The sequence below is a fragment of the Uranotaenia lowii genome, chromosome 2 (assembly GCF_029784155.1).
Source record: "Uranotaenia lowii strain MFRU-FL chromosome 2, ASM2978415v1, whole genome shotgun sequence".
Classification (NCBI taxonomy): Eukaryota; Metazoa; Arthropoda; class Insecta; order Diptera; family Culicidae; genus Uranotaenia; species Uranotaenia lowii.
The window spans coordinates 356832626-356967047 of NC_073692.1; the positions used below are offsets into that span (position 1 = coordinate 356832626).

The 134422-nt window shown below is 33.1% G+C and overlaps 2 protein-coding genes and 2 long non-coding RNA genes across 6 annotated transcripts; 2 read left to right on the forward strand and 2 right to left on the reverse strand.

Moving 5' to 3' along the window:
* The first annotated feature begins 24814 nt into the window (after nucleotides 1–24814).
* Nucleotides 24815–103309, forward strand: LOC129740912 (ADP-ribosylation factor-like protein 5B). 2 transcript variants are annotated; one of them, XM_055732559.1, is made up of 7 exons: nucleotides 24815–25165; nucleotides 25231–25576; nucleotides 66081–66196; nucleotides 78704–78796; nucleotides 85516–85641; nucleotides 102096–102205; nucleotides 102283–103309. In XM_055732559.1, the coding sequence occupies exons 2-7, from the start codon at nucleotides 25531–25533 to the stop codon at nucleotides 102329–102331; spliced, it is 540 nt and encodes a 179-aa protein (XP_055588534.1). In that variant the 5' UTR covers nucleotides 24815–25165; nucleotides 25231–25530; the 3' UTR covers nucleotides 102332–103309. The 2 variants fall into 2 exon arrangements, with proteins under 2 accessions (XP_055588534.1, XP_055588535.1); XM_055732560.1 differs by having other exon boundaries at nucleotides 24825–24930.
* Nucleotides 49696–51170, reverse strand: LOC129740915 (uncharacterized). Its single transcript, XR_008736386.1, has 4 exons — nucleotides 50545–51170; nucleotides 50341–50479; nucleotides 50215–50284; nucleotides 49696–50143 (listed from the first exon to the last, which is right to left on the reverse strand). It is a non-coding gene; the product is annotated as an uncharacterized LOC129740915 (long non-coding RNA).
* Nucleotides 51614–52861, forward strand: LOC129740914 (uncharacterized). 2 transcript variants are annotated; one of them, XR_008736385.1, is made up of 3 exons: nucleotides 51614–52192; nucleotides 52262–52466; nucleotides 52524–52861. XR_008736385.1 is itself a non-coding variant. In XM_055732561.1 (2 exons), the coding sequence occupies exons 1-2, from the start codon at nucleotides 51925–51927 to the stop codon at nucleotides 52336–52338; spliced, it is 345 nt and encodes a 114-aa protein (XP_055588536.1). In that variant the 5' UTR covers nucleotides 51614–51924; the 3' UTR covers nucleotides 52339–52861. The 2 variants fall into 2 exon arrangements, 1 of the variants encoding a protein (XP_055588536.1); XM_055732561.1 differs by having other exon boundaries at nucleotides 52262–52861.
* Nucleotides 103310–122994: 19685 nt separating the features above from the next.
* Nucleotides 122995–123590, reverse strand: LOC129744224 (uncharacterized). The gene is made up of 3 exons (XR_008736857.1): nucleotides 123496–123590; nucleotides 123343–123414; nucleotides 122995–123282 (listed from the first exon to the last, which is right to left on the reverse strand). It is a non-coding gene; the product is annotated as an uncharacterized LOC129744224 (long non-coding RNA).
* Nucleotides 123591–134422: the final 10832 nt, after the last annotated feature.

The window sequence follows — 134422 nt, forward strand, 5'->3', positions numbered from 1 at the left end:
GATTTTAAGTTTTTTTCACGCAATTTTTTCGCAAAAGGAAAGAGTCCGGAGTAGGCGGCGACCGTGATTGACGGGTGTGGTTATTTTTGCTGCTCATTTTTACTCCTGAAAAATGATTTAATTTTTTACTTGTGAATTGTTATTTGAGACAAAAATTCGTACAGGATGATTTGAGATTGCGTCGCGTTTGTTCTAACTGTTTTAGTGAGACCTCAATCTAACAACCCAGTTCATAATAGAAATTCTAGTGGACGATGATGTGCATTGTCTGTTGAAATAGCTGGGACTGGTGCCGTAAATGGATTAAAATTTACAGCTTTACTTGATACTTTCTTCGAGTCATTCTACAAATCGAGCTAAGTATACCTTTATTGTATCCGAATTGAAATTTCTTGTTTAATAGGTAGTTTATAGGATAAAATGTGGTTTTTGTGTTTTGCGATCTGCCGATCTAAGTATGGGAGAGTGGGGAATCATGGGCCACTTTTTTTTCGTTGTTCCATAACTTCTTTACTATAAAAGATAAAATGAAAATAAAAAATGGATGGCTTTCTACATTTTCAAGGTATCATAAGGTTTTTTTTTTTAATTTTTAATAAGTTATTTTCTCCAAGTTCTGCCTGTTTGAAAAAAAGCAATATTTTTTGGATTTTGAAAAATCGTGGGCCACCAAATCCAAATTGATTAAATAACATGCAAAGTTTATGAGTTGACCCAAAACTGTGATTTCCTAATTCATTTCGTTTTTTTAAAGCAATTTCAGATGATGAAATAATTCCAGATTCCAAAACCTGTCTCGCGAACGTTTTGGCAAAATTTCTTATATAGGATAGACAAACTATTTTTCAAAACTGTTCATTTGGCATAAGAAAACTTTACAGATAGGAAAAACGTATTTTAAGTTCTGAATCTGTATAAAAACATAAAAATATAGGTGGTTCAAGATGTGTGGCCCACGATTCCCCACAAGCTATGATTTGCAAATTGGTTGCGTTTGTGTGACTTTTGGTGTTTCATCAAAAATTCCTTTTCCACGTGAAAGATCATGACAAAACTAAGATCATAAGCGTATGAGCATATTTTTGTTATGCACTTTAGGTTCCCCATCGATGAAATTAGCAGGTGTTTTTTTAATCATGTAAGTAAATATTTCTAACTTTTTTTAGCTTAATAAATAAAAGAAGCATATGATGTGTATTTCAGTCAACAACATATAGAAATATATGCTAACGGAAAGCGACGGCGATGACAGTTGGTTTGAGATTTTTATCTCAACACACATCTGAGATATTAAAAGTGGCCCACGTTTCCCCATGGCCCACGATAACCCACTCTCCCCTACAATTTAGCTAACCAAAAGTATGGTCAAGTTTCAAAGCTGTTCTTAATGAAGATGTTTTGGGCAGATTTTTCAAAAATCTTCATAGTTTTTGCGCTGAATATATATTTTTTTAAATATTTTGTTCGAGAAAAACAGATTTTTTACGGGAATCATAAATAAACTCATAGTGTCAAGATTTTCGAATTAATTCCAATTGTCAATGGCAATGGTATCTATGGTATTAAGCTATATTATTAAATAAAAAAAACAATCAAAAATGTATAATTGAACGATCATTAAAGCAATTTTAACATCAGAACTTTCAAGACAATGTTGAAATATCCACACACTTTTTGTTTACTATTTTTTAACAGCTGCAAAAGCTCAACAGCTTGTAATAAGTATTTTAAGCACAAATTAGAAACATAATAAATAATTTAAAGAACGACTTTAGCTATAACGGATGATGGAATTTTCGAATAATTTTATTTTTAGTTCGAAAGTTATATCAAAGTTTTTATAATTGTTTATCATATAAAGAATTTTATGGACTGTAAAAGTGTTGCTCATTGTTGAATTGTGAATTCTAACGATAATGATTATGCGTTGAAATCACTATACGGAAATATGGCTGCTTTCTTTGATTTTATTTGTTTTTAGATTTAAAACTTTGTATTTTAGAGTTGCCTACTATCGGTTTGAATGGCAGCATTGGCAAAAAAAAACTCTATTTGACTTGTGGAATACTTAGGGACTAAAATGACTTCGTTAGGGAACTTTAGTGACGAATATCAAAGGACCTTATTGTAACAGCTTAGCTACAACTTTTTTGTGATTTAAGTCTTCCTTGATTTTTTAAATTTGTCATTCCTTCTAAATCTACTTAAAAAAAAATTTATTTTTTTTCCATTTCTTAAATTTTTGCACTGTTGATCGAAAACTACAAAAGTTTTCGACATATCATTTTTTTGATATTTTGATCAAATTTGTGGTTTTGTTTCTACCATTTTTTGTGCTTTTTTTACATTCTTGTCTCTTTTTGTGATTTTTGGATTTTTTTTTTACTTTGTTTTACTATGATTAGCTAACTTTTTTGGTAGATTTTTTTGGCTCTTGTACAAAGCTGATGGCCTCGATCAATCACGGAGTAGCAACCATTGGCGAGGTAGAACTTGTCCTGCTTAGCCACGCCAGCGATCATGGAGTTTGAAGTGCGTAACTTTAACAAAGTCTAATCAAATATGTAATCTGAATTTTAAAATGAATGATCATATCTAAGCACTTCAAGTTCAATGGTTTAAGGTGGATATGAGTAGTCAACTAAGCTAAGCTAAGCTAAGCAATATTTTCGCAAAAGGAAATTAAATACCTATTTTAGTAGTGTAATCACGTTAGCGCTGGAATACTTTACACAGACATATGGTAATGATCTTAAAAAAAAAATTCCAAAAAAAGTATATCTTACTTGAAACGTATAGCTTCTAACTTCAGCTTTGTTGGAAACTAAGTTTTTTTTGTTTGCATTCCGTAGCCGATCTACAGTCTTTATTCCAAATCGTTGAAAAAAAAAGAAATAGTGGTAGTGGAAATAGTCGATAACATAAAAGATTATTAGGTAACACATTAAGGACCGCAAAGAAATCTACGCCGAGAAACACCAAAATTCGACACGCTTTATTTCTTTCAGAAACCACACAACCAAATTGTACAAAATGGTTATGATTGAGTGAGCAAAGTGAGTATTGTGTTTAGTTTTGTCTCATTTATTAAATGAGAAATCTCTTATTTGGTCGTTCAAAAAACCGATAAAAACCTCAATTGTTTACTAACTAACGAAAATAGGCATTTATGAAGTAAACATATATCGAGTCTGTTAAAAACTACTCTTACATTTGGAAATTAATTTTTAAAAAATCGTGAAAAATTTTCAAACTTGACTATTTTCCCGGTGAGGTGCCAACATTTCCGGTTTCTCGACGACGCGATGAAATTCCAAAGTTTTTCTCGGTTCGCTAGCATCCCTGGATGAAGTCAAACCGAGAAGCTTTATCTATTTTGGAGACTATCAATGCGTGTTGATGAGGTGTGAGTCAAAACTACTCCTCAAATCTACTCCTCAAATCTATCGGGCCCGATGATGAACCCAGAAAAAGGACACCCTTCGACGGAATCAGACAATCAAGTACGATCTGTGCCGAATTTCTTTAAATCAGTGGTTTTCAAATTTGTTGTGGCTCACCGTCCCTTTTTACTAAATTTTCGAGCTGCCGCCCCCTAGGCGAATTTTTGAAAAAATATAAAACACATGCATCTATTATGAGCTCGGCTGTTTTGAGGTATATAATTGAGCGATTTTTTTAGACTTATTCTTGGTTGAATACCAAGTTGAGATTGTTTCATAACACTTGAACTTTTACAGAAGTATCAAGTATCAGAATCAGTATTATCAAAAAAATCCCTTTTCTCTATTAATGATTTCATTTAATTTCATATTGAATTCTTTCAATATCCAAATAAAGTATCGAACTTATAAGTTCGAATATTATCCAAAATATTCAATTTTCTAGGAAAATCCTTATCAAATATTTGAATTGTACAATTTTTACTTAAATGGTCATAGTCCTGATATTTATATTGGCTACAATTGGCTCATGATTTTTTCTTTTTAAAATTCGTTTATTATAATAAATTTTATTTTGAATCTTTAGTTTACTAATTTTTGACGATTCCACCAAAGTGCTGTATGATTTAAATTTCGATAGGTTAAATTCTTGTCAGTTTTGAAATAAACAAAGTTCAATATTTAAGGTTCTTCCAAGGCAATATTTAAGAAAGATAACGATTATTATTACACTTTCGTTAAAATGCAGGTTGGCTAGCGATTTTCTGTTTTAAAATTCCAAAGTTTTTTTCGGTTCTCCACGGATTTTTCCCGGTTATAAATGATGATTTTCCGATATTTATTATACTCGTGTTTCATTATAAAATCATGACGAATAAAAAGTTCTATGCAAAGGCCTCAAATTTCTAACCATTGTATCTCAAAACTTGTTAACCGGTAAGATATCATTAACGAGCCTATAGTATGTAGTCTCTTTAGATATCGTGATAAATACTTCGACGTCTTTCAACACGTAGTCTTTTCGTTTCAAATTAATAGGTCTTCATATTTTTTTAAACGAATCTAAGGAAATTGCCATTTACTCATTGTTTTGCTCCACAATTCAACAATTTTGCAAAAACCAAGTCCGGTTAACTTGATCTTGGAAAAAAATCTATAGTGGGGATTCGTCTAACAAAACTTAAAGTCATCAGATTGCAGGATAATGTTTAGTTATTTTCTGAATGCAGTTTTTTTATAAACCCAAACACACGTTTTACAATTTTTTTTAACTTCAAAACAATGAATAACTTTTTTAATAATTCGATTTCATTGCAAGATTGTGTTGCCATCTATGACTTAAAACTAGAGAAATAGTGTTTGACAATTTAAAAACATTTGTTTTAAAACAGTAGTTTTAATCTCAATTTTAATTTAAGTCAAATCTAAGTTTTATCATTTTGCTTCATACAAATGAATGTTAATGAAGAAAGTAAGTAGTTTGATAAAGAATAACAGCTCAAATATCAAATTCCTTAGTTCTAGAAGAGCATCTATTAAACCTCTCTCTAAAACCTTTGGTATTCTAGAAAACTTCTTAAAATGCAGTTACCTATTCAAATAATTCGTAGAAGCATTATTATTCATTTTTACACAGTACACCCATAGAAGAGGTTGCAAAAATCCAATGCCTATTTAGCAAATCTCTGTGCCGATAATGCGCTGAAATGTGCACTGTGCCGAAGATGATATGTTTGAAAAACCGTAACTGGCATAAGGACTCGGCTCCCAACTAAAATGATGCATGACCACTACATTGAAGCGAAGCAAGAAAAACATTTTATGGGATTTACTTCCTATTGGATAATTCATCCCAGAAACAAGAAAATAAAAATATAAACTTACAACGCACGTAGGGAGAGTCGAACTCAAATCACCATCTATATCGTCTTGCCAGTCCGACATCCTAACCAGTGTGCTATTTGAGCTTCATGAAGGACGAGGGATATTTGTCATAGGATTTCTGCCACCGAACAATCACAAAAAATCGCACAACGGTGGTCAACTTTCAGAAGTCGCCATCCAAAAAAAGATAACCCTATGCTGGATTCCTGGACACTCTAAAATTCCTGGCAATGAGCAAGCTGATCACCTGGCCTCGGCTGGCAGTCAACTCGCTCCTCCAATCCAACAAATACCCGCTCCTGACGCCGTTCAATGGGTAAAAAGACATATCAACATATCATGGACGCAGGTGTGGAGCAACTCTCAAAATAAACTTAGGGAGATAAAAAACACCACAGAAAGTTGGACCGGTCGTCCATCGTTCCGAGAAAGACGAACATTAACACGACTTCGCATTGGCAGGGTGGCCACTCAAAATCAATTTTTGATTTCCCGCATTTTTCCCGTTTTTTTCCCGCATGGTCTCCTAAATTCCCGGTTTTCTACAACAGAAAACCAAACAAAATACCGTATATTCATTTTTGAAACCATACAAACGAAAATCAATTATGCTTTCTTTTAGTGGTAAATGATCTTTAAATGGTTTTTGTTTTAGTAATGTTTACCAATTAACCTAAAAATCATTCGATTGATAAGCAGGTTTTTTTTAAACTATGTCACTCGATTTGAAAAAGAGTTTATTAATTAAAATATGTTTGATTATCTTTTTTCAATTTTTTTTTGTTTCTCATATATTTTTAAGTGTTTTAAATTTTCGTCAATTAAGCTTGCATCTCTATGAGCGGAAAGCACCTTTAATTTTTTTGCTTCCGGTTCCTTAGCCTCCTTTTCCGCCTCTCGCTTCCGTTTCGCTATTGTTTTCTCAGATTTTCCTCATTTTTTTTTTTTTTACTTTTAAGGACTCGACATATCTCCAGTGAGAATTGCGGGCATACTGGATTAACGATTTTGTTATCGTTATAGCTGTAACTCCCTCTGACATGTTGATTCCGTCGTGTACGATAAGTTGGGCTGTCAGACTTTCGGTTCGGTGTTCAACTGGGCATTTCGCGTTAACGGAAAAGCCTCTTTCCACCGTTGCGTTGCCTTGAGACAAAATTAGAATTTTCTTCAATAAGGTCGTCAAACTGAAGGACTCCTTTTTCGGTTCGCCAAAAAGTTCCAGCCAAAAAATGTCTAATGGTTGTGTTTTTCTTCGATATCCCGACATGATGTTTTTATTGAAGGTATTGCACATAATTGTCCGAATTCGCCCTTAATTTTATCAGCACAAGGTCTACTTAAGTGTTGGTTGTTGTTGCAAGTTTCAAGTTGTACTTTTAGACACAGATCTAAACGTTTTTTTTGGCAATATCTGGATAGTGTGCAATCACATTGGGATTAGCGCACGATAAATACCGAGTGATGGGATAAGACAAGGGAGATGGTATAGCCATTTGATTCAAAAATCCACAGTGAAACGAACGACAGCTATTTCTGAATACAAGAATATCCTTGTCGGAAACATGACCAGACTCTTTTGCTTCCTTAATTGTCGATTTAGTTGAGAATCGCCTCCAGGAGGTAGAAGATTTATTTCTGAGAGTTCAATTCCAATAAGTGTTTTTGATTTTAAGTTTAGTCGTTCAGGCTTTACAACTTTCTCCATCAATCTCTTACAAGCCCGGTTAAATCATCGAAGAGAAACGGAACCATTCTGTCTGCTACTCGCGTAAAAAGGACTCAACCGTCAAAGCGGCCGTAGCAAAAAAAAAACTCATTTTTGATCCCAGCAAATTATCATGTACAGCTTTAGCAACAATGCAATGTCGAATACCTTCGACCGGGAAATCGATAGAAAAGTCCGCTTAAAATTTGAATGGTTTTCCTTAATCTTTTTCTTCTCTTGTTTTTGTTTACCTCGTCGACAAACCGTTTGAGGTACGGTAGCATTGTGGCAGCTTGTTCTGCAACGCGTTCATTGTTGCTTCTGCACAATCTTATTAAACGTTTCGTCAAATCCTAATACGAACTCGCTGCAATTCTGTAGTAAATTGAAAACTTCATTAAAAAAATGTAGAGCAATATCGTGTGGAATCAAATAGCTTATTTTTGTTCTTCCCATTTCTACTCGATTAGCAATCTGGAGTAATCATATACACATCCAACCACAAAAATGTGTACATATCATTCAAAACTACTGCCACGGAGGAGAAGTGGATGAATAACGCGAAAGTGTTCAAATCCCAGAAAAACAAAGAAAAAAAAAAAGCACAACGGTGGCTTCCCGGCGTTTGGCAGCCTTTCAAAGTAGTCCTTTGTCTTGCGATGATAACGGGAAAGGGAACGGGAGTGAAGGCAAAGGGAAACCCATTGAATGAGAATTGTGCTTTGCTTACTGCCTGCTATTACATACACACGCTACATATACACAGCTGCTAAAGCCGGGCAGCTTGGCCGCCTTGGCCGATGGTTGTTTGCCGGTGAATTGAAGCAATGTTTTTGTTGTTGCTTTTGCTACATACACACGCACAGCTTAGCCGTGGTTGTTTGCCCATGGATTGAATTGAAGCAATGTTTTTTTCGTTGCTTTTACTGCATACACACGCACAGCTTGGCCGTGGTTGTTTGCCGGTGGATTGAAGGGATTGATTTAGAAGGATGTTTTTGTTGTTGCTTTTGTTACATTCACACGCACAGTGCTCGGTTCGCTGGCTGCCTGGTGTTGGCCGGTATTTATTTCCATCCTTCTTCGTCTTGTGATGCGATAGGGAGGGAAGTGAGAACGTTTTTATTTTGTTTCTTTCAGACATACGCAATTCGGTTAACTTGGGAGATTAATGCCGGTGGGAGCAAATCGAATCAGCACCTGTCGCGTTATCTTCTTGTACCAATGATGCTATGTAATTGACTACACGCCATTGGCACAGAGGCTGAATTTTGGGTGTAAATTTATAAGAAATAATCTTGTTTTTGTTAAAAAACACAAGTGGTACTATTCTTATTTCGCACCCGTTTTTTTCCATGTTTTTGGTCGGTCCTCAACGCCAATTGCTACTTCAAAAAAAGTAAACTTATGCTTGATTTATCCGTTTCACAATTCAAAACAAACTTTAAAAGAAAAAAAGGTTTTCAAATCGGTAAAGGAAAGGAACTAGAAATCAGCAAGGAACAGTGGTGTCTTTGTTTGAAAATTTCTTTAAAAAAAATTATGCCGTTTTGAATTTGAAGTATTCGTTAGATTCTGTCTAAAACCTTTAGCTCTGATGATATTGCGTTTTAAAATTTAAAAATTATTAAGTTTCGAGTCAAATCTGATAACAAATAAACCGACAACCCTCTTGAAGAACAAAAACTGATTTCAAATCTGTTTATTATCCTCCATTTGATCGAGAATTAAGATATAAACTAACTATTCTAGTTTCAGAAAAACAAATGATAAATTAAAGTTGATCATTGGTTCAAAACTTTCGATTTCTTACTTCTTTCGAGTATGTTAGAAATTTTCTAAATTTTTTAATAATAGATATTAAAAAGATTTTTACCTTTTTTTTTAAAGTTGGTCCTTGATTCTCAAAAATTGGAGCTGCTTGAAAAAAAAAACAAATAGCGTTTTTGGACTTAACGCTCTCAAATAAGCTAAAATTAGCTCTTTAACCTTTGGCCCCACGGAAAAATGTGAATTTACTTGCCTTGTATTATCGAGCAAAAAAAAAAGAAAAACAATCCATTCTAACGCAATAATTTTATTATTTAATTTAACCTCTCTTTAAAATTCAAATACAATGATATTTTTCTTTTTGGATAGTACTTCACTCAAAATACAAATATTTTTTGAGGAAGGTACCATGTAATGTTGAATAATTATAACATATTTCAAGTATTTTAAGCACTGTGTTTTAAAACATTTTCATCAAAAAGTTCTAATAAATTCAGTTTACGGTGTTACCTAAAAATTCCTATTTCAAGGCCACTTCAAGCAAATATTTACTGAATTTTTTTGAAATTTTCTTTATATTTTTTGTCACGAATCAGGTGAAAAATTAGTTCAACTGAAATTTTTGTAAATTTTTATAGAATTCGTAACATATTCAATCTATAAAAAGTGTGATTTGAAGTTTTCTGGATAAATTATGACCACTAATTTGTATCGCGAAAATTAAATTTAAAAAATCAACCTTATAAAAATGTTCACGGATTAATTTTTTCTTAAACATGACGTTTGATAGGAGATCGTTCCCTCAAATTTTAAGAGATGTCGAATTTGTTGTTAATATGCTGCAAAAAATACACCGTGCCATGGGTAAAGAAAATCTGTAGATTTATTTTTAATTTCTGTCATGTTTTTAACTCTTGTTTAATTCACTGGATAAGTTATAATAAAAATACAGTTTCCAACTCTGGGTTCCGGTGAAAATTGAGTTTTAAATACAAAGTTGTTTGACGAGAGATCCGAGCAGTTTTTAAATTTCACAACTTACGATTTTTTCACCACACATTTTTTGAACTGTTGTATTCTGGCATAGAAATTTAAATAATGATTCTGAATTTTGAGTTTTGGGTTGAATCCTTGATCGTTGAACCAAAACAAAATTTTGTATTCCTTTTCCTTTGTAGTTTTCCCGGTTTTGGGTCTGAATTCCCGGTTTTTATCCCGGTTCGATTTTCAATTCCCGGGTTCTGTGGCCACACTGAGTTTAATAGAGTAACAGTCCCATTTCTTATTAAACAAAATAAGGTCTCAAATTTATTAATTCTTGTACCAAAAATAAAAATTCTAAGCAAAAAAAACAACCTTAAACATCAATATTTATTTTGTTTAATTATTTTATCAAAAGATTTGATTTTTTTATACTTTTAAAGTTAAAATTCATTTGATTCGAATTTAAAGATAAAATAAATTTAAAATTGTAGATAAAATAAATTTAAAATAGTATTTTGATTTAACAATAAAAAAAATCTTAATAAAAAAAAACAACAAAAAATATGTAATAGAAACACTAAAAAATATGTAATAAAAACACGAACGAGAGATTTTTTTATGAATAAACTCAATGATTGAAAGAAAAACCATATCCAAAATCAATACCAAAAAAAAACTCCAGAAATAAAATATTTTAAAAAAAATTACCTTAGCTTTTTTCAAATTAAGTCTAGGTATGTTTTTTTTTTAAATTTGGAAAAAGCTAAGTTGAATTCTTAAAAAAAATAAAAGCCTTAAGAAATTCAAATAAATCGTCGTGGACCAAAAATTAAACAAAAATTAAAAAAAAAAAATAATTTAAAAACCACACTAATAAAATTTCTGAAAATTTAAAAAAATATTATGAAAAAAAATATGAAGAATGTTTTTTTTCGAAAATGGTAAAATTCAAACTATCAGAAATCAATCAACACCATTATAAAAAATCTAGAAAAAAATCAAATTAATAATTAAAAAATCCATATTTACTAAATTGAAAATATTATGGATTTTTTTTTATAATTCAATGATAAGATGACGAGATTAAAAACTATTGAAATACCTTTTTAAAACTTACCTCAAAAACTTCAGCAAATCTTTCCGGTTGATTCTTCTTCACCTTTTTGTTGTTATCACTACAACTTTTTAAAGAACTTTTTGAGGTAAATGATCACTTAAATTTAGTTGATAAAAACGTCTAATTTCACCGTTTAACACAAATTAGGAGACTTTTCAATATCGATATCCCACGATTCAAAATTACAGGAAAAATATTTACATTTTTACGAAATTTCCTTTCCAAGGAAAATGCTCTCAAATCACTTCACCAAAAAATCCCATAAATCACGGCTTGCACAAACTTCCACCAGAAAGCGTCCTCGAACGCTTTTACCGATAAATTACTCGAAATTTCCTTCCACGAAAAGGAAAACCGCGAACGATTTCCGCGAAAATTACACTTCAGAAACTGCTCGCGAGACTTTTCCAGCATCAGCAGGATTCGACCGGAGAAATTTTCCGCACCAACTTTCTTTCGCAACAAAAAAAACATGCCCCAACAAACAAGAACCAAAAAAATTCGCAACTGCTGTTCTCCCGGCCCGGCGCGGTCCATTGTCTGATGGTGCCATCTCGCTCTGGTCAATGTGGTTAAAAGGGAAATTTGTGTACACAAACCGAGAACAGTAGAGGCCTCCGACTGTTGCCATTTCGTTTACTCTTTCGGGAGAAGCACGGCCCCGTGGAAATGTGCGGGTGAAGGATCCAAACTTGATTCGACTTGCATGCACACGCTCTTTTTTTTTAACTCAAAATTAAGTATGACCGAGGTTCAAAACATAGTTCGATTCTATGAACTTAAAGTTAAGTACCATTTTTCTTCCTTGCGATGGATCAAAAAGGAGTTCGAACTGCGAACTCAAAATAGATCCCTTTTTTTCCTTCGGCGAGGGATCAAAGCTGAGTTCGACCTTATGAACTAAAAATTGAACTCTCTTTGTTGGACTGAAAACACTTAGCGAGTTCAGTTCGAACCGGAACAGCAACCAACGAACACGTCGCAAAATTTTGTCGTTCCGGAACAATTACCGGAAGACTATGAAGGAACTTCATAATGAAATGCATGTTCACCGTGTCAGCGTAAAATTCTGTCCGTCATTGTCATCATATGGTGAGCGGTTTGGAATGTCCGGAAACTTCCGGATGATGTTTACTTCCCGTGGGAAGTAACATCCGGAAGTTTTCGTTGACCGGGAGTGTCAAAACCTTCCACCGCTCTGTAATTGCAATGCAATGTACCGGAACAGCAACATCCGGGTACAAAAAATTTTAATCATCCTTTAATTCCCTGAAAATAAGCTACCCTCGAAAAAAAAAGGATAAATTCGAGTTCGGCTGCCGAACTTAGTATTGAGTATGCCTATTAGAACTTAGTTTTGCTATTGCCCAGTCAAACTCAAAGTTGAGGGATGCCACCGAAGTGCTGTTTTGAACCAAAACTACTTATGCATGCCGCAACAATCCAACCGTGCGGAGAGTTTCCATCGAAAGAGGAGAGAGAGCAGGGTAGATGAGAATCAAAACAGAGAGTGCTTTGGCGAGGGATAGGAAAGTAGGGAAGTTTATACACTGAAAGAATATTGAAGATGAAAATAATTTGTTAAATTCAGTTCAAATCTTGTAAAAACAAGTTTCGAAATTCAGTTTTCTTTTGTTTTGTCAACGATTTTTAACCCTTTCCTTCCCACAAGGTTTTTTACGTTTTAAAAATAGAAATATTGATTTACAGCTGAAGTTCTTGAACAAAAGATGCATAATTTAAGCCTACTTTAATGATCCATTTGATAAATTTGGATTTTGAAGTGGATCATATGTGCTCCATTGGGAAGATAACAACACATAGGGTGCGAATGAAAAACAGGAAATAATTGCAAAAAAACATGCAACTTCATCACTACCTTGATCACCAACTAAAACGATCCTATTTGATAAAAAACTTCTTCTTTGGTATACGCATCCCTCGAAAGTCTATTTATTGAAATATTTGAACTTTTCATTTTTGCCTTGAACAATTGGCCGCCATGACACTTTGCGCAAGGAAAACAAAACATGCCGTTTTTCGAGAAAATCACGAACTTTTACAAATATTTCGAGACATGTGGTCATTTAAGCAGATGAAATAGCTATCCTGAAGCGATTTTGTTTGTTGACGAAATGATTTTCTTGAGTATTGATAAGAAGCTTCACAAGAAGAAATGTACGTTTTGTTCCCAGTGTATCACCAGTGATCCACTTTACTTTCTAAAAAATTTATATGTTTTAGTTGGAATCTAAGTAAACCATCATTTGATTCTGCTTGCATAAGCAACCTTCTGCACGTCAGTAATTTTATTTGAAGGAAATCATAAAAACTTGTCAAGTTATTGAACAACAAATGAAGATTTGATTTAAATTCGAAAAAAATCCGACTTTTTTGCAGCTTTTGATCTGCCAAGCAAAACCTAGCGAACCGATTTTCTTCAAATTTCGAGCGATGTTTCTTCACTCATATATACACATTCGGTGAAAAAATGGTGTTGATCCAAAGCACCCAGTTCAAATGCGAGCTGTGCAAAGTTGTGGATCACCTGTGCTACCATGGGAAGGAAAGGGTTAATTTTAGCTAAAAAACACAAGATCTACAAATCAATTTGTTAGGTTCAATGTATAAAATATATTAAAGAAATCGTAATAAAACAACAAAGGATGAAAACTCAAAACAAGAAATTTATTCACTATTGGATGAATAATAATAATTGTAATAAAGTTCTGAATGAATTTCAAAGTTTAGAAATTCAATTAATTAACCATAAAAGACAAAAAATTGTTCGCAAAGATTGATTAAGAATGAGTAAATTTTATCAACGGAAGCCAATGCAAAATTTAAAAAAAGATTCTTGTTCAATTATGTGAATTTCAAATACAATACTTAACAAATTTGACTCTGAAATAAAAATTTTATTTTCACCAATAAAAGATCTTTTTCAAATAAAGCAGCTAGGGGGCATCACAGCAAATGAGCATTCAGAAGAAAAATAAATAATTAAAAAAGCAGCATAAAATTTCCTTTGTGAAGTTACTATTTTTGGAATTTTTAAGTCCTAATTTTCAGTTCCAACTTAAAAAAAAAAAGATTCTTTTTAATGTCAAAATTGTATTAAAAGAACCACAATTTAACATCGATCAAGATTAAACCTTCGAAATTCAAAATTAAAATAGAAAAAAATTGTTATTTTTAATCTTGAATTTTGAATCTAAAATTTGTAATTTTGAATTTTGAATTCTGTTCTTTTAATTATGAATTTTGAATTATGAATTATGAATTTTGAATTTTGAATTTTGAATTGAGAATTTAGAATTTAGAATTTCGAATTTAGAATTTAGAATTTTGAATTTAAGATTTAGAATTAAGAATTTAGAATTAAGAATTGAGAATTTAGAATTGAAAATTTAGAATTTAGAATTAAGAATTTAGAATTTAGAATTTAGAATTTAGAATTTAGAATTTAGAATTTAGAATTTAGAATTTAGAATTTAGAATTTAGAATTTAGAATTTAGAATTTTGAATTTTGAATTTTGAATTTTGAATTTTGAATTTTGAATTTTGAATTTTGAATTTTGAATTTTGAATTTTGAATTTTGAATTTTGAATTTTGAATTTTGAATTTTGAATTTTGAATTTTGAATTTTGAATTTTGAATTTTGAATTTTGAATTTTGATTTTAGAATTTTGAATTAAGAATTTAGAATTTAGAATTTAGAATTAAGAATTTAGAATTGAGAATTTAGAATTTAGAATTTAGAATTTAGAATTTAGAATTTAGAATTTTGAATTTTGAATTTTAAATTTAGAATTTAGAATTTAGAATTTAGAATTTAGAATTTAGAATTTTGAACTTTGAATTTTGAATTTTGAATTTTGAATTTTGAATTTTGAATTAAGAATTTAGAATTTAGAATTGAGAATTCAGAATTTGAATTTGAATTTTGAATTTTGAATTTTGAATTTTGAATTTTGAATTTTGAATTTTGAATTTTGAATTTTGAATTTTGAATTTTGAATTTTGAATTTTGAATTTTGAATTTTGAATTTTGAATTTTGAATTTTGAATTTTGAATTTTGAATTTTGAATTTTGAATTTTGAATTTTGAATTTTGAATTTTGAATTTTGAATTTTGAATTTTGAATTTTGAATTTTGAATTTTGAATTTTGAATTTTGAATTTTGAATTTTGAATTTTGAATTTTGAATTTTGAATTTTGAATTTTGAATTTTGAATTTTGAATTTTGAATTTTGAATTGAGAATTTTGAATTTTGAATTAAGAATTTTGGATTTTGAATTTTGAATTTTGAATTTTGAATTTTGAATTTTGAATTTTGAATTTTGAATTTTGAATTTTGAATTTTGAATTTTGAATTTTGAATTTTGAATTTTGAATTTTTGAATTTTGAGTTTTGAATTTTGAATTTTGAATTTTGAATTTAAAATTTTGAATTTTGAATTTTGAATTTTGAATTTTGAATTTTGAATTTTGAATTTTGAATTTTGAATTTTGAATTTTGAATTTTGAATTTTGAATTTTGAATTTTGAATTTTGAATTTTGAATTTTGAATTTTGAATTTTGAATTTTGAATTTTGAATTTTGAATTTTGAATTTTGAATTTTGAATTTTGAATTTTGAATTTTGAATTTGGAATTTTGAATTCTGAATTTTGAATTCTGATTTTGGAATTTTGAATTTATTTTGAATTTTTTTATTTTGAATTGTTAATTTTGAATTTAAATTTTGAATTTAAATTTTGAATTTTGAGTTTTGAATTTTGAATTTTGAATTTTTGAATTTTGAATTTCGAATTTTGAATTTTGAATTTTGAATTTTGAATTTTGAATTTTGAATTTTGAATTTTGAATTTTGAATTTTGAATTTTGAATTTTGAATTTTGAATTTTGAATTTTGAATTTTGAATTTTGAATTTTGAATTTTGAATTTTGAATTTTGAATTTTGAATTTTGAATTTTGAATTTTGAATTTTGAATTTTGAATTTTGAATTTTGAATTTTGAATTTTGAATTTTGAATTTTGAATTTTGAATTTTGAATTTTGAATTTTGAATTTTGAATTTTGAATTTTGAATTTTGAATTTTGAATTTTGAATTTTGAATTTTGAATTTTGAATTTTGAATTTTGAATTTTGAATTTTGAATTTTGAATTTTGAATTTTGAATTTTGAATTTTGAATTTTGAATTTTGAATTTTGAATTTTGAATTTTGAATTTTGAATTTTGAATTTTGAATTTTGAATTTTGAATTTTGAATTTTGAATTTTGAATTTTGAATTTTGAATTTTGAATTTTGAATTTTGAATTTTGAATTTTGAATTTTGAATTTTGAATTTTGAATTTTGAATTTTGAATTTTGAATTTTGAATTTTGAATTTTGAATTTTGAATTTTGAATTTTGAATTTTGAATTTTGAATTTTGAATTTTGAATTTTGAATTTTGAATTTTGAATTTTGAATTTTGAATTTTGAATTTTGAATAATTTGAATTTTGAATACTTTGAATTTTGAATTTTGAATTTTGAATTTTGAATAATTTGAATAATTTGAATTTTGAATTTTGAATTTTGAATTTTGAATAATTTGAATATTTGAATTTTGAATTTTGAATTTTGAATTTTGAATTTTGAATTTTGAATTTTGAATTTTGAATTTTGAATTTTGAATTTTGAATTTTGAATTTTGAATTTTGAATTTTGAATTTTGAATTTTGAATTTTGAATTTTGAATTTTGAATTTTGAATTTTGAATTTTGAATTTTGAATTTTGAATTTTGAATTTTGAATTTTGAATTTTGAATTTTGAATTTTGAATTTTGAATTTTGAATTTTGAATTTTGAATTTTGAATTTTGAATTTTGAATTTTGAATTTTGAATTTTGAATTTTGAATTTTGAATTTTGAATTTTGAATTTTGAATTTTGAATTTTGAATTTTGAATTTTGAATTTTGAATTTTGAATTTTGAATTTTGAATTTTGAATTTTGAATTTTGAATTTTGAATTTTGAATTTTGAATTTTGAATTTTGAATTTTGAATTTTGAATTTTGAATTTTGAATTTTGAATTTTGAATTTTGAATTTTGAATTTTGAATTTTGAATTTTGAATTTTGAATTTTGAATTTTGAATTTTGAATTTTGAATTTTGAATTTTGAATTTTGAATTTTGAATTTTGAATTTTGAATTTTGAATTTTGAATTTTGAATTTTGAATTTTGAATTTTGAATTTTGAATTTTGAATTTTGAATTTTGAATTTTGAATTTTGAATTTTGAATTTTGAATTTTGAATTTTGAATTTTGAATTTTGAATTTTGAATTTTGAATTTTGAATTTTGAATTTTGAATTTTGAATTTTGAATTTTGAATTTTGAATTTTGAATTTTGAATTTTGAATTTTGAATTTTGAATTTTGAATTTTGAATTTTGAATTTTGAATTTTGAATTTTGAATTTTGAATTTTGAATTTTGAATTTTGAATTTTGAATTTTGAATTTTGAATTTTGAATTTTGAATTTTGAATTTTGAATTTTGAATTTTGAATTTTGAATTTTGAATTTTGAATTTTGAATTTTGAATTTTGAATTTTGAATTTTGAATTTTGAATTTTGAATTTTGAATTTTGAATTTTGAATTTTGAATTTTGAATTTTGAATTTTGAATTTTGAATTTTGAATTTTGAATTTTGAATTTTGAATTTTGAATTTTGAATTTTGAATTTTGAATTTTGAATTTTGAATTTTGAATTTTGAATTTTGAATTTTGAATTTTGAATTTTGAATTTTGAATTTTGAATTTTGAATTTTGAATTTTGAATTTTGAATTTTGAATTTTGAATTTTGAATTTTGAATTTTGAATTTTGAATTTTGAATTTTGAATTTTGAATTTTGAATTTTGAATTTTGAATTTTGAATTTTGAATTTTGAATTTTGAATTTTGAATTTTGAATTTTGAATTTTGAATTTTGAATTTTGAATTTTGAATTTTGAATTTTGAATTTTGAATTTTGAATTTTGAATTTTGAATTTTGAATTTTGAATTTTGAATTTTGAATTTTGAATTTTGAATTTTGAATTTTGAATTTTGAATTTTGAATTTTGAATTTTGAATTTTGAATTTTGAATTTTGAATTTTGAATTTTGAATTTTGAATTTTGAATTTTGAATTTTGAATTTTGAATTTTGAATTTTGAATTTTGAATTTTGAATTTTGAATTTTGAATTTTGAATTTTGAATTTTGAATTTTGAATTTTGAATTTTGAATTTTGAATTTTGAATTTTGAATTTTGAATTTTGAATTTTGAATTTTGAATTTTGAATTTTGAATTTTGAATTTTGAATTTTGAATTTTGAATTTTGAATTTTGAATTTTGAATTTTGAATTTTGAATTTTGAATTTTGAATTTTGAATTTTGAATTTTGAATTTTGAATTTTGAATTTTTGAATTTTGAATTTTGAATTTTGAATTTTGAATTTTGAATTTTGAATTTTGAATTTTGAATTTTGAATTTTGAATTTTGAATTTTGAATTTTGAATTTTGAATTTTGAATTTTGAATTTTGAATTTTGAATTTTGAATTTTGAATTTTGAATTTTGAATTTTGAATTTTGAATTGTGAATTTTGAATTTTGAATTTTGAATTTTGAATTTTGAATTTTGAATTTTGAATTTCGAATTTTGAATTTTGAATTTTGAATAATTTGTATTTTCACATTTGAATTTTCAGATTCGAATTACTTTGATTTTAAAATTTTACTTTTATTGTTAAATTTTGAGTTATAAATTTGAAACTGAAAATTTTTTGATTTGAATTAAAAGTTTTAAATTTAAAATTTTGAATATTGTACTTTATAACTTGGAATTTGTAATTTTGAATTTTGAATTTTGAATTTCGGATTTTGAATTTTGAATTTTATTATGAATTTTGAACTTGGAATTTAGAGTTTTGAATTTTGAATTTTGAATTTTGAATTTTGTATTTTGAATTTTGAATTTTGAATTTTGAATTTTGAATTTTGAATTTTGAATTTTGAATTTTGAATTTTGAATTTTGAATTTTGAATTTTGAATTTTGAATTTTGAATTTTGAATTTTGAATTTTGAATTTTGAATTTTGAATTTTGAATTTTGAATTTTGAATTTTGAATTTTGAATTTTGAATTTTGAATTTTGAATTTTGAATTTTGAATTTTGAATTTTGAATTTTGAATTTTGAATTTTGAATTTTGAATTTTGAATTTTGAATTTTGAATTTTGAATTTTGAATTTTGAATTTTGAATTTTGAATTTTGAATTTTGAATTTTGAATTTTGAATTTTGAATTTTGAATTTTGAATTTTGAATTTTGAATTTTGAATTTTGAATTTTGAATTTTGAATTTTGAATTTTGAATTGTGAAATTTGAATTTTGAATTTTTAATTTTGAATTTTGAATTTTGAATTTTGAATTTTGAATTTTGAATTTTGAATTTTGAATTTTGAATTTTGAATTTTGAATTTTGAATTTTGAATTTTGAATTTTGAATTTTGAATTTTGAATTTTGAATTTTGAATTTTGAATTTTGAATTTTGAATTTTGAATTTTGAATTTTGAATTTTGAATTTTGAATTTTGAATTTTGAATTTTGAATTTTGAATTTTGAATTTTGAATTTTGAATTTTGAATTTTGAATTTTGAATTTTGAATTTTGAATTTGTAATTTTGAACTTTGAGTTTTGAATTTAGAATTTAGAATTAAGAATTTAGAATTTAGAATTTAGAATTTAGAATTTAGAATTTAGATTTTAGAATTTAGAATTTAGAATTTAGAATTCAGAATTTAGAATTTAGAATTTAGAATTAAGAATTGAGTATTTAATATTTAGTATTTAGAATTTAGAATTTAGAATTTAGAATTTAGAATTTAGAATTTAGAATTTAGAATTAAGAATTTAGAATTTAGAATTAGAATTTAGAATTTAGAATTTAGAATTTAGAATTTAGAATTTAGAATTTAGAATTTTGAATTTAGAATTTAGAATTTAGAATTTAGAATTTAGAATTTAGAATTTAGAATTTAGAATTTAGAATTTAGAATTTAGAATTTAGAATTTAGAATTTAGAATTTAGAATTTAGAATTTAGAATTTAGAATTTAGAATTGAGAATTTAGAATTTAGAATTTAGAATTTAGAATTTAGAATTTAGAATTTTGAATTGAGAATTGAGAATTAAGAATTAAGAATTAAGAATTTAGAATTTAGAAATTAGAATTTAGAATCAATAATTTAGAATTAAAAATTTAGAATTAAGAATTTAGAGTTGAGAATTTAGAATTTAGAATTTAAAATTTAGAAACTTGAATTTTTAATGTTGAATAATTTGAATTTTCATATTTGAATTTTGATTTTGAATGATTTGAATTTTCAAACTTGAATTTGGAAATGTGAATGACATTGAATTTTAAATTTTTATTTTTAATGTTAAATTTTGAATTTTGATTTTGAAATTTGAATTTGAAAATTTTTAATTTGACAAATCAAAATTTTAAATTTCAAATATTGAACTTTGAGCATTTTAACTTTGAATTTGAAATTTTGAATTTTGAATTTTGAATCTTGAATTTTTAATTTTGAATTTTGAATAATTTGTATTTTCACATTTGAATTTGGAAATTCGAATTACTTTGATTTTAAATTTTTACTTTTATTGTTAAATTTTGAGTTTTAAATTTGAAACTGAAATTTTTTTGATTTGAATTAAAAGTTTTAAATTTAAAATTTTGAATATTGTACTTTTTAACTTGGAATTTGCAAATTTTGAATTTTGAATTTTGAATTTCGGATTTTGAATTTTGAATTTTATTATGAATTTTGAACTTGGAATTTAGAGTTTTGAATTTTGAATTTTGTATTTTGAATTTTGAATTTTGAATTTTGAATTTTGAATTTTGAATTTTGAATTTTGAATTTTGAATTTTGAATTTTGAATTTTGAATTTTGAATTTTGAATTTTGAATTTTGAATTTTGAATTTTGAATTTTGAATTTTGAATTTTGAATTTTGAATTTTGAATTTTGAATTTTGAATTTTGAATTTTGAATTTTGAATTTTGAATTTTGAATTTTGAATTTTGAATTTTGAATTTTGAATTTTGAATTTTGAATTTTGAATTTTGAATTTTGAATTTTGAATTTTGAATTTTGAATTTTGAATTTTGAATTTTGAATTTTGAATTTTGAATTTTGAATTTTGAATTTGGAATTTTGAATTTTGAATTTTGAATTTTGAATTTTGAATTTTGAATTTTGAATTTTGAATTTTGAATTTTGAATTTTGAATTTTGAATTGTGAAATTTGAATTTTGAATTTCTAATTTTGAATTTTGAATTTTGAATTTTGAATTTTGAATTTTGAATTTTGAATTTTGAATTTTGAATTTTGAATTTTGAATTTTGAATTTTGAATTTTGAATTTAGAATTTAGAATTTTGAATTTTGAATTTTGAATTTGTAATTTTGAACTTTGAGTTTTGAATTTAGAATTTAGAATTAAGAATTTAGAATTTAGATTTTAGAATTTAGAATTTAGAATTTTGAATTCAGAATTTAGAATTTAGAATTTAGAATTAAGAATTTAGTATTTAATATTTAGTATTTAGAATTTAGAATTTAGATTTAAGAATTTAGAATTTAGAATTTAGAATTTAGAATTTAGAATTTAGAATTTATAATTTAGAATTTAGAATTTAGAATTTAGAATTTAGAATTGAGAATTTAGAATTTAAAATTTAGAATTAAGAATTTAGAATTTAGAATTTAGAATTTAGAATTTAGAATTTAGAATTTAGAATTTAGAATTTAGAATTTAGAATTGAGAATTAAGAATTAAGAATTAAGAATTAAGAATTTAGAATTTAGAAATTAGAATTTAGAATCAATAATTTAGAATTAAAAATTTAGAATTAAGAATTTAGAGTTGAGAATTTAGAATTTAGAATTTAAAATTTAGAAACTTGAATTTTTAATGTTGAATAATTTGAATTTTCATATTTGAATTTTGATTTTGAATGATTTGAATTTTCAAACTTGAATTTGGAAATGTGAATGACATTGAATTTTAAATTTTTATTTTTAATGTTAAATTTTGAATTTTGATTTTGAAATTTGAATTTGAAAATTTTTAATTTGACAAATCAAAATTTTAAATTTCAAATATTGAACTTTGAGCATTTTAACTTTGAATTTGAAATTTTGAATTTTGAATTTTGAATCTTGAATTTTTAATTTTGAATTTTGAATAATTTGTATTTTCACATTTGAATTTTCAAATTCGAATTACTTTGATTTTAAAATTTTACTTTTATTGTTAAATTTTGAGTTATAAATTTGAAACTGAAAATTTTTTGATTTGAATTAAAAGTTTTAAATTTAAAATTTTGAATATTGTACTTTTTAACTTGGAATTTGCAAATTTTGAATTTTGAATTTTGAATTTCGGATTTTGAATTTTGAATTTTATTATGAATTTTGAACTTGGAATTTAGAGTTTTGACTTTTGAATTTTGTATTTTGAATTTTGAATTTTGAATTTTGAATTTTGAATTTTGAATTTTGAATTTTGAATTTTGAATTTTGAATTTTGAATTTTGAATTTTGAATTTTGAATTTTGAATTTTGAATTTTGAATTTTGAATTTTGAATTTTGAATTTTGAATTTTGAATTTTGAATTTTGAATTTTGAATTTTGAATTTTGAATTTTGAATTTTGAATTTTGAATTTTGAATTTTGAATTTTGAATTTTGAATTTTGAATTTTGAATTTTGAATTTGGAATTTTGAATTTTGAATTTTGAATTTTGAATTTTGAATTTTGAATTTTGAATTTTGAATTTTGAATTTTGAATTTTGAATTTTGAATTTTGAATTTTGAATTTTGAATTTTGAATTTTGAATTTTGAATTTTGAATTTTGAATTTTGAATTTTGAATTTTGAATTTTGAATTTTGAATTGTGAAATTTGAATTTTGAATTTCTAATTTTGAATTTTGAATTTTGAATTTTGAATTTTGAATTTTGAATTTTGAATTTTGAATTTTGAATTTTGAATTTTGAATTTTGAATTTTGAATTTAGAATTTTGAATTTTGAATTTGTAATTTTGAACTTTGAGTTTTGAATTTAGAATTTAGAATTAAGAATTTAGAATTTAGATTTTAGAATTTAGAATTTAGAATTTTGAATTCAGAATTTAGAATTTAGAATTTAGAATTAAGAATTTAGTATTTAATATTTAGTATTTAGAATTTAGAATTTAGAATTAAGAATTTAGAATTTAGAATTTAGAATTTAGAATTTAGAATTTAGAATTTAGAATTTAGAATTTAGAATTTAGAATTTAGAATTGAGAATTTAGAATTTAAAATTTAGAATTAAGAATTTAGAATTTAGAATTTAGAATTTAGAATTTAGAATTTAGAATTTAGAATTTAGAATTGAGAATTAAGAATTAAGAATTAAGAATTTAGAATTTAGAAATTAGAATTTAGAATCAATAATTTAGAATTAAAAATTTAGAATTAAGAATTTAGAGTTGAGAATTTAGAATTTAGAATTTAAAATTTAGAAACTTGAATTTTTAATGTTGAATAATTTGAATTTTCATATTTGAATTTTGATTTTGAATGATTTGAATTTTCAAACTTGAATTTGGAAATGTGAATGACATTGAATTTTAAATTTTTATTTTTAATGTTAAATTTTGAATTTTGATTTTGAAATTTGAATTTGAAAATTTTTAATTTGACAAATCAAAATTTTAAATTTCAAATATTGAACTTTGAGCATTTTAACTTTGAATTTGAAATTTTGAATTTTGAATTTTGAATCTTGAATTTTTAATTTTGAATTTTGAATAATTTGTATTTTCACATTTGAATTTGGAAATTCGAATTATTTTGATTTTAAATTTTTACTATTATTGTTAAATTTTGAGTTTTAAATTTGAAACTGAAATTTTTTTGATTTGAATTAAAAGTTTATATTTTAAATTTTGAATATATTCTTTCAAACTTTGAATTTGTAATTTTGAATTTTGAATTTTGAATTTTGATTTTCGGATTTTGAATTTTTAATTTTATTTTGAATTTTGAATTTTGAACTTGGAATTTAGAATTTTGAGTTTTGAATTTAGAATTTCGAATTTATAATTTGGAATGTTGAATTTTGAATTTAGAATTTGGAATTTAGAATTCTGAATTCTGGATTTTGAATTTTGAGTTTTTAATTCTGAATTTGGAATTTTGAATTTATTTTGAACTTTTTTATTTTGAATTTTTAATTTTGAATTCTGAAATTAATTTTAAATTTTGAATTTTGAATTTTGAATTTTGAATTTTGAATTTAAATTTAGAATTTTGAGTTTTGATTTTCAAATTTCCAATTTTGAATTTAAAATTTTGAATTTTGAGTTTGGAATTTAGAGTTGAGAATTCAGAATTCAGAATTCAGATATTAAGAATTTAGAATTTAGAATTTAGAATTAAGAATTTAGAATTTAGAATTTAGAATTTAGAATTTAAAATTTAGAACTTAAAATTTCACATTTTGATGTTTTGAGTTTTGATTTTTGAATTTTTAATTTAGAATTGTTAATTTTGAATGTCAAGTTTTGAATTTTAAATTTCAAATACAGAATTTTTCCAACTTAATTTGGAATTTTGAATTTGGAAATTTTAATTTATTTTCTCGAACTAAATTAAACTTTGACAGTCCTATCCCCGGAAATCGATTCCGAAAAGAGAAATCAAAACAAACTGTCAAAAATCGATCTCGCTCTCACAAGATTTTTGCTCTCGCGAGAGAGAAAACTGCCATCAAAACACGAAAATCGAAAGAGAAACGTCAAAAACCTGCTGCGATTCCATCAGCCATCGTCGTCGTTGTCGAATTTGTCAAATTGCAGGACAAATTTCGTCTTGATGTGGACTTATTCTGGTATTTTGCAATTGTCGCGACGTTGAAGTGAGTGAAATTGGAAATGTTTAGTGATTGAAGAAGTGCGTGGTTCTAGGGGAATATGAAATTGGCTGTTTTGATTGGAATATGATTGGGGAATTGTGCTGATAAGAGATTTGAAAAAAGACATCTCACGAAGAAAAAAAATAGAGCTGCCATTGATTGGAATTGGGCTGTGCTGTGAGCAGAAATTGGTGCAATTTACAACTGGCTTAGGTCAGGTAGCATTCTTCATTAAAAGGTGGGAAAAAGAAAGAAATTTGCTACCTGAGCTATTTTGAGAAAAGCCCACAAATTCCAATCCAGATTATGGAGTGGCACTTGGAAGGGGAGAAAAATTTGCAAGCTTCCAAAGTAAACAAGGCTGCTGAAAATTAAAATTGGAAAGTCGAGACTGTTTCACAGTGAATGAATAGTGCAATCAATATCCTGCTGCGAATGTTCGTGCCAGATCAGATGACAACAATCGACTCAAATCACGGAAATGGATGGCGTTTTTCGCTGATTGAATGATCCAAAATCTTTGTACTTGAGATTACCCTAAATTGGAGACCTTTTTAAGCATTTTTCTCGATAAGATTTGACCCCCGAAAAAAAACAGTCAATATGGGACTGTTATTTGCAAAAATCTGGAGCCTTTTTGGCAATGAAGGTAAGTTTTGAAAGAATAATCGAAATTCTCAAAATTTCAGTCACGAAACAAGAGCACGAATCGAATCGCCAATCGTCAATCTTTTGTCCTTGACAACATTTCAAGCTCTCAGCAGCAGTATGTTACAAATCAGACAAACAAGTCCAGTTTCGCTTTCGTTCAATTCCGAGACTGGCCTTCTCGAGCAGCTGACCAAAAAAAAGTTGAGCCAAAGAGCGTCGAATGGATAAAGTTGAGTAACCTTTTGACGGAGCTCTAAGCCAAGTCGAGTCGCGTCGCCTCGCCGCGAGCTCGAGTTAAATCCGAGAGATTGATGATGCGTTTTACAAGCTGGCTACCAACTTCATTCCAAAACAAAATTCCCACATGAAAGCGAAACTCGAGCTAGTCTACTGCTGCTGTTAGGAAGTTTCAATAAGTATCAGCTCTTTTTTCGCTTTCCCACATTCCCGCTTGCTTCCAATTCCTAATGGTGGTAGCAACTTGCTGCTGCTGCTGGTAATTAACAGCCCTTTGTTGGGTTGTCTTTTGGTTTCTTTTTTCTTTGAGTGCGATTTAAGACTGCATTTGGATGCTCGTTTGTTTGTAAATTTTGCCATTTGTTTACATTAGAAGTTGTTTATTAGCAGTTAACAACAATAAAGACCAATCTTTCTTTATTTTTTATACTGGGATTCGAACTGCTTTTTTAACACTATGAATAATATTTAATTTTTTTTAAGTCGATGGTGACAAAGAAATTTTCCATTAACACAACCGGAATGGCTTACAGTATTCGCCTGCATGAGCGCAACGTCTGAAGATAATGATTTTGTTGCTTTAGTTTACAGTGTAGAAGATTACCGGTCACACTAATATCCCTCGAAATTTTATATTCCCAAAATGTGTGTGGTTGAACCCATAGCCATCGGCTTGAAAGTCCAGAGTTCAGAATTCTACAACCAGAGTTCTGAGTCCAGAGTCCAGAAACCAGAGTTCAGAGTTCAGAGTCTAGAGTCCAGAGCCTTGAGTCCAGAGTTCAGATTCCAGAATTCTGCATTCAGGGACCAGATTCCAGAGTCTAGAATTCAGAGTTCTGAGTCAAGAGTTTAGAGTTCCGCTACTATAATATAGAACCCATAGCCATCGCGATGCATCGGCTTGAATGTCCAGAGTTCAGAATTCTGCAAACAGAGTTCTGAGTCCAGAGTCTAGAGTCCTGAATCCTGAATCCAGAGTTCTGAGTCCAGAGATCAGATTACAGAGTCCAGTAGCCAAAGTCCAGAGTCTAGAGTGCAGAGTACAGAGTCCAGAATTCAGAATCCAGAGTCAAGAACCCAGAGTCCAGAATTCGGAGCCAAGGATCCAAGATCCAGAATCTAGCATCCAAAGTCCAGAGTCCAGAACTCTGCTACCAGAGTCCAAATTTCAGAATTCTGAATAAAGAGTTCAGATTTCTAAGTCTATAGTCAAGATTCAATAGCTTTGAGTCTGGAATCCACAGAACAAACTTTAGACTAAAAAGTACAGAGTTCAGACTTCTGTTTCCAGAGTTCTGAGTTCAGAGTTCTGAAGCCATAGTCCATAATCCAAGGTCCATAGTCCAGAGTTCTGCTTCCAGAGTCCAGATTCCAAATTCATTCATTGCCCAGAAATACCGTATGGCGCGTTATCAAACGGTATGACGAAACATTAACGACGATTCGGAAACCTCATGCCAATCGTCGGAGTGGAACTGTCGACCGGAACCTGCGTGGTAAGATTCTGAAGAAGATCAAGAGGAATTCCAATCTGTCGGACCGTAATTTGGCCAGAAAATTCGGTGCTGCTCGCAGTACCGTGAAGAGAATTCGACTCCGGGAAGGAATCAAGTCGTATCAAGCTAGCAAACAGCCAAATCGGACCAAAAAAACAGAATAGTGTGACCAAAATCCGTGCTCGGAAGCTATACGATCAGGTGCTGACGAAGTTCGATGGGTGTCTTCTGATGGACGATGAAACCTACGTCAAGGCTGACTTCGGGCAAATCCCAGGTCCAAAATTTTACTTGACAACGGCTGCACGAATATTTATAGTTTGGCAGGGCATTTGCTGCTGAATGAAAATGAAAAAAAGCTATATAAAATTATAGCTATGGGACAGTTATAATATGTTTCAATATTAGGAGAAAAATGTTGAAATGTGTAAACACTAAAACCGAAAAATAATCAGATCTTAGAAATCTCATGAACCACCCTAAAAATTTTCCATAGAAAATGGCGGTCTTTAGTTGTTGTTAAAGTTTGTCTAAGACATCAAATGCAAAATCATTTCTGGACCCCACTGTGCAATGTTATAAAAATAAACTAAATAATGACAAAAATGTAACAAAACTGTGGCAAATATATGAAATAAAAACTGTGAATAAAATTTGACATTCAAATGACAATTAAAATCTGAAAGAACTTTGACAAAAATATGACAAACACAAAAAGTGACAAATGACAGAACTTTGAAGAAAATTTGACAAATGGGGTAAAAAGTGCCAAAAACAAGACAATGATCACAAAATTATGAAAAAAATATTAAAAAAAATTCACACAAAATGACAAAACTATGACATATGTGATAAAAAATAAGACAAAATTTTGACATATATAACAAATTTATGATAAAAAATTTTACCACAAAACGACAGGACTTTTGACAAAATGACAAATATGACTTTTGATAAAACAATGAAAACATTATGATAAAGCTAGTAAAAATATGGATAAATTTTGACATTAACATGCCAAAAATATGACAAATGTGCTAAAATATGACAACGTTTTGACAAAACTATGACAAAAATATATTAAAACTCTGACTACATTATGTAAAAAAAAATTGACAAATGGGGATTTTTTTTTATTATCTGACGGGTTTGCGCCGGGGGTCTTCAGATTTTCCCCAAAATTGAAAATTTGGTTCATTTTTGCGACTTAAAAACACATGTATTTTTTCAGAATTCTAACATTTTTATTTTTTGAGTTAGCTTCGGTTAGATTTTTTCGTAAATAAAAAATAACCATTTTTCAAAGCTACATAACTCTGTTGTTTCTCAACGGAAATTCTAAAATAGTACATCAAAATGCATTGAAATTTTATCAGCTTTCCAAATAGAATAGTTGAAAGAAATTAAATAATGACCTTCAATATGAAAAGTTGTAAATAAACTTTAAATGGCGTCTAAAAGTACCGTCTGCACCACCGAATATTTTGCAAAAAATACCATTGTATAGCTCGATTCATGATGCAACTTTCATCTGAAGACACCAAAGTGGGCCATTAAAACCTTGAAGAGTTATGAAAGAAATAATGACAACAAATCTCTTTTTTTGCATCGGAAACAAACAATGGTCGAACAACTGCACTCACATATGGAGATAGCGCGCACTTCTAACAACAAGGAAACAAAAGAATTTATCAAAGCAGGTAAAAAACACTACTTTCTCGTCCTTTTCAGACTGCCCCTACTCGCATAACAGTCCCATATGAACATTCGTCATTTTAGGTCAACATAAGGCTTCAACATAAAAGACTAAAAAAAGAGGTTTTGTTCTAGAAATTTCGAAAAAATATCAATTCGTGGCTGTCCTATATGAAATACACCTGAATAACAGTCCCATATGTGAAATACCACGGATTTGGTTACTTTTCAATGTTTCTTTCGGCGAAATAGTCTTTGGTTTATTGCTTTGAATTATTTAAACATTTTTTTAACTCACTTGATGTCGAATGATGCACACTAGTTTTCGAAGGCAGGTCTGACTGTCTTAGGAATGACTTCCTGAGCGAAAAACTATCGGATGCAATCAAAAATCGTAAAAAAAAATTCAACTTACAATGTGGAATTCATGATATTTTTTTTGCAAAAGTATGTTTCTTTTTCTGATAATTGCATTTAGAAGTTCAAAAACGATCAAATTTGAGTCTTAGAAAGTAGCTTGGTAAGAAAAATATATTTTGTATGGGACTGTTATGCTAGTAGATTCGAAAAAGGTTTCAAATATGGTCGATTAACAGTCCCATAATGAATAAAAATGGTGCACTCGACCTTACCAATAACCCAATTTCGAAAATTTCAGGTCTAACGATTTATTATGACAACCTAGAAACGATTTTCGTTTATGCGGAAAGTGGTGGTCACAATTTAAAAATATATTCCAAAACAGAAAAAGCTGATTGTCTCGCTTGCTTATTTTTGTATATGGGACTGTTATGAAAGAAGGGGCGGTAGATTGTTGCAGCTTAACTGACTTCATGTTATGTATATCCAAAAATCTAATAACGTATTCGTTCAAACCCAGTTTTGCACCAGGTCACAACAAGTTATGCACATTTTACTGTCATTTTTAGAAGTTTATGCGCTAAGTTTTGCATCCGTAACTCCCCAGATTTGATTTAAAATGGACGGTGGAACGCTGAAGATTCGTGTGTGAGCGATCGAGGTAGCAAAACACTGAAGACGAATTATGTTCGTTCTAGTATGGTAAACCTCAAAACTGGGCGAATGTAGCAAACGAATACGGTAAAAGTATCATATTTTCATCATTTTACAGCCTGGGCTGGCCAACATTTTTGATTATTTCTACAACATTTGTGCCACTTTCTCATAGTTTTTTGATCAATGGGAAAGGATTTTGGTGTCCAGGACTTAGCTCCCGATATAAAAACTTTGTAAAGCACGTCTATATTTCATTTTTTTAATCACATTTTTGTGATCCCAAACACAGGGACGGAACCTTCTACTATTGGCATTGATTATGCTTCACAATAATCTTTGATCGAATAATTAATAAGTTATATAGTAGATGACCAGGTTGTAAAAGCAACATTCCCATTATTAGTTATATCACATAAACAATACGATACTCAGAATTTTGGTTAAAATTTAAGGGGGGGGGGGGGGGGGGGGTTAGGTCTAACGGGTATAAAAAACACCATTTTCACGGTTTTTTTCTAGAGCTATCGTTCAAACAAATGTATTCAAATTTTTTGCATTATACAAAGCATTGTTAAAAGAACATTTAGTATTTTTTTCATAATATTGAAAAATGAGCCGGTGACGGAGCACTTTCGAGGATGCCTTTTAGAAAACAGGATTTGCGGTGGACACTGTATCTTAGCACAGAATCATCTGAAGTCAAAAAATCAGAGCAAAATATTTTTAATAGATAATTTTCTGGACCCCAACGTTTTTATTTAACTTAAACAAATTTTATGAAATTTTCGTGGCTGTTTGAAGTAAAAACTACGATTTTTCACGAAAAAATCCGCCATTTTTCACCTGTAAAATCTCCCCAAAGTAAAAAAACCAAAAACGAAAAACGTTGGGGTCTGGTATTTTATATGTAGAAAATATGTTCCAAATTTGAAAAGAATCGGATAAGTAGTTTTCAAATGACGATGTCCGCAGACTTTAAAAATGTGCTTTCGAGAAAAACGCGTTTGAAGTTTCTGCTCTTGCTTTCTTGCAGTATTAGATAGGAGGAGATAAAGGCCTATAATTTCTACAGTTTTGCTTCAATTGACTTGAAAATTTGACACAACATTCTTGAAATGTTTTACAATAAGAAAATAAAAAAATCGATTTTTTGAAAGTGTTACACCCTAAACCCCCCCCCCCCCCCCCCCCCTCTTTAAGTCAGTTTTGCTGCAAACACTCTACAAAGCACGAAAAAGTATTGTTTTTTACCTGCTTTGATAAGTTCTTTTGTTTCCATGTTGTTAGAAGTGCGCGCTATCTCCATATGTGAGTGCAGTTGTTCGACCATTGTTTGTTTCCGATGCAAAAAAGAGATTTATTGTCATTATTTCTTTCATACCTCTTCAAGGTGTTAATGGCCCACTTTGGTGTCTTCAGATGAAAGTTGCATCATGAATCGAGCTATACAATGGTATTTTTTGCAAAATATTCGGTGGTGCAGACGGTACTTTTAAACGCCATTTAAAGTTTATTTACAACTTTTCATGTTGAAGGTCATTATTTATTTTTTTTCAACTATTCTTTCTGGAAAGCTGATAAAATTTCAATGCATTTTGATGTGCTATTTCATAATTTCCGTTGAGAAACAACAGAGTTATGTAGCTTTGAAAAATGGTTCTTTTTTATTTACGAAAAAATCTAACCGAAGCTAACTCAAAAAATAAAAATGTTAGAAATCTGAAAAAATACATGTGTTTTTAAGTCGCAAAAATGAACCAAATTTTCAATTTTGGGGAAAATCTGAAGACCCCCGGCGCAAATTGTCAGATAATAAAAAAAAATCCCCAAATACGACAGTGAAATGACCAAAAATGTGACACAAATCCGTAAAAACAATTAAAAATATGTTACAAAAATATGACAAATGTGATAAAAATTTGACTAAATAATGACAAAATTAAGACCAAATTATGGGCATGTGATTCAGTACCGTTCATAATTGTATAGAAATTGGAAGCACGCGCACTCTCACTTCGACTTTGAACTTCCATAACTTTTTAATCTGATGATATTTTTTGATCAAATTTTTTGCGTTAGATAGATCAACTATCACACTATTATATCACAAAATTTGAGTTTTCTGGACTTTGTGTGGCCTGAGAAACAGTAATTCTACGAAAATCGGACTTTTCGGACTTTTCTCATTCAAACTGCAATATCTCTAAAACTACGCTCAATTTTTTGTTGAAATTTGGCACAGTGATTCTTGAAACGTAAAGCTATCATGTCTGAAGTTTTCAAAAAGTTCTATCGATGAGATCAAAAGTTACGCGAGGTGCAATATTTCAGGCACGAAGCTAGAAATGCGATTTCTATAGAATTTTGGACGATTCATGAGAACAATATCGTTTCCTCCACCAATCAGACAAAAAATGTCTGGCAAAAGCCATAAAGAAAAGAAAAAATGGAATAAATGATCCATTTGTATTTTGAAATCAGAATCTCGCGATATTGTTTGATTTTTTTGGTTGAAATAGATTTACTGGTTGTTAAACAGAGAATATGATTTTCCTATGGAAACATTCGTCCAAAATTCTATAGAAATCGCATTTTTAGGTTCATGCCTAAAAAATTGTACCTCGCGTAACTTTTGATCCCATCGATAAGAACTTTTCAAAAACTTCAGACATGCTAGCTCCATATTTCAACAATCACTCTGCAAAATTTCAATAAAAAATGTAGCGTAGTTTCTGAGATATTGCAGTTTGAACAGTAAAAGTCCAAAAAGTCCAATTTTCGTAGAATTACTGTATCTCAGACCACACAAACTCCAGAAAGCTCAAATTTCGTGGTTTAATAGTGTGATTGGTGTGATAGTTGATGTACCCAACGCAGAAAATTTGATAAAAAAATATCATCAGAGTAAAAAGTTATGAAAGTTCAAAGTCGAAGTGACAGTGCGCGTGCTTTCAATTTATATACAATTATGAACGGTACTGCACATGTAGCTCAGTTGGAAAGTCAGTTGCCTCCTGAGCCGATGTCCGTGAGTGCGAATCCAAGAGTGAAACTCGAACACATTTGTACCGGATAAGTTTTTCAGTTATTTTCCGCCAACTGCATAGTTGATAGAAGTCATGAATTACATGAAGAAGCTTAAAGAACCTTGATAGAAACAAAAATAAAAGACAAAACTATGAATAAAATTAGACCAATGAAAACAAAATTTATAGAACTACGACAAAAATACGACGAACGAAAAAATGACAGAAAGCTGACAGATCAATAGCAGACTTTTGTCAATTTTTTGTCATAATTTTGTTTTTTTTGTCATAATATTGTCACATTTTTGTCATTTTTTTAAATCCTATTTTTGTCATAATTTTGTCATATTTCAGTCACTTTTGTCATATATTTATAATATTGATAATATTTTTGTCATAATATTGTCACATTTCTGTTATTTTTTTGTCAACTTTCGTCACATTTGTTTTTTTTAAGTTAATTATTATAGTTGTCATACTTGTTGTCAAACTTTTGTCAAAGTTTTTTTTTCGAGTTTTGTCATTTTTGCATTTTATTTGTCTGTTTGATTTTTTTTTATAGATTTTCATATTTTTTTATTTCATATTATTGTCAAATTTCTGCCATCTGTCATATTTTCACGAATTTTTTTTGTATTCATGGCTTTCATTTTTCATTTTATTGTCAAATTTATCATTTTATTGTCAAATTTATCTTAGTTTTATCACCTTTGTCATATTTTTCTCATTTTCTTGTCAGAGCTTCTTTTTTTTGGCATAATATTGCCATATTGCTTCATAATTTCATAATATTTTTTCAATAGTTTTGTTAGATTTTTTCATACGATTTTTAATCATTTACAATTTTTTAAAGTTTAGAGGAAGTCGCCATATTGGATTTCAAGATGACGTACTATAGCGTCAGACAGTGAAATTAGATTACTACTTATTGAGTCCTTTCACCTTATACCAATATTGTGAGTGTTTTGTGCGATTTTCAGCAATTTAAAGCATTTTGGAGCTAGACGAAGCCACTATCATAAAACACTCACAGTGTGGATTTTAGGTGAAAGGAATTAATTAGTAGATGTCGAATTTTGCAGTCTGACGCTACGAAACGCCATCTCAAAATTCAAACAGCGCACAGAGAAAAATATATAGATTTATCAGTTATATTACGCGTCTACAGGACCATAAATATGATTGTTTGATTTTGACTCGAAAATACAATCAAGCCAACAATCTGATTATACGTTGCCACAAATGGATAAATGGCTGATTTAGCGATCGCATCAACTTCGAGAATCCAACAGGAATTTAAGTCAATCATTCATTCGTATGGCTGTTTTTACCGTAAATGCTGCTCCCCATGAACGTCGGAAATTGTAGATTCATAATAATAATCAGGGTTGCTAGCGAACCGGGAAAACCGGGAATACCGGGAAAAACTTTGGAATTTCATCGCATCACCGGGGAACCGGGAAAAAACGGGAATTTCAGCATCTCACCGGAAAAATGGTCATGCTTGAAAATTTTCCACCTACCTACCTACCTAAGGGTCCAGCGCGGATTGACCGGCGCATAGGGCTGAGATAAAAGATCTCCACTGCTGGCGATCCGGAGCCAGCGTCTTCACTTGCTGCCAGCCGAGGTTCTCGTCAACTGTGCGGATTTCAGCGGCTAGACTTCGCCGCCACGAGCTTTTGGGCCTGCCACTTCTTCGATGCCCATCTGGATTCCAGTCAAGCGCCTCTCTGCAAATCTCGTTTTCATCTCTTCGCAGCGTGTGCCCAATCCATCTCCACTTACGTTCCCGAATCTCGATTTCTAGCGCCTTTTGATGACACCGGCGATGAAGTTCAACGTTTGAGATCCAGTTGCCAGGCCACCAAGCGCGGATGATGTTCCGCAGGCAGCGATTCACAAAAACTTGCAGTTTTCGCGTCGTCACCGCATATGTGCACCAAGTTTCACACCCGTACAGCAATACGGATTTGACGTTTGAGTTGAAGATTCGGATCTTAGTTCGTAGAGAGATCTGGCGTGACCGCCAGATGTTCCGGAGACTCGCAAACGCAAATCGGGCTTTTCTGATCCGGGTCTCGATGTCCTTCTTGGTCCCACCATCAGGCGTAATCTGGCTACCAAGATACTGGAAGCACTCAACTGTCTCAACCTGTTGTCCAGCTACCACGAAATTGGAACGATTTTCTGTATTGATTTCCATCGACTTGGTCTTTCCGACATTGATTTTGAGACCTGCTGCCTTGGAGCTTTCGGTGAGGTCGTCGAGTTTGCTCTGCATGTCTTGTTGTGTTTGGGCGAGCAAAACAATATCGTCTGCCAGGTCAAGGTCGTTCAGTTGCTCCATGGTTGAAGGATTCCACGGCAATCCTCGGTTTGGTCTACAGTCAATCGATCCAGTCAAGATCTCATCCATTACGATGAGAAAAAGCAGCGGTGACAAAATACATCCTTGTCTCACTCCAGCAGTTACCGGGATTGGTTCGGACAAGACACCGTCGTGCAAGACCTTGCACGAAAATGCCTCGTACTGTGCTTTGATGAGATGGACTAGTTTCTCTGGGACCCCTCGTCGTCTAAGAGCAGCCCAGATGTTTTCGTGGTTCAGTCGGTCAAATGCTTTTTCGAAATCAACGAACACCAGCAGAAGAGAGTCCTGGAATTCGTTGATTTGTTCCAGTATTATTTGTAGCGTTGTGATGTGGTCCACACATGATCGTCCGGATCGGAATCCAGCTTGTTGCCGTCGGAGTGTAGCGTCGATTTTCTCCTGGATCCTGTTCAGGATCACTTTGCAGAGTACTTTGAGGGTTGTACAGATCAAAGTTATGCCACGCCAGTTACCGCACTCTGTTAGGTCTCCTTTCTTTGGGACCTTTACGAGGATACCCTGCATCCAGTCGACCGGGAATGTTGCAGTATCCCAAATGTCAGCGAATAGACGGTGCAACATTTGTGCTGACAAGGCAGGGTCGGCTTTGAGCATTTCAGCAGGAATGCAATCGATTCTCAAGTCCGTCGAATGCTCAGTCCAACGCTTGAGCTGATCTGTTCGATCTGTCAGCAGCTGACCTGCTCGGTTTTTCAGCGGCATTCTTGCATTAGTCTTTGCACCACTAAGGCGGCGAGAAATATCATATAATAATCGGATATCTCCAATGGCGGCGGCTCTTTCTCCCTCTTCGGCTAGGGAGTTTGTCCAGGCTCTCTTGTCTCGTCTACAAGCTCGTTTAACTGCCTTTTCCAGCTCCGCATATCGTAAGCGGGCGGCTGCTTTGGCTGACCCGGTACATGCCTGCTCAATTCCGACTTTCGCCTTTCTCCGATCATCGATCATCCTCCAGGTTTCATCCGACATCCATTCACTTCGTCTTCCACAAACTTTACCGAGAGTACCATGGCTCGTCGTGATAAAGGCATTCTTGATTCCACACCACTGTTCTTCGACTGTTCCGTCTGTCGGTAGCTCCGAGGCTCGGGATTCTAGCTGTTCAACGTATGCCCTTTTCACCTCTGGATTCTCCAACCGGCGGACGTCGTATCGACACCCGACTTTCTCCTCGCGCCGTTGGACACGCGCAACTCTCAGTCGTATCTCGCCAAGGACGAGGTGATGGTCAGATGCAATGTCTGCGCTTCGTTTGTTGCGGACATCAAGAAGGCTCCTTCTCCATTTTCGGCTGATGCAGATGTGGTCAATTTGATTTTCTGTTCGGCCATCTCGGGATACCCAAGTGACCTTATGTGCTGGTCGATGGGGGAAGAGCGATCCACCGATCACCATGTTGTTGTTGCCACAAAATTCTACAAACAGCTCTCCGTTTTCGCTCATCTGTCCTAGGCCATGGCGCCCCATGATGCGCTCAAAGTCCTGATTATCGGAGCCAATCTTTGCGTTGAAGTCGCCTAAGTGGATTTGAATGTCACCCTTCGGAATTCTCTCAACCACGCTGTTCAATTGACTGTAAAACTGCTCTTTCTCCTGCAAATCGGCAACGTCAGTTGGCGCATAACACTGGACCATTGTAAGGTTTCTAACCCGTGTTCTGAATCTGGCTACGATTATTCTTTCGTTAATCGGTTCCCATCTTATGAGGGCCGCATGGGAATGCGGGCTTAACAGGAAACCAACTCCTCGTTCCCGAGTAGCATGTTCTCCTCGTATGCCAGAGTAAAGCAGTACTTGCCCGGACTGTGTCTTGTGTTCTCCAGTGTTAGGCCAACGGACTTCGCTCAGTCCCAATATCTCTAGCTTGAGGCGGCTAGCTTCTCTAGCAAGTTGAGCCAGCTTTCCTGGCTGGGCAAGGGTCAAAACATTCCAAGTTCCAATTCTAGTCCGTGTTTTCATGCTAAAAGTCGTTGCCAAAGTTCCAATTCGGTTATTTCTTCTCTCAGTTTCTGTAACAATAAAAGATTTCAGGAGCAGTAGGTTGTTAGCCTAAAGTCCCTATCCCGCGATGGGGCTGAAATCTTGGACTTAGCTGGCGGGAGCCGCATTTCATAAATTCAGCCGCTTGCTGCAAGACAGACGCTGTTTGAGCCGCTCCTGACCTGGAGAACAGACGCTCGGTTGTTGTTACACGCCGCCCCTGACCTGGGGAACAGACGCGTGCGGCCACCTTCTCAGTCTGCATGCGACCAAAGCATCCACCGGGGTTGGGTACCCGATCTCCGCTTAGGTTACTCGCACCCCAGCCGGCACCGCGGGGAGGTAGAGATAGGAGTTGTGAATAAGAGGTGACATGACCACTATGGGGTCTCGTGTTGCACATTATCCACCGTTTACCAGCCACGGAATTTCAAAATTATTTTTAAAACTATTTCTAAATTTAAGAGCAGTTTTTGACGGTCTCGATATAGATTTATCTCATAAACGCTTATTTTCGTTCATTATTAAACAAACAAAGTTTGAATCGCTTTTTTAACTAATTGCTGAGCAACTATTCAATGTGTATTTGATAGAAATCTACTTATTTATGAGAAACCAATTGATGCATCAGTTCGAAGTTTTCTCTAGAGAGTTTCAATATGGAACTGTGGATATTTGCTTTTTAATATATATCCTTTTGGTACCAAAAATTCAATACAAAACTGGTATTTTCACTAATTTCCTTGGTCCAGTCAGGAAAATGACTCTAGCTTATAGAGGTTTTACACTCTCACTTATAGAGGTTTCTCACTCAGGTTCGACTGTACCAGTTTTGTTTCAGACGTCAAATGTATCAGTGTTCGATAGAAATATTCCATTAAATTATTTTATACAAAAAGCAAATAAGATAGCAGCTTGAGATGTTTTAAGCAGAGTTACATCTCTTTTTCACCAGAAAAAGATATCGAGTGCTCAATGTTGTTGCTGTTGTTTTTGTGTATTTCGTTTGAAATGGCCTGAAGAACGAATTATTATATCGCAAGTTTTTAGTTTTTAATTCTTCCTACGTTAAGTTTTTGCTTAAAGTTTCCTACGCTGGAATATACATATGTCTTATGTAACAATTGTATCGAAAATAGCTCCTGTCGAAATCTAAGGTCTCTACCCTGATGGGAGGGATGAATGACCCCATAGATGTTAAAATACCAATGATCAAATAAATAAAAAAAAAGTCTCTACCCTGATACAAAATAATATCTTACATTCAAACGATTAAAGTTCAGCCCGCACGATTTTTATATTTTCACAAATCTTTAGTTCAAATGACAAGAGCAATACTAAAGATATTCATTATCTTATACCTATTTGAAGATTTTTTTTCTAAAACATATCTTTGGATTTGTACAAGAAAAGATAACTGCATTCAGAAAATAACTAAATAGTTTCCTGCAATCTGATGATTTTTTGTCACGTAAGTCAAATCCCCATTCAAGTTGACAAGCTGATTTGATCTTATGTTTCGATATTTTTTTAACACATTAGATTTTTTTTTCTAGAACTGTATATTGATTCTAAGAAAAATCACAGTGGCTGAAAAGTTATGGTTCAAGATCAATTTAAACGGACTTATTTCTGCAATATTGTCGAAAAGAAGAAAACAACGAATAGATGCCAATTTCATTAGGTTCTATTTTAAAAAAATAATGAAAACCTGTCAATTTGATACGAAAAGACTACGTGTTAAAAGACGCCGAAATATTTGTCATAATTTCTTACCGTAAAACAAGTTTTGGGATACAATTGTTAGAAATTTGAGGCCCTTTACATTGAATTTTTTGTTCACCGTGATTTTACATTAAAAACAAATAAAATTAATAAATAAATCATCATTGATAACCGGGAAAAAACCGGGGAAAACCGGGAAAAACTTTGGAATTTCAAAACGGAAAATCGCTAGCAACCCTGAATAATACACATTAATTTGAGCAGACAAATGCATTGTTTTTTTCCTTTTTATTTTTAATAAAACACATGTTTTTGTTTTTCAATTAAATCATCAGTAGCATATGTTTTTATTTGAACTAATGCAATGTACTCAATTGATGAGACTTGCTCGAAAAACGCCATCCTGGACCTGAAACAAAATTTAAAAAAAAAATGTTAAAATCAAATTTTCTTTTTACCAAGAGAACATTATAAATATTCAAAAAATAAAAAAAAGTATGACAAAAATATATTAAAATTATGAAAAAAAAATCACAATATTAAGACAACAAAAATTACCAAACGCTGACAAAATTTTGAGAAAAATATGACACAGGTGATAAAAATATGAGAAAAATATGCCAAAACTTTGATAAATTTTACATCAAAATGGCAAAATTGACTAAATAATCAAGGAATATTTAAATAAGGTAGTGTCGAGAGCTATATTGGATCTTTTTTGTGACGTCACAAAAACGATTGTATCGAAAATTTATGTGAGAATGGTAGGAATTTCAGAGAAAAACACGGTTTAGAACGAAATCGAATTCCCATACTGATTGTAATGATTTTAATCCAACCGGTTTACCATATAGATACAATTCTTATGTAGAACAATTAACATCAATTCATGATTGTTAACCCAGTTTTTCTGAAATGCCAATAAAAGTTTGTGGTTTTGTACAAAAAATTTGTTTTGATCACTTGACAAAATTTTGCTATAAAATAACATAAATCTGGCAATACTATAACAGAAATCTTACAAATGTGATAAAAATATTACAAAATCTATGACAAAAATATGATGAAAGTGTAACAAAACTATGATAAGAAAACAAAATTATGTCAAAAAATTGCCATTGGTTTGTTATAGTGCTGTCAGATTTTTGTCATTATATTTTAATTTTAGTCATAATTTTGTCATGTTTTCATTTGTCGTATTTTTGTCATAGATTTTATTATATTTTCCTGAGGAACATAAATTTGATATGTGATGATATGCTTCTAAATAAATTCTACCCGCTCATTTTCAACATCTTTCATTTCATCTAACCTTCTATCCACCTATATGAAAAAAAAATAATCCTAATCTTTAGATGTCCCTACTAAAAAGGACATCACTTTTCACCGCTAGGCCGATAAATTAAATCTACAAACATAAATTACGGTGATTAATCCTTCATTATATTTTGATATGTTTTTAGCTCATTCTTTTAAACTTTGTCAGATTTTTACCATTATTTTGTCAAATTTTTGTCACATTTTGTCAGAACTTTGTCATATTCTAGCCCATTTGTCTTATTTTTTCATTTGAAAGTCAATTTTTTGCCATATTTCTACCACCTTTTGTAATATTTTTTTAAATGTTTATATATGTTTGTCAGATTTTTGTGATTTTATTGTAAATTTTTTTTTATTACTTTGTCATTTTTGTTAATTTTTTTTTTTAAATTATTTGTCCTTATATTAGTTCTATCTAGTTTTTTGTAATTTTATTGTCTAATTTTGATCATAATTTTGTCATATTTTTTAACATTTGTCATAGTTTTGCCATTTTTGTGAAATTTTTCTCATATTGTATATTTTTTTAATATTTGTCATATTTTTGGCATTATTTTTTCACCACATTTGACGTGTGTTTATTAAAAGTTTTGTCATTTTTCACTTTTTTGTTTGTCATATTTTTATCATGGTTCTTTAAAATTTTTGTCATTTGTCAAATTTAAATAAAAGTTGTTTATTTTTGCCACAGTTTTGTTATATTTTTTGTCATTATTTCTTTTTTTATAACATTAGTCATATTTTTGTTTATTTCTTTCAGTGCTGTTTTGCAGATTTCTCAAAATTTTTGTTTAATTTTTGTCAGTCATTTTTCATCTACTTTTTGAGCCCTTTTTTCTCATTACCTATATGGTTCATGCGATTTTCAGCTATTACGTACGTAAGTACGTCTCGGTGGTCGAGTGGTTAGCGTGATAAAACGGTAATCGCTGGTCCACTGATGGCATGGGTTCGATTCCCATCTCGGTACTGGGTGTTAAATGTTAATCTTAAGTTGTCCACGTCATTTATTCAGTCTGTAAAGCCAAAATCGGCTAAGACGGTGTATGTCTTTTTTTTTTTATTTACTGCATTTTGAATTAAGCGGAAACCGCCATTTTTGATTTGCGAAAATCCGCGCTAAAAAATTCTTCATACACAGAAACGACGATAATAATTAAATAAATAAACTTTTGAAATAGATTTTTTGATAAATTAACATTTGCGATGAAAAATATCCGAGAGAATATTTTCAGTGTATGTTCGGATGAACTGGATGATTTCGCGCGATCGAGCCGGTTCTTCGTACGAAAATTCGCTTGCACTGTGGTCGGTCGGTGTTTTTTCAACGTGTTTCAATGAGAAGCGGTTTTTCGCGCGATTTGGAAATTCGCTTCGCACTTCGCTTCGCGCTCATTGTGAACTCGACCTAAGGGTGATTCAAAATACCGACCAAATAATAGACGAGCTTTTTGTCTCAAACCTTGTTGCATTGCAACAAATTATGATATGTATGTTTCGAAAGAAAAGGCCTTGCGATCTTCGTAGTAGGCCTTGATAAAGTAGTGAAAAATTGTATCATTTACTTTTATCAGTTTTACAGTTTAGCAGATTCAAAAAACTTTTTGGACAATTAAAACGAGAAATTTCAGTAAGTACACCATGGGTGGTATGAAAAAAACTTAGTAATTGCTTTTGCTAAACTGAATCGAGCAGTCGAGCAATTGCTTCGGTTGTTATGAATAAAGTTTTTTTGACAGCTGTTTTCTCAGTCAGGAGCTTTTAATTTTAGAACAAGCTAGTTTGGTATGAATAAAGCTCAAATCTGAAGCAATTGCTCGACAAATCTCATAGCAATTGCTTTATTTTCTAAGCATGCTCGGTAGCAGACTTTTTCAATAAAAAATTCTTTAATAACGTCATGAACTTATCAAATTACCAATATTTCACTTCAAAACAATTCAAAAAGGTATTTTCAACATGGATAAAGAAAATTCGAAGTGATAACCCAACTATTTTCATATTTCTGTCGTTGTATAAAATCATTCGTCTAAGATGACAATAAACAAATCAATTAGTAAATATTTCAAATTAAAAAAAATCCGGCTATAGTGGAAGAAGTCCCAGTTGGCTCAAAGTAAGAAATAAATTGTAATAATTTAAAACATTATACAGATCTCTCATTTTTATATAATTTTTTATAATCCTAAGATTTAAAAAAAAATCTAAATTAAAATGCGCGCCTATTGCCTATTTTTTTATACATCGGATTATCCCGATCCGAATACAGCTTATGATAAATATTAAAGTAAGGTCATTTTTTGTTTGACAATATTCGAATATGTATTCATTTTTCTTTAAACATCAACATACGAGCACGCATTAACAAAAATTCCGGTCGTTCTTACACCCACCATCCGCTTCGTCGACTTCAAGGCTACTTTAGCCGTACTTTTCAATTTTCTGATCTTTTTTTATTTTACTTTAGAAAACTTCAGATTCTGCTGGTTGGATAGCTCTATTTTTCGAAGCAAAAGCTATGTTCTAAGACTTTAGTACACATCCGCTAAGCAAACACGGAAAATAATAAAAAGGTAAAATTTACCGAGTTAGCAAAGGTGAACGCTCGTGAAAGCCAAAAAGGTAACTTCTACCTCTTCGAGGTGAAACTCACCTCACAGTGAGGTAAAATTTACCTGAATTGAGGTTGGAAAAAAGGTACAATTCACCGAAAAAAAAGGTGAATCCAAAAAAGGTAAATCTTACCTCGTAGCGAGGTAAAGTTCACCTGAATTGAGCTCGATAAAAAAGTATAATTCACCTAGAAAAAAAGGTAAATCCAAATAAGGTAAAACTTACCTCGTAGCGAGGTGTAATTGACCTGGATTGAGCTAAACAAAACGGTACAATTCTTCTAAAAAAAGTAACTATTTGCCGAACCCGTTCATTGAGGTTAAGCTGTTTTGTCATTCTAGGGACAAGTTTTGCTTTGTGCCTAATATGTGGAAATCGGAATAGAATGGTAAGTGTTCTTAAATACCATTTAGTTGTGCTAGTTCTCGTCATAATACTATTGATTTTGTTTCAGATCGGCCCATAGAGCTTTGAGGTGTACATCATCCTCCAGCCGGAAAAGCCGAACCTGACCGGATTAGTCGAACGGAGGAGGCCATGAATGTACGCAACGCAGGTGGATTCAGCAGCCATAGCGGCTCAGAAGAACGCGAAGCCGAATTACCAGTCCAGTACCAGACCAGTTATCTCCAATAAATATCATTTTTGAAAGAATTTTGTATTTTTTAAATTCTTATTGAAGAAAACAATCAAACCAACCAGCATTTACCTTTTAAGTCAGTAAATGGGAAAACGGTATTATTTACTATTTTGCTAGGTGAATGCGAAAAAGGTAAAATTTACCTTTTTGCTAGGTAAATTGAAAAAAGGTAAAATTTACCTTTTTGCTAGGTGAATGAAAAAAAGGTAAAATTTACCTCGAAAGAGGGGTGGAAAAAATTCACCTCGCAAAAAGGTAAATTTTACCTTTTTTTTTATTTTCCGCGAAATGTTTATTCATACCAAACTAAGCAAATGCTTTGGACTTTTGCTTTGATTGATTTCGAGCTAAGTAAAAGCTACCGAAGCAATTGCTAAACCTTATTCATACCACTACATATTTTGTAACACCATTTTAAACACATCCTTAATTATGTTATATCAATAGACTCCTTGAAAAAGGGATAATTAATACCGAAACGTCGGATGAAGAAATATCATTTTTTCGTGACTGAAATCGCAGAAAATCAATTTATTCATTACCCAACCAGTCGATAGATTTTTACTATTTACTTTTTTATTTCAAGAAATAGCATCGCAGTCCAAAATATACCCGTTACCCTATATAGGTTTTTTTTTATAAGAAATAACTCATTCAGAAAAGCTGAGTCAAAAAAAAATCCTAAAAAGATTCTGTTATTCGGTTATTAACAACGTCTTATCTTTGGAACTGAGCTTTAAAATGAGTAAATCACACAAGATTTCCTGTGCTTCAGACAATGCGTGCCACGCTAGTAAAATCAAAAAACGGAATCTCTCCTTCATGCAGTTTCATCTTCGTTTCGTTGCGGTCAATACCGATCGCTCATTCATCGATTAATTATCAGAATCAGGCTGATGCGGTTATTCACCAACCAGTCGAACTCAATGGAAGCGTTCCACTAGAAATGTCCATTCGATCGAATTGAAAAAAAAAATACTCAGTTTATTAGCCCGCATTGTCACAAGTGCACGCTTCCATCCCGAATAGGAAGCACCAGCCAAGTAGCAACACATAGGGTGATTTGCCAATCGTTGTCCCCTTACCCATTGTTGCACAGAGTGACTTAAATTATCAATATTTCAGCTGCTTTTCAACTTTTTCTCAAAAATAAAACTGAATCATGTTAATTGGAATGTTTACTGATGAAATCATGCTTTGGCGTTATTTTCTGCTGTAATGTATGCATCTAACGACAGTTTTGATTTTTCTTGTTTTTTTCGCGCTGTTTTTGTGCTATTTGTTAAGCAAAACCTTAAGATTCCTTCTACGGCAAATAAGGTTTTACGTTCGAACAAAACATTTTTGGTTTTCTGTACGAAACGTTTGCTGGACAATTTTAACACCATGATTTTGAAAAAAATTTACGATCCATACACAACCAGAAAATATATTAGATCGTGCAACAATTGGTCAACTCAATCTTCTCCTGCCCTATTGTTGTACATAAGTCTGCTGCAAGATTTCTATGGAAATTTCAAATTTATTAATTTGTATACCTCCAAAAACATTGCATGGTTGTTTATACTGCCAAAAATAACAATAATTTTTTTTTAGAAAATTGGGGACTCAAGCATAAGAATTGGTAAAATCAATATCTAATCAAATACAAACTTCATTTCAACTTTATTTTAATTTCCTGGAAAATTTTATAAGCAAAAATGTCTTCGTCAACACAAACTTCCATATAAAATAGAACACGTTCATTGATAACATGCAACTGAAAAAAGAACTGTCTTTTAATATGACATGATTTTTTTTGCTTAATGTTTGATATTTACGTTTAACTATAAATTTTGGCAATTTCTGTGCTCTAGTTGACTGTTTTCCACTCAGAATGTTCATATTCTATGCACTCAATGTTGATTTTTTATAATTCAACCTTTATGCAATGACACTTCATATTTCCATAAATACATTTGATCTATCTTAAAATATTAAAATTGAAGTTTTGAGATTGTTAAACTGGTTGAAAAACACATCCTTGTATTAAAAAGTCGATCAATGTCTGAAAAATGTCAAAGTCAATAAAACTGCGTTGGTTTTAAGGGATTCTTTTTTATCAGATTTATTTTGAAATCCTTTATCCCGACCATTCACTCAACATTTAATGCAAAGAAACTAGATTTTTCTTAAAAAAAAACCTGTTCCCAAATTTTGATAATAATCTTGTCAATACATTGTACAGTAGGAAAACTTCGACCCAAAATCCCAAAAAACTCGAAATCCCAGGTTGAAAAATTCGAAATATTACTAATCATGTGAAATTTAATCAGAAATTCAAATCTGCCGTCGAGCTAGACCCAAAACATTTGAGTGAAGTTTTATTTGGCTCTATTTATTCAGAAAAATAAGCAGTCATAACTTTGTCATACTTAATTTGATGAAAACAGTTTAACAGCCGGAAATTTGTTGGGAAAGTTTTCAATGTGAAATAAATGTTTCATGAAGATGTATGAAACGCTACGGAGGTAACATTCCATACAAATAATCCCACTTTCATGAAAAAAAAAACATTCAAAATAATTAACTTTTTGAAAAGATTATTCAATAAGTCAGATGTAAGGTCTGGAACTATGGGCGTGGTTGAGTCCATTTTTAAATTATAAATTGGTATGCATTAAATAAAAATCGATGGACTTCCAACTAAGTCCTGAAGCAATCATTTTATGAAATCACATTTTCTTCATAGGGGTAAGAGGGGGCAAATCAGATCGCGTCCTTTGATCCTTTCACCTGTAAATAGGTACTTTAAAAAAAAAAGACTTAAATATCTTTCAGTTCTTTCTATGAAATTTCAAAAACACAAAATTTTATGTTGGTAGACCATATAAAAAAAAAGCTCTATACTGGGCAAGTAAGGTCAAATAACACTTCACTCAGATGGCCCCAGTTTAATTTAGAGTCATATTTGAGTTTCTGAGGAAATTTCACGAGTGATAAATGCCATTCCAGATTCTCAAACCAGCGGCTTCATGTTTTTTTCGATTTTGGGTCACAATTTTCGCATTACTCTTTGGACGGTTTATATGGAAAACCCCTCCCTCCCCTTCCCCCAAAAGGGGCCGCCTCCAAATTGGATTTCATTTGAACGAGAAGTTCTCATAATAAACTTCCGTAACAAATATCAGCCTCTTTGACCACATGGTGGCTGAGCCTTAAGAAGATTTTTGAAATGTGCAACTATTGGAAAAAATCGGACAGTATTAGGTACAACATAAAATTTGCCTGTGCAACTATTGGCCCCAGACAAGCTCTTTTAAATGATTTTTCAAATTTTTACTTCACTTTTTTTGAACATTTGAACTTTTAAATGTTGTTTACCAATCCTGTATGAATGCAATCGACAAAAAAAATCGAGTGAATTTGGTTGAAATGACTAAAATACAGCACAAAAACCAAAATCATGTGCTTAGCTGTTCAACGATTGGCAAATCACCCTATTTGTTTTGATTTGTTAATGCCTTTATTTGCTGTCCTCCAGCCCCAGAAATAGCGGTTGGCGCGCGTGTATAAATGTGGATTTATTCTCCTGTTCGCTGCAAGCGTTACTGAAAGGGAATTAAAAGAGGTCCCGCTGCACTGGATGCATTTTCTGTGCTAATTGCCTACTGAGTGAGTGCAATTTGCGGCCGAGGGATTTAAACTTTTGATTGATATTGTTGAATGCAGTGATTTTCTGTCCGGTTCATTGAGGTATTCAAGCATCCTTAGTTTAAGTTCACTTGTTGTTTCAAATTTTTCAATTTTGATTGTTTTTAAGATTTACTCAGTTCTGTATCTGTTTTTTGATTTTACAAATTCGAAACACAAATGTTAAGCAATGCACTTTAACTTTATCCATTGCAAAATGAAATGTCTTCTCTGAACAATCGAATCATTACAGAAAAACGTGTCATTTTACCTATCGATGGTCGTGGCACGTTCATGTTGTTCATATTTTATACCTCACACGGTTGTAGGTAAATTGCCTCAGAAGACTTTTCTTGGACAACGAAACGCGACATCGTCATGAGACTTTTAATTCAGGTGTACCTAGCTTATGTACTTCTCCAGCCACAGATCGTTACCGTTTTCTTGGACGCATGCATGGGAAACTATGCAATTTCGTGCGGTCATGCGTTGCCAATATCAAATCGCCGGGCTCCGGCGCGCGAATCGAATTCAAAATCCATTTTATTTGCGACTGGTTGATGACTCGGTAGCAGCAGATTGCCGAGGTAGACTGGCTGTCTCTTGAGTGTCCAATTATGGGAAATGGCTAGCTAGCGCGTTTGGCATCCGATTTTATTCGGTTTGTGTCGCAATCACTTCTTTCCTATGCGTTCAGACCGGTTTTCTAATGAAAGGGTTTTCCTCTGAAAAGTATAATTGATGGTCCTGAGTTGCTACCGGTTACCGAACTAACTGACATTTGTTGATGATTGAGTGATTTGTCAATTTATTCGATAATGAGTGATTTGTCGAACTTTACAATTTTCAATTGATATTTAACATATTTCAAATAGATAACGGTCTAATGTAAAATTTTTCACTGAACATATTGGTGCCATAAAAAAGTGGCCGCATTTTCAGATGATGATCGCACTTCAAGTTTTGAAATACAAAAATATCAGGTTTGGCAACACTGTACACAAAATTTACCATGGTCATTCGATTGACAATATTAATCTTCATCATCTGTGGCTTCTATGGTTTCTGAGATATTTACAACAGAAAATTACTGTTTTTGGGGAAAAAGGCGATTTTTTTTAGAATGAGGGGGCTCCCATTCGGAGGGGATGGTCCTATTCACCCAAAACTTTAGACTTTTCTTAGTTACATTACAATATAAGTCATCCTACTGATTTAAGGCTAAATCTGAGAGGGTCGATGCATTTTCACGGTCACTTGGTATGCAATGACCCATATGATATGATGATGTGAAATCAGCTTAGGACAGGAGGATGGCAACCTGGTTCTTCTTTCGAGCCAGAGTCTTTTTCTGCTTTTTCTACATATCTATCGACAGTCCTTGACAGTCAAATGTCAGGTTTATTTAGGGCCCGAAAAAATGTTGGGCCCCAAACATTGATGGTTGTCAAATTCAATGACAAAGGATAGGGATGCCATTCGCCTGGTTTAGAGTAATTTGTAGGAAAATGGTTCAAAATAAAAGTTCTGTAATTGTAAAGTTTTTGGACCTACCTATCCTCCAATAACAATTTTCTATCGGATCATCATTACACCCGAACAAGAGTATGTAAACCTTTGACTTATACTGTGAAAGTACAATACTGTTTACAGTATTAGTAAGTGTGTGTATGGATTAAACCGACCCTTGGTAATCCGACACGAGAGTACACGCGAGGAAGTCACACTGAACCTCAAAAACACCCAAACTTGAGAACTTACCTCACCAACCCAAATAAAACTCCCGTCCTACAGATTTGACTATTGACGCCCAAAGTTAAGCTCTTGAAAGGGAACTCATTCCCCAAAATCTGATATCACGGAGAAAAAAGACGACTGTTGTTCCAATTATTTCAGCTAGTTACACCTATCATCACAATGTACACACTACCAAAAAAAAAAGTAAAATTACATCAGATGTGATGTAAATAAAAAGAAGCATCATATATGATGGAATTTTCAGTGTTGGTTGAATATAACACGACATTTAAAATAAAAAACGTGTAATTTTAAACTCGCATGGAAAATTCCGTCACTTTTAATGCTTCTCATTTTTTACATCATTTGTGATGTAATTTTACAACAATGCAGCATGTAAAATACGTTTTTCTTCCTTTTTGGTATTATTTTTCAAAAGTAAGAAAATGATGAAAGAATTTGTGATATGGCTTTTTGTATTGAAAACTACGCATAATGAAACATAGGAATATTTTGAAATTTTATTTATACCAAAAATTTCATTTATGTTACAGAATGTACTAAATAACACATCTTTAAATTCCTCATACCAGACATTAACAATCAAATTGGATGGTTGTCGAATAATAACCATAATTTGCCCCATGTATAATGATGCTTAGTTTTCCTTGTTCTGATTGCATTTAGTTCAAATTTTCACTCCACTTGAAATATCACGACAGTTGGAAAATTAAATGCTTCATAGAATCTTAGCTTACCCAACGGCTTAAGAAAGCTAGGTACACGAGGAGGAAATTGCCGGCATTATTGGCAATGAGCCGTTCCATTGGCTTTCTCTCGCTGGATGATTATTTGTTGCCCTTAAAATGTCCGTGGACGACCATCTTCCCCCTCCTTGAAAGTTAATTCCAGATGCTTCGCCCATTTTCGACGCTTGGACACCAATTTCCGACGCCACGGGGTAGAGACTGGTCTGCCTAATTCGTGTTTCACAAATTTTATGTGTGGAGGAAACCTGTAACGGATATGGAATAAAATTAAATAGATTAATTATCTTACCTTGACAATATCTTTTCTAACGCCCACCTCAAATAAGCAGCGTATATGTTTTCTGTTTTGGACCATATTGTATTACTTGGGACAGCTCTACTGAAAGCTGGAATGTGAAACTATCACTATCGAATATTATGACGATTGGCAAGAAAAACTTACCTTGATGAAAGTTGTGGTCAGAATACGCAACTCATTGCTGGGATATTATCTCCAGCACAACCACCGGCAGTGGACTGCAGTACACATTCTCCAGCTGGATCCGGAAACCAACACTCGAAACAATAATTTGCGTTCTGTTCTGCAAAAGATTGTTTTAATAACGAAAATTAAACCAAACAAAATTTATAATGCTCAAGAACTTACCTTTTCAAGTGCAAAACAGAAGAAGCAACTACAACCAAAGCTGATGGGAAGATGTTACCGGTTCAGCAAATGTATTCCGGGTCGGCGGAATTAAAACGCGACGAAACTTTGCGGTGTTGAACTTTTTCTTCTTCCAACTGTTCCGATAGCATCGTTATCGAGATCATATGCCCAGTAATATTTTATTCGTGCTCGTATTGGTTTGGTATTTGATTTTATTACATATCCAATTAGGGAACTTGGGTCACTCCCAGAATCGCACCAGTTGTCTTATAGCTTCTCGAAGTCCTCCGGAAACACGCCTCAACTGAATTTATTTGTGTTTGGTTTTGACAGTCCAAATTTTACATGGCATTATCACGTTCAGTGTCATGTAATATTTATTGAATTTTAATTCAATGTCTTTATATAGCATTCTGTGTCGTGTAATTTTAAGAAGTTTCTAATTCAGTGCTTTTAAGAATTCAATTTATTTTGAGGGTCTGGGAAAAAGTTGTGAAATTGCATCACATATGATGTAAATAAAAAGAAGCATCATAAATGACAGAATTTTACATGAGGAAATCATATTCTGTGTCATGTGAAATTAGTGTGATTCAATTTCAGTGCTGTCAATGGTTCAATTGTTTTTGATTTTGTAAATTTACATTACAAAATCGCGTTCTATGTCATGTAATATTAGAGGTTTTCATTTTCAGTGCTCTTAAGGATTCAGATTTTTTTTCTGTGTAGTTGATTTTTTCGCATTTAACTATAAATAAAATAAACACAACTACACACGGAGAAAAAAGACTACAGTTGTTCGAATTATTTCAGCTTGTTATACCAATCATCGATTTGTATTTGATTTTTTCACATTCAACTTTAAATACAATAGATTTAACTACAAACTGATGATTGACCTTACGCAGTCAACTATGATTATAATAGATTCAATTATAATTGATTCAACTGTAAATATGATAAATTTAACTACAATTGTATGATAAATATAATAGATTTAACTACAAACTGCTGATTGACCTTACGCAATTAACTATAATAATATAATTGGCACCACTGCTATTTTTCATCGACATATCCACAATTTTTTTTGCCTCCATTTTCGGGAAAGTTTTTCATTACTCGCGCTGCCGTCGTTGCGTGCCATCTCGTCGTCGCGGCTTTTTCGCATTATTTTTTTCGTCCGTCATCGTTTTTCTTGAAGAAGAGTCCGTGGAAGCCGTGGCCACCTGCTAGCAATAAGCCTTGTCCTCCCAATAAACGCTCGTGCTCATCGAATGTCCGTGAATTTCAATCGGAGCTGCTGGTCGTTGTTCCCCATTAGCCAAAAGAAATAAACAATTTGCCACCATTCTTCCGGCGAGACACAATCCGGTCATGAGGAGACGAACCAGAAATAGAACCGAGAGAACGGAACGACCAGATCGGAAGCAGACCGAGATACGGAAGGAACCGAAAAAAAGGATTAAGTGCCAGTCAGTTCTCCCACCAAAACTCCCGGCCGGTAAAACCATCAAGGTGGGAGATGGAAGTATGGTCATTGGTGGAAGGTTGGCAAAGTCCTCTGCTCGGGAAGGATACTATCAATCGGCGAAACCAGGTGTGCTGGTGAACAGGACAAGGGAACAAAAACTGTGGAACCAAAGTAGGTAAAAATTACAATTACTTTATTTATCAAATATTTTCAACTCGTTTTTATTCAATTGAATTTCAGATAAACAAACCACGATGTACAATGATGAGTCTCCGGCAATCAGCAGCAAGGAACACGGCCTTCTAGAAATTAAGTAACGTTTAATTTTGCCGCTGGGATCGGTCGACTTCGGAAGGGAAGAGAGCGGAGGAAATGCCCACGTTGCAGGAGCAGAAAATGTCGTCTACCATCTACGGCAAATAGAGAGCCCTAATCGGCACGACTGGTAAGATTGTAGAATTTTTTTGCTTCAATATTTGTCTTCATTTTGTTTCCCTTGTAGGTTTAATTCCACCTGATGCGGGGCAACAGCAATGAACGTCCAGGGCTGAGACAACACCGGACACTCTCTATGGGCATCTGCTCTATCTACATCTTCGGACAATTTGTGCAGCTGAAGCCGGGTGTGACAGAAGAGAATTTCATTTGTCAGGATACTTCAAAATTTACGGAGCCGGGAACCCAGCCCAAGTGTCCGCAGCCAAGAAGTATCAACTCGCGAGGATCTACCCGAAGACAGCGATGGCAGGTTGCTGGCGAAAGTTCAGAATAGGAACGCGCCGATCTTTGTTTATTGTAGGTGGCATTTATGATCATAAATAAATAAATACATAATTTGAAATTGATGGAATAATTTTAGCAAGTGCTTTAATTTGATTGACAATAAATATGATGACTATCAAAATAGACATAATTTGATTCTACAATATCTATAGTTAAACGATAAAAATCAATCATAGAAATATAATTGAATCTATTATATTTACAATTAAATCAATTGTACCAGTATAATTGAATTTATTATATTTATAGTTGAATGCACAACCTCAATCATACGATTATAGTTGAATCTAATGTATTTATAGTTGAATGCATAAAATCAATCATACAACTATAATTGACTCTATTATAAGTAATATGGAACGCAAAATATCAATCAGATAATCAATTATATATATAGTTTAAATCTTCAGATTTATAGTTAGCCGAGAAATAATCAGAAATACAGTTGAATATAGGCGGAATATTGTTGGCAAAACTATACTTTTTTCTCCGTGATCGCATTAAAATGGAAATCAAAATAAAAAAAATCACTGCAGGTACGGGAATCAAACCCAAAACAGTTCTCCGCTTGTGAGTTAGAAGTTCTCAAGTTCGGGTATTTTCAAGATTCAGTGCAGTCAGTTAGTGAGTGCGAGCGGCGAGTCAAGTGTTACGGCATAAAGTTGCTCCGGCTTGATACAGCACCGCTGCGATAGACCGGAACAGTCTGCACGTTTGGCTACCGTGGCAGGTGTTTGGTAATCGATTTGTGGTTTGTTACCAAATTTGAAAAAAAAATCTAACCGATAAATACAACAATCGTCAAAGTTATACACGCTCAGAAAATTTCACCAATAGTTGGAAAAATGTTAAGGAGTTTTGAAATGATTAAAATGTGATAAAAAGCATAAGTGAATTATGATTTATTTCAAATGTGGTTAGCTAAATTTATTAAAATAGAATCAACAAAGAGAGTTAGGAAGACTGCTTGGTACGAGAAAAATATTCAAGCGAGTTGTGAGGAGAGAATGAAAAAAAAAACACGTCGATGAGCGAGTTGAAAGGACAGCTTGGTGATCAAGGGGGTTGAGAGAACAGCTTGATAGAAATGAAAAAAAAAAAATAACGAATAAGCGAGTTGAGAGGACAGCTTGATATAAATTTAAAAAAAATCACCCATAAGCGAGTTGAGAGGACAGCTTGGTGTTCAAGCGATTTGGGAGGACAGCTTGATTTAAATTTTTAAAATATCACTGATAAGCGAGTTGAGATGACACTTTGATGATCAAGCGAGTTAAAAGAAAAGCTTGGTGATCAAACGGGGTGAGGGGACAGCTTGAAAGAAATGGAAAACACCAGAAAACAAGTTGAGAGGACAGCTTGGTGATTAAGCGGGTTGAAAGAACAGCTTGAAACAAACGTAAAAAAAACACCCTAAAGGGAGTTAGTAGGATATCTTGATGAGAAAGGAAACTCATGAGATTTTGAAGAATAGCTTAAAAAAAAAAAAATAAATTCAAGCAAGTTGAAAATTAAAACTCATGCGTGTTGAGAATACCGATTGGTGAGAAAGAGAACACAAACGAGGGCAGCTTGACATGCATTACTAATAAAAGAATAACTTTGAAGCGAGTTAAGATGGCTAATGGGTGAATATGAAAACTCAAGCGGATTGTGAGGACAGTATGAAAGAATAATTTTAAAAAGTCATCTTAGAACTATTTTCAGGAAAATGCAAATTGAAAAATACCGTGGAGGAAGTAAGGAAGACACCTTGGAGTGAATGGAACCTCAAGGAAGTTGAAAAGACATTATGAAAAAAGGTTAAAAAGAAAAAAAGAAAAGAGTTGAGATGACAGTTTGGAATTTCAACTAGATTGGATTGAGAGGACAACTAGAAAACTCATAGGCGAGTAAGAAGATAGCCTAAGCGTAAGGGTATTGATAAAAATATCCAGCGAGTTGAAAATTCGTATGTGACTCGAGACGGTAGCCTGAACGTCCTGTAATGACAGGAGATAAGAAAAAATATGAAGCATAATGGAATCGAAAGATGAATTGAGAGAATAGCTTGAAGTTGAATAGTGATTTTTTCGAGAAATGACCTTAAACATTTTTAAATTTAAGTAAAAGTGAAGTTGTTATCCTGCTCTCAGATATTAGTTCATTTTTATCTCACGTTGATTGAATGCAAATTCTTTAAATGTTTAAAGAGTTTATCGAAACAAATTGCGGGAATATTGCGGTAAGATGTCTTATACCTAAACTTCATGACGTGTTCAATGAAGTTTAATATTCGAATGTTAAAAAAAATGTTGTTGTTAAAAATAATGGATTTTTCATTTCATATTTTTTCGCTGCGTTTCGGAAATCCTGATCTAATAAATAATGAAATAACTGTTCGAGAAAATGAAACTTTATTATTTTTAAAGTTCAGTCCTATTGATTTTGAATTCAATCTATCGGTAATTTTACCCGGTTATTTATTTTAATATGCGGCTTATTAAAAAAAACGCAAGCGTTAAAATTGAAGCAACAAAATCAACAAAATAACTTGAAGGTAAATAAAGATTGAAATAAGTTAGAATTTTATCATAATATTAGAAAAATACAGAACAAGTTCATTTGATTGATTATCGAAAAAAGTAATTTACATCGTTTTCCATTATTATTAGGCACCATATTCAAAAGAAACTGAGATTGAGTAAAACGTTTAGCGTCTATAATTGCTTTTTTTTAAATTATTCAGCCACCGTCACGAAATAGAATGATGAGTGCCTAGAAGACTCGCTTGGGAAAACCAATTTGTATTTGGCATAAGTGAGCTTTTTCATAAAAATGTTATCTTGTGTGTTTAATGTTGCATGTACGTTTCCATATAAATTTCGTGCTTTTCAGTTTAACATCGCAAGCCGCTGATATGTATCCAAAGTATAAAAAAACCAATTGCGCGAAATTTAATTTAACCCGCATCCGCTCCAGAGTGTCAATATGACACTATCGGAAGTTTGGTGGCTTGTTACTTCATTCAGGCGCATCTTATGAATTCATGAAATCTTTAATTTCGCATCATTACTTCTTTATGGACGCTCCCCGAAAGCTCAGTAAAAAAAAAAACTTTCTTTTGGGATCTTCAGAGTTAAATTGATGCTCCTTGCCTTAAATCGCTCTATTTCTCTTGTTTCTCAACAGGTTTGTGTAAAATTTATAATTTTAGAAACCTCATAGTGTAACTCAAATATGATTATCGAATAATATTCAGCTGCAACAATTCAAATTTACGTAATACAAAGTATAAAAAAAATGTAAGAAGAAACCTGCTTGGGAAGAACGAAAAGTTTCGGAAAAAATCACTTTGTGCCCAAAAAAGATGAAGTTAGAAGGGTAATTTTCATTTTTTTTCAATTTTTAATTAAACCACAAAAAAAGTAAAAAATGGTGTGAAATCGTACCTTTCAACCAATGAATTGTTTCAGTCACGGTAGAATTTTTTTTGAATAGTTTACTGCAAATTTCACGTAATTTGTCAAATATGGGTATCTTTAAATTCTCAAAATACCAAACACAAAATTATTGACGAATTTGCAAATATATCTATCAATACATTTTTTAAGTGATATAAAAAATGATTTTTCTTTTTTAAGGAGGGCATTTGTGTACTATAAATTATCTTAACATGCAAATTTATACATTTTCACAAAACTCGATGAGAACCAATTGTCGATTGATTAATCGTGTTTTCCGATTATTTTGTATAGGAGCCCTTCCTCTTTTAAATGGGAAGGACTCGAAACTTCCCAGAAACAACTAAAAAAAAAAAGGTCCAGTAGTCTGAGTTCTTGAAGAACACGGATACTAATTCTCTCTATTTTTCTAGAGATTTTGACGATTCTGAATAAATTTCAAACAACGATTATACGCATGAAACAAAAAACAGACCTCCAGTTTTTTTTGATATTGTCAAAACTGTAACATGAACTTTCAAATGCAATCAACGATAAAATTTTCGAGTTATCGTATTAACACGGTATTTGAGAGAAAATATTCCTTTTCGATGAAAAACACTCAGATTTGTTTTTTTCAATGCTGAAATAATATTAGCTCTAAAGCTTGGAATCTTGGACTTTAGATGAGGCATGAGGCATGAGACATGAGACATGAGACCTTAGACTTGAGAATTGAGACCTGAGAAATGATACATGAGACCTGAAAAATGGGACATGAGACATAAAACGTGAGAATTGAAAATTGAGAAGTGAGGAGTGAGAACTAAGTATTGAGAAGGGAGGAGTAAGAGATGAGCAATTATAAGTGAGAAGCAGTGATGCCAACTGTTTTTCAGAAATGTCTGGAAGATTTTGAAAAATGTCTGGAAAAGTCTGGATGGCGAACTTTATAGATGACGACCATTTTTTTGGTCGCCAGGTCGCAATATTGCAATCTAAGGAATAACACTCATTACTTAATAATATTCATACATTCTAAACACTATGAATGTGGTGGTGTCAGCGGTACTATGTTTCATGCTTAATTTCCTGTTTGATTACCAGCTTCGTGGCATTTCACACTCTTCTATTACTAATTCGAATCATTTCCTGCCATTTTGCAACGATAATTTTGAATTTTTACTGATTTGTCAAAAAAGTCTGGAAATGTCTGGAAGAAATGGCAAAAGTCATGCTCGAAGATATTTTCCAACCCGTCAGGAGTACCTCAAGGTAGTCACCTGTGACAGTTACTGTTCATCATTTTCGTGAACGACTTGTGTGCTATGCTGCAATCTGATACGCTCATGTACGCCGACGATCTGATGCTTTTCAGAAAGGTCGTCAGTGAAATTGATTGCCTTGCTTTATAGGCTGATATCCCAAGACTTATTTCAGTTTAAAGGGCAAAAGTCCAAGTACTCCGATTTTCAGAGAATCACTGTATAAAAGGCCATCCAAACTTTAAAAAAGCTCAAATTTTGTTAAATAATAGTGAAATATTTAATCTACCTTATGCAGAAAATTTGATCAAAGTATATCATCAGAGTAAAAAGTTATGGATGATCAGAGTCTAAGTGACAGTGCGCGTGCTTTCCATTTTTATACAAATATGAGCGGTACTGTGCATTAGACAAGTTAACTTTTAGCTTTTTTTGCCGATCAAATTCGGACTTACAACGAATTATTTTCAAGTAATTTAGTTTCATTTAGATCATTTGAACGAGTTGACATATCATTATGCGGGGTATAGCCAAATGAAAAAAATACATTCAGAAAATAAATAAATCAAAACTCATAAATACGTTACGGAGGAAATTTTCAAAGTTTAAGCAGGGAAATTATTCATGTTCTCAGGAGTTATTTGAGAAAATTAATTTCCTAGGAAAATCATTGAATTTCACAAATGACAATTTCGCAGAAGATTTATCCATTTCCCAAGATGAAGCTGACGAAACCAGAACAGTTAAAAGAAGAGAGTTAAGGTTGGAGTTTCCAAAAGTCAAAGCCCTCGCCGAGGAAAAACACTATCCTCGAAACTGAGTGCTCCCAATTCTTAGAAGCAGAAAACCCCAGAAATTCAGCCCGATAACGATTTTCCATTACTATGCATCTGTTGAGATCTCTTTACCATTGTTCTATTTTCTGGCAATCTGCCCAATTTGAAACTCATAAAATTTTAAAAACAAGCCAGCATGCAACGGTCGCCAAAAGCAAAAAAAAAAAACAAAAAAAAAATCGTGCAGCACTCCAATTAAAGACACTTAAACACCACATTCCCACTTGAAGGGTGGATAAAGTTTCGGTTTCTAGATACCTACTTGTGGAGAGCAGAGCATAGAAGGAAAAAAAACCAAAGACAAAAACCAGCAACAGCTACAGAGACGGAAACATGATAATGTCACGGCCATTGGCTAATAAAGAACGGCTGGCTGTCTAGTTCTAGTGACAACCGAATGAAGTCCAAATGCTTTTACACAGTCTCACCAGAAAGGAAAAAAAAACGCTCCAGAATGCTTTCCTGCGCTTATTAGCTTAGACAGACTAAATTCGGTGTTGATTGGAGAGGCAGTTACAAAAGGAGACAACGGAAAAAAGACCAACACAAAATTTCACAACACCAGACTAAACGACGAGACTGCTCAATATCGTTTTCATTTCGTTCGAAAGTATCGTAGAATTTAATTAGCTCTCGAGAAATCGATTGTGTATGTATGTTGTTGGTTTTTATGGATATGAAGCGCCCACCCACATACTTCGAGGGTCTTGTCAACTCTTATTGCTGCTTTGCATGACATATTTTTGAAGGGGCAAATCGTGAGCTGAGACTTACAGCAACCCCCGGCATTGAAGGGAACTTTTTTGGAATCAACTTCAACTTCCTCACGGCAGAGAGACAACAAATTTAAGAGACGCCTAATTAGATTGTGAAATTTTCATCTAAACAAATTATCAATTTGATATGATTTAAGAGCTTGAAAACTGGGTCCTTGGAATAATTTTAATATTCAAAGGGGTTTATGAATTGGGTTACAATAAATGGGTTGAAATTAGCCCAACAACTCTGAGAAGTTATAGTGAACTTTATTTAAACTTTATTTAAATCAAGAACTGTTGAATTTTCATCCCAGTTATAAAAACACATCTTTCCGTGGCAGCATACGTCTTAAATCAAGGCGCTCGATGGCGATCGTTAAATTTTCCAAAACGGATTTTTCGAAATTTACTGAAAAATAGAACTAAGGATTTTAGAATGTAATCGAACTTTCCGCTTAAGTTTGATGCATTTGACGTCTTTAACAATTTTTTACATGAGTTCCTTTTTTTAAGGAGGTCATTTTAAATAAAATAATTTTATAAAGATTTAGAGATAAAGAAAACTGTTTTCAAACTGATAAGTTAGATGCCTTGAAACATAATAGTTGAAGAAATTTTGTCGAAAAAATTGAACATCTATCTCTTGAACTAAAAGTTGTGTGGCAAATGGCTTTCAAGATATTTAAGTGGTCCTACTAAAATCACTTTTTTCATGAAATCCTTCAGGGTGAATTCTTTTTCAAATACATAAAGGTAGTGCGTTAAAAAAATCGTGCTTATTCCCGAAAAACGTATAAAAAACAGCTCTGAAAATTAAGATATGAAACTTTCGACAAAGACCTGACACCTGATAACTGAGACCTGCGACCTGAGACCTGAGATTCGAGACCTGAGACTTGAGACTAACACATGAGACATGAGACATGAGTCCTGAGACATAAGACCCGAGACCCGAGACCTGAGACATGAGACCTGAGACATGAGACCTGAGACCTGAGACTTAAGACAAGAGACCTGTGACCTGCGAGCAGAGACTTGAAGCCTGAGAAATGAGAAGAGAGAAGTGAGAAGTGAAGATGGAGCAGTTAGAGTTAGAACTGAAAAGTGTGAAGTGAGGAGTGACAAGGGACACCGCTCACTTCTCACTGCTTACCTCTCACTTATTACTTCTTAGTTCTCACTTCTTATTGGACAATTTTTCCAATTGAACCATCTGATTTTTAGCAATCTGGTTGCACTGCTAATTGCAGAGAGAACATCAAGATTGTTTTCTCACTTGAATCCCGCGGGGGAGAGCAAATTTGCAAACTTGCGGGACTTTTCATCATATCCGATTTATACCGACTTTAAGTAACCATTTTTACGATCTTTTACTTATTTGGTATTTGCGATTCGCATTAACATTCTTTTCTTATTATAATTTTCATACGATGCATCTTATGAACCGCTTTTTAGAGTGTAAAATAGTTTTTAAAAGAGTCTTATGAAATTCTTTTTATTTTCATACGATGTGTTTATGAAAAATAGAAGAAACGGCATTGTAAAAAAATATGAGCACATTCATTCCACCAGTCATCTTTCATCGTCGTCAAAGGCGCCTACCAATTGTTAAGTTACTTCAATATGAATGTTATTCTGATATTCTAAATGGTAAGTTTTCGTTGAAATTTAATTTTAATGAAGGTTGAGAATACTTGTAAGCAAAATAGATTCATTTTATTTTTCAATTACATTTCAGACTGGCTACGGCATTGTAAGAAGCGCGAAGTCAAAGAGCCGAGGCGGCAATAAAACTGAATGTTGAAGGGCTGCTTATTGTTGCCATGTTTTTTTTAAACAAATTAATGAAAAAAAGTAAAAGTAGTATTCTTCTTATTACATTGGGTTTTAATATGAGAACATGGTTTATAAAAAATTTGTAACAGTTTAGGAAAATCGAGATCCACAACCCTATTAAGAAATATCCATAGTTTTAGACTTCTTTCGAGTCACATCACAAATGATAAAAGTAAAAATTTTGGCTTCTGAAAATTTTTCCAAAGCTGTTCTTAATGTAAATAGCTGTATCACGCGAAGAAAACACTTATTCCAAAAATTGTGACTTTAGTCAGACAATCTTTCATACGATCTTTTTACTAAACAGTTAGAATTGCGCACCATTGTGAACGACTTAAGTTATCATTTTTGATACGTTTTAATGTTTGCTGGAGAATGAAGATATTTAAAATAACTCTTTCACAAAATTTGTTTCCTTTTCAATATAACATATCATAATCTTAAAAACTATGCAGAATAAAGGCATTTGAGTAGAAATTTTGCTCTCCAAAGATGGGAAAATGCTCTTATGTTTTTTAAAGGAAAATTGAGCCTGGATAATTTTAAACCGAATTTTGTTCAAATCATTCACACGGCTGCGGTTAAACTTCTGAAAATTGTCACATTTAGTTGAACATAAAATTTTCTTACATTCTTAGTAGGAAATATTTTTAAAATTTTTAGACAAATTCTTAAAAAATTATAGTTAGTCTGGTTTTTTCCTGAAATTCACAGTTTTTTAAGGTTTCCCGATTCACGAGCAACACTTTATCAACAAACTTCAGTTCATCCAAATTTGTTTTATAAAGCCATTACAGACGAAAGTGATGATATTATTTCTTTAACTGGATATCACAGCACATTTCTTGGTGTTCCATTTGTAATCAATCTGGCAATAAGCTTACGTTAACGAAAAATTGTGTTCTAAATGCATAAAAAGCCCATGATGCAATCCAATATCTTGAAGTATGTTGTCAAATTCCAACATCAATCTTGAAACACATCGTATTTTGGCATTTTAGCGATGTTTGACTTGTAATTCAAAATTTTCAATAAATTTATACGTTGAATAGTTTGCACTGATTTTCAAATCCAATCAAGCGATTTTTTACTGCCTCCAAGGCAACGAAATCAATTGATTCAAATTCTAAAGCGAGAATTTGAAATAAATTCGAAGATTTTTTTTTCAAATTTACAATTTACAGGAAGTTTCTCAGTATTATGATCTTGCTCTGTTTTATACCTAATTATAAAACTTTTTTTTAAATAAAAATTTAACTTCTCAAATCTCCGCGGGCCACAAAATTGAGTTCGCGGGCCACTGTTTGGCCACCCATGCTATACAATATTGATGCTCCATTCAAGGCTGACTAAGCTTTCAAGTGACCGTTCTATGGAACTTTCGATTACCGTGAAAGCACCAATGGCCGCGCATTTAAGCTATGATGCATGTTCTTTGTTCCGTACAAAAATTATGTTTTGTGCGATTCTGGAAAGGAAAGCACTGACATGTAGTAAAACTTACGTACTTTAAGGGAAAAATTTAAAAGCGAGAAATTTTTCATTGCAACGCCACAAAAAACCGGATTTTGTAATAAGTGTCGGTGTACCAATAGCCGCGCACACAAATGTTGCGTGTTCCAATCGCCGCTCACAAGTGTACCAATGGCCGCGCACGTCTTAATTAAGGTTTCTACAGTAAATAAGGTATCCAAACAGTTTAAAATGATTTTTACATGGCTCTCAGGCTCATTGTGAATATTCTCAGGTAAGGCTTTTTCTGATTCACACATCAAACACCGATTTGTCACCATTGTTTGTGAAACTAGTCTGGTCCTGAATTAGTATATGAGACGCCATTTTTACAGAGCATTATTTTGCCGGAAGATGTTTTGGAATATTGTTTTCGGTCCCGATTTCGACAAATCATCACACATTCGGCGAGCTGTCTGAAAATCCACGGGGAAATTGACCAACAAAAACTAAACACATCCGAATTGCTATCTAACCTCAAATTTCCAACACTTTGTAGCCATTTTCATTAGATAATCGTTTCTTCTGATATTGTTTCTAAAAAATGTGTTATTTCAGCCGGTTATATGATGGAAAACATTGATTGGAAAACTTGCCTGTGAATCTTATGCAACCTTTGTGAACTTTCGAAAAACTTCTCTACGTTTAACTGCTGATAAATACAGAAACATTTCCCGTGCGCGGCAATAGAAACATTCAAAAATCAAGTGTACTAATGGCCCTGCACAACAAAATTGTCATTTTTTCCGCAACAGAACCTTCAAACTGTTCACTTTTTTTTCACAATTGATTCATTATACAGCCACAAATAACTTACGTTCGAAAATTTTTGCCAAGGTTCTCTAAATCAACACAAAAAACTGAATTACAAAAAGGGACCCGCATAGCTCACTTGCTAAGGACAACAGACAAAATGGCATCCGGCAAAAACGATGTTTGTTTTTATTTTTTCCTGATCTCAAAAAGCAGAATAAATTTATTTCTAGTATGGCAAGTGAAAGATACTCAGCGTAGGTATCAGAAAATGCGAAACATAGAAATTTTCGTTGTCGAATTTCGGAGATAATAATGATTAAAGTTGAAAGTGCGCGGCCATTGGTGCTTTCACGGTACTTGAGCATTTGATAAAAGTTTTGGTCTTTCTCATGAGTATAGAGTCGAAAAACGCTATCTATTAACCCAAAATATTTGGATTTTAATTAGTGTTGTTTTGAAACAACATCATGAATTCAAGGGACAAGTCATGTCGGTCTCGATTATATTGGCATAGAAGCACCAAGCACCAGTATCAAAATTCTGCACGAAATTGAATCTTAAAATTAATAGATAAAATGACTTGGAAGATCGAAACATCAGATTGAAAATAAACCGATTTAATCGATTTTTCCAAGGCTATAGAATCGATAAAAAAATTCGGAAATTTGAGTTCAAAAGATCGATCTTGCGAAGATCGACCAATCCTAGTCTGCACTTCTTCAAAATACGGAAGCTAGACTAAGATTAACAGTTCATCTTTCTTTCTGATAAAACCCGAACATTCATTCATTTCGACGAGTGTGATGCGAAATCGGAAAACAAAATTTATAGATAGGGGATAAAGATAAATTATAAAAATCGTCTTTTCTGATATAGTTTTTGTCAAGAGAATCTGGATAAATGAACTTAAATACGTGATTTTTGTATTCAAAAAACAATTTTCTCAGTTCTCGATAACTATTGAGTATTGGGGGAGTTTTGAACAAAATTTATTATAATTTTTGCTTTAAATTGGGTAGGGTTTTGTAAATTTAAAATTATCTAGAAAAAAAAATACAATTTCAAAAATTCATGACAAATAAGGAAATTAATTTTTTAAACCATTTTCCGACTCATGATCATCTCAAAAACTCGGTAAAATAATGAATTTTACTGAGACGACTCCAAATAAATCAGAATCAAAAGTCATTATTAAATTATTGAAATTGATTAGACATTTGAATATAAAAAATTTGAATCGAAAATTGAAATTTGAATTGAATTTGATTGAAAATTGAATTTGAAAAAAAATATTAACCAGTCTAGTTTACCAAATTGGAATAAATAATTTCGAAACACCATAATGCGAAATAAAATTTTTAATGAAACACGAATTAAAGCGATGTGAAACAAGATGTTAGGCCATTCGGGTTAACATGTCAAATAGGAGAATAGGCCGAATGGGGCATTTGGCCGAAGATTTTTTTGCCGGATGGATGTTAGGCTGATAAGACATATTAACGCTCAATTATTTGAATTGATCGAGGAATTTGCTTACAAAATCATCCCTTACTTCAGAGACCATTCCCTTCCTCCCTTAATTTTACGATAGTTTAAAAAATAACCTTTTTAATTTTAGGTTTATTATTATTATTATTTTTATGTTGACATTACAGGATGTACTCCTACTTTGAAAAAATTAATTGTGTCCAGCAAACTTGTTGAGCTGAAAATTTAATTTAATGTAATATAAATGAAATTATGAATTGATACAAATAAAGACAAATTAAAAAAAAACTCTAGTTTGCATGTTGAGGCAAATGGCTGTTAGGCCGAATGGTCGATAGGCGGAATGGATATAGGACCATTCGGTTTGATGACCTTTCGGCCTGATGACCATTCGGCCTAACATGCAGACAAGTGTAAAAGATGTCCTATCGGCCTAGCAACCATTCATTACGATCATTCGACCAGGTATCCATTCGGCGTAACTGACCATTCTGCCTAGCATGCTTTTTGCGATTCGAAACTGTTCTTCGGCACTGTAAGAACTGAAAATTGATTATTTCCATGATGAATTACGCTCTAGTGGCCAAAAACTTCATACTGCGTATCGTCAGCATTTGTATAAATTTTCGTTCAGCCAGACCGAACTGAATCCTTTCTATTTTGTTTTCCATTTCTCCTTATAGATTGTTAGGATTTTTACTTTTAATGATAATAGAAACTAATTTTTGTTGCTTACCATCGTTTAGAACACAACCGGTAAGTTAAAATCTAAAATATTTCTTATTTAGAAATTTGTGTGGCTTGGTTCACTCTGGCTCAACGAAAAATACAATTTTTCGAGCATCAGCCACATACTCGTTGGGTGCTGCGGCTGCCTATAAAGCGCCTATTAGTAGGCTCCTAAGCTTAGAACATTTTTTTATACTGGTAAATAAAGCATATTGAAAATCCCTTATTTCTTGTAATTCTCATGATGGTTCAATTGTTACATAAGTGTGAATTTTAACATATAAGTTTTCTTATAACTGTTACATTCGAATCTCACTAAAGTGGCACAGGATAGGTCGTTATTTTTAAACGTCACCATAAAACCCTAAACCTGACCTCAAACTGTATCAGCTTTTCCCGATAATGTGAAAAACTTTCGACGTCAGCTTGCCCAAGCCCAAGCTGGCCATTTTCGTTCTACAAATCTCATAATCATTTATCACCGTTTTTGTTAACGGGGGAGCCCCAAAACAAGATTATATTTACGACCACTCGATAACATCATCGACTTCTACCAGCCCAAATTCGAAGAAAACTTCCAACAAACATATCTAATCCATTGTCAAAAATAACTGTGTATACCGATTCTAAATCCTGCTCATTTTTCTCTTTTCTCCCGCTGCTGTATATTCCAGAACATAAACTCGTAATGGTCGGTCTGGATAATGCCGGCAAAACCACCATCCTGTACCAGTTTCTGATGAATGAAGTCGTACATACCAGCCCAACGATCGGATCCAACGTAGAAGAGGTAAGAAAACAGACGGACTTGGGATAGTCTGGAGAATCGACCAAAAATCCTTTCATTCACCAATCGAAAACCGAGAGACCTGTTTTATGTATGTGGTGGGTGTGCATTTTTCTGCTCCTTCTCCCAATTCTGCTCGCCTGGCATCAGCAGAAAGGTCTAATCCTGCCAATCAACTAAAGCTATTATTTCCTGTATCTGGAAAATCAAGAGCAATGAAAATGGTTCTCCGTGTTGATGTCGTGTTTGTCTAAAAACCCTTCGAAAGGAGGGTCCCATTAGAGGGACGGAAGATTTATCCTGCTTTTGCTCGGTTTTGTCTACGAGCGAGATTGAAGGTCCGGAATCCGGATTAGCTTTCGTTTATTCAAAAAAGAAGAAAACCCAGTCTCTTGACTTGACCCAATTGGTCGGGACAATTGATGGATTTTGGCAAGAAAAGTTTTCACACTTTCCTGGAGCAATCCGATCGGGTGGACGGTTTTAGAGTTAGGCAAATTGACAATACATATGTATTTGAGGATAAAACTAGATGTGTTCTCTTATCGTTCCATTTTGTGGTAATAGGATGATTATCCAATTATTTATCTTTGGTCAATAATTTTTCTAATAAAACATTTTAAAATACGATACGACAGATAAATACAGTTGAAGCGGGAATAAATTTAATTTAAAAAAAGGCAAAAGACTTGACAATTTTATTAGATTTTTTTTAACATTTCCTTTACTATTCATTTCTGATACGTTTTAGTTTTTCGTCAAATAAATCGAATAGTTCTTAACTAAGGAATTATTATCCATATTCTCAAAAACAAGATATACTTCGCATTTTACTGTATCAAGAAATATCTTAATGTTTGATATCGTTGAAAATGTGATAATGTTTGACTCCATGTATTCTTATTCAAATCAATCAAAACATCAATCTTAACTTGGTTGAAAGCAATGATCAAAATTATTCATGGAGTGTCGAATTTAAAAATAAATACGTACAATATTGTATATTATAGAGACAATTGATTAAAAAATTACAGAATATTGAAAATTTTCTTGTTTTGATTTTAAGACAGATTATAAACTCAAATGTCATCAAAAATTAAAAAATTATGAAAAACCCTTAAAAAATAATTTTAAATTTAAAAACAATTTTAAGGTTTTTATCAACTTCGAATGAAAATTTCAAAATGTAACAAAAAATGTTTAGATGAATAAAATTGAATAAAGCAAACAATACATATTAGCTTAGGTACGTTTCTGTCGATTAAAGAAAACTTGTATGGATAAATCTGCAAATTAAAACTTTTTTGAGTCGTTAGGCTAATATAGTCATAAGATATTGGATATTGGGGCTTAGTATCTCAGAAACTTGCTTTTTCACCATCTTACCAGATTCAATCGCGCTCTAAAAAGAATGAACAAATAATAAAACCCATAGTTTTGATGGTATTTGAAGGAAATTGAATCTTTTTTGGGTTATAAGAAGGAGAAACAGTTTTCTAAATAAAGAAATAGCGATTTGTTAATAGGACTGCCAGATGGTTTTCAAAAAAGCGGAGCATTTTGAGAAAAAAAAAGTGGGACACAGCCGAAAAAAGCGATCATTTGACAATGTGTTAGAAAAATTATTATATGTATAATTAAATATTTTTGGCTTTTTCGGTCTTTTAAGGATATCAAACAACTTTATTTTGAAATACCATACGTTTCGACCAGTTTTGGTGGTCTTTTTCAAGGGAACTAGAAATTTATTATTGTATTACAAATTTGTTACGGAGCGTTGTTAGTTAATAAACTATGTAGTGTGTAATTCACTTAACAGTCTGTTGTTCTTGTCAGTGTCGTTTTTATCCAACTGTTAGGAGTCCAGAATTCGCTGCTCGTCTGTGGTAGACAGCATGTTATTTTTGTATAATAGATTAATTTTAACCTTCTTACATTTTTGCACGGATAAAATGGAATAATTATCATCCGTTTTTCTACGGTCCCACTGCACATCAACGTTTGAGATTGAGAACATCTCAAATTTTTATAAGTTTATATACAAATCAAATGAATCCAATTTAGTGCGAAGTAGGGTGGGATTCTAGCACTAAAATCTTTTTGAAAATGTACGAAGTTACGGTCTTTTAGAGAATTCATAAATCGGCACAAAAACAAAAATCATGTTGTTTTTTCAGTACAAAATATTCAATTTTCCCATACAAACCTAAAAGTTCAAAAATACTCATGTAAAGGTTACTTAAAAATTCTACAAAAAATCATGGATGAGTTTTGTACCAAAACAACGATTTTTAGACCCCTTGATTTGAGAAATTCAAAAATGACCCCAAATCGACTCAGTCTATTATCCTAGGTGCACCACACCTTTTTTTCCTAACAACACACCAATCATAAATGCCATCGTCGCACAGTGGGGCAGGACCTATGAAAGCTTGGACAAAATCCCTTTTTGTAAATTTCGAAAATTTATCATAAATTTATGCTTTTCAAAAAAAAACTGGACATTACACCGATCACAAGTCAGTCGAACATAGGGTGAGTGCTCCTACTTTGAAGTTAGGCCCTACTTTAGTCCTGAAATGCCGAAAATAGTAAAAAATTCATTTTTCTAGCATAGGATAAAGATACTACTCACACAATGAACTCTTATTCTGCCTGAATCCTACCATACCGCTTTTTGCCATAAAAAGTCTTTCTAATAAAATGTTCAACGTTTTTAAAAATGTAAATAACTTTCCAATTCAAATGGAAGTCTCAGCTATCCAACAAAACAAAAACTAATTTCAAGTTATTCACGTTTTAGTGAAACATGTTTTTGGACAATTTTCGTACTTTTGGATTGCTTTTGATAATGTTATTGGCAGAAAAACTTGAACTCAATCGAATTTGAAATTCAGCTCGTTTAATTTTTTTTTGAAAATTTATTTCCCTTTTAATAATTTTGTAATAGTATTTCGGTTTTTTAAACGTTTTTTTATTAGTGTTTAGGAATGTAGAAATTTTATACCATTTTTATGAAATCTCCTTCTTCCAGAAAAGAGATGGGTCTTAAACTAGCGTTAAAATAACATGCATTTCTCTGTTGACAAATATGGATCCATTTGCATTATTAATTCAAAAGTTGTGCACATATTCAGGTAACATTTGTATGGGAGCCCCCCATTCTTGTATTTGAAAATTTTCACGCCGATCGATTGAGTAGCTTCCAAGTTAATAAAGAAATTAGCTGAACAAGTTATCTAAATAGATCAAATTTCACAACATCTAGATGAAAAAAGATTTTGAGAAAAATCGAACAACTTTTCAGAAGACTTCAAACCAGTAGGATTTAATTTGAAAAAGTTATGAGGTTTTGACTATCGATTGGTCAGGTATGCCCCACTGTGCGACGATGCAAATTTCTTTTGTACAAAATTCGGAAAAATCCTCAACTTTTTTTGGGACGTTAACGTGGATATCAAACGGTGTCTGGGACTCTGAGTATTGAAATGAAGAATAAATGCAGTCAAAATAGATGTTTAATTAGTGATCATAAACACAGGCATGTGGTGATAGTTTAATAAGTTTTTATCCTTCTATCAGGGCACTATGAGCTTGTTCTATAAACAATGGAAACCAGAAATGTTTTCCATGGTTTTTAAAATGTTAATGATATTTCATTTTTTTTTATAACAACATATAACTTCATTATGATTTTTCTAACTTACAAATCGTGCAACTAGCATTTAACTGTGATTTATTCTTTTTTTTTTTTGGATCAAAATATCAATTTGCCAATAAGCCCGTACCCTAAGTTGCAATGGGTTAACGGCTGCGGTGTGTATGTTTGTGAAAATGATGGATCAACCCATCATTTTCCTGACAGTGTCGTTACACACAATCTTGTTAAACATGGTGTCATAATATGGCCTAAATTAGAAGAGGAGCTGGACATCTTTATTTAGTTTAAATTCAGCAGTAGGTTCAAAGATGTCTATTTTTTTTTCATGATCCATGTTGATAAGATGAATGGGAGTTGAAACACTTGCCCTCCCTTCCGCAGAACAATCGCAACATTTGGTAGTGAAAGTATCACAATTTACCATAATAAAAGTTGATACTTTCAATAGGGCATAATTCGTTTGGTTAGGTAGTTAGATGGTTTAGTCTTGTAGAATTAAAAATAGAGAAAACGTGTGAAAAGTATTACGATATTAGGTAAAGGTTATGGTATTCGCCTCCCCAATGCTCTAGTAAGTGTGTATTTGCGGTTTATGAATTTCGTTGGCTTATTCTTAAATCAAGCATTTTACAAGAACTAGAGGCTCATTGGATGGGAATGCTGTTGTTGGAAAATGTTATATTTCATTTGGTAAGACGTTCTTTTGCTTTTTATTTAATTATTAATATTTAGCAAATCTTTACGTTTTTCGGTTTAGTTTGAAATTCATCTATGGAAGTATATATTAGAATGTACGGTTTTGAAGAATAACAATGAGTAGGTAGTCCTAATTACTGATTTCGGGCATTTTACAATAGGCATGCGGTATATTTTAATAGAACCCCTATGTAGATTTTTTGTAAATTATGATGGATTTTAACATTCAACTATGTGAGGTAGGTAGGGTACGGTAAGATGTGCTCTTATATCCATATTCTGGTAAATTTTCATGATTTTGTGATGTTGTGATAGGAATAAGGTAGCTTACTTCTACTATTAATTTGAGCTAGAATTTTTATTAGTTTGAAATAGGCTTGCTGCAAAAAGCAAAACAAACTCTCACATCCATATTTTGGTAAAATAGTATGATTAGCAATGAAATGGAAAAACTCTAAAAAGAAAAACAAAAATTTCAAAATTTAGAAAATGAAAGGCAAAAAATTAGGGAAAACAGCAAATAACACTTCAATTACTTCATGCAAGAACTAATTCCTTCCTTTATATTTCTCTTTCCTCTCCTTTTCTCTTTCTTTTATTTTCATATACCCCTGCGCATACGATTCGGAGTCATATGATGACTGGACCCCGAGACAACTATCACGAAACCCATCACACATACCAGTGGAATTGGGGCGGAGACACGAAGCAGACGTTCAACAGACGACGACGAAGGAAGGAAAAACATATAAGATAAGTTAAAATGATTCCTTTAATAACACAAAAATAAAATGTAGTTAGATGCGTGGGGAGTATGCAGAGGCCAGTCTCGAACCCGCCCATGTCCTTCCTCCAACTGGTATCGGGAGGGGTTGGTTTATTATCTTGAACTGCATTTTATCCATATTCCATGGATATAATGAAGTGCTTGATGGTTTAACCAACGTCTCAAGATCGCTTACTATTCTACGCTGCCTTCTCTAAACTTTAAATTTTCTTCTCCAAACTATTCTAATTTTCATTTCCAGCGTCAGCTCCCCGAGCTATTTAAACGCCATAAAAAAAAAAAAAAAAAAAAAAAAAAATATCAATTTGCCAATAAGCAGTTTTCAGTTTTGGCTCCAACAACAAAACTACTGAACCAGCTAAAAAAAATAAATTGGTTAAGGAATTTTCTTAATGACTGGTATGTTTTTGTTAAATTTGTATATTTTTAATGGCGTCGAAAAAATGGATATGATTCGATGAAATTCGTTGTTTAAATGCCCAACTAAGCTAGAGAGCAGATTTCCGCTCAATTTCGACCTATTTTAGATCGTTCCACTCTTCAAATAATGCCTGACCCAGCAAAAAATACTGATTTATTTGGAAACAAACACTACAAAAACATCACGAGGAGTTCCTGAAAAAAAAACAATAAAGAAAAAGTTGATTTCTGTAAAAGGTTCAGAAAAATGTAGAATTTTGTAGAATTAACAGTATCAGGTGGAAAATGCGATTGTATGGATATGGTATTTCTTTCAAATGAAGTAAAAAAGTCCAAAGCTTACTAATGAGTCACATTTCGTTGTCGAAAAAATGGGAAAGGATCAGTCAACTGGTTCATTTTTTAACATCGTTTTTCCCGAGATGCAATTTCAGTCGGGACAGGCCTGAGTACCACAATCACCACCACCAGCGGCAACAGCACCACTATTAAAGCAGAAATCCGACAAAAGTAGTTCAAATCATCGATGTTTAGATACTCATTATAGTTGGAAGTTTTTCCACATGATGGCGTGCTTGATGTGTCGCCTTTTTTAAAGAGTGAGATATATTCGTATTATTGCTGTAGGTTTAAATTTTTCACCTTGGTTACCTTGTTTGATAACGGTCGTATACGCTTTTCGAAGTCTTTGCAAGCCGCACGCACGACTTAGTTCGGCATTTCGTCCCAAATCTTCGCCAAACGTTTTTAAATGTGTTCAACTTTGAATGCTTAACAGCGTCCAACTTCCCAAGCATGAGTTCCCAAATATTGAAGTCTATAGTGGGTTTAAATGGGGTGAAGATACAGTCCAATCAGGCGAACTGATGGAACAGGGCCAAATCTGTTTTCACCATTTTTAACGATCGATACTTTATGCGCTGATACTGAATTATGTTGCAAGCAGAAACTGAATTTGACAAAAAGAACTATGGCGCAAGAATAGAAATGGCCCTTGGAAATGTGTTAGAAGTGATACTCCTTGTTTATTTTCAAGCCATTATCAAGTAGCAATAATAATTTCTCTTTCGTCGAAATTCTTACCCAAACCATCACAGATGACTTATTCTAATATCGCTGGACTATTATCTGATATAATACGAAAATATGTGCTATGAACATTCTGCTTTTTCGATTTTGCCTTCAGAGTCTACAACTTTTCGTCTGAAAAAAAGATGTGGCCTGCGTGCGTTTTTAGCAAAAACCGAGATATACAAATGAGCCGTCATTAAACACCAATTTGGATAAATTTGAACTCAAGTACTTCGTTTGTAATTTTACTACTCATATAAGTCTGTAACAGAGTTTCAACTTAAAAATCAACCATAACCCTTAATCAGCATTAAATCAACATTTCTAATGCAAGTTAGCATTATATCAACATTTATAATGCTTTTTAGTTTTAAATCAGCATTATTAATGCATAAAAGCAATAAAAAAAGTGGTGTGACCCGAACAGTACTTGAAGTACGGGTTTTTTTCACCCACCTCATCAGCATCACGAGAGGTCGACATGGTAAAGGCGCAAGGAAAGATAAAGGCTGCTGCGGGATCTTCGGTTCGAGACTCATCAAATGTATTTAGCTCATCCAATAAGTGAAATATGAAGTAACGACATTTTTTCCATAAGCTCCCAACAATAAAAATATTTCTGTGATGTTCAAATGTTCGTATTTGTTTAAATTTGTGCATTTGAAACAGATAAATAAAATGATACGCAAAACTTTTAACAATCGATTTTTCGTTATAATTTAAATGTAGGATTTTTTTTAATTTTGAAACATCAAAATTATTTTCATACACTACAGCCGTTAGGATTATTATTATGTTAATCTTTACAAATTTACAAACGAGAGCAGTAGTAAAATAATGATTGAGCAAACAGATACACATTTTTTCATGCAGCGAATCAAACCAAGTAACTGTCAAAATTGTCCATTTGAAAACTCGCGAATCACCGGATGAGAATAAATTAGGTAAAAATTTCAAAAAATGATTTATTTTTATTAAAAAAAAACTTATTTATAGAGTTAGTATTTCGTGAATTGCTTATTATTTTGTCGTACTTTCTTAGAATAAGATGTAGATAAGGATAGAGAACAACTATTTGAGAATCAAACGGATTTAAAAAAAATAAATAAATAAATAAAAATATGCATAGTATTCAATTTAATGAAATGTCCGAAACGACAGCCTTTGCTAGATATTTTCAAAATAGAATAATGTTTGTGTAGGCCATATTGCCAAAGAATTTAAAAACTTTGTATTCGTGTCTTTAGTAACATTATGAATCTAGATGAAATGCACAAATGTTTGAACAAACAAAGTCATATGAAATTCATTTATTGGTTCAAATATTCTATAATGTCAATGAACCAAAAACTTGTAAAATTTCAAGCCATATTGTATTAAAATTAATTTTTTTTGAATCTTGCTCGATAACACAAGGCCAAATAATTCACATTTTCCTGTGGTGAAAAAAAAAACTGAAGTGAGGGTACTGAATCCAAATATACAACTTGTTTTTTTTTCTACCGTCACTAGTTTGTGATAATCATAGGTTAACTTTTGAAAAAATGGTAAAAATTCTTCTAAAATTTTTGGACAAAAATTCATAACATGACTCAATTCGAATGTTTTAGATCAGTGATCAACTTTTTCGAAGACCACAAGTAGTTTTGACTTCTGAGAAAAAAGTTATTGAGGTTTTCTTTTAGCTCATTCATCACAGTCCAGTTGAATATGAGAATTTTCAGGATATTTAGAAATAATTTTTAATCGAAATAAATCAGAGATATGTTTTAAATCATAAATCAAATCGATTCTCATTCTTAAACAAATTGTAAAATCTTCGATAACCATCCTCATAAATGTTCATAAATGTTAATCAGTGGTGTCAGTAAAAGTTACATTTTTCTTTTAAATATTCTAAAGCTTGTGAAATTAGAAAAGCTATCAAATTTAGAGTAATAAACTGATTCAAAATCAGTTTTTGTTTTTATAAGGTTGTAGTTTTGTTTTTCATAGGGGTTTCAGCTCATTAGTTATCAATGATTGATTAAACTAAAAACTTAGTATTTTGAAAATTTCAAAACGCAATATCCCTCAAAACTAGAGGTTTTATGACATTAGCTTCCATAGCTTCAGAAAATATTATGTAAACTTTTGAGTTCCTTTGAATTTGACACCTTGTTTTCCCACTGTTCAAATAAGTTTTTGCATAAATCCTTAAAATTAGATTTTAGTCTAGCTGGATTCTGCAGAAACCTATAAAATTGGTCTTCACGCAAAAATATACGTTGAGGGAAATACAATATTATGTTGAACAAATAACTGCATCTTTTTCACTGGTTTGCACTTTTTTGCATTACAAATCTTTAAATTTCTTAATTTTTTAATATCTTAAACTTCGATATGCTAAATTATAGATTATGGGACTCGTTGCCCATATTTTGTTAAACTTTTGAGATTGAATTCTAATCTTGAGATTTTAATTTTATATATAATATTTGAGATCGCTTCCAATTTCTGCAATACGAACTTCAAATGATAAACAATGTTTGATTAATGGTTTAAAAAAACTCCTTCAACAACATATTTAAAACATTAATTTTTTTTTTCTAAAATAAGGCCGGAACGAATTTCAAATCCTTCTTTTGTCACTCGAAGTTGGAACATCGCGAGGGGTGAGACAATAAAAAATAATGTGAAAAACAAATAAATTTAAATAAATTGCTCGAAAGCTTGTATGCAACAAAATTGCATTCTATATCATTGCACAAAACCTAGAAATCAAGTAATTTTTTATCGAAAAATTCAATAAAATTAAAAATTTAGAAGGTGAAATTACTCCCATCTTCCAAAATTTGTTTCTTAGTCTTGTAATCTTTCGGATATTTGATTTTTTTTCCCAAATTTACATAAAATTTAAAACTTTATTTATTTATTTCCCCCCTCAGGTTTTTTGGAAATTTCGAAGGGGGGGGGTTGACAAAAAAAGAAATTGATATTTGTTCCAGCCTAATTTGGCTTTGGTAAACAACAGTTATAACATGCTTGGTTATTTGAAAACTTTTTGTTCCTATCACGGCCTTAATGACAATTGATAGGCTGAAAAGTCCTGTTTAATACACCATTTTTTAAATTTTGGTGAGCATGATTCAAAACCATCCTTCAAAAAATATGCTATACATTCATTCTAGTGTCGTTAACCCCAGCTTTTTCTACACTAAACTGTTTTGTGTAGAATGTTTTCTTAATCAATTTTTGAAAATGTGATGAAAGCCATAAAATAGAATCGAGTTCCTCTAAATGTTCAATGATATGAGTGTGATAAAACAGCAAAATAAATGAAATTCGTTGAAAATTTTGATTTATTTTTAAGAAATTAGACAATCAACGCGAACAAAACCATGAATTTATAACCGGGAAAACCGGGAAAAAACGGGAATTTCAAAATGATGAAGTTGTGGCCACCGTGCACTTTATTGTATTTAAACCTGGTATATTTTTATCAGAAATCTCAATAAGATTTCAATTCACGTGAAAAATGTCAAAATTTCCAAACCAGATGATTTTAATAACATAATAAGAAAAATGTGGACTTCACATGCAATGCTTATAGCCCAAAATATTTAAAAAAAAACATCTTCACAATTTTCATTGATAGCACAATTTGCAATAAAATTTTTTAAACGTTCCCCAATTTTCAATACGGTATCTAAATAAACGAAAAGTTTTAAACTACATAATGATATCTCTCTCTGTTTTATGTAGTTTGAAAACTCTTATTTGATAATACACTAATGTTTAGATAAGATTTTTTCTATCAGCTGGGGATTTTGGTACGAATTTTGAATTCTGAATTCATGCTTCTTAAAGATAAGTTAACCACCGTTAATTGATTTTTGTAAATTTATTTTTTCGGCATATCGGTGAAAATTTTATATTCTTGGAGAAAGAATATCAGAATTGAAAATTTATAATGATGGATAGAAAGGTGAAGAGAAAATTTTACAGATGTTGAAAAGAGCGAAAGAGCAGAGCAACATCTGTAAAAATTTTCCCTACTTTTCTATCCATCTTTATCAATTTTCAATACTGATATTCCTTCTTCAAAAATATAAAATTTTCTATGATACGCCGATAAAATAAATTTACAAGAATTCATGCTTTGAAATTTTAAATCAGATCAGCGCATTCACTTTTTTTTTCAACGCATAACTCATTAAGTTGAAGTTTCAACTTTAAAATCAATTTGTGGTGATACTTATTTTAAACTTTTCTGTCTAAACTTTCAACCTGATACTTGTTTTTGCCTGATTTAATTTTTCAATGCTAGATTTTTAGCCCTGGATGATGATTCTGAAGGTAAATATCATAAAACGGTTTAAAAGGTCGACATGAAGATTTGAGATTCGACTCAAAAATTTCTCAAGCAAGGTTCTTCTGAATGCTGCCTAGCATCATAACTCGGGAATTTATTGTATAGTTTTGCGTTTATATTAAGACTATTTCAAGCATTTTGCATTACGTATATTTAAAGCATTTTGTTGAAGAAAAGTTTACCATGAGCTATTCATAATAAAAAAAAAATATATTTGTTGATGTCTGACAGGAAAATTAAAGGTTTTTTCTTAATGCGATTTTAATAAAGTTTTAATAAACATAATATGAAAAACGAGTTCTCACTTTGAAGTTTTTGAAAGCATGAACGAAAAAAATGAAATTTGCGTCACACTTATAACTTATCGCTCGCGATCAGTTATCCGGAAAGTGAAGATATCGGAGCGATGACAAATAGCCCAAGAAAGACACAAATCCCGAACATTCCGGAGGACAAATGTCCGGATCCATTAATCCGACGTTTGTGCTACTGGGTGTGTGGGTGTATATATGTGTTTGTTTTTGAGAATAACATTGAAGCAAAAAAACGAATGGTTCTTGTTCAAGCAGAATATACACATAAACCTACACAAATGTTAAAAGGGTGACCCCGGCTGCTGACATTCATTCTCTGCCAATCTCGGCATTGTGCATACAGGACCCGGATTCTGGGCTCAGGACCACTCTTCCAGATGGATCCCAATTCCAGGACATTCTCATGTGCTGTGCATGCATAGAGTAGAGCCGAGGAGCTTTTTAACAGCTTAATCACACTGAAACCTGGAGAAGATGGCAGTCCGTTCCCTGTGAATGTGTTGAAAAATTGAAATAATTTGTTTTGTCAGTTTTTTCGGGTTGTGTGTTTGCAGTTTCGTTTGTTGCCTCGAAATGCTATTTCTGCTTCCTATAAAGAGTTTCTTGTTTGAACAGCTTAATCCATCATTTGTTTGCTTTACGCTTCTGTACGTTCTGGAGCAAAGAAAAATGTCCGGGATTTAAGTTTCGGAACGACTCACCTGATGAAATTTGTTAATACGCATACGGTTCAACTGAGTCGGGTGTCATTATTCATGGAATATTTAAGCACGTTTTATTTGAACTACATTAGGTCAAGAGTTCAAATCAAAACTCTTACAGTAGAAATCTGATTTGAAAAGAATATTTTAACAAAAATAATTATTTTTTTCCCTAGATAAAAATGAGAACACTTGAAAAACCAGATTGTTCATTGTTTACCCCGTTTTGTTTTAAAAATAATGGATTAATAATCTTTTCCGTCAAGGATCCATTGGGTTTAAAAATTCTTAATCGGCTTAGTTGCTACTGGGACAAAAGTTACTGATTTTTCATTTCTGTTTACTTTTATTTTCTTTCCCTTTGTCATCTGGAACTTGGACCGCTTTTTGGAACTGGACTCCTTTTATATCCTGCCACCTGCTCGGAACATCTGGACATCTCCCACAAAAATTTAACTGGACACAATCGAACGCAATCATGGAACACGGCATCTGGAACATCGTAGATTGTGTGGAAAAACATTCACTTCCTGGTTTGGGATTTGGGCGGACAGCAGAGTTTACGGGCAGCTTGGAGTACGTACTACACAAACACTGAGGTAAGATATTTGTAGGTAGCTATAGAATTATTTTTCAACGCCGGCGCCCGGCAGTAAAGGATATTTCTAGAGTTTGGTTTGATTAAGTCGTATGAACCAACTGGAATGTTTTGAGAAAATCGATGTTAAAGTTCCGAAACACCTTTTTAATTCTTATTTTGTTATTGCTGGTCAAATTCGTCTGCAAATGCGATATTTAATGTGAAACTGAAAGTAGAACATGATGATGTACTTGAAACTTGCATTGATTCTGTTCTTATCAATGAAAATGTACTTACGATATTTAGCATTTCTCTTTTGGCGCAAACGTCCTTTTGATCAATTGATAATTTTGGTTGAAAAAACTGATTTGATTGGCTCAAATTCTAACTTATTCATTCGGGGTTGTTGATGAAAGGTTTTTCCTAAATGGTAATCCTATCCAGTTAGTAAGCGGAAATCATTGATCATTTGTAATTATTGCATTGTGGGATTTGCCATTAGTAGTCCACCCGGACATTTCCGACCACTACCATTGATGCTACTGGAAGTTAAAGAAGTGTAAAAATGCATCACACATCTGTTTAGATTATTTCGTTTGCCTCTGTAAATAAAAAAATAATACTCACGATTCACACAGTGAAAAGTGAAGCTTATGGTACTCACCCAACACAAATTTGGAGCCGTTTAATTTATAAGGACAGCTGATCACTAATAAACACAGTTTTCGTTTGAATAAACATGAATTTTCATAACTTGATGAAGAACTTTTCGCGACGAAGTATTAAATACGTCGTAAAAACCAACCTGGCGAATTGTTTTTTGACCTTTTGCATCCCGGCAAAAATACGGAAACTCAAAATGACGCAAACACCCAAATTGCACTCAAAAATGAGAAAGTCGTCATACGTCCTAAATTCAAAGAATTGTTTAAGTTATTTAATGATAAAATAAAACCAATTTTTTACCAAAGATAAAATACATGTTTATCAATCGTTTGCAGCAAATAACTACACAGAAAACTAAAATAAACGAAGAATCAATTTACCGATGTTCGTTTATTTTTTCCGAAAAAATTACCGAACAGTTTAACGATTTACACATGTTAGGATTTCGGTAAAAAAATTACCGAACTCGGTAATTTTCGTTTACTGTGTAAGTTTTGTTTATATTGGTTCATACGGCCTAATCAAAACAAATTCTAGATTTGGCCTTTACATTTGTTTATCATTACGTGAAGAGATTGGTCGTCGAAAACAAGAAGATTTCAAATTTTAAATTGTGGAAGAAGTGCGTTGCCGACACAGGTTTTATTATATGACGATTTTATTTTGTCATGTTCTTTAGGATGACGTTAAAATACTTCAATGATATAGTTAAAGATGTTGGAAATGTGTTTTTTTTTTTCCTTTCAATTATCCCACAACAAATATCGAAATTATTCTTTTGTCACCCTTTTGTCACCAAATCTAGAAGGGGGAAATAAATAAAGTTTAAGGTATTTTATTGAAAAATTTGATAAATTCTTCGAAAATTCAAACAGTTTACAGGACAAATGTCTAACTGTAGACGGTGAGCATTGTATCACCTTTCGTATTTAAGATATTTTCGATCTATGATAACTTAATTTTCAACTTTGTGCTATGTAGATTGTATGCAACTTTTGTCCAATTTGTTCCAATTTATTGAAAATTTGTATAATTTTGTATTACCTTCAATTTCCCAATATTTTCCAGAAAATTAAGAAAAAGCTTGTTCGGACTGGAATTTGTTTCAACCAAACGGGATCTTGTGTGATTTTTTTTAGAGGAATCGAACGAAGGCTATTTGAGCCATCGCATGCGTCGGATAACGGAGTTATAACTATTTTACCTCAATTCCTCTATTGTTTTCAAATATTTAAGAAAAACGCGTGTTCTGATTTGAAAATTGAAAACCAAATGAGACTTATCTTTAGTGATTTTTTCCGAGAAATCTAATGAAGGCTTTTTGAGTCACCGCATGCTTCGGAAAAGGAAGTTTTTGGCTAAACTATTTAAAAATGTAGGAAAATTAAGGGTAAAAACAGCCATAAGCCAAGGTTGCCGAAATCACAGAAAAATCTGTAATTTCACAGAATTTTGAGCAAATTTTCATCACGGAATCTGTGTCACAGAACACAGAATTTTGTAATTATCACAGATTTCACAGAATTTTCTAATTTTTTCATGGATTTTCGAAAATATTATTTTTTTGGACAGTATCAAATTCAGATTTTTTATTTTAAATTGTAAATCACAGAAATCCATCACAGAATTTTTGGATAAAATCACAAAATGTCAGAATAATTTTTCTCAAAAACATAAAATTTTTTCGGCAACCTTGGCCATAACTCGATTTTAAGATCTAACAACCTCCATTCGATCCCTTGAAAAAAATCACACAAGATGAGTATCGTTTGGTTCTACATTTTCAAATTCATTGAAAAATTTAGGGGAATTGAGGGCACAAACAGCCATTACTCCATTTTCCGGTGCGTGCGTTTGCTGAAATAGCCTTCATTCGTTTTTTCGGAAAAAATCATAAATCATTAGTCTTATTTGGTTCAAAATGTTCTAGTCTGAATTTACTGTTTTCATAATAAACTGAAAAATATAGGGAAATCGAGAGTAAAATCAGTCATAACTGCATTTTCTTCTGCGTGCGGTGGCTCAAATAGCCCTCATTTGATTCCTCGAAAAAAAAAACACAAAAGATAAGTATCATTCTCTCCAAATCTTCTAGACCGAACAAGCTTTTTCTGAATTATTTGAAAAATGTTGGGAAATTGAGGGTGAAACGGCCATTAGCCTTCATTCGATTCCTCGATAAAAAAACACACACACACAAGACAAGTCTCGCTTTGTTTAATATTTTCTGAATTAATTGAAACATGTAGGGGAATTGAGCCTGAAGGCCATAATTCCATTTTCCGATGCGTGCGGTAGCCCTAAAAGCTTTCATTCGATTTCTCGGAAAAAAATCACATAAGACACATCTCATTTTGCTCAAAATTTTCAAGTTAGAACATCATTTTTCTGAACTATCCTAGAAATGTACTGGAATTGAGGGTATAACAGCCATAACTCCATTTTCGGTTGGGTGGCTCGAAAAGCCTCCATTCGATTTCTCGAAAATAAAACATACAAAATAAGTCTAAGTTTTTTTTTTATTATTTTTTTTTTAATTTTTTTTTTATTTTTTTTTTTTTGAAGTTCAAAATTTACAAGTTCGAACTTACTTTTTCCATAATTGATTGAAAGTGTATAGAGGAATATGACGAAAAACGGCCATAACTCCATTTTCCGAAGTGAGTGGTTGGTAAGATAGTTTTCATCCGATTCCTCGGGAAAATCGCACAAGATTGGTTTGTTTTAGTTGCAAATTTTCTAGTCAAAACCAGTGTTTTTCTGGATTATTTTCAAAATAGAGGGGAATTAGGGGTAAAAAAAGTATAATTTCATGGATTTGTATAATGTTGGAGAGCAGATATTGAATTTCTTCGCGGTTTATACACTTTTTCTCCGTTGTTAATTGTTGAATAATTGAATGGGGTAAATATGAACACTGCTTTGAGCGTGGGTAAAATTATTTTTTACAGATAATCATATAACACCTTATGGAGCACCTTCTATACTGCCGTTGGACGCATAATTGTCACATGTGACATTTCGACGTTTTGCACTTTTTGATGCCAATCGTCATAATTTGATACGTTTTATTGAAATTCTTTGTCGAAACATAAATTTTATTCTAGAAATTTCAAGAAAAATTCAAAGTCAATTTGTCACACTTGGACAAATGGACGCATAACTGTCACACTGAGACGATTGGACGCATATTTGTCACACTCAAGGAATGAACGTGTTATAACTTCGGAACGTCTAAATAGAATTTCACCAAACTAGGCAAACGTGTCCTTGATAGTCGTGAAGGGATCACGGAGATATAAAGAGGGGGAGGGTCACTGTTTTCGCGACATCCCAGCATGTTCAAGAAAAACTCTGCAAACTGCTTCTGGTTCGTTGCTGGCGCTTGGAAGAGTGCATGTAAATACCCGCTTCACTGCATTAGTCAAATTATTACTTTTTTGGCGCCGTGATCGACCATTGTCCAGGATGGCCATATGTGATTGTCGGTGGTTTTAGCAGACCATTTTTTTTTTGTTTTGACGCACTTCGCAAAATACCGAAGATGTCTGTTTTTAATGTTTACGAACTGTTTACGAACGCCAGAGTTGCTTCATCCGGAACTTGTCCCAGGACCGTATTCACTTCAAACGGATTGATTGTCCTCTTCTGGTATCGCTCCTCTCGCGGTTGCGACATTTTCAGCACGGCAGCTGACATTTAGTTAAAGAAATGTTGCTTCCTGTTAAGTGAGTGAGCTGTCGCAAATTGCTCCTCCGTGCCGTTTTATTGATCGAACCCGTTAAAGACCACCACCGCTTGTCACCAGATAATGTACGCTTTCAAATAATCCGATTCAGACATGATTTGAGCTTCCATTCACGAATAAAACACAAGAGCCACCCACGAAATACCAAACCAAACAACTACCGGGAAAATGTTCGTGGTGTGACAAATATGCGTCCATTTTTCGACTATTCATATAATTTCGCGGCATAAATGTCACACAAGGATTTTCATTGAAAAAACAGTTCATTTTCGAAAAATTTGATCGAGGCTCATATGATAGGAGTATACTTTAGAGATCTACGGCATTGGTGTCAACAAAAATTGCGAAACTGTGCGATAACAGCGGAGTGTTTTTGTGAAACTTTGATTGCGTTTTTCTCGCTTTGCCTTTTTGTAACATGTGACAATTATGCTTCCAACGGCAGTATACTTTTTCTTAAATTTGAGGCCCTTAGAGCCAAAGGGGTATAAGTGCATAAAAGCTGATTTCGAGAAAAAACGTTTATTGAGGCGACACATATTTTTTTAAATTTGGTACTTATACCGCTTTGGCTCCAAACACATGCACTTATACCCCTTTGCCACCAAATAAATTCACTTATACCCCTTTGCCACCAACAAATTTTCACATCCATGTTTTTTTATCTTGTTGATATGGGTAAGAAACCATAAATATTCATTGCTACAAGAGTCAATTAGTTTTCGTATAAATATATTTTTTGTTGTTTTGATGAGAAATATACTCTGGTACAGTAGGTTAAGAGATTTCATGGCTGAAGATCGACCTGGTCTTGGCAACTTCTAGTAAATCTCTCCAAACAACGTTTTTTTCCCCAGGATTAATTTATAATAATTCGTGAAAGGTATTTTCCACTAAATTCCAATCACCAATTGGGTATTGGAATGAGACTTGGGGTCACTCTGAGTTGGTTTTTTACAGTAAATTAACGACAGGCGCTTCAATATTATTCCAATTATCTCGTACAAATACATTTTTTTGTACTTTATAAGCCTTTTGTCCGTGACACTCTCCATATATCCAGAAATCAGGAATTTGTGATCCACTAATTTGTTATTGAAATAGAAAGAATAATTGAATATATTAATTTTATTTTCTACTAGAATTATCACTAAATGCAATCAGATGAATCACACAGTTGATGGTAAATTTTTAAACATCATCAGCTATTCAAAAGAAAAGTGAATTACATTTATTTTAAATTTTTTGGTGCCGATGAAAAAACATTACTTTCATGAAATCAAGTAAGGGTTGGTGGCAGAGGGGTATAAGTACCTACATCAGTTTAATGGACTTTGGAGGCAAAGGGGTATAAGTGCAGCACTTATCTATACCCCTTTGGCTCCAAACAAAAAGGAAATTTCAGTTAGCAGGATTTTTTCAACGAGATCTAAACATAATAAAATAGTGAAATAAAATTATGATTAAAATAGCATATAATGATTGACAGTCAAGGATTTGTTCTAGATGGTTATCTCGATTTTTTTCATTTTGTCACTTATACCCCTTTGGCTCCAAGGGCTTCATTTAGAAAAATCTAGTTGGAGTAATTAAATGACAATAACATTTTTTTCGTCAAAATGGTCCTTTCAGTCGGTTCTGTTTTTCTGAAACCAACTTTGGTGCTTGTTATGATGAAAAATGACCGGGAAAAGCCATAATTCTCACGTGTCCACGTGCTTCCGCCATCGACCGTTCAGAGCCGGACGGACGGATGTACGGGATGGTCAGTTGTTGAGTGTTTCTTTTTTTCTTTTTTCAACCAAGAGCTTCATCCAGTTTCACTTTTCTACTGAACACAACAAAACAAAACCAAACCGTTCTTCGTTGGTAAATCGGGAAGGCAAACATGTGTTTTGGGGCTTTTCCTTTTCCTTTCGTTTCTCTGGTTTGGGATTGTGTTTTCCCAGCGTTTTATGTAGACCGAGAAACCCTCCCCTGATTATTTTTAAACAAACATGTGCCGCCCGATGTTTGTTTCTTGTTTTATTTTTTTATGACTCCACCAAGCGGTGCTAAAGTTGTACCCCATATTCAAGCCTCTTAAAACACGTTTTTTTCGCTGCTCCTTTTAAAAAGGCCGTCTACAATGCGTCACCATTGTGTACCGATCCGGTGCAACTGTTTTGTAAACATTACAAACTTTAAATTCATATTGCTTGTTTTTGTTTTTTTTTTTCTCGTTCCATCGTACTCGCGGCTGATTTTTATGAATGGGGACCATCCGGTGTGTTGGTTGATCTGTGACATGTGAATGACCAAAACATCAACCAATGACGACACAGTTTGTCATAATGGTGATCGATTCGACGGATCGGGAACGGTTAGCGGTGACCCGGGAAGAATTGTACAAAATGTTACAGCACGAAGACTTAACCAAGGCCAGTTTGCTAGTGTATGCCAATAAACAGGTGAGTCGAAATTTTAAGCTGGTTAATAAAACTGAAAATCAAGGAAAAATTAATGTTCAAAATTACAAAGCTTAAAATGATAAAATAGTTAGAAGTTAAATTCGATATCATAGGATAAACATGAAACAAACATGATCGACAAAACTTTAGTTAATAAATAAAAGTAGGAATATAATAACTTAAGTTTTGATACTTAAGCACAACATAATAAAAGTCTTAACTCATTAAACAAAAAAACAATTATAAAAACAAACTGATCGAAAAATTGGGTCAGAAATGAAATAAAATCTAACGTTAATGAGACAAAAAAAATCAAACCGGATATAGAAGACAGACTATTGAGACAAAAATAAGAAGAAGAAAAAAGCAGTTATGAGTCGGACAAAAAAGAGTAAAAAAGCTGTAAAAACAAGACAGAAATGAAGCAAAGATGTAAATGGAAAGAAACATTGTTAGGGTTTGTTAGGAACTTGTGCAACGAAAATAAGATTATTAAGATACAAAATTAAGGCAAGACGAGAATGAGACAAAAAATGTTAGAAAATAAGGAAAAACGAAACAGTACCTAACTATAAAACAGAAATAATCATTATACTAAAAGCTTAAAAAGATGATATAATTTCTAAAGAAAGCAAGAGAGCAATGAATGACAAAATCAAACATAACTACAAACTACAAAACAGACGAGATACAAATTTCCCAAAAATAAGAGTTCCACAAAATATAACATATTTGCGAAAAATTTATAGCTGGTATAAATGATATTAAAAACGCTGTTCTAAAAACGTCAAGTTTTTAGAACAATAGGCAAAATTGAAGCAAAAGTGAGTATCTACTTAAATCATTAAAAAAACAGACAAATACACTACTGAAATAAAACAAAAATTAATCCTGAAAGGCTGAATTCAAACAACATAATTACAAGACTAAATTAAAATGGAATCAAAATAAGATATCTGTGTTCGAATGTACGTGAAAAAATAATTGAAAAAAATAACTAGAACTTTCAAAAAAAATTTCTAGTCATGAAATTATAAATAAAGAAAAAGGAACAAGACTGAAAATTTACCTAAATGAATAACGTCACGGTATTATAACAAGACAAAGCAATTAGATAAAAACACGCCAAAATCCAAGACATGAGAAATAACAATATCAAAATGAGAAAATTATTGATAGAAATAAATCAAAAGTTTTTAAAATACATCATCATGCATTGAAATGAAACAAAACTCATTTCAATGAAATGAAAATTCGAAAAAATGAGTGAAAATTTAAAAGTAAACAAAAATTAGACATCAAACTAACAATCAACAAAAGGAAATAGTCAGGAACGATTTCACAATAATGCGCCACAGTAAATTATAAAGAAGACAACCACCATCAAATATGATTTAACAAACAGATAAACAACAAAAAACAAATCAAAAAAAAAATAAAAAAATTGAAAAAAAAATTGTGTAAAAAAATAAAATAAAAAAAATCAATAAAAAATTAATTTAAAAATGTACAAAAAATATAAATTTTAAAAATAAATAAATTAATTAAAAACAAATTAATAAAAAAATATTTTAAAAAACCAAGAAAAAGTGTAATAAAAACAATAAAAAAATGTAAAAAATAAAACAATAAAAAATTCTTAAAATAAAAACAAAAAAAAATATAAAAAATATAAGCAAAAAAACATTAAAAAATAAAACAATAAAAATAATAAGAACAATAAAAAAATAAACACAAAAAAATACAATAACAAACAATCAAAACAATGAAAATTAGAAATATATAAAAATAAAAAGCAATAAAAAAATAAAAACCATTGAAAAATAAAAATAATAAAAACAATAAAAACAATAAAAACAATAAAAAAATAAAAACAGTAAAAAAATAAAAAAAATAAAAACAATAAAAAAATAAAAACATTAAAAACAATAAAAAAATTAGTAAAATATTAAAAAAAAATTAAAACAATATAAAAACAAAAAAAAAACAATTAAAAGAATAAAGAATAAAAATAAAAACAATATAAAAATATAAACAATAAAAAAATATAAACAATAAAAAAATATAAACAATAAAAAAATATAAACAATAAAAAATATAAACAATCAAAAAATATAAACAATAAAAAAATATAAACAAAAAAAAAATATAAACAATAAAAAATATAAACAATAAAAAATTTTAAACAATAAAAAAAATATAAACAATAAAAAATATAAACAATAAAAAAATAAAAACAATAAAAAAATAAAAACAATAAAAACAAAAACAATAAAAAAATAAAAACAATAATAAAATAAAATTGTCGAAGTTCATGGAATTTACAGACCACCTGCGTATCCGTTTAGTCTGCTGTGCGAACAAATGGAATCTCTTCTTTCCTCTGTAGCTGATAAACACTCGTGTCTTATTGTAGGCGATTTGAATGTCCCTGTAAATCTCGTCCGTACAAATACTGTATGTAAATATAAAACTTTGTTGGAGTCTTTTAACTTTGCATGTACAAATTGTTTCCCAACTAGGCCCAAAAGCCAAAATATTTTAGACCATGTAATCTGCAAAGTTGAAGATTTAGAGCGAATACAAAATGATACAATTTTTTCAGACATAAGTGACCACTTGCAGATTCTCACGTCTTTTGAAATGCTACTAGGAAGACAAAAAACTGTTTTGACAAGAGAGATTACGGATCACGCCAAACTTAACGAATTATTTTCGAATTATCTCAGAACATTTGTCCCTGGCAATGTTAACCGCGGCATTCAAGAGATTTCAACAACATACAAACACTTACTCGAACGGTGTACCAAAACGATATCTAAAAAAATTAACATGAAAGGTAGTTATTGTCCATGGATGTCATATGACTTATGGATTTTGATAAACATGAAAAACAACTATTTGAAACGTGTAAAAAAACATCCCAGTGATACTCACCTCAAAGAAATGCTTCAACATATCAACAAAAAACTTTATCTTAAAAAGAGAACATGTAAACGACTATACTATGAAAAATTACTCAATAATACAACGCACTCGAAACTTTGGAAAAATATAAATCAACTATTGGGTAGATCCAACAAATCGCCTACAATTAAACTAACCGAAGGTTCAAACTTTATAACTGACAAAAAAAGTCTTGGCGATAAGTTCAACAGTTTTTTCTCTTCAATTGGATCCGACCTTGCCAAGGAAATACCTAATGAACCTGAGTTTGACGTTTTGTCCAATATAAACGAGATAGGGAATTCAATCTTTCTCCAACCAACAGATGAAAATGAAGTTAATCTGATTATACTGAACCTCAAAAACAAAAAAAGTTGTGGACCGGATTGCTTCCCAACAAGTATTATAAAAAAGAACAACCTCTTATTCTCTCATATTCTTGCAAAGTTTTTCAACTCAATAATTGAAACAGGATGTTTTCCAGATTGCCTCAAAGTGGCAAAAGTAACTCCAATTTTTAAATCAGGTGATCCAGAAGATGTCAACAATTATCGTCCAATTTCTTCGCTGAGCGTCTTCAGCAAAGTGTTCGAGAAATTATTAGTAAACAGAATCATGAATTTCCTCAGTAGTAATAATATTTTATACAAAATGCAATACGGGTTTAGAGAAGGATCAAGCACTCTTATTGCTATTTCTGAACTAGTTGACTCAATAATAACAGAAATTGATTCTAAAAATATTGTCGGAGCCTTATTTCTTGACCTAAAAAAAGCTTTCGACACTTTGAATCATGAAATCTTACTAGACAAATTGAACAAATACGGAATAAGGGGCAAAGCAAATGACATTATTCGAAGTTACTTGAACAACAGAAAACAATTTGTTGTGGTTGAAGGAATAGCCAGCGGATTGAGAAATATTAGTATAGGGGTTCCACAGGGCAGTAACATTGGTCCTTTACTCTTTCTTGTGTACATTAACGATATTTGTAATCTTCCCCTTCTTGGTACTGCACGACTTTTTGCAGATGATACTGCTTTATTTTACACAGGAAAATCCCCAAATGTTATAATCGAAAACCTGGAACATGATTTGAAATTGCTATCTAAATTTTTCAATAGCAATTTGCTCTCTTTAAACTACGGAAAAACTAAATATATGTTATTTCACTCATCCAGGAAAAAAATTTCTCAACACAGGGATCCATATATGAATCAGTTTGCTATAGAAGAAGTGAAAACTTTCAAATACTTAGGTATTCATTTAGATAGTACCCTTTCTTGGAGTTGTCATATACAACATTTAGAAAAAAGAGTTTCTCCCCTCTGTGGTGTACTCTGGAGATTGAAGAACTTTGTACCACAACATGTTCTGTTAAAATTCTATTATGCATTTATCCACTCTCTATTTCACTATCTCATAACAGTCTGGGGACGAGCATCTCAATCATATTTACATAAACTTCAAACTCTGCAAAATAGATGCTTAAAAAATATTTACAATCTTCCTTTGCTGCATCCAACTAGACTTATATATTCATCCAGATTTCATAATATCTTACCTTTATCCGATCTTTGTGATTTCCAAACTATATTTTATGTATTTGATAACCTGCATTCATCAACTACCATTCAAAACCTTCGTTTCACAACAGGAATAAGAACACATAACACTAGATACTTAAATCTTCTTCAACGCTGTCGATCATTAACTTCCTTAGGACAGAAAAGGATTTCGTTTATTGGACCAACAAAATACAATGCCTTGCCCAATGAGTTAAAAGAAATCAATTCTCGATCCATTTTCAAAGTCAAATTGCTTCAAATGTTCAAAGATAAATTAAGTCCGTAAAACAAGTCGAACAAAGTAAGCCTTGAGTATTTTTGTAGCTTTGTAGCGTTAATTTTTGTTTGTTTTTAGTCATAACTTATTCTATTAATTTTAGTATTACTTCTTACATAAACTTTAGTTTTTTTTTTATCTCAAACATGAATCTCTTAAAAGGAAATATTTTTCCATTGAGATTCATAGTGTAAATTAGTTTAATGTATCGCCGCATTTCCCGCATTAGATTATAAACTTTGAGTTCTCAGCATGAGTAATGTTTTGCCCGCGTCGCGTATTAGTTATTTTGTTTGTTATTTTGTGCTGCCAGACGTGCTGAGAACAGTAGCGTCCATTACCAGGGGGCTCAATAGAGCTTTTTGGTGTGGGGGAGTGTGGTGGGCCGCTACAATTTCTCTCTTCTCTCTAAAAAACAATAACAAATAAAAACAATAAAAACAATAAAAAAATTATTAAAATATTAAACAAATGAAAACAATATAAAAACAAAAAAATAACAAAAAAAAAACAATTAAAAGAATAAAGAATAAAAAAAAAACAATATAAAAATATAAACAATAAAAAAATATAAACAATAAAAAAATAAAAACAATAAAACATTGTTAAAAATAAATATAAAAACATAAATGCAATAGAAACATTAAAATATAAAACAATAAAAATAATAAAAACAATAAAAAAAAATAAACTCAATAAAAAATACAATAACAAACAATCAAAACAATGAAAACAATAAAAAAATATATAATTGAAAACAATAAAAAACTATATAAATGAAAACAATAAAAAATGAAACAATATCAAAAAATAAAACAATATCAAAAAATAAAACAATATCAAAAAATAAAACAATATCAAAAAATAAAACAATATCAAAAAATAAAACAATATTAAAAAATAAAACAATATCAAAAAATAAAACAATTTCAAAAAATAAAACAATAAAAAAATTATAAAAATAATAAAAAATTGAAAACAATGTAAAAAATAAAAACTATAAAGAAATAAAAAATATAAAAAAATAAAAAATATAAAAAAATAAAAAATATAAAAAAATTAAAAATATATAAAAAAAATTTAAAAAAAATATAAAAAAATATAAAAAAATATAAAAAAATACAAAAAAATATAAAAAAAATATAAAAAAATATAAAAAAAATATAAAAAAATATAAAAAAAATATTAAAAAAATATTAAAAAATATTTAAAAAAAAATAAAAAAAATAAAAAAAATATAAAAAAAAAATAAAAAAAATATAAAAAAAATATAAAAAAAATAAAAAAAATATAAAAAATATAAAAAAATATAAAAAAAATATTTTTTTTTTTTTATTAGGGACCTTTTTTATCATTCGGGTCCATAAAACTTTTTCGAAAATTACAATACATTTTTAAATTTTTTCATACAATTGGAGGGTTTTTAAATATTTTATCACTTTTTCCGCCATATCGCTGTCGTCTGATAATGCTTCACGTAGGTTTTCTGGGATGCCATGCTTTCTCCGTTCCTCTTCTAGTTGTGGACAGTTTACGATGATGTGCTTTACAGTTAGACTTTCGTTACATCTCGGGCATAATGGACAATCGACTCTATCCAAGAGGAACGCGTGGGTGAGCAGTGTATGTCCGATCCGCAGGCGGGCTAAAATAACGTCGTCTCTCCTTTTTCCTGAGAACACTGATTTGTACGGTAGAACAGTGTTCTTCACTTCACGTAGTTTATTATTTAAATTTCTGTGCCACTCCATCTGCCATTTATGTGTGATTTGTGTTTTCACAACTTTCCGCACTTCCTTAAATTCAACGGTTTCTTGTTCTGCTAGTGGAAGATCCAAAGCTCTTTTTGCTTCACGATCAGCCCTCTCATTTCCTGGGATCCCGATATGACTGGGGACCCAGCAAAATATGATTTCTGCACCTACTTGAGTGATCCGATTATGCAGGTTTTGTATGCTGTCCTTCCATCTAGAGTTTATCTTGCACTTTTCAAGGTTGTTTATCACGCTCATAGAATCGGTGCACAACAGATATGCTTGAGGTCTTTGCTGGTCGACTATCCACAACAATGCTTTTTCGACTGCTTCACTTTCGGCTGCAAATATGCTGCATATATTGCTTAGACGTTTTCGGAAAACGAACTCTTCACTAACAATTCCGAATCCACATTTTGACGCTTGTTTCGATCCATCCGTGAAAATCATTTTATGGATACGATACTCCGATTCTTTAAGTTCATTCGCAGTTGCACCTTGGGATAGTTTGTAGTGGAGGCTTTTGTCAACGTGGAGCTTGGATCTTTGCCATGGCGGGCACACTGGAATCGTGAAGCAAGTTGCTCTTGGCAGGCTGAGATCTAGTTCATTCATCATATTTTGTCCTCTGATTCGATAAGAATTGGGATGGGATCGGGATCTGATTCGTTCACCCCACCTTTCGCCAGAACTTACATCTGCGTCGCTACTGCTGCTGTCGCCGCTGTCCTCGCTTGTAGTGTCTTCTACTGCGATCATTTCCTCAACGCATTCAACAGCTGCTCGACGGATTGTGTAGAGTATAGTGCGCTGATTGATCAATGATTTTAAGCTGGGGATTCCTGTTTCCGCTTGGAGGCTTAAAATAGGGCTCGTTCTGAATGCTCCGATAATCGCTCGAAGTCCTGCGTTATGCACTGTATCTAGGGCTTTAAGGACTTTATCGTCGATTCCTGATAGGATTGGGGCTGCGTACAGGAGCTTTTCCACTACAGTTGCATGATAGAGTTTGATCAACGTGTTACGATCTCCTCCCCAGGCCCTAGCAGCTACGCTACGTATAAAAAGGACTCTCTGTTGGCATGCTGCTTTCACCTCTTCAACGTGAGATCGGAATTTTAAGTGCTGGTCGAATGTTACACCCAAACATTTGTAGCTGTCTTTGCGAGGCATGATAGTTCCATTTAATGTAAGTTTATTTCCGGTTTTTGGTTTTTTATGACGCGGGTTGCGAAAAACCACGGATGCACTTTTTTGAGCTGATATTTGGAACCCTGTTTTGGTTTGCCAAAGTTCTAATTGGTGACAGGCTGTCTGCAGCTTACCTTCTGTTTCTTTAGCATTATCGCCCGTTGCAACAAGAATGACATCGTCAGCATAAATCAAGCACTTTACATTCGAGGGAAGATAATCGATGAGAGTGTTGATGGCTATTAAGAACATGGTGACACTCAGTACCGAGCCTTGACACAGGCCGGTTTCCATAATTTTTGTTCCTGATGTTTTACCGTTGGCGATCACTTGAAATGATCTAGAGCGAAGCATTTCTTCTAGATAACGGAGCATTCTTCCACCTATGTTGTGATTTCCTAGTTGATCTAAGCAAAGCCTACGCCAGGTTGTATCATAAGCTTTGCTTACGTCTAGAAAAGCTACTTGCGCTACTTTGTTGTTGTTAAACGCCTCACGAATATTTTCCTCTAATGTGCATAGGTGGTCAGTTGTACTTCTTCCCTTCCGGAATGCATATTGGTGGGTGTATAATAGTCCTCTTGTTTCTAGCAGATGCATGAGACGATTATTTATCATCCTTTCTAGGACTTTTCCTATGCAGCTGTTTAAGTAGATTGGTCGATAGTTCTGCGGGTCTGAACGAAGACCTTTGTTTTTAAAGATGGGTACAACGTATGATTTCGTCCATTCTTGTGGGTAAACTGACTCCTCCCACAATCGGTTGTAGGTTTCGAGGAGGATAACTTTTCCATCTGGAGGGAGGTGCTTAATCATTGCATAGTGAACGTTGTCCGGTCCTGGCGATGAGCCTTTCAATCCCTCTAGCGCTTCGTCGAGCTCATACCTGGTGAATTTTTGATTGTGAGGGCCTGTATCCTCAGGAATGAATAATGTGTTTGATTCAACGGCTCGTTTGTGGTTCAAGAAAACATCCTTGTATGTACTCACGCTCGAAACTTTTTGGAATGCGTTTCCTAGTAAATCGCATATGGCTGCTGAATCCGAAACAGTTGCTCCTTCGTATAAGATAGAGTTGATTTGAGTTCGTCGCTTCCTACCTTGAATCTTCTGATAGTTACTCCACATTTCCCTTAGTGGAGTTTGGGAGGAAAAAGTTTCCGCTAGCTCTTCCCAACTTTTTTTCTTGGCTTTGATGATTGCATCCTTCGCAGCAGCGTTCGCGTTTTTAAAATCGCTTTCCATTTGTTCCTGATTTTGCCTGTTTGCTTTCAACCGCCTCAATGCCTTCCTTCTTTTTTTGACGAGCTCCGCTATTTCCGCGTTCCACCACGGGACACTTCTTTTTCCGGGATAACCTTTTGTCTTGGGTATGGATACTTCGGCTGCCTCCAACATGGATTTCGTTATTTTTTCGACTTGCCGTTCAATGTTCTCATCGCGTTCAAAACTGAGTGTACCTTGGTACTGTTCCCAGTTGGCTTCTTCAATTTTCCATTTTGGTCGACTTTTCTGAGGTATTTCACAGGGACCAGGGAAACTAATGTTTAACGGTATGTGATCACTGCTGTAAGTGTCTGGTAAAACACTCCATTCAAGCGTTCCGGCCAAATCATCTGAACAGAGAGCAAGGTCTATACAGGAAAAGCTACCATGCCTTTGATCGACGTAAGTGGGCTCTCCTGTGTTCAGGACTGCCAGGTTATTATCTTCCGCGAAGTCGACGATCGATCTGCCCCGTATACTAACGTAATCAGAACCCCACAGTGGATGGTGGGCATTGAAGTCCCCAACCACTATGAATGGCTTCGGAATTTGATTGATAAGTGATGTTAGTTCTGTGTTATCGATGTTCATGCTCGGTGGCAGGTAGATGTTCAGGACGTTCACGTTGAGTGGTGCACTAATTTTAATGGTTACAGCTTCAAAATCGGTTTCGAGCTCTATTTCTTCGCTGTCAATATTCTCTTGAACTGCTACAACGACTCCTCCTGCCGCTCGGTTTCCTGTCGAGCGTGGTCTGTGGTAGACTTTAAATCCGTTGATACGTGGGCAGTTTTGAGAATTGCACATCGACTCTTGCAAACAGATAACTTGTGGCTGATTTTCTTGAATCAAGATATCTAGTTCGGCTTTTTTGGGTCTGAGTCCTTGCACATTCCACGAGATAATATTGGGTGCAGTGTTCGGTGTTGTCCTACTGGAAGAACGATGAGTAGGCTGGCAGAGCACGGGTTGAGGTATGACGTCCCCGCTCCCGCTTCCTCGATCGTCTTCCCCTGTAGCCAGGGGTGGGGTGGTTACTTTCTCTTCACCGGCCCCCAACCAGTGGGGATTAATTCTCCTGAGTGCCGTAATTCCATTAGTTCCGTTAGAGTTTCCTGTTGGGTCGCGCTCGTTGATGCCGTTAATTCCATTTGTTTCATTAGAGTTTCCATTTGTGTTGCGTTCGTCTATGCCATGTATTCTTAGTTCATTGTCAGAAGTTCCAAAGTCATGTCCGTTTTCGAGTGCACGTTCATTCATAGGTTGGTCATAATTAGTGTTTTGCAGGCTGGTCATTTCTGTTTTTAGGAGGTCGACCTCTTCTTTTCACGACAATTTCTGGCTGAGATTGAGTCTCGTTGGTTTCCTCATTTTCCTTTGTTGAGGGGAGCGGAAGTGAGGTTTTTGAACTCAATCTTTGCTTTTTCAGCATAGGTGTCTCGTCGTTCATAACTACTTTTGCTTGTGCGGGAGGTGGTATTGGGTGGTCTTCTGTTTCCATTTCAAGCTCCGATCCGGTTTCAGAAATCTCGAGTTTTTCCTCGGCGGCCTTGAGTTTAGCTTTGAGTTGGTAAAACTCCATGGCGATTTTCCTGAGGTTTTGAATTTCACCTTTAAGGTTCTCAATCTCTTCGGTTTCTCGTGAGCTAGTTCCTTTTTCCTTGAGAGCTGCGTTTTCCTCTAAAAGCTTAGCGATCAGTGAGTCTTTTTCTTGCTCTTTTCTAATCTGTTCTAGGCGTTGTTGTGCACCACATACACTGGCGTAGGAATTTTCCGCATGTTTCTTGGCGTACTCCTTCCTGGCTTCTCCGAACGATATTCCACTATCGACTTTTATTTTGACGATTTCCTCCTCTTTTTGGTATAACATGCATTTTCTTGATGTTGGTGAGTGACTTCCTTTACAATTTTTGCAATAAGAATCATCTTTACATTTTTCGTCCATTTCTTCTTCATGAGGTTTGGAACAGTTTTTACAGGTTTTTTCGCTCTGGCATTTATCTTTGGTGTGCCCATAAGAACAACATTGATAGCAGAGCAATGGGGCTGGGTAGAAAACACGGGTTCTACAGTTGATAATACCCATTCTGATTTCTCTCGGTATAACGGTTCCGGAAATAGTGAGTACGACTGTTGGTGTGTTGACTTTTTTCCCATTTTCCATTCGCGTTATTCTTCGTGCTTTCATTACACCTTGCGAAGATAGTTCTTCTACCATTTCGTCATCTGTTAACTCGATGGCTTCTTTGCAGCTAATTACACATCGGCAAACGTTAAACACCGGGTGAGGGATGACTTGGACTTTAGTCCCATCGATGAGCTCCTTCATTTGGATGAGTTTAGCTGCTAGTTTAGAGCTACGGGTTTTGATCACGTATTTTTTTCCGCTGTCTTCAGTGTATGCGGCTTCTATTTTACCGATAGACTGGTCAATGGATTTACTCACGACGAATGGATTTTTTGGCAACGGGTGATGTTCATCTGCTGGGCATAGTGATAAAACTATGAGTTTTCCAAAGGTTCCTATTTTGTCCATATACTCTGGCAACGTACGATCATTTTTATCAGGAGGTTCACATATCGTGGGTACTCCCGTAGGAGAGGATACTGCAGCCATGACGGCTGCGCCGTACGTGGGTGCTATTTAAATTGTCTCAGAGCGGTACTTTTTTCTCAACACTAGATCCAAAGAAATGATGCGTTCTCACCGTAGTGAGGAACGGCTACCCTTTAACCTCTGTTTACTTCGGTTCACCCAAGGGTTAAAGGTACAAGTGACCGGCAATGCGTTTCCGCCTAAGCGGGTAACGGCTACGCTTTTTCCTAGCTGACTACTTTGGCCAAGCGTTGAAGGTACGACCAAAGTAGGGACGTTTTACCCTTTTTTTTCCCCCAGAGACTTGTTCAACACGTCCAAAAGGTACAAACAATCTCTGTACCTCAACGATCAATTTGAAAAAAAAGGATCGAGTTTGATGGGGCCTCACGGTGTCTCAACTGCGTAACACGTGGGTGAGCTTCCGAAGTTTGACAGCAGATGTCTCACTGTCGGCAAGGAGATATCGCTGTAAGCGGAGCTTTTTCGCTTGCAACTAGCAGGCTAAAGCTTTAGCCAGGCGAGCTTAACTTGCACGCAATGTTGCATGTAGCTGCAAGCTAGTTGGCTTTTGGAGAACTAACCAAAACACAATACAGCTGTGTTCACTTGCTGAGGCGAATAATAATGTCTTTATTTTGTCTTTCACAACGCGCTTTGTGGATGACATTCACTTCCTTCTAACTCTTTACGTTACCGTGTTTCAACTCGAAGTAACGCCGATTGAAACGGAAGTAATTTTCGCACGAAATTGAAGATTCAAAAACCGACCGATACGATAAGGTTGTTTTCGATACCATAGATACGAAACAGATGTTCAAAAAAATATTAAAAAATATAAAAAAAATATGAAAAAATATAAAAAAAAATATTAAAAATATCAAAACAATAAAAAATAAATAAAAACAATAAAAAATAAAAACAATTAAACAATAAAAAAATAATTAAAAAAATTATTTAAACAATAAAAAAAATTAAAACATTAAAAAAAAATTCAAACAATTAAAAAAATAACAAAATATAATTAAAAGAATAGAAAAACAAAAAAAAAATAATGTAAACAAAAAACAAACAATAGTTCATAAAATAAAAAATGTTCAAAAAAATAAATAAAAATACAAAGAAATAAATGAAAAGTACAAAAAAATTAAAAAAAAGTACAAAAATATAAAAAAAATGTACAAAAACAATAAAAGAAATGTTCAAAACAATAAAAAAATTACAAATACAATACAAAAACAATAAAAAAAATAGACAAAAACAATAAAAAAAATGAACAAAAACAATAAAAAATGTACAAAAAAATAAAAAAAAAACAAATACAGACTCCGTTTGTTTTTGGCAACATGCCCGTAAATTTCATGTTGCAAAATCTAACGGTTTTTTTTGTCACTTTTTATATTTTTTATTTTTATTTTAAATGAGTCAAAATTGATGTAGAACCTTACGTTAGCATAATTGTTTTCAATTTGGCTCAATTATATTAGTTTTAAGCAGTAAAACATGGTAAAAATCATGATATTACTGTTTAAAACTATTATAATTAAGCCGAATTGAAAAATTTCAAGCTAATATTACGTTTACATTAATTTTGATGAATTTGAAATGAAAATAAAAAAGTGACAAAAAAATCGTCTTTTTTGAATGTTGCCAAAAACGAACGGTTTTTGCTCGGATGTTGCTAAAATCGAACGGGTTCTGTATAAGGTACACCGGGGTAAGTGGGGACGCGGGGTAAGTGAGGATGGTGGCTATTAAAACAATACTGTGAACTATTTTTTCAAACTTTTAAAGCAGAATGTTAAATTTACTTGTAATCTATCCAATAACTGTAAAAGAGATACGGTTCCGTCAGTTGCGGATGTTTTCGGTGACTTTTTGTAAATTTTCTATTTTTAACTACGATGTGGAGTTGATGTGCATCCTTTTCAATAGCCAATTTCTCGTAAACTAGCTGGCTCTTGACGAAAAGCTCTACATTGAAACAATCCTTACATTCGAAACAACCAGTTAGGAAAAGAAACGACGGTTAAAAATTGCGAAAAAAGGGTTTATTTGCAAAAATCTAAAATTGTGTCTCCAAACCAAACCCTACCTGGGGTAAGTGGGGACGGCTTTATACATACTTGATGTTTACACATTTTTTCAATTTTCTCACCTTCATTCAATACAATTTAGCTTTATTTAGCATTCAGATCATGAAAAGTTGGGAAAAGTACTTGTTTTTCTTAAAATAAGTTTATATTTTCGATAATATCGGATTACACACAATAATCTTTGAAAGATGCCTTATTAATAGTACCATGATTTTTTTTCAAAATTTCGGACGGTTCGAGCAATAAAGTAACGTATTAAACCAAAAAAACACAAATTTGTTGAAAATTTACTGAGGAATCAAAGGGAAAATCTACCGTCCCCACTTACCCCATAAAGCGGGGTAAGTGAAGACACCAGCCGTCCATAACAATTTACGTGATAACTTTTTTCGCTTTGCGTCTATCAAGCTCATCTCTTCAGCATTTGTGAACAACATGTTCTGCATGCCATTGAACGCAATTTTATCAAAATTGACCCACTGCTGTTTTTTTTTAATGATTTTTGAAAGTTGAACTATATGAAAAACCGTCCCCACTTACCCCGGTGTACCTTATAGAAAAAAAAATAAAATAAAAAAGCATTTCAAAAAAATAAATAAAGTAAAAATTATATTTAAAGAAAAAAAAATTAAAAAACACTAAAATAGTTAAAAATAATAATAAAAATAAAAAAAATTAAAAGTAGAAAATAAATTAAAATAAATAAAAAAGTAATACATGTAAATTTAAAAAAAAATTAAAAACAATAAAGTAAATTAAATTTTTAATTTTTATTAAAAAAAGGGAAATATTAAATAAAAATACAAAAACAATGCAAATGGGAAAAATATAAAAAAAAAATACAAAAAACTTATTAGAAAACATAAAAAAAAACTTTAAGAAAGTGTCAAAAAAAATGAAACATCATATTAACCAAAACCAAAAAAATAAAAAATTTGGAAAAATTTAAAATTAATAAATATTGAAAATAAAAAAAATTATAAGGTTAATAAAAAGAAAAAAGAAAGTTAAAAACAAAAAACTTTTTTTTGTAAAACAAAAAAAACATTAAAAACAATTATAAAAGATAAAAAAAATATAATAAAAAAAATTAGAACTTGAAAAAAAATTAAATAAAAAAAATCAAAATTTAAAAAAATATAAATTTAAAGAAAAATAAAAAATATAAATTAAAAAAAATAATTTAAAAAATATCAAAAACAAAAAAAAATTAAAAAAATTGAAAATAATAAAAATAAAAATTAGAAAATTAAAAAAAATAAATAAAAAAATTAAAAATCATTAGAAAAAAAAATTATAAAAAAAACTAAAAATAAAAAGTAAACAAATTGTACGACTAACAAAGTTTATCAAAGAAGGCGAATTTACTTCAAATGAAATTAACATGAAACAAAAACCATTAAAACAAAAAAAAAATGAGATAAAATTAGGCTCAGACCAGCTTAAAGATAAAATACAAAAAAAAAAGTTAAACAAAACAAGAAATTAACAAAAAAGTCCAGCAATAATACTAACCAAAGAAAATTATGTATCTTAATGATGACAATGAAAAAAAATTATTGCTAAACAATGGCAATAAAATAAAAGACCAGAAATCAAAAAACGTTGAACATGAGACTTATATGAGGCAAAAATCATACAAATATTAGATAACACGAATGCCAAAACGTTGGTAAAGTGTCACAAATAAACAAAAAAAAAAAAACAAATATTAGTGCAAAATAAAAAAAAACTAAATTAAAACTGAAAAAGCCAAAAAAATGACAAAAATAAAAACAAATAATATACGAAAATCAGATAGAGCTCAGACAAGAACAGACCGTAATCAGATAAAAAAAGTATTAAAAAAATTAAAAGACACGAAAATTAGACTTTGAAAATGCTTTGAAACAAATGACAAAAATGAAGAACAATTAGATAAAAATCGGACGTAAAAAAAACTTCAAAATGATACTTAATTAAGACAAAGTAACTCAAATATTAGTTAAAAACTTTAACACAAACTGTGGCGAAAATAAAATGAGATCAAAATGGGAAAAATTAAAAGAATAAAACGATACAGATTATAGAAAAAATGTAACAAAATAAAATAAGATAAAATTAATTAAATTTAATGCAAGAGAAATGAAACACACCGTTGAGACCGATTTTTGTGTTACATTTAACTAAAAAAGGACTAGTTTTATAATTTTAAATTTACAAAAACAAAAAACAAACAAATGGAGGAATGCCAAAGCAAAAGGACAAAAAGACTAAATGTATGCAAAGATATGTGGATGTGTCAAAAAACGAGAAAAAGGTGAAATAAAGATGATATAGAAGAGAGATATATAAGTGGTAAAGGAGAGCATGGAATGTAAAAAATACGTGGTCGAAGAGGGATTGAAGAGATAAATGAAAGTTAATGGAAGGATAAAACACGGTCAAACGATTGAAGAATGAAAGATAAAACAGAATAAAAAGGTAATAGAGAGATACTAGAGATTTTAATGAGATATCTGAATGAGATTTATAAAAAAGATTAAATCAGTCAACTACAGAGAGCAATTGAAACCAAAATTCGGTAGAAAATTACGTATTGGAATTGCCTTAAAATAGCAAAAAAAATGACTCAGTTGTTTCAAAGTAAAATACTGACCAAAGAAAACTGTGAAAACGATTGCAATTCTCAAAACATGTAGAGGATGACAGCAATAACTGAAATGATTTTGAAGTTAAAAGTAAAATAAATCAAACAATTTTTTTTATTATTATTTCCAGGATTTAAAAGAATCAATGAGTGCAGCTGAAATATCGAAACAATTAGACCTGACGTCAATTAAGAAACACCAATGGCACATACAGTCTTGCTGTGCGCTCACCGGAGAAGGGTTAGTAGTCTGTTTCTTAAATATACTTTCAAAATATTTCTTATAAAGTTTTACTCACAAATGTATTTTCATTTTAGACTTTACCAGGGCTTAGAATGGATAGCCCAGCGGATCAAAAAGAAATGACACCCACCGGAGTAAAAAAACTCAACTCACCTAGATCCTGTTTCCAGTTTAATTGGCACCTGCGAAGGATTGTCCGAATCATTCGAGATCCTCTGAAAGTGGAGATCTCTGGAAAAAGACAGCTCCAGAAAAAAAATACAAATAAATCAAGTTGGACGTCACACATTTTGAGCTAATCGTTAATATTTCTTAACCTGTGTATACATATTATATTAAAAATTGAGATGAAATAGTGTATAACTGAAAACAAAAGTAACGAAATGAGCCAACTTTTGTCTTTTGTGGAAAACCCACAAGCACACAAAAGAAAAACTACTCAAAATGTCGTCCTCCTGCTGTTGAGGACACAGTTCGAAGATGTAGCCAGATGTAATTTTATCTATCAAGAATAAACTCACACGTTGTCGACGATCGTTTAGTACGGAGAAATCCCAAACGCTTCCTGCTGTGGTCGATTTGTAAAATAATTAAGCAAAAAGACGTAGACATTCACGAGAAGGTTCGATTTAACAAACAAATAACACTAACTCAATACTTCAGACACTTACCTAGAACAAATGCGTAGACACGTACAAGTAAATACACTTTACCGGAACTGAAGGGCCGATGAGCAGGAAGAAAAACTTGGGAGGAAACAAATCAACGCAAGCTTTACCCTCGGGGATGATATACGTGTAGTGTAGTGGCAGCGAAACGGGGACAGCTCCGGTGATCGTTTTGCCCGTTAGAAAAAGGTTAAACTACAAAATAAAACATTTAGTTAAATCGTAAAGAAAGCCGAACACCGAACAACAACAACTACAGACACCCCCTCTAGTTAAGCGTTTTATTTTCATAAATTAAAGAGAGAAAAATAAATCTTTGAGAGTATGTGAAGAAGCTGACCGATTTGGAGCGTGATTTTATGACTGCGAGATGAAGAAATCAAATGAAAAGAATATACTTACATGAATAGTTAATAAAAATCCGTAAACAAAATATCATGTATGTGTTTTTTTCTATGTTAAAAGAAAATTCCTCGATTATGGTGGCTGAAAAAATAATATCAAAATGCAGATCAGCAAAAAGCACGGAAAACAGCTAATTTTTATAATTTGCGAATGTATTGTGTGGATATCATTTCGAAATCTAATGATTTAAACATGTTTTTAAAACAATTCATTCTGCTAAACTGTGAGTGAAAAAAATTTAATAAGCTTTTGTGTTTCTGAAAAAAGGTTACTTGAGCATTCAAATACACTGAATGTTATTTTTTGAGCACTTGGTAGCTGATTTCTGAAGCACGATTTTTGGATTTTATAATTATCAATAGCTGAATTCCATTGGAAGTTGAGGTTGAGTACATGAAAATTACGTTCGGTTTTGTGTCCTTCTTTTTTAGATTCTCGAAACGAAAACATTCGTCCTTTCATAGACCAATTTTCCGGTTTATCTCCACTGCGTAGCGATTTCGATGAAATATTTCAAGTCAAGCTCATTTCACATGTAGATGTCAGCACTGTCTTCCGTACCTGTATCGAACTTTCTCAAGCTGATGGAGACGCACTATCCTTTATGCATTTTCCGTTTTCCACGTTTTCACCGTAAATCAAAATGTTTCCTAAATTTATTCTGGTAACTCAAGTTTTTGAATGTCCACTTGTTCAAAAACGAAGTATTCGCAATATTTTAAACGATTCATTGTAGAAAGTGTAGGAAGTTTTACGGATCGAAAACAAATATAAAGACGGATTTGTTTTACAAACGTTTAATACGTGTTTCTCTTTGTAATGGCTAGAGAACAATGACGAATTATGCAGAAGGCGGAAATTAGGTGGCGCTCCTAGTGGAGCAAATCAGAAGCTTGTTGCAGGGCTGGTTTCAGATGGTGATGACCCGAGCAGAAAATTTCGACTGCTACAGCTTGGCCGTCCTGCTGCTATTGCCCTCGTAGTCCAACTAAAAAATCATGTTACTGTCCGATGACTCTAAACTAAACAAAACCGATTACGAAATAATGCATAAGACTTTCGCCGAACGAAAGCTGTTGGAAACATATTTTATCTTCGATTATTTAATGCAAAACGAACCTCTTCTGCACATAACATTAATCCTCTTCGGGAAAACCTAAGAAATCAGACTCACTACTCGAACATTCTGACCTTTGCCGGTAAAGTCTTAAATTGAGAGGATCAAAGGTTCCGTCGAAGTACGTACTTGTCACCTGATATCCGTCCATGTCTGATACAATATATCGATTGTTATCGAGGACCTTGCGAACCTGATATGGACCCCTGAATTTAGGCTTCAGTTTACTATTCTCGCCTGGTACCTTAACGGTTCTAACAACTACTAAATCACCTACTTTGTATTTAGTATTGTAACGACATTTAGCGTCATACTTTCGCTTGTAATATGCTTGCAACTGTTTAATCTTTTCTACTGCTTCATCTCTTATTTCTTCATTCGTTCCACATCACTCGCCACAAGCGGTAGTGTTTCGTTGCTCCTGCTAGTGTTCCGTAAATAGCATAGTGTGTGAAGAATTTTGCCCTGATCATCCGGATGTGTGTTCCGTTAGGGCACTCTGTTATCAGATATACCCGAAAGTGATAAAGTTTTGTGCGCGGCATCGCAGAAGACCATCATCAGCCGAAAACAAAAGGCCCCGCTGTTGTATACGATTGCCAGCCAGCAAGGTCAATCGTCATAATAGACCGATAGGAAACCACGTTGTTCGTTCGAAACCAGTTGTGTTAGAGTGGTTCGACCAACTAGGGTGGCTCGAAATATTTTTTTTTTTGGTTTTTATACTTTTTTCCAAAAAAGTTTTTTTTTCTTTTTGGTTTTATTTATATCTTTTATTTATATTTTCCTTTTCTTTTGTTCCTACTATATTTTATATTAGTTTTTTTTATTCTTTTTTCTCAAACAAAATTTTGTTTGAGTTTTTTTTTATAAAGGTTTTGACTCTCCACTCTTGCCCGTTATGTCGGAAAGCAACCGACTAACGGATGACGGCGACGAGGAAGGCATGCATCCTCCTTTTAGAGAGGACGATCTCTCCGAAGAATATCTTTTGGAACAACAGTCTTCCCAAAATATCATCATTCAACCGATGTACCTCTCGGACACGGAAGATACTCCTTCCCCCCTCCCACAGACCCCTTACCCTCAAGTTCCCTTTGTGTTTGGCAACTCCCCACCATCACCAGCCCCTCAAGAAGTTAACGAGCTGCCTAAACCGCCCCCTCGCCGTCGGGTTTACCAACCTGAATCGACGGGGCCCTGGGTAGTTTATATCCGGTCCAAAATGAACGGGAAATCACCTAATGTGATTTCCATCGCCCGAGACCTCGACAGATCTTACCCTTCCGTAATCAGCTACCAGCCGATGAGACCGCACAAGATGCGCATTGTTGTTGGTAGCCTGAAGGAAGCAAATGCCATCGCTTGTGACCCGAAGTTTACGATCGAATACCGCGTATACGTTCCCGCTCGTGACGTGGAAATCGACGGAGTGGTAACCGAAGAGGGTTTGACCGTCGATGATCTTGTGAACTCCGGGGTTGGCCGATTCAAAGACCCTGGTCTTCCCACGGTCAAGGTGCTGGACGCGCGTCAGTTGAAATCAGCATCAGGCGAGGGGGAAGAACGAACATTTTCCCTGTCGAACTCCTATCGCGTTACCTTTTCCGGCACTGCACTTCCTGATTACGTTGCGATCGGGAAGGTTCGTCTACCTGTGAGACTTTATGTGCCTTCGGTCATGTTCTGCCAGAATTGCAAGCAGTTGGATCATACGGCCGCTTACTGTTGCAATCAGGCACGCTGCTCTAAGTGCGGGGAGAAGCATGCGGAAGCTTCGTGTGAAATACAAGCAGTAAGCAAGTGTTTGTATTGCACAGGCGAGGAATCTCATGCTCTCTCGGCGTGTCCGAAGTACATATCGCGCCGGGAAAAAATCAAGACTTCTTTGAAAACTCGCTCTAAAAAATCATATAAAGACATGCTGATGAAGTCTTTGCCAATCGTCTCAGAGAACCAGTTTGGCCTTCTAAGCGACTATGAATCCGAAGGGGAGGATCCATGCGAAGGAACATCAGCTGGGCCATTTGTTAAAAAAAATGTTTCACAGGCTCCAAAAAGGAAACGCACAACTAACACACAACCCAGATTAGCTGCCAGCAAAGTTAATAAAACTAAAAATCCTCAAAGTGGGAATAGTAATTCTACCCCTCCTATTCAGAAACCTCCGGGTTTAAATCCCTCCCCGAAGGACTTCCCCCCACTTTCGAGGAAGTCAAAACCCCAGACTTCCCTTCAGAATTCAGGACCATCAGTAACTAACAAGGATGTAACAATTCCCAGAGAAACTGCATCTGATCCATCGTCGAACAGTTTGCCCAGCTTTTCGTCTGATGGTAAGATGAAATTTTCGGAAATTGTTTCGTTCATCTTGGACTTTTTCAGTGTACCAGCAGGTTGGAGGACTATGATTAATATGTTTGTACCTCTTTTGAGAGAAGTCTTGAAAAAGAAAGCTTGTACTATGACCCTCATCGCAGAAGCAATTTCTTTTGATGAATAACTCGTCCACTGAGGTAAGAGAAATTGTTTCTGTATTGCAATGGAACTGCAGAAGTATTTTACCAAAATTAGACTCCTTTAAAGTATTGGTACACAATTTGAATTGTGATGTGTTCGCCTTATGCGAAACTTGGCTCTCTCCAAACACTGATTTCAACTTCCATAGCCACAATATTATTCGCCTGGATCGAGATGGGCAAAGAGGGGGTGGTGTTCTTTTGGGGATCAAGAAATGCCACTCTTTCTATCGTATTCCATTACAACCATCTCCGGGTATTGAAGTCGTCAGTTGCCAAGCTAGAATTAAAGGCCAAGACCTTTGCCTAGCCTCGGTATATATTCCGCCAAATTCAAGCGTGAACCGGAACCAATTGGCGAATATTATTTCACTTCTCCCAGAACCCCGGTTAGTTCTGGGAGATTTCAATTCCCATGGCGTGGGCTGGGGTAGCTCACGTGATGATGATCGTGCTAACATTATTTATGAGCTGTGCGACGACTTCAACATGACTGTCTTAAACAATGGGGAAGTGACTCGAATTAATGGATCCCAATCACAGCATAGTATTTTAGACCTTTCTTTAGCTTCTTCCTCTCTGAGCTTGGATTGTACGTGGAAGGTAATCCAAGACCCTCAGGGAAGCGATCATCTGCCTATCAATATTTCTATCACCAGTGGTCGTAGTCCACCTGAAGAGATCAATATTCCTTATGACCTCACAAAGAATATAGATTGGAAAAAGTATGCATCAGGTGTCATTGAAGCCATCGACTCAACGGAAGAACTGCCTCCGGAGGCAGAGTACAGTTTTATGTCCGGAACAATTGTGGACTGTGCAATCGGGGCACAGGTCAGACGGAATGACAATTCGACGATACAAAAACGACCTCCCACTCCATGGTGGGATGGAGACTGCTCACGTGCGCGAGGAGAAAAGTGCAAGGCGTTTGTTGAGTTTCGCAGAACTGGATTGCCAGAGAAGTTCCAACGTTACTTGTCCTTGGAACGCAAGTTTAAGAACTTGATCAGGGGCAAGAAACGTGGGTACTGGAGGCGATTCGTGGATGGGTTATCTCGAGAAACGTCTCTGCACACGCTTTGGAAAACAGCTCGAAACATGCGAAATTACACACCTTCGAACGAAAGTGAAGAAAGCTCGAGTCGTTGGCTGACACAGTTCGCGAAAAAGGTCTGTCCGGACGCAGTACCAGCTCAGAAAAACTATCGGGATACAGAGAATAGTTCCGAAACGGAGGATCAATTCTCGATGGTCGAACTTTCACTTGCGCTCTGGTCATGTAACAATTCAGCTCCCGGACTGGACAGAATCAAATTCAACTTGTTGAAGAATCTGCCAGATACCGCTAAAAACGCTTGTTGAATTTATTCAATAAGTGTTTAGAGATGAACATTGTGCCGCATGAATGGAGACAGGTGAAAGTTATCGCCATCCAAAAACCGGGAAAACCAGTTTCTGATTACAATTCGTATAGGCCGATCGCAATGCTCTCGTGTCTCCGGAAACTGCTCGAAAAAATGATTCTCTTTCGGCTGGATAAATGGGTTGAATCAAACAATCTCTTGTCAAGTACACAATATGGATTTCGTAGAGGCAAGGGTACGAACGACTGTCTAGCATTACTTTCATCAGACATTCAATTGGCGTTTGCCCAAAAAGAGCAGATGGGGGCAGTATTTCTGGACATCAAAGGGGCATTCGATTCGGTGTCCATAGAAGTGCTATCTAGTCAACTTAACTCTTGCGGACTTTCACCAATTTTGAATAATTTTCTTTATAACCTGTTGTCTGAAAAAATCATGCATTTTAGTCATGGAGAAACCAAAGTTGAACGAATTAGTTACATGGGTCTACCCCAAGGCTCGTGTTTAAGCCCCCTGCTATACAACTTTTATGTCCGAGAGATCGATGCTTGTATGGCACAAAATTGCACGCTAAGACAGCTTGCGGATGACTGTGTTGTTCATATCACAGGTAAAAAAGGCACTCAAATTAAACCTCCGTTACAAGAAACTCTAAATAATTTATCACATTGGGCCAGGAATCTAGGCATCGAGTTTTCGCCTAGTAAAACCGAGTTAGTAGTTTTTTCAAGGAAGCATTCCCCTCCTCAAATAGAGCTCCTTATGATGGGTAGAACTCTAACTCAATCTCTTAGTTTTAAATATTTGGGTGTCTGGTTCGACTCTAAATGCCTCTGGGGAAAACATATTAGGTACTTGACACAAAAATGCCAAAAGAGAATCAATTTTCTTCGAACGATTACTGGAACCTGGTGGGGTGCTCATCCACAGGACCTCATCAGGTTATACCAAACAACGATACTGTCGGTCATAGAATACGGAAGCTTTTGCTTTGGGTCCGCCGCGAAAACCCATTTGATTAAACTAGAACGAATACAGTATCGTTGTTTGCGTATTGCCATGGGTTGTATGCAATCAACACATACGATGTGTCTCGAAGTACTGGCGGGAATAATGCCGTTGAAAAATCGGTTCTTCGATTTATCGCTACGTTTCCTAATTCGAAGTGTAACTATGAATCCTTTGGTGATAGAAAATTTGGAAAGGCTTATGAATATTAATCCGCATGTAAAATATGTAAACAATTATAAAACTTTTAGACAGTTAGAAATAAACCCTTCTTTGTTAAATTCGGACACGAGTCACTTTTACCCGATCAGTAGTTCCTTAATAAAATTCGATCTGTCCATGACCGCTGACATCCGTGGAATACCAGATCACGTCCGACCCAACGTCATTCCTTCAATCTTTGCATCAAAAGTACGTGAAATTGACCCTACAAAAATGTTCTTTACTGATGGTTCCAGAATCGACGGCGCGACTGGTTTCGCAGTGTACAATGAGCGCTTTGAAGCTTCGTTCAAGCTTCGAGAGCCATGCTCCGTTTACGTTGCTGAATTAGCCGCAATTTATTGTAGCTTGGAACACATTCGCACACTGCCCGTAGACCACTATTTCATCTATTCGGATAGTCTCAGCTCCGTTGAGGCGATTCGATCGATGAAACTGATGAAGCGCTCTTCCCATTTTTTGCTGGAAATTTCAGGGATATTGGGCGCTTTGATCGAAAATTCGTACAGGATTACCTTAGCTTGGATCCCGTCTCATTGTCTTATTCAAGGCAATGAGAATGCGGACTCATTGGCTAAGGTGGGCGCGTTACAAGGTGAAATTTTTGAGAGGATAATAACTTACAATGAATATTTTTCAATACCTCGCACTTTAGCGATTAACGCTTGGCAGTCTAGCTGGGATAATGGCACAAAGGGACGTTGGTTCCATACGATTATCCCTAAGGTTCCGACGAAGGCATGGTTTAAGCATTTTAACATGAGTCGCGATTTCATTCGCGTGGTTTCTCGGCTCATGTCAAATCACTGCCGGCTTGACGCGCATTTGTTTCGTATACAACTAGTTACAAGCAATGTTTGTGTTTGTGGGGATGGCTACCACGACATTGATCATGTTGTGTGGACGTGTGAACGGTTTGATCGATCGAGGGCTTGGCTACTGGATACCCTTAGGGCCCGAAGTAAACTACCTGGTGTTCCAATTCGAGACATCTTGGCAAACTTAGATCTTGAATATTTGTACCCTATATACAAATATCTTAAAATGTCTGACTTGGTCGTTTAGTCCTCTTCCCCTCTGTCTTTACTCTATCTAATGCTCTTTTCGTCTATTCATTAGAACAACCTCTCGTCCGACCGGTTCGATAACACCGGAAAGAAGGCTGGCCAGGAAGACAATACCTGAGGTAGCTAACGAAACCACGCTACAGGAAGCCACCACCAACCCAAGACGGAAATCTGTACTCGAGAGTGACCCTACACAATCCTCGTTCCTTTCCTCTAGTTAAATTAATTAACAGTTGAGTAGCCGCGACGATTACGGCCCCCCTCTTACTAACATCACACAAAAGTGAAATCAATACTCGGCACAAAAAAACTTTATGAGTTAAATGCCTTAATAAAACTACTTGTTAAAAAAAAAAAAAATCTCTTATTTCTTCTAGATTACGATCGGTGGCTTGATTCAAGTTTTCTACGAACGATTCAAGATCTGTATCTCGATACAATTTCTGCCTAACACCGAATAGCAGCATTGCAGGCGTATTATCGATTGCGCGATTGTACGAATTGTTCAATAGATATTCGGCTTCAAATAGCACGAAATCCCAATTCTTCTTTCGTTCTTCTACAAGCTTGGCCAACAAAGGGACGAGTACCCGATTGTAACGCTCTATTTGACCATTGGCCTTGGGGCAACCTGTAGCTATTAGTACGTGTTTAATACCCTGTATTTCACAAAACGAATCAAATTCCTTAGAAGTAAACGCGGTTCCGCGGTCTGAAACAATACGGTTAGGTTTCGAATAATGTTGCATGTAAGAACGTAAGGCTTTAACTGCTTCGATTGTTTTAGTCGTTCTCGTCGCGTAGAATTTTATAAACTTACTGAACCCGTCTATAATAGCGAATATATGAACGTTTTTCGATTTCGTTGTTTCAAGCGGACCTAGATGGTCGATATGAACGGTATCGAAAGGAATATTTCCTTTTTCGACATTCTGTAGATAACCATCATACTGTTTATTACGAGGATTATATCCGATACACGTCACGCACGATTTACTATGATCTATTACTTTTTTCTTCATATCCGGAAACCAAAATAAACGCTTTATCTCCGAACAAACTTTGTCGGCACCGAAATGGCCCATACTATGGTATCTGAAGATAACCGAATCTTCCATGGTCTCTGGAATATACAACAACAATTTATTTTTGTTATCCTTCCGGTATACCAAATTATCTCTGACTTCGTAGTCCTTTAGTGAACCTTCCACGACGGCTGATTTAATCCTTTGAATTCTTTGGTCTTGTAATTGCGCGGTATAAAGTGATTTGGAAAACAAATCATCTTCGGTCGGACTACCGTTTCCGAGTAACAAAATATTAACGCGGCTTAGAGCGTCGACATGTCGCATACGATCTCCCGGTCGATGTACTATCGTATAATCAAATTGCTCTAAATACAAACTCCAACGAAATATCTTTGCGTTTATATCTTTCCTTTCTAAAGTCTTTTTCATGGCATCACAGTCGGTGACGATTCTAAAATGTAACCCGAATAAATACATACGACATCGTTTCAGCGTATAGACCACGGCTAGGGTCTCTAACTCGAAGCTATGCAGCTTTGATTCCGCGGCGGTTGTTTTGCGACTGTAAAAGAGAACCGGATGGAACTTATTGTCGTGTTCCTGACGTTGCAGTAGGATTCCTCCAAATCCTGAACTTGACGCGTCCGTATGAACTTCAGTCTCTAACATTGCGGAATAAATAGCGAGTACCGGTTTCGAAATAAGGCTAGCTTTCAGCTGATCGAAAGCAGCAAGTTCTACTTCACCGAATTTAAAAACAACGTCTTTCTTAAATAACGCGTATAACGGTTGAGCAATCGTGTTGAAGTTCGAAATGAACTTCCGGAAATAGCTAGCGAGTCCTACAAACCGATGTAGTGCATGGACATTCACGGGAATGGGAAACGATTGTATCGATTCAATGTGACGATCGCTTGGTCGAATTGAATTAAATGAAATGCGGTAACCGAGGTAATCGATCGCGGTTTTAAGAAATGAACATTTTTCTAATTGGAGATGAACATGGTTATCGCTAAGCGTACAAAGAATCAACGTAAGCGTTTCAATGTGCTCTTCAATCGTGTCACTGCTTATAAGTATATCGTCAATGAAAACAGTTATCATTCCGGATTTAATAAACTTGTCAAGGACTTTATTAATATAACGAACAAACGCGGCTGGTGAGTTAGCATATCCGAATGGTAACTTATTGAACATATACTGACCACCGTCGACCACGAACGGCGTGAGGTGCTTCGAATTTTCGGCGATATCGACATGGTAAAAACCGTTCTTAAGATCGAGGCTACTAAAATATCGTTTATCTCGCAGTTTTAGCACCAGGTCTTCTATGACCGGCATCGGAAAATTATCGCGTTCAACCAACATATTCAGCGGTTTAAAGTTAACGCACATTCTATACGAATTGTTTTTCTTCTTTACTAATACTACGGGCAATAATCTTTCGCAAATAATTCCTTTCTGTAACATATCGTCAATTATCTTCTTCAGCTCGTTTTTCTCAAAAACGCTTAAGCGAGCTGGACTAACGGTAAACGGTTTATACTCTTTGAGTTTAATCTCTACTTCCATTTTTACTAATGGTTCAGAAGGTTTCGAACGATCGATATAATGATCTTTAAATACGGTTTCAATAATTTTTTTGAACTTGAATGTCTCGTCGTTGTCTCCTACGTCTAGGTCAACCTCGTTATCCTCTTCAATTACTAAAACTTGGTCATTGGAATTGCCAAAGGCTTGAATCATAAGTGCTCCTTCGTATTCTGACTCGTTGGTCTCCCTCCGAAAAATAACGCCAGCGATGCAGTTGCTGTTCGTAAAATCGCGGCCTAAAAGGACATCAACATCGTCCGAAATAGTTTCTACTGGAACGACAATTAAATCTACTCCAAAAACGCGATCTCCAACAACAATCGAACTGCTAAAAGACCCGTGCATTATCAAACGCGAGCCATTGATACCGGTGATATCGGTTGGCGGAATATCGAGAGAATAGTCAAAATCAGACGGTAACACAGACCCTTTAATCAGACTTACCGGTGATCCCAGGTCCAGGAGTACGTTGAACGTGGTGCACCGATTCTTGAAGAGAAGAGTTGCTCGCCGTCGACTCCCTTCGTCGACTTCCAGAAAATATGGCTCCATTGCCACATTTCGGTTTTCGGTTTCTCCATGTCGGATGAAGTTAAGTTGATTGGTGTAGTTGGGCTTCGTTGGTGTTGGTACGGCTTGGGAATAACAGTCGGCAGTGGAATGGCCAACTTTTCCACATTTCGAACATCGGATTTTCTTTTGGGGCAAGGGACACTTGACGGATAGATGCCCTTCTTCGTTGCAGTTGTAACACCGTCGTACTGGCAATTCCTTCCGCTTATGCTCTTCGGGACTTTCTGGTTTGATTGAAGACTGTTTGGGGTACTCCTTTCGCACTTGGAGCGGCGGTCGGGTGTTAACCACGGCTCTCATTCGTAGGTGTCGTTGTAGGCAAGCGATAAGATCGGCAATTGTGTCCAGTTCCTTGGTAACCAAATATTCCTGGAGCTTGTCATCGTTGATGTTTCGGATGATGTACGAGATAATAGCCTCTTCGGATAAACGACCTTCTCTGGCTATTTTCTGCATGTCGTACACGTAGCTCTCCTCGTCTTCGTCTCGCTTCCGGAAGCGCCTAGCCATTTGGAAGTGAACATCGGCTTCGTTCATGCGGCTCGGGAACGCTTGGCAAATTGACCGTTTGAAATTTTCCCAACTGAGCGCAGTTTCGTCTTGGGCCTCGAACCACTTCCTCGCTGTTCCGGTCAACCTCGAGTGTGCGTAATGTAAACACGAGCGATGTGACCATCCGTAGATTTGGGCGAATCCTTCAATTTTGCTGATCCAGCGGCGGCTGCTCCCGTCTTTACCATTGAAAGCAGGAATTAGGCGTTCAACTTCCAAGGGGTGAAGAAAAGTTTCTCGGTTGGAACGACGGGTACGGGAACTGTTCTTGCTTGCATCCGAAACGGCGGAGCACGGAGCGGAACATTCGGTTGCGTCGCTTTCCTCCTCGACGGTTTCCTCCTCCTTAAAGTGTAACACTTTCTGGTTAATCGGGCGGCTTCCTTCCTTGATTGCTGGTACAAAAGCGGAGGTAGTCAAACTAGTCGTAGATAAACGTTGCGATCTAGTTTTCCTCTTCACGGAACGCTGGTTGTCGTTAAATGGAGTTTCGAATCCATTTGATGACGACATTTTGTTTCTGCTCAAGATGGCGGACGAGCACGTTTCGGCTTGTCGAACAGCCAATGGCAAAAACGGAGAAAAATAGGAAAAGACGGTTCCTCGGTTTATCGGTCTCGCGTTTTTACTTATCGGTCGCGACAATCCGCGGTAATCCCACTTCTGATCTGTAGGAAGTTTTACGGATCGAAAACAAATATAAAGACGGATTTGTTTTACAAACGTTTAATACGTGTTTCTCTTTGTAATGGCTAGAGAACAATGACGAATTATGCAGAAGGCGGAAATTAGGTGGCGCTCCTAGTGGAGCAAATCAGAAGCTTGTTGCAGGGCTGGTTTCAGATGGTGATGACCCGAGCAGAAAATTTCGACTGCTACAAAAGGAACAATGTTGTTCATGAAAATTGAAAACCCAATAATCTGCCAATTTTTTAAGTTTTTGGCGTCGTGAATCCTGATCTCTTGTCAGAGTCTATTGCCTATAATTTTGAAGGCGTTTAAAAATTTAGTGATAAATAATCCGACAGCATGAAAGTGCTAGAAAAAAAGCGTTTAAAAATTTCAAAGTTAGTAGAAGGACCTCAGGAAAGAAACAAAAAGGAAAAACATAACACTAACTTTTTTCTTATGTACTTCAATGAATATAAACACAGTTTATGTTAACAAAGCACTTTTTAATTGCGATTAGGATCATTCTATTGTAAGTAATCTTGTCACGCAAAGTGGTACTATTCACGCAAGTGGTACTATTCTTATTTGGCCCCTTTTTTTTTCTTTTTTTTCTTTTCATATTTTTGGTCCTCAACGCCGGATTCAACGTCCAAAACTTATGTAAAGTCATGCTTGATTTATCCGTTTTTTCCAGGATTTTCATCCTTTAGGGTGATGCATCCCTTTAATTTATCCGTTGAACAATTCAGAACAAATTGTAGAAGAAAATGTTGGTGATTTTCAATCATTCAAATTTTAACAAGCAAAACACATAGTGGTACTATTAATGGTCTTACCTCTTGTCACGAAACATTTGTGAATATTTTACTTTTATGCATTAAAATGGCTATGGTAGGAAATTTTTATTGGATTTAAGTTGTGATAAGTTTTAAATTACCAAATCATTTCAATTGAACTTTTACTTATCTTTCGGCTTCCTTTAAAATCAGTTTCCGGAAATGCTTCCCGATGATATTATATTTTGAGAATTTTCAAGTAGATTGCAAATAAAATTAAATTCATATCACGAATAAGAAAAAGCCTCGAAATATAATAAATTGATGTTTTATTATTTTCAGAAAACATCAACAAAAATTTTAAGAAAAAAAACGAAAAAGTGGATGATTGTTTTTAATAAAAACTTAACAAACTGAACCCATCAATAAATTAATAAAAATGGCTTTTTTCGAATTCGTGAATAAATAAATACCGTCAAACGGGGCATCATGCAACAGCGGGGTTAGATCCAACATTTATATAACACCACACTGAATTTCCTCATGCTAAACATACCAACACTGTTTGTGTAAAAATATTTTTCGAACAATCACCCTTTTTTTTAAATAAATATTTTTCTAATTTAGTTAGGTGTCTGGGGTAAAATGCAACAAAATAAAAATCAAAGAAACACCTTGTCAATCTTGTTTTCATGTGCTGTAATATTTATGAATGTTTTGCATCACGCGTTTGTAAACATTGAAATTTCATTCATTCAAACATTTATTTTTATGATTTCAGCTTGTAGAATTTTTCCTAGTATTATCTAGCTCCTATATTTATGCAGCATCCTGATTTTCAGAAAAAAAAAATAGTTTTTACAGACCAAAAAATTACTGCAATTGGTGTTGTCATGCGTAATGATCTTTAAGGTATCGCAAATATATTAAAAACTATAAATTTTCATACGTGTTCATAAGATTTTTCATTAAAAACAAAGTTTGTTGCAAGTTACCCCATTTTCTAAGGAGAGTAAAAATCGCATGTTTTTAGAAAATTAAAAATAACTTATGAAACCAATAATTTTTCTAACTACGCCGATTTGATGTCCCATCATCCTTAAAACTTTTGATGCATAAGGGGTAGGATTAACTGTGAACATAAGTTTTTTAGAAGCCATTGAAGTTGAAAATTGCTGCATGTTGCCCCAGTTTACGGTAACCGTTTTGATTAAACAAAGTTGATTCATCATTGATATTCCGAAATTTCATCTTAAAATCACTGTTACTGAAAGATTTTAACAACCTGAGCATACATTTCATATTCACTTCAGGCTCACTTAGAATTCACTCCGTCATTCACTTGAAATTCACTTAACGGTCACTTAAAAATTCAAAATTGGCCAAAATTCACTTCGGAAAATTATTTTTAGTGTGACCAAAAACCACAGATTTGAAACACGGGTAACATCTGAATCAAAGCAATCGAAAGATTCCTTTTAATTCAGCCACGGTGAATAAAAGTTTTTCACGCGAAGAAAAACACAACGGAGCGATAATTTCGAAAATGTTTTTGTGGAATTTGAAAATAATTTTTATTTTTTATTCGTAGAGTAGGAAGGTGCCGAAAGCAATCAAGGCTTACTAATGTTCAGCCATCTCTCTATAGGAAGTTTTGGCGCCCATTTTCATTGCCAGTGTATTTTTCACGTCGCACCAGTAAAATGGATACTTGGATATGATTGTCCCTGTGGGGTGCTGAAACTAGCCGGTAAGAAGCATATCTACGAAATTTGTTTTTTGTTGCATCAGAATCAAGGCAATTCTAACGTTTTCTTAGATGATTGTTCGTGCACCGTTATTTTTTTCGAAATGCCATATTCTTTTAGCAACTCAAGCAATATGGATGTAAAATTTTCGATAGACTCAAAACATTACCATTACCAAATCATTTTTGATGAGTTTTGATAACACCAATAGAAAGTCATATAACTGATAAAAAATCACCTTTATTTATTGGGCTTGTGATATAGCTCAGTTGGCAAGTCTGTTGTCTCCTTAGCCGATGTCCGCGAGCTCGAGCTCAAGAGTAAACATCGAACACAGTTGTACCGGATAAGTTTTTCAATAACGATCCGCCAACTGCAACGTTGATAAAGTCGCGAATGCCATGAAGATGGGTAAAACGACTATAATCGAAACAAAAAAAAACCTTTATTTATTTTTGGTTGATTTTTAGAAGATGTTAGGAATGTATCCAGTTAGTTTGAGAATTGAATGTTATGAATTTTGTGATTCCAAGTAAATTGCATCACTATCACAAGAACGGATTGGAAAATCAGGAAACATTGAAAAATGTACACTTCCTTTTATGCAGTGGTTAAAAGGAACTGTTCCAAAGTTTAACTATATGGGACTTTAACTTGATATTAAATCAAACTCTCAGTTTCAAAAGTCAGAAAAAAGGATCGTCATCAAAAATATCATCAAACTTGAAAGAATATAAAAAATTAACATTTAAGTAAAAAGCATGCCACCTAAAATTTTGAAACATTTAAGTATAGAGAAAAATCTGAACCAATACACAAAAATACAAAAAAAAAATTCTTACCAGATATCAGATCCAAAAAACAATCTATCCAGCACAAGTGAGTATAAGAATATTGTTGGCTATGGTCTTAGATCTTGTTAACTGTTATAATGAGTTTGATAATTGAGCATCTCTAACCGTCTTCAATCATCAAATTAAATTGATAAGAGAAATAATCATCAGTAGTAGAAAATTGAGTAGGAGATGAAAAATAATTTATATCAATAATATATTTTCGCTGCCACTGAAAGGAAAATAACAGCTTTACGCGGATGATGCAACAATTCTAAATGTTTCTAAGGATTTGACACTGCTGAAACAAAATATTGAACATGACCTTGAGTTACTGTTTGATTTTTTTCTTTCAAATCACATGGAGATGAATTTGAAAAAAACTAATTACATGATCTTTAATCTTCGAGGAAATTTTCAAACTCTTCAAATCTCGTTACGAGGATCTCCAATTGAACAAGATGATTCAGTAAAGTACTTAGGTTTGTTAATGGATAATAGTATGAAATGGAACGTGCACACAAAACACGTATGCTCTAAAATAACACCGTATGTTTTTGCTTTGAGAAAAATGCGCTCTATAATTACTGAAAATACCGAATGGAAAATTTATTTCGCTTACATACCCTCCCATATAACTTACATGAATTCTATATTGGGCAGTAGTGCCAATATTTATTTACAACCTATTCGAATTTTACAAAATAAAGCAGTCAAGATTATAAGAAATCTACCTATCTTACATCCGACTGCACTGCTCTACAACTTGAAAGTGCTATCTTTAGATATAAGGTACACCGGGGTAAGTGTGGACGGTTTTTCGTATAGTTCAACTTTAAAAAATCATTAAAAAACCAGCAGTGGAGCAATTTTCATAAAATTACATTCAATGTGATGCAGAACATGTTGTTTACAAACGCTGAAGAGATGAGCTCGATAGAAGCAAAGCGAGAAAAATTATCATGTAAATTGTAATGGACTGCTGGTGTCTTCACTTACCCCGCTTTATGGGGTAAGTGTGGACGGTAGATTTTCCCTTTGATTTCTCAGCAAATTTTCGAAAAAATTGTGTTTTCTTGGTTGAATACATTATTTTATTGCTCGAACCGTCCAAAATTTTGAAAAAAAGTTTATGATACTATTAGTAAGACATCTTTCAATTAAATCATTGTGTGTAATTTATGTTGCAACATACGAAATCCGATTTTATCAAAAACACAGAACAAACAAGTACTTTACCCAACTTTTCATGATCCGAATGCAAAATATAGCTAAATAATACAATTCATGAAGGATGAAGGAGAGTAAATTGAAAAAAATGTGTAAACATAAAGTCTTTTTAAAGCCGTCCACACTTACCCCAGACAGGGGTTGGAGACAAAATTTTAGTTTTTTGTAAATAAACTCTTTTTTCTTAATTTTTAACCGCCGTTCCTTTTCCTAACTGGTTGTTTGGAATGTAAGGATTGTTTCAATGTAGAGTTTTTCATCGAGAGCCAGCTAGTTTACGAGGAATTTGCAATTGAAAAAGATGCACATCAACTTGACATCGTAGTTGAAAATAGAAAATTTCAAAAAAGTCGCTGTAAACATCCGTTATTGTCTGAATCGTATGTTTTTCCCAGTTATTGGATAGATTACAAGTAAATTGAACATTCTGCATTAAAAGTTTGAGAAAATAGTGCACAGTATTGTTTTAATAGCCATCGTCCACACTTACCCCGCGTCCACACTTACCCCGGTGTACCTTACTTAATATGTTCGAATTATGCCAATACATATACAAAGTTGTAAATAATCTTATTAAACATCAACTAGATTTTACCCTAACATCTGACTCTCATAGCCATAATACTCGAGGCTCAGCTCACATTAATCTTTTAACTAGAAAATTAGGCACTTCTTTTGCTCAAAAAAGTGATGTGAATAAAGCAATTCGTATATTCAACTCACTACCAAGTGAATTAAAAAGTATTAACAGATTCTCCATAATTAAAAGCAATTAAAATTATCCTAGACTTCAAGTGCCGAGAAGTTAAAATCTAGTTCGAGGATACCGTCATCAGTTGAAGCAATCGGAGTTCTTTCATATTCCTTTCCTTAGGGTCGTGTTCGGTGATTGCCCTAGCGCTGGAAGAATGTTGCATTAAATTCTGGACATATTTTCGAAGCTGTTCTCCAGAACGCGGGATGTGCAGGTAGACAAAATGAACAAAAAAACAGGTTTACAATTTTCTATAATAGATTTTTTCTGCGATGCAATAACCGGGATACGGCCCTTCACGATGTGATACGAAAAATACGTCTGCAGAAGAGTGAGCAAACTAAAACCGGCTGGGAACACAATGTTTTACTTCAAATCACCCAAAAGCGTTCTATTTGAAGATGAAGAAGGGAAAATCGGGTAGTTGGAACTGCTGCTGACGAATTGAATATTCCCGTCAAATAGTGTCGCGAAACAAATTGATACGAGGCTCTATCAGTGCCTAGAAGCAAATTTAATTGAACCAACTGGCTCACTGGACTCACTCTCTTCGAAATGGCACTTAATCTACGATCCGGGATAGATCCCATTTGTAACATTTCAAAAATAGAATAAAAAATGGTTTCATACCGCACACACCTAAGCGGAATTTATTTTCTTCGAGTTTTCAAGACTCCCCCGGACGCGAGGGCATTTCCTAAAAAATTGAACACAAATTTCTTCATTGTCTGAAGATTCAAAAATAAAATTATCTGCGAATACAACTTTTTCATTTTTACTAACAAACGCAACGAGCCTACCACTTACTATCACTCACCACCGCGCACTTCTCGCCTACTTACTGCAAAAGTCGGATAACCTAGTATTTTAAAGACCTTCTTGAATCTAAACACAAAATTAAATTGCACGGACCTCCCATAGTACATGGAAAATAACAGGTAGGCCATTGCGCTTAACCTCACTTGAAAGCTCCGTGTATGTACACAGCATGCTTGCATACCAACAAAAATAGTTATGAAAATTTAGCAGTTTTATATAGAAAGGCAATCAAAATTATTAATTTCTCCACCAATAGCCATTCGATTCCTTTGAAAAGGGCCTCAGATTAAAGATTGATTCTTCAGGCTCATCAGAAACTATTTTTTGCTTTGGATTTTCGGATCTGAACCATAAATAATGAGCATTCAAAAGAAATTTTCATCACCGTCCCTCTTTTTTGAGAGCAAAAAATTAAATATTTTCTTCTGTCTATGTTCAAAATTTGATAAAGATGTAAAATACTTCATTTTTCTGTGATAAATAATCAATTTGTTTGATTTTTTGTTCAAACTGCACAAGACAAAAACCACACAAGGCAAAATAATCACCAAATTTTAGTTTTAAATCGACCAAAAGCCCGTTGCATATTACTTTTAGCGATTTTGAAAACCCAAATATTGTTCGTTGCATTAAAATGCATCAATGCATATTTTTCTCATAATTTTAATGATTGTCAATTTCAAGAAAAAATTGATTTTCTGAAAAATTCCTTACATTTGCCAGTTTTCCATAACTATTTTTAGGGCCTCTTACCAATACGTTGAAAGAGAGCGGAATAGCCGGAATGTATATTTCAAAGTACTATGCGGACCTCCTAAGAAACAGTTCGCCACCAAAGAAACGCGTGGCAAGCGCGGTAAACCTTGTCAACAATATGGACTCTTGGGAGGAGAAGACAGGAAATGGTCTTCATAACCGTGTGCAACCTGGCGTGGGAAATTAAAGCATTACCCTTAACCCATCCTTTACCCTTCCTTCTACATAATCTATCCCGAATCCTTCCTTTTCCTTTAACCTTAAGGCAGCAAACAGTGAATAGTTTTAAGTAGTAGATAAGCAAAAAGCAAACACACACACTACACTTAAAATGTATCACCGTCGGGGGACCGTCAACAGTTTTTTCAAACTTCTTCGGTCTCAATTGGCGATTTGCAGCAAAACTTTTTGACATGCAGCGCCAACTGATTTTCACATACGGAACTAACAAAAGGGTGATGATAGCTGATTTTCAACACGGCAGTGAATACGAATTGTTCGTAAATTTGTGATTTATGCGGAAATAACGAAACTTCAGACACTAACAAAGACTGAATTTTGTTAGAAAACCTGAAATCAACTGGTTGCAATGCTTTTTGTTGAAACAAATAGAGTTTTGCATGTTTTTTTCGAATAAAATTAAATTAGGAAAATAAATTAGTTTCAAACTATGAAAACGCAGCATCAATTGAGATCGATTTTTGAGACATTATTAAATCATGACATGAACCCGAATGTCAAAAAAGGTCTTTAATAAAACAAAATCATTACATTGATATTTTCAAGCTGAAATTTGCTTTCAACCGATGCCCATTACGAAGCTTTTCACATCTCCAGCGGTTCAGCTCTCTTGTCTGATAATAAATGATAACGATTATTCAAACTCATATGAATTAGAGGGCTCAACAAGTCATCGGGAATTAAAAGGCTTAGATCGTGGTTATTTCCCAGTTAAGTTCTTAATATTGCGTTTATGAATCATCATATATACTCTAAATATTTAAGTTAAAGATTAAAAAATTTATGTATTATTTCATACCTTGAACTATTACTGATCATTTTACATCCCAGACCTGGATTCCTTATTCAATGCTACAATTTTATTTCTATGATGACTTTGCTGGGAACTTCTTCGTATAAAAAATACTACATAACATTTTGAATCGTTAATTTATTAATTGCTGGAGGAATGAAGTAAAGATCATGGACCTGCTATCGATCGCACTGCTGATTTTTCGCACTTTTCCATTATTCTTATTGCCTTTTAAAGCGGCTGCCAGTTCCGTAAACAATCTTTAGTCTTTAAAATGAGAATGCTTAATTTTAATTTTTTGTTCAGAAACATTTGATTCAAACTCGGCGCATATCTAAAAATGTTTCATAAATATATTAATTCAATAAATAAGTGTTGAAGATGGTCATCTTACGAGTTATTTCTTGATCATTTCTAAAAATTCAGTAGGTATTTTCTGCACTAGAAGCTGATTTCGGTTGGCAAACTGAAAAACAACATACATGTATTAAACAATCTTACCCGGGTTTTAAAGGTATGAAAAATTGCGTAGTTCACTTTTTCTTACCTTATTCTATAATCCAATCTTCAATAAGTTTCATTTTAACTCCGAAATTTCTAAAATTTCTCTTTTGTTTTGGAAAATTAATACTGGCTTTGACGTTTCGATCGATAATATCATCATTTTGATCGCAGCGCCTTCTGAGTGTCGTTTCGAGCTGCAAATCGCCAATAGGCGATGGGCGCGCTCACAATCCTGGTATTCGATTTTTCAGGTGTTAAACAGAGAGAGCAATAGCCTTCACTCCAATTTCACTCCGATTAGCTGTCATTCTTATGGAAATCTGTGTAAGAGTAAAGAGCAAGCTTTATTCTTTTTAGCAGGCCCAATCCCAATAAATTGAATTAAAGTAAAAAAAAAACTGATAAGAACCGAAGCGGTTGAGAAGAACGAGATCGGCTCTCGGCGACTTTAGTGTAGCTCTTGATACTAGCCAATAAACATCAGCCTTTATAATAAATGTCGTTCGGTTACCTAATACACTTTTACTGTTCAATTTAAAGTAAAACTCGTTTTGATTTTTTAATCCGATTTAAAAGAAAACCAACGGGTCTTAAGCGCGCCAGTCTGTGAATTCGAGTGATACAAAATTTGTGCGGTTCGGAATAGTCGTCGTTGAGAAAACGCCGCTTTAAGCCGCTACCATAGGTTCTAAGATTCTGAACCCTAGAATCAACCATCGATAGGAAGCTGAACAAGCAAGGACCGTTTGCATGCAGAGGCAGACACACGGCCCACGAATCAAGGTGACAACAAATGTAAACACTTGATCTCGATCAACAAAAATAAAATCAAGATCAAAGAAAATCAGCTTTCAAATATACGTTCAAATATAACTGAAAATCCAAATTCATAAAGCCAAATTCAGAATATTGATATAAATTAACAATAAAATTCAAAATTGAATTTAACTGTTTGGATTACAGTTTCTTATCTTACGATCATAAACTAAAGTTTTAAATAATTTGTGATTATTTTGAATTTTTATTCCGAATACTCAAAATAGATTTGCCTTCATACAAGGTTTCAAATGCTAAGAGAAAAGTAATCCAAAAACATGACAGTTTATATTCTCTTTTTATTTTTAAATTCCTAATTTATAGTGCAATTTGCCAATCCCTAACTGAAAATTGAAAAAAGATAATGATGACACAAATTTTAAAGACATTTTCAAACATTATATTGATTAGAAAAGTGTTACTGTAAAATGAGATGAATAGTGACTTTTCCTGAATTGTTAGATATTTGTCAAACTCAGCTCTGTCAATTCACAATAAGATTCAATTAGTGTATTTAGTGCGAAGTCCGAAAAAAACGACATTTGAAATAATGGAAAAAAAAATTAAAAATTATGTTTATTTTCATTATTCTTTAAATGTTCTGGTTTTGTCCAATTCATTTCTTTTAATTTTCTATTCTGACGATCATGAAGAAAACTTCAATGTATTTAAATACAGAGGTAAACACAAATCGAAAAAAACTCATTTTACGACGACTCTTGCAAAAAAGATCCATTTTCTGTTCAAATCAATCTTCAGCAATTTTAAAATACTTGATCAGATAGGAGTTTTTGAATAGGAATGATGCCTAAACTAAATTGAAACTTGATAGATTAAGCGTTCTTAAGTTACCGGAAGAAAATAAGTTCGCTAACCAAAAGTTAGCGTAACTTATTTGTATATTGAAATTGAACTATAATTCTGGATTTTTTCTGACACAAGGGTATCCACTTACTTTTATCCACTCAAAAGGAAGGCTGGCTAAGGAACAGTGCTAAAATATAAAAAAAATCTCAAAAATACAGGCTCAACAAAGTTTGCCGGGTCAGCTAGTTTATTTTAAATTAAAGCTTAGTAAAGTATATGTTCTTTTTCAAATATTTTCAAATTTTATTTCACGCTAGGTTCATGTTTTCGACCGTAGATGCTGTATAGAAATTTAAATTTGGCTTTTTTGGTCTTGGATGTAGATCAAACAACTATTGTTTTTGAAATACCCGACGTTTCGACCAGTTTTGTTGGTCTTTTTCAAGGGAATTTGCTGTCTGTGGTTTTTGTCGAATTTCGTTTTTAAGATGGCATCTTAATTCAAATTAAACGTTAACAGTGCGACTATAGCGACACGGATGAGAAATACTCTTTTCCATCTGGCGGAAAACACGAGCAGCAATCAATGGACACCTGGCTTTTGGACAAAAACGAATTCGACAAAAACAACAGACAGCAAATTCCTTTGAAAAAGACCAACAAAACTGGTCGAAACAGCGGGTATTTCAAAAACAATAGTTGTTTGATCTACATCCAAGACCGAAAAAAGCCGAATTCAAATTTCTATGTTATGTCACTTTAAAAAAAATAATAAAAAAAATCTATTTTTTTTTCAATTTTACAACTTTTCTAACCAGGATTATCTATCATGTCGTATAAATGTTCGAAAATTTCAAATAGAAAATTATGAAAAGTTACGAAAACGATAAAAAATATATAAAATGATCCTAAAAACGTTTGATAAGTCAAAATAAACTTTTTTATTGATTTAAAACCTAAAAAAATGCTTTTGGCCAACTTTTTCTTCTACGTACTCCTGTGTGAGTCGGTTAAAAATTAATCGTTAACCTATTGCTTCCGAAACTAGTAAAAAAGAACATTTTACAACCTTCAATGCACTTCCACCTCCTACTGCTTATTGAAACGAACACGAACCTTCACCTTCCTGTCCTTTTTTTCCTCTAAAGTTATGATGCATTTATTGCACCTGTGGCGGGGCAAACAGACTACGATAGCATACAACAATCTTATCAAAAAAAAAAAAAAAAACGGGACTTAACGGTTGAATTTCAAAACCCCATCAGTGCAGGAAAATGCAATTTATTAGTTTTCGATACGCGCATATCTTAGTGTTGTTATTGGTCTTCTTCTGCGCAAACAAATTGATATTTGATAGATCATGCATGGCGGATGTTAGGGTGGGGCGAAACATTACATTGGACTCAAATTAAAGTTTACGGATCGACAAGTTCTGAATCTGTTAGGATCCTCAAATATGACATTGGATAACAGAAAACATATCTCATTAATCGAATTCCCACATAACGCACCACCATAACGACAGCATATTTACTGCACCACAAACTGATAGTGCAAAAAAAAAAGAAAGGGCTTATCAGAATGCACCTTTCTCGCGGTGCAATTTGTGCTTATCGGGAAACCGCATCAGGGTCGCCAAATCAGCGAAAGCGCAGTTGCTGCCATCTGCAATGTGTGCATCTGATAATGTGCATCAGGCACATTATCTTATCGAAAGTTTCTTGCTACAAACTAGTTTTGAAATTTGTTCAGCTTGCCTCTATTGGGTTGGGTAAAAATCAAAGGTTTTCCCTGAACAGTGGTCTAATTATTGCTTGAACATGGTGTTTGCTAGCTACAAAAACCAGGAATAACCGAATATTCAGAACAAAATTCTGTAGAACCTGACAAATTCTGGGCATTCGATTTCGAATGTTTTCAACACAAAATCTGAAGAAATTTATGCAGAATCCAGTGATTTAAAACAGGTGAAAATAGGTGAATATTCGATATATCTGCACTTCCGCTAAAATCTTCCAAAATCAGTTATTTAAATATAGACACCAAAAAATGCTGTTTCCCAGTGAAAAATATAATTTTTACTTACTTATTGAATAACGAATATGACGAGTTCCCAGCAATTCTCTAACTTTTTGGAGCGTGGCCTAGAGGAAAGCGTTCAAGTCTTCTAAGCCAACGGCCATGAGATCGAATCTCGGTCACGGCATGCATAGTACTCTTTCTGTGGGCTGATAGTTTTAGCATTTGTAAGTTGCAAGCCATCATGCCCTTGAAATATGTACGCCTTAGTGTAGGCTTGCCACATGATTTTCAAAAAAAAAAAGCGGGACATTTTAAAATATGTTACAAAAAGTCATGATACCTATGTTTTTGGTAGATACTCTATTATTTTAAACCAAGAAGTAAATATCGACCAAAATTGAAGCTTTTCAATGCTCTTCCGCCAACTGGATCATTGGATAGAAATAACAACTTTGAAAGTTATTTAGGAAATTCGGATGTTAACAAAACGCGTAACTTGTATGCCTCCGGTTAGACGGCTAATACTCGAATGGTTTTATTCAACCTTTCCTTTTCTTGATGAACTCAATTATTACCGCAACCCGTGGCGTAGAGGATAGCATTCCAGTCTTCTAAGCCAACGGTCATGAGATCAAATCCCGGTCACGGCATACATAGTACACTTTCTGTGGGTTGGTGGTTTTAGCATTTGTAAGATGCTAGCCATCATATCCCTGAAAGATGTACGCTTAGAGTTTAGTAAAAGGAATATCTTCGAGGAAACATCAAGTTTAATTGAGATTCTATATGTGTTTGTAATCGTCTAATTTGACCATCATTGTTGGACATAAAAGCTTTTGTGTCGAAAGTTAGCTGCATTGCAGAAGGAAATCTTAGTATATAACAGATTGAAATAAAAAAAACATTGATGGAAATAATCCGCATTACAAGCGATTTTCTGGTTTAAAAAATCTCAAAAACATATTTTTTTGAAGGGTAATATAATACAAATGCTTGGCAAATCTCTCATTTTCATTATATTCGTTAGCATTAATAGAATAATTTGTAATACCGTAAAACGGGGTTAGATTGATCACTTTTTTCAATATTTCTCGATTATTTTTTCTGTTAAGGGGAATGTGGCATGTTTTATATTTTTAAAACCAGTACTGGACTCCTATGAACGTAGAACATGGTTGCAGAAATTTATTAGACTACTTTAAATTTGATTGAAAAATCGATTTCGTCTTGGTTTAGAATTTCATGCTTTGGGGTAACATTGATTAGTCTCTATTTTGACAGTTTTAACGAGTTTTCTTAATTATAAAGGAAACAAACACCTTCATAATATTTACAAATGCTAGTTTATTAATTTTACCCTGCTATTTAACGTTTTCTTTTAAAATCATTTGCCATCGAAAAAAGAACTATTATGGTGCATACATTCAGGGGCAAAAATTAAAGTAATTGCTAAATTGTCGAGCTAAAAAATACAAATGAAATTTTACCTTCTCACATTCCTCTAGGCCCTCCCACTATTTAGGGGGAAGTGTTCCTAAATGCGCATGTTGGGTAATGTGCGCATACTGCCGATTGACGATATGGCTGGAGATTCATCATATCTAATTAGTGCAGATTGAGGGTAATACGCTTTTAACACATGGCATGAAAAAATTTAATTGTTATATAGAGTTGAAAAAATTTTAAAATTCAAACAAAATTTTTGTCAGTTTTGTTAGAATATATTGAACTTTATTTATCGTGCGTACAGATTCTGTGAATAAAAGTTTTTATGGTTTTTCTTTCTTATTTACTGGAAATCGGAAATTCAACAAATTGATGCTTTTGGCAAAGTTGTAAATGATAAGATATTGGAATAAGAGACAGGTTCTGAATGCCCACATCAAGGCAGGTATAATGACTATATCAAGAAAAATAGATAAGTCTTATAAATTTTTAACTTTTTATCATTTTAACATTAAATCTACGCTCAAATCACGATCTTACAGCGAAAAAAGAAGAACTTCATACTGATCCGAAAAAATAAGATATGAACAAAATATTGCCATGAAATATGACCATATGGCATATTGAACTATGTATGTTTCATGCAAAAGAACTAGTGATATAAAAAATTACACCAAAATTTCGGCCTTGACGTTAAGCATATCCGTTTCTATATGCGCATTTAGCCCACCAGTTTCGGAAATCGGCTATTTTGACTTCTTTTATTATAAAATTATTTTCACAAAAACTGTTAGAGATTTTAACAGAAAAATTGCTCTAACGTATATAAAACAGATGTCCGGTCATGTGTATATAGTTTTCAGACTCCTATCTTTTGTAATATGGGAAAATATAGTGCTTTCCTTAATATGCGCATATAGCCCGCCTCTCCCCTACATTTTTAAAAGACATACACCGTCTTAGCCGTTTTAGGCTTTACAGACTGAAAAAATGACGCGGACAACTTAAGATTAACATTTAACACCCAGTACCGAGATGGGAATCGAACCCATGCCATCAATGGACCAGCGATTACCGTCGTACCACGCTAACCACTCGACCACCGAGACGTACAACTCCCCCCATCATTTTATCTTCAAAATTAACCATTCAATACGGTTCCTATCCTTTTGTCCAATACGGGCTTAGTCTTGCAAAATGTCCTTTTTTTTAATATCAAAAATTTATCATTAAAAGACTATAAAAATAGCACTATAACTATACATATACAAAGAAAAAAAGTTGTTCTTTCACATTCAACAACCCTATTGCTTCTAAATGCTTTTTGGTATCATCAAGAGAGTTGTTTGTTTGCGAGCACTGGGAAAATAGATAATTTATGATTTTGAAATTACAGTTTTACTATCAGAAAAAGAAAATTCAAATACAAACCAAATTTTGCCTATTTGATACTCCAATAATAGGCTATCAAACGAAGAAAACATTTTTCGAAAATACAAACTATAGACTGAGTTATTGATGATAATGTGCAAAAAATTATTGTTGGTTAATGTTACCCCGTTTTATGGTACCATCTGTTCGATTTTAACATGAGTAAGCGTAACTTTAAATTAGTTTTAAGCAGATTCCCTTAGTTTTTAAGATATTAGTCTGCATGGTAATTTAACCAAAGACAAATCAATAAATAAATTTTTGCATTCGCTTGAACAATTTTCCAACACTTCGGTTGGCACTACTCGTCAACTCTCCGTTTTATGAACTTACAATCTTTTGGGATTGCATCAACCTCTCTTCGAGATGATCTTTTTCTTCATTAGAGAAAGGCATTATATACATTGAAAATACATCTGCATTAGAAAGAAATGAAAAATGAAGAATTTTTATTTTTAAAAACAACAGATAATCATAATTTTTAAATCAGAATATAGAATGAGATGCACAATTCAAAATTTAAAAAAAGGCATTCAGATTGTAAAATTACACCATAATCTGTAAAATAATTTAAAAATTTGTCGAAAATGAATTATGAAAAAAAAAAAATAATAAGAGCTCGGACTCACAGCTCATAGTTAAGACACTGTTAACTAGGCTGGATGTATCAATTTCTTCTTTTCTTCCCCCCTCCAAATTTCCAAAAAGTCCGAAGGGGTAGATAAATAAAGTTTGAAATATTTTATGTGAATTTCGAAAAAAAAACAATATCCGAAAAAAAAACCAGACCAAAAACAAATTGTGGAAGATGAAAGTTATTTCACCTTTTGTATTCTTGATTTAATTTTTTTTTTTCGATAAAAAATTACTTGTTTTAAGTTTTGTGCAATGATATAGTATGCTATTTTGTTGCATACAAGCTTCCCCCCCCCTCCCCCTCCTGATGTTCTAACTCCGAATGACAATAGAAGGATTGAAAATTTGTTCCGGCCTTAATATTCATTTCAGTATTTTTTCCTCATTTACAAATGAAGGATTTATAATTCTGAAGTGTTATCTAAAATTAAGAATAAAGTTGCTTGAATTCTCCCCGGACGTATCCGGACCGGGCAAATCCACACAATTCAGTCTAAAAACCTGGCAAGGGCCAACAAAATAGCTCTACTGTTTATTCAACAAAATAACTGTAAACAGTTGAAACATTTTGTTTTCCATCAAAACACATCGGCAAATTTTAAATCGTATTTTCGGCTTCCAAAAAACCGTTAAAAAAAGTACAAAAAAACCATTGTACCAAAAGTTATTCATATAATTAAATTGATAATCTATCAAACCAAAACCCTTTTAAACGTAGAATTGAGCACTACGCAAAAAAAAAAAAAATAAAAAAGTTAAGGCTGAAAATGGTTTTTGAAATTTTATGTTGTATCAGCCATTGCTTTGATGTTATTTATTTTTTATTAATTTGAGTGATTATTAACTTTACGATTGATGCGAGCCAATTTTCTCACATGTTTGTAAACATTTAAATTTTAACACCTTTGCGGGTTCAGTTATTTTTCATTGCAGTTTAATTTCTTAAACTAAAAATAAGATTCGAAAAAATCTCTGGTTAAACCTTTTAAACACCCCCGGTTTGCACGGTCTTGACTTGAAGAAATTGGCGTTTCTTCTAATAATCACAGCCAACATCATTTTTTCGCACTAAAAATATTTTCCAAATTTGTTTTTATTGGGTTTTAAATTCTTAGGAGATACAAGAAAATTATATGGAATCCCCTTCTTCCCTCCTCTCTCCTTTCAGAAGGTTTTATAACAATCTAAGAAACATATCTCTAACCCCAATATCTTTCCATGTCAATTTGGATTCCATTCTTTTGGTAAATTTTCTTATTATGACAACAAAATTGTATTAGGGCCCCTCTACCCTCTACTCATTGGAAGATCGGTGATTTCTCAAATAATAATACTTAAAAGCATTTCTTGTGCCCCAACCCTTTTTCTTGTAAAATTTGGTTCCATTTCTAAGATAAGTTCTCTAGTAGTGCAAAAAAAAATCTTATGCAAGCCTCCTTTCTCCCTTACTATACCCCAAATGGGAGAATGAAGGGGTCTCAAAGAATCATTTAGGGACCATTCAAATGTTACGTAACGCTTTTGAGGGGGTGAGGGGGTAAATCAACTTGTTACGCTTTGTGGATTTTGCTAAGAAATTTTCAGACGAATGTACGCGCAATGGCTCGTTTCTTGGCCACCTGTTGCGCCAATTCCCTTTTCGATGTTCGGAGCACAATGGCACCAGCATTTGATGTCGCTTTCCACTGGTACACGTGCGATGTGGCTCGCTACTCGGCCATCTGTCGCACCGATTTCACCTTCAATCCTGCTCAAAACCTGATGCATGCACTCCCTCGCTCTTCGATGAATCCGTCCACTTCATAGACTTCCGCTTGGCCACTGGTCGTTTGTCATCTGCTGGCCAAACAAGTGAAAGAGTGCCTTGACGACAATTGCACCACTCGTTGACACGCACGCGGTGGATCCCGCGGGACGAAATGCACGATTTAGTGAATTTAGCGGAAGGAAATCCTGGTCGCTCGACCGCTGGATTGCACCAAGTGATGATGCTGGCAATATGGTACCACAAGAAGCGCTGTTCTGGCGTAACCCGGACAGAATTGTCACTTCAGGGTCAAAAGTTGTCGTAGAAGATAAAGAAGGCTTCTCGTAGAAGAAAAGGGCTTGTCGTGGCAGAAAAAAAGGTTTGTCGTAGATACAAAAAAGGAGCTTCTCGTAGAAGAAAAAAGGGGCCCTGTTGGGTAAAAAACATTGGTCAGCCGAGGCATGACGGTAACACTCATGGTACTCACGCTCTCGACTTCTTTTGATGTTTGTTTGCTTCTTGGCTGGCAATTTTACGGGCGTCTGTGGCCCTTTTCTTTGTCGGCCGATTGCTGTAGCAAATTTTTGTGGGTTTTGGCTTACCTTTTGCTCGGATATCTATCCGCCGAGCAACCCTCGTGCTTCCGGATGTTTTAAAGATTGATGATAACTTGGTAGAGGGGCAGTGATGGCTAATTTGTAGCCCGCGTCTTTCGCCCGTTCCGGCAGTCGTCCTGCTGGGGAGAATCCGATAGCGACCAATCGGTGGAGCGAGCCTGAGGAGTACATTTTTGTGAGGATTTGGTTTTCTTGCGGTTGTTAGATCCCCTTAACTGTCGATGCCTGCTTTCCGGGGACCAGAACGTGGTAAAATTGACGAGGCTTTTACCGACCGATGGCGCAACTTGAATTCGCGTAGTTTTGATTTTTCACCGGAAACACGAGTGGTCAAGCAATGTTGCCAAGTTTCCGAATTTCCTCGTGTTATTTTTATTGAAGGCTGTTCACACGCTAAACGAAGTCCACTCAAATTATGCGTTTTTCTTCGTCGTATCTTGTTTCAGTGTCTTTTCTTTTTACACTCCGAGAAAATTTCCGATATTTGTGCAGTGCGTATTTGTATCTGTATGAGGGGAATGGGTAAGAAAATATGCAAAATGCGCTCTTATCGTATCGTCAAAATATAAGGAATAATTAATTGTAACATCACGTATGCCAAATTTGGTTTCATTTGCTTGATTAGAGAACCCTTCCTCTTTCCTATATCCCCACTGGAAGGAGAGCGTGGTACCGAGTATCGATAGAAACCTTTTGTGTTCTCAAATACGCTCCATGCCAAATTTAATGCCACTTGCTCGAATTGTTTCTGTATAAATTTCAAAAAATTTATGGAACTCTCACTCCTCATTTTTATCTTCCCAATGGAAGAAGGGAGGGGTCTCAAATAATTATAGAAATATGTCTCGTATTCTATTTGTTTGAAATGTTTTCGAGGTATGGAGAAAATTGTACAGAAGCCCCCCATTCTCTCCCTATCTCCCCACTGGGAAGGGAGAGGGGTACCAATGATTCAGGTAAAAATTTGTCGTACGCAAAGTACTATTCCATGTCAAATTTGGTTCCATTTGCTCGATTTTTTCTTCAGTCTTATAAAAAGTTGTAAGGAAAAGGAAGCCTCCTCTTCCTTTCTTATTTCCCTATTGGAAACAGAGAGGAGTCTCTAATAATCATAAAAAACATTTATCGTACCAAAATACCCTCCCATGCCAAATTAGGTTCCATTTGCTTGATTAGCTCTTGAATTATGTAAAAAATAGTAAGGAAGCCCATCTCCTTCATTCATGTCTCCTCGTTAAAACAGGAAGGGGTCTAAAATAATCACTGGAACATCTACCATACCCAAATACCATGCCAAATTTGGTACCATTTGCTTGATCGGTTCTCGAGTTATGCATACATTTGTCTTTTGTTTGTAAGACCCCCTTCTCCCTTTCCTGTGAGGGGAAGTGGTCTCAAACCACAATAGAAACCTCGCCGGCTTTAATACTTCCTTTTGCCAAGTTTCA

Excerpts from the sequence above, each read along its gene's own strand:
- LOC129740914 (XM_055732561.1), top strand. The coding sequence starts at position 51,925 with ATGAGGAGACGAACCAGAAATAGAACCGAGAGAACGGAACGACCAGAT. Across the intron at positions 52,193-52,261 it reads ACAAAAACTGTGGAACCAAA|ATAAACAAACCACGATGTAC; the intron begins GTAGGTAAAAAT and ends ATTGAATTTCAG.
- LOC129740912 (XM_055732559.1), top strand. The coding sequence starts at position 25,531 with ATGGGACTGTTATTTGCAAAAATCTGGAGCCTTTTTGGCAATGAAG. Across the intron at positions 66,197-78,703 it reads TCGGATCCAACGTAGAAGAG|ATTGTGTGGAAAAACATTCA; the intron begins GTAAGAAAACAG and ends GGAACATCGTAG. Across the intron at positions 85,642-102,095 it reads TAGTGTATGCCAATAAACAG|GATTTAAAAGAATCAATGAG; the intron begins GTGAGTCGAAAT and ends TATTATTTCCAG.